The 144,179-nt window shown below is 40.0% G+C and overlaps 1 protein-coding gene across 1 annotated transcript; it reads left to right on the top strand.

Annotated features, from left to right (window-relative positions):
- Positions 1 to 28,958: 28,958 nt before the first annotated feature.
- On the top strand, positions 28,959 to 141,266 carry STK39 (serine/threonine kinase 39; the record flags this gene model as incomplete). The annotated part of the gene is made up of 17 exons (XM_080621804.1): positions 28,959 to 29,098; positions 54,289 to 54,397; positions 59,422 to 59,530; positions 60,806 to 60,947; positions 63,091 to 63,146; positions 69,682 to 69,791; positions 69,895 to 69,996; positions 70,189 to 70,322; positions 73,695 to 73,743; positions 73,850 to 73,915; positions 94,273 to 94,395; positions 94,516 to 94,548; positions 96,490 to 96,557; positions 115,289 to 115,341; positions 117,185 to 117,253; positions 137,081 to 137,145; positions 141,192 to 141,266. Exons 1-17 carry the CDS (start codon positions 28,974 to 28,976, stop codon positions 141,264 to 141,266), a joined length of 1,488 nt encoding a protein of 495 aa, XP_080477930.1. The 5' UTR covers positions 28,959 to 28,973.
- Positions 141,267 to 144,179: the final 2,913 nt, after the last annotated feature.

The following is a 144,179-nucleotide window of genomic DNA, read 5'->3' as shown; positions in this document are numbered from 1 at the left end:
GTCTCAGTGATGCCCTGCTGCCTCTCTTAACCTGAATTTTTACACTTTAAAAATATCAGAAATAGCATACTGCATTTTTTGTTTTCAAGGTCACACACAAGTCTGCATTCCTCTTTATTTTGAGACTAAAAAATTTCACAGAGAAAAAAAAAAAAAAGCACTGTAATGAAGTTTTTTACCAACCTGAATCCTCACATCATTTGCCCCAGCCATCTAATGCTGGTTCTGAAGTCTCTCAAAGCCTCTCTTTAGACATCCTTTTCTCTCTGATAGTTCTGAGTTGCATGCTGATGCTAGTAGCTACATCAGGACTTGAGCAGTTTCAGATATCTTGCTAGTCAGGTAACCACATGCAACTGCAGCTCTGCTTGCTTGCCTGGCTCCTCCAGTGACAGCTGTGTAGGCCTGAAATGCAAACCAGAAGCAAAAGATGTGTGAAAATTTACACCGATCAACAGCAACTGGAGTCAGAACAGCAGGCTCTTATTACATGCCTCTGGAAACAAAAGGAACAGTGTTAAAGCAATCACTTCTATCCCCTTTTAAGATATTTTGGTTATCCTATCCTGAACCATGCTTGTGTTACTGCAGACAAGGCCACGAATCCTTCCTTCTCAGCTTCTGCTCCACGCACAAAAGGGCGTCTTCCATAGTCCTATACTTTATCTTGTACCTGTGGGCCAGCAGGCAGCAAAGAACGAAACAAAGTGTGAAAGAGCTGACACTGAGTAAAGAGGAGGAGATGTAATGCATATACAGAAATGTGCAATGAAAACAAAGGCACAAGAAATATGAGCTGGAGAACTGGCTGGTTACACACCTTAGCATTTTGTGCATAACTGGGAATTTATTGCACATATGCAAGATGGCTGTATCCTGTCCCCCATGCCACCCTGTCTTATCAAGCCTGGTCAGGCAGCCCTTGCAAGTCTTATGTCAGATTTGAAAGAGCCAAGAAAGCATAAGCTATCTGTCCTAATTGCTTGAACAACAGAGATCCAGGACTGGAGATAAAGGATTAATAAAGAGGAAAGGCACTCCACTGGTGAATTTATGTTAATTACAGGCAAAGGAGCTAAGGATACAATTTTCAGGTCACTGCATCTCTGCTGTTCCCATGTCTGGAGGGACTTAATCCTCATCTATCTTGACTGTACATTGTGCAGGTTAATTGGCATTTCTGCATAAACTATAAGATACGATGTGTGCTAATAAATTATAAGAGTCCTTAAAAAGTATTAACTGCTTATAAAATCAGTAATGTATGAATAACTTAGTTCTCAAAGTCATGCTACATTTAAGCATTCATTTTAAATCACTTCAAATTTCAGCAGTAAACACCTACAAATCACCCTTTCTGAGAATCAGCAAAAAGACAGGCTAGAAGCTAAGGAAGATTAGCAGTTGGAGGAAAAAATAATTGCATTGCTGCTCCATTATGCTTCAGGCTCCTATGACTGGGATTAACTCAAAGATCTATTTAACTCTGCTTTTGTATTCTTCGTCTTCTGACACCATAACCTTGGGGAGAGCAGGCTGCGACTCACTGGGTGGCCAAGCTGAACAGAAACCGTACTCTGATTGCCTTCTAGCTGCCCAGTGCCCCACAGTGGGGGTGACCCTGGTGGAGCACTCAGTAAGATGGCTTCTGTGCAAGGCTGCCCACACTGCCAATCCTCCTGGCTACCCCTGGGCTCCTGAGGGTGCTGTCTTGTTGCCTCCCATGCTAATGGCAGATACACAGCATCTGCAGTGACGTGCGGGGGTTCTGCTCACTCTTGCAACTGATGGTGAAAGAGGAATACAGCAATTAGACGTAAACAATTGGAATCACACCCTTCCAAAGAAAACTGCAGACTGCAATGCCACCTGTGCGAACATGCTAGGAGAGAAACGTGCCACAGGGGTGAGCAACGGTTGCAATCTATGTGCTGCCACCCTGCCCCATGGTTCTGGAAGGCACAATGGGAGCATCTCACGGACATTCTCTTGGGTGGACTCTTGGAGGTGTCATTACAGGTGTAAGCTCATTTCTGGGGCAGATTCTCCAGGGGAGAAGCTGTTTTACTGCAACTGCTCTGCATTTGTTGTGCAAAGATGCAGTCTTCTCCTGGAGCATTCCTCCTGGCTTCACACTAGCAGACAATTTACTAAGGAATGTGCAACATCTTCCATATGTTAAAGTTAAGCCAAGGGCCAGATGTATGGGAGTGCATTATGCAAAATTGAGCCCACAACAGAAAACCAAAGAAGCCAAACCGTCATCCCTAGGGAGTCTGATGACCACGTTCTGGCAGGAAGATATTAGGCTGGAAATGAATCCTTGGTATTGCGTAAGTTCCTGGAAGTCTGAGTGAAGTGGCCCCACCTGTGAGACAAACTCTGCTCTTTGGAAATCTGGCCTCTTTGCTCACATGCTGTGTGGAAACTGAGTGCTGCAAATAGTCAGCTTTCTGGCACGCAAGAATTTCAGGCAGTGGCACATGCTGGCAGCCAGATCATATCAGTCTTGCCAGGCTGGGAACTGGGAGAAAGGGATACCCTACCGCAAAAAGTCTTTCAGCTCATTTGGCAGATGTTATCCTTATGTACCCTGTGGCTGTGCTTACTCCACTGAGACTCTAGAGAAAGCTTTAACATGTACTGTTTATTAACACCTTTTTAAATCCTAGTGCAAACCAAGCTGTTAAAAGCTCGTAGTCGTGAGCTGGTTAAAGTTAACCCTAGCATAAAGCCCAGGGTGTAGCTTGGGAAGCTAACAGGTGATAAACCACAGACTGTCATTGCACCAGAGCAAAAGCAGATACTGTGTGATTGTTCACCATTTAAATGTCACATTAGGAATAATTACATCTGGATAAAGTGTATTTGTTTTGAAATAACTGCTTTGTTTTGAAATACTGCTGTAAGAAGAGCAATTTTCCTGCTGATGTTTTAATCCGAGACATCCAAAACACAAATGGATTCAAACTACTTCCTTCTACCCTCAGCTAGCCTGCTCCTCCTGCAATGGACTGTCCCAGCACCCTGCCCTTGTCCCAGATTTGAAGCAATCTCCCAATGGAAAAAGAGCAAAGATACCTCCAAAATTCCAGCACCTACGGTCGGAGGACACTTCCCTTTAACAAGATTTTACAAGAGGCCTCTCCTGTTTGAGGCTTTAAGACATCTACTGCACAACAAATTGTTTGCTGGGAGAACCTCCTGGAATCCTTTTGTCCACTGTACTACAGGGCCTGTGGGAAGACAGAGTGGAGGGCCAGAGCAGGAAGCTGAAGGAACACAGGTTGAGTCAGGCTTGCCGAGAATCAAGGCCAGAGGTTCCGGGGCAGGTACAGCCTTTGCAGGCGGCCTGGGAGGAGGCTCTTGCAACTCTTCTCCTGACACATAGCGCAGACAGGACTTAAAGGAGAGTTCCAGCCTTGTGAATTCATGTCTGAATTACATCATCAGGCACATGCTACTTTGGTTTTTGCATCACGATGACTGATTGCAATGCATTTGAAGCAATTAATACATTTGCAAAAGGTAAGGTCAAGAACTTAAAATTTTGATGTGTCCCAGAATGAACCAAGAAATTGGCAGCTGAATCAGACTGAGGATTCAATTTATCTGTCAGCAGTTAGTACAAGGTATTTCAGAAGAGTATGTGAGACCTCTGCAGCCCACAGACAAGGGATACGTTTTGTGTCTTGCACACTCCTGCCACATGTGCTTTAGATTTCTTGCTGATCTAACAGGGATTTTGTGAATTTGCAAGAAGTACCTTTCACAGAGCTTTGTTCATAGTTACTACTCCAGCTATTTGTTATCCAGTGAAACTTTGACTAGCAATTGTCATCTTTCATAATTCTCTCCATGCTGGTGAATACAAAGGTTATATTAGGTGTCCAGTGTAGAGACTCATTACTTTTGTATGCCCATCCTTTAATTTAATTGACTGTTGCCTTGTTCTTATCTATAAAAGTAGTGCAGACAGAAAGTTTCAAGCTGGTTCGTAATATTATTTTTATTTACCATGCTCTTATTTATCTCTGCATTAAAGCAAACAATTCTTGTCTTTTTATTTTCCTCCATGGGAGAGGTTTTTTCCATTCCCTTGGTTGATCATCTTTTTCTGCTTCACTTTTTTTCCTGAAACCACTCTAATTAGCTGTGTTATCCTTTTGACATGGAGTTACCAAGACCATGCAGCTGATGCTGCAGAGTCAATACAAACAATGTCCTATTTCTTTTTCCCATCACAGTGTATCTGCTATTCTTTTCTTTTCCTTTAATGACTTGTTTGCTCTTTTGTCTACACTGCCCATTTAGAAACCTGCAGCGATGCTTCATTTTAAGCTTTAAATTAGTTTGGACTCCTATGAAATATATGATTAGTTTATTTTTTCCCATCAAATCTACACAGATTGAGTATCAGCACTAAAAAAATCTGTTCTATCTAATCTGGGGAACTTGAAAGAAACCATTTAAAAAAATTCACCTCTCTCTTCATAAACAGCTTTATTCTCCAAGATAATTTCCTAAATGACAGCCTCCTGGATAATTTCAACTAATTTTCTATTGTGGAAGTAAACTAGGATGATAAAAAGCAAACAACAGTTTCTTTAATACCTCTTTATTCACCTTTATGCTGCAGTTTCACGTATAAAAAATGCAAGAAAATTATGAGTTTGGGGAGATTGTCGGGTAAACTTTTAAAGCTATTCTAATACAGACTTTTCTGGCAACTATGAAACAAGCCTGTTTGCATTAAGTTTTTTAAAGCCTTATTTAAAAAGTTAAATTTAGAGACCCCAACAAGTCAAGTATATTCAATTAAGTGAAGGTACTCCAGCCTTCCTACAAAAGAGTATGGAAAAACCCTCTTTATTAGTTATCTAAATTAAACATAACAACATTGCTCTATTAATACATTAATGCAAAGATTCTGATGATTTCTGTACCACCAGATCATCTGTGTGTATCCTTCTTGTTTGATACTTCCCGGATGTATCAGCCAGGACAAGTCTTCAGTAATGCTGGTGTGAACAATCTAATCAAGGATTGCTTTGTAGTCAAGAATTAAGTACTTTGCTTTACACAAAATGAATCATTTGGCAGCGCTACTTATACTGCATACACTATAAAATACTTCTCTGCAACAGAGTTAGCAGGACTGCCTAACATGTGGCCACATAAGTACTTGTATCAGAAGAGTGAGTTCCTTCTTTACGTTCATTTTGACTTTCAAAAAATTACTTTGGCTTTTATTTCAGATACATTCTACTGGCATCTCAAACCCTAAGATTAGTGAGCTACTTAAATGCTTGCACCAATTTATTGCTGTGTCAGGAGGAAAATCTCTAAAAACATAGAAAAAGTATCCCTTGATTAAGGTGTGAGAATAAAAATGGGGACTAGAACTTGCTTGAGAGCCAAGAAATAAGAATTCATAGCCTCATGTCTGAGAAAAAAACATTACATGGTCCTAGGCAAATAATTTCTCATTGTTGTAGTTCTGCTTCCTCTTCAGCTGTAAAACAGAAGTAATGTTAGTCTGCAGAAATGGAAAAAATAATGATAATACAGTCATTTTCACAATAAATAGATAGTGTGGTAGTGTATAGCATTACAGAACTGGCAGCACCCTTCAATTAACTGTCACTAGGATTCTTGGTAATTAGACCTGAACTTTGGATCCCATGTGTATCCAAACCATCTTGGTCTGGACGGAGTTCAGTACTGTCTCTAGCTCAGTCTCTGGCATTTTCAGAGGAGACAGGGCCTGGCAGCTCAGCTGTTTTGGGCAGCTCAGTGGTTCTTAAACCACTCCTGGGACCTGCCAGGACAGCCCTTAGATGTCTTTCTCTGACTAGCAAACTGCTTGATAGATTTCACCTGCAATATTAGCACCATGCAATGACCTGCAACCCTCAGTCATACCAGATTTGTTGATCATGGAAAATAGTGGCCCCCAATATGCTTGTTAGAAGCACCATTACACCAAGCGAAATTGATTCAAAGCCCCCATGCTCCTCCAGAAGCATACACTTTGGTCATTCTGCACTTACCTTCGTAGAGTCATAGAATGGTTTGGGTTGAAGAGACCTTAAAGATCATATAGTTCCAACCCCAATGCCATGGGCAGGGACACCTTTCACTAGACCAGGTTGCTCAAAGGCCCATCCAACCTAGCCTCGAACACTCCCAGGGATGCGGTAGCCACAGCTTCTCTGGGTAACCTGTGCCAGTGCCGCACCACCCTCATAGTGAATACTTCTTCCTTATATCTAATCTAAGTCTCCCTTCTTTCAGTTTAAAGCTATCCCCTTTTTTCTAGCCCTACATGCCCTTGCAAAAAGACCTTCTCTAGATTTCTTGTGGGCCCCATTTAGGGGCTGGAAGGCTGCTATCAGCTTCTCCAGGCTGAACAAGGCCAACTCTCTCAGGAGAGGTGCTCCAGCCCTCTGAGTATCCTCTGGACTCACCCCAATGAGTCCATATTGTTCTTATGTTGGGGGCTAGAGAGCCGAAAGCAGTACTGCAGGTGGGTTAAAGTGGAGTAGACGATGAGAATCACCTCCCTCAACTGCTGGGCATGTTTCTTTGGATGCAGCCCAGCTTGTGAGCTGGATTGTCATAGTCATTGGATCTACTGATTATCACTGTCATTGATATTCTCCAATACTGCCCAGCAGCAGTCAGCTGCTGAGAAGAAATGTATCTCTGAGAATGTACCCTTATGCAAGCCAATGACCACCTGCTCTACACCAGCTAAAAGAGGGAGTTTTAGCTTCCTGCAGCCTAATTCAGTACATGTTTGTGCATGTCTAAGTGCTCAGACCAAGGCTGAAATAAAAGCAGCTGTGATTCTGAGTATTAAAATGAACTCATTTAGTCATCAGCAGCAAGAGGGACCATGAAAGTACTCTGTGTGTGGGTCCTCACTTTCCTGTGCTTCTCTTGCACAGTTTTAGGGGAGAAGTGGGGAGCTCTGGAGAGAGATCTAGAAAAGTGGCTTTGGTCCTGCTGTCACTGCTGAGCCTTTCAGGTGTGCACCACATTCCTTTCCATCAGTTGATGCTTGTTGGAACTGACACCAAACAAAATGATTTTGAATAAAAAGTAATTCCTTCAAAAGGAGCTGTTTCACATCCTTCCCTTTTTTGGTTCTCACAGTCTTTCTATAGTAGCTGCAAGCAATGTAGTTGTTGGTGTAGCTGCCAAAAGTCACTGTGAAGCCTAATCACTGTTTTTCAAAACTGATTCTAGTTCTGGCTGTAAGACATCAAATACTCACCAACAAGGTGCAGCTTGTCTGCAGTGATCAGCACTGTGACCTGGAGCACCATTCATGCTGGGTTAGGGTTGGAAAGGACCTTAAGATCATCTAGTTCCAACCCCCCTGCCATGAGCAGGGACACCTCACACTAAACCATGCCATCCAAGGCTCTGTCCAACCTGGCCTTGAACAATGGTGTAATTGACTGTCCTGGTTTAGCAGTAGCAGTCATTTTTTCTGCTGGTGCAGCACTGTGGTTTTGACTTTTGGCCTGGGAAAAATATTGATAAAGCCGATGTTTTCAGTTGCTGGTCAGAATGTTTAGACTGACCAAGGACTTTGTGAGTCTCATGCTCTGCCAGGGAGGAGGAGAAGCCGGGAGGAAGCAGGGACAGGACACCTGACCCAAACTAACCAAAGAAGTATTCCATACCACAGCACGTCATGCCCAGGAGGTAGAACTGAGAGTTCCCAGAAGGGCTGGATCATGGCAGGGTGGGGGTGAGGTACCGGTTGGTGAGCGGTTGTATTCTCTTCCCTTGTTATTTCCTTTATCATTATTATTATTGGTGGCAGCAGTAGTGATTTGTGTTATACCTCAGTTACTAAACTGTTCTTATCTCAACCCGTGGGAGTTGCATTCTTTTGATTCTCCTCCCCGTCCCTCCAGAAGCGGAGGGAAGAAAGGTGTGGGGGGGGGGAAGTGGACTTCGTGGCTCTGATTTACGGCCTGGGCTTAAACCACGACATTGACTTAAAAAGAAAGGTGATGGGATGGCAATGAAGGGTTTGCTCTTTGTAAGTCTGACCACTTGTTCTGGCATTTTGGAATATGGAAAAGCTGCCTACAGTATTGGCTTAACTAACAGGAAGACAATTCCCCCTATGAGGAAGCAATGATTTCTACAGTAATACGGAGGGGCTGGATGCATGCAGTCAACTGCAAGGAAACTACAGCTTGTTGCAAATGAAGGTCTTTCAAACAGGCAGCTTTCCAGAATCTCCTTCTTTCTGGACACTAACAACAGCAGAGAAGACTTCCCTTCAATGTGCAGGATGGCTCTCTCAAAGCTGGACTGCCAAGAAAACCCCCTAAAATCAAACCACATGAAACTTCCATCTGGTTGATGATACTTGTTTTCTTGAAGCTTTTCTTTCTTGTTTTATTCTCCTTTTTAAAATGCATTAAAACAGGGAACTCTAAAGTTTGACTTTGAGTTCCACTTGCCACATTGTCTTTGGGTCCTATACCAGTGGTATACCGCACACAGACGAAAGTGACTTCAGTGATGATCGTTTATAAGTAACGTGTTGATACCAACTTTATATATGCTATTTTGTAAGTATCTTAGCAGAAGCAACACCGACCTTTTGGAACCTGTTAACATGAGAAACCAATTATAGTTAGTTTTTCCTTCCTTCATTCACTCACTACAGGACAAATACACTTCAACTGACTTTAAATATCCCTTTAACTTCTTGTTTGTTCATATTTTTTGTTTATTTTTATGAAGAGTGCTTGCTTTTCATGCATAATAACACAGTCTCAGGTTTCATTATCGAGTTGAAAAGTCAAGAACTCCAGAAATACAATACTGGTACCAGATATATACTTCTGATTGTCAGTAATTTGGAAGAAAACTGTTATTAGAAGGAAGACTTAGGTGCAAATTGATGAGATAATGTTATCAGCCCATATCTCTGTGTTTCTCTGTAATGCTTTATGGCAACCTGGACAGTTCCTCAGAAGTCACAGCACAGAAGACATGTGGGCACTAATAATTTAGGACTCTGTTAGAGTTTTTCACCCAGACATAATGTGATGCAAATATTAATTATGTGTCACTGTATCCATTTAGTATAGCTCAGTACTATGAAGTCAATGCCAGTGTGCCATAAAAGATGTTTATAAAGAAGTATCTTCAGCCACTATTGTTTTGATATTTTCTTATAATCATCAGTTAGCACTTCCCCTGTGAAGTACTGGTGCATTGACAAGCATCCATTTATATTAGTGCTCATACCTGAAGGCAAAATTAGACTTTGAGATTAAAACTGAATAGTTAACATTGAATACTCGAAGCAGACACCCTCCATATTTTCTGATGTGTGAATTTCTCCTATTTACTGACAGGTTCTTACAAATATATTTTATTGATTATGTTACAATGCATATTCAGGGTCCTTTTAAAATATGCATTACTGACAATCTAATTTCGTAGCTCGTGCTTTATTACATATATCTATCTTTTTCAAGAGCTGCGAAGGATGTCTGTGCTCTCATGGCCAAATATAACCTTTCTTTTGGAGCTGACAGTTTTTTTCATTTGCAACTAATTAGAGTTGCTGGACTGTCATATTGGTCATACAGTTTGTGTATAAATATACACCAAGGACACCTAAGTTAATTCATGTGTGCACTAAAAGCTTTATTTTCCTGATGACAGAAACATCTTGCCAATTCAATAGATGTAATATTGAGCCTTATTATCTCTGCATTAAAAACCCTATGTATTTTGCTAAATACATATCTGAGTAGGAGCTTGAACTTAATGGCACTTGGGTCAAATGAAAAAAATCTCCCACTAACTTAAATGTTCAAGGTTATTATGTCCTACAATGGAAAACTGCTATTTAAGGAAAAATCCTCTATTTTTGCCAGCATAAAATAAGCTCATTGATCTCAATTTAGACTTATAGCCTGAAAATGTATTTGATTTGAAAATCACTTTACATAATGTTGGCAAATTCTCAGTATTCTCTCTTCTGTGGCACTGCAATATCTGATCTATATTCAATGTTTAATATTTTTAATTAAGATCTAATTTCACCAAGATAGATCCTAATCCAGATATGAAATGGAGCATACTGCTGGGAAGAGCTACCAAAACCACAGAAATGTGAATAGTGCTGCCTCATACCTGTGGGTGAGTTCCTCTTGTGTCTATCCTGTTGAATTAGCTTTCACAATGAGTAACTTCTGCACAGTGCTGCCAAGCACACACGCACATGGAAGGGGAACTTTCACCTTGTTATGAGCAGCTTATTATCCTGAAGGAACAGCATCTTCCAGTGTATTTGAGATGGAATCTATAAAATGACATGTTTGACTTCACACATTTATAAAAAGATGTGGGTAGGAGATTTTCTATTCTTTTCACATTCAAACCTTTGAAATTACTGCTTGCCAGGTCTGACCTACAATTAGCAGCACTACATGCATTTGGCCATCCTTCTGGAATGTCTGTGTTTATCTTAATCTCTTTCTAGCAAATAACTTCTGAGCACAGCAGGTACCAAACCTCACTCTGCCTCCCACCAAATATGGTCTTCATGTAGGAGGCCTCGATGACTTACACCTGGAAGACTGAAGTACATGGGAAGTTAAAGCTGCATTTGCACAGACTTCTCATGGGAGTTGGCATTTTCTGGCCACCTTAGGCACAGAGGTTGTGTTATCAGCTGATTTCCTTCTAGTTTGCAGCAGAAGAGGAATAAGGTATCTTGCATCCCTCTGTTTCCTTTCATGGAAGTCAAGACACAGCAATCATTGATTATTTTCTGTAATAGACACATTCTCTAATCCAGAAATATTTTCTTGTCAAGAGCAAGAATTTTACTTTTTCGGAAATATTATTCTGATCTTATTGATACAAACTCCTAAAGTAACATTAACTTTACACAATAGAATCAACAGGACAGGGACAGAAAGGAGGCTGATTCTGTTTCTTTAGCTGCTGATGTGCTGCTCTTGTGCTGCTGTTACCATTTATCAAGAATTAGTTGTCTTTTCATTTCTTGGTGCCACTGCACAGTTTGGAAAGTCAACACTAAGATGGTTACATACCAAGACATACTATGGAATGCCTGAAAAATATAGGGCAAGAAATCAGCATATTTAACTGGAGCACAGTTCTGAAAACAAGGTGGGAAAAGAGATGAGAGGGCAGATGATCACAGGTTGGGCTGCTAAGGAGAACTAGCAACAGAGGTGGCTAAATCACCCATAGTGCAGGATACTCTTAAATCTCATTGGAAAGTTTCCTGGAGAACTGTACTTCATTAAATTAGTAACAAAAAGTACACAAGTAAATAACAGTCCTACACCTTACATGCTGTGTCAGGTAGAGTTTTACATCACATAATCTTAAGGAGGAGCTCTTGCAAATAATTCTTTACATAATAATTAAGTAGAGTTTGGAAATCCACCACAAAACACCAAATGCTGCTCTTACTTGAATTTACTGTGAACTCTGTTTTCAGCTATAATTTGAGCATGAGATGTAGTTTCCAATTCCTTCAAAAATAATTAAAAAATCCTCAAGAAATATGCATTCAGATATACACTGTCTTGTTTTTTGGGTTCTTTCAGAAAAATCTGTTCCTCTGTACAGAGCAGACATTGGTTCAAGTTGTTGTCTTAAACCTGGAGGACAGCATTTTCTACAGTCTCTCTGTCTCTACATGGTTATTAGCCAATATTTTCTGAACTAGGATGACCTTTTCTATTGGTATTGAAGCATATAAAGTAGAAAATCATAGCAGACAGAGACAGAAAATCACTGTTTGGTGAACAAGGCCATTCTCCTTTAAGGATGGACTGCAGTCTCAGTGATAGATGTATCAGATTAAATTGTCACTACAATTTGATTTTGCCAGGCATCTTCAAAAATTATTTATTTATTTACGTAAGGGAGAACTTCAAGTGTAGAGAGGCGAGTAACAGCTCTCTCAGAAAAAAACACCTCTCAAAATTGTTTTTTCTTGTGGATGCATTCATTCTTCTCTGAAACAGTTAAAATATTTTAATTATTCATGGAACTGCAGGGGTTCAGTGTTCCCGTATAGCCATGATAATAAGTACCCAATCAAGAGCAGAAAATCAGAGGTAGAAATGACAGCTAATCAGAGCACAGACAATTAAGAATCGAGTAGCAATACTTCATTTTTCTAGCCTGAGTGATCAACTTTTACTATAAGGGAAAAGTTTCCACCTTTTAAATTTGAATTATTTTTTCTGGGAAAAGCAAAAGCTCACCAAATCTGTGAATTCATTACCAGAGACATAAAGGTTGATTAAAGCATAGAAAAGGAGGACATTTGAGAGTGGAAAAGCATACCACTGTCTCATTGGCATGTTACCATGGATCAAATAGGACTAAATCCGTTAAAACAATAGGAGTGTACACCCAAAAGCTTGCCCAAGCAATCACACAGGTAATGATGTTAACTGCCAGGAAATAAGTGATTTGCAGTATGTGATGGCTGCATCAGCTGGCAAACTACCTGCTATTATCAGATGCAAGAAAAATATTTATTGAATTTTCCCTCTGTGATTCCAAAAATCATGCATTAAAAAAATCTGTATGTTTTGCACGTAGGAACTCTTGTGATAAATTATGCTATTCACTGTGCTGTAAAAACTGGTATTTTGCCAGTGTCCAAATAAGGGGTCTTATTGATTGTAGATTTGTCTCTAACAGTTTTTGCACTGCTATTCCTTTGAGACCACTGCTTTTAACTGCATAGAGCCATAATCTGAACACAGAGCTAGGAATCACTCTTCAGCTCCAGACTCAGCATTATTTCTGTAAATTTTAACACTTTATTTTTAGTTGAAGCCTGAAAAACTCACTGAAGAAAGCATGTATTCCTCTAAAGTTGTAACATAAGTATGATAGGACTTCTGAACTACTGGAATAGGGTTAGTAGAATACAAGAATTGTTAGCAGGGTTTGCAGAAAAAGACTAGGATCAAAGACCAATTAAAAAGAAGTTGATTCAATAAGGGATTCTGAAATGCAATCTGAAAGTACTTCATCAGTCAAGAGACTGAGTAGATTCTTCTTCTCTTCCTCACATGCAACTATAGATGTTAAAATTGCAGTGCTTATGAAAAGTACCGTGGTATATCTGATCACCAAAGAGATTATAAGCATTCTTTTTTACATCCAGTTTCTTGGAAAAGTCAGGAAGAGAGGTGGCTACCCTACTGCCTGTTTCTTCGTGTACCTTAGGCACTGTGTTATTGTGCCTGCCTAAATTCCTCCGCAATTTCAACATCAAAATGTAAAGTTCATAAATAAAATTGCTTTACCTGATACTTTTATCTACAAGATATAAATATTTCATACTTAGGAATTTAATACATCAAGTTCATACAAGCGATTATCTCTCCAGTACCATATGAAAAAGGTCAGGAAACATGACAGAGATCAATTCTTACACATCTGATTGCCTGGAGGAGTGAAGAAGCAGAGAAGGAACTACCTGCTTGAGTTCCCAGGCAGTCCCTTCTCCACTGCTGTGGAGATCAGGCAGGTCACAGCCCCCTGACTGCCATCTTCAGGCTTCCCCTAAGGAACCAGTTGATTGGTTCCCAATGGTTTGATTTTCATTGCAGAGTAAAATGATCATTGATCTTAGAAGTAATCTGAGACCTTGGGTTAGTCTCGGAGAAGAATAGCTGAAAGACAGTTATGAGATGATACAGTTCAGGTGAGAAGAGCATCTGAAGGCATTTGAGTGCCATCCGAACGAAAGATAACTACACTGAGGTTTGGAAGGGATAAGAGGCAGGGGAGATACAAATACCTAAGCAGCAATGGGGGGAAGTTGTATTTAGGCATCAGGAATCAGGTCTCAGGATTTTAATGGGAAATTCAAGAGCTCAAAGCTTGATTTTCACTTTACGAAACATAGAGAGGTTAGAAAAGTGCAACTAGAACTATCGAGGTAGACAGCATTATTTTGTTACCTAGGTGTAGAGAAGGTGAATTACATTACCGCTGAAGAAGGCACATGGGCATTCCGTATAAAACCTCACTCTGATATCAGGCTTTGATGTGTTGTGGCCCTGCAGAGAAGGACTTGGGGGTGTTGGTTGGTGAGAAAATGAACATGAGCCGGCTTCAGTGTGCGCTCACAGCCCAGAAAGCCAACCGTATCCTGGGCTGCATCAAGAGGAGCGTGACCAGCAGGTCGAAGGAGGTGATCCTACCCCTCTACTCTGCTCTCATGAGACCTCACTTGGAGTATTGTGTGCAGTTCTGGTGTCCTCAACATCAAAAGGACATGGAACTGTTGGAACAAGTCCAGAGGAGGGCCACGAGGATGATCAGGGGACTGGAGCACCTCCCATATGAAGACAGGCTGAAAAAGTTGGGGCTGTTCAGGCTGGAGAAGAGAAGGCTGCATGGAGACCTCATAGCAGCCTTCCAGTATCTGAAGAGGGCCTACAAGGATGCTGGGAAGGGACTATTCATCAGGGACTGTAGTGACAGGACAAGGGGTAACGGGTTCAAACTTAAACAGGGGAAATTTAGATTGGATATAAGGAAGAAATTCTTTACTGTCAGGGTGTTGAGGCACTGGAATGGGTTGCCCAGGGAGGTTGTGAATGCTCCATCCTTGGTGGTGGTCAAGGCCAGGTTGGATGAGGCCTTGGGTGACATGGTTTAGTGTGGGGTGTCCCTGCCCATGGCAGGGGTGTTGGAACTAGATGATCTTAAGGTCCTTTCCAACCCTAACTATTCTATGATTCTATGATTCCCTCATCAAATTCTTGGGACGTCCCACCCCTCAAAATTGTATTCCAAAACCAAAATGCAGACAATGGCAGGAGACAGGTTTTAGATATCCTTGGTGGAAGTTACAATAATGCTGATTAAAATAAATCCATGCTTTCACCTACATGGTTTTGGAAAATAAAGTTATTTCCATTTTCTCTTTTTTCCCTCATTCTCTCCAAGACTTGTGTCATAATGCTGATGATTGGAACAGAAATGGAAGTATTTTTTCTATTTAAATTTTATGTCAGTCACCTAAGTTGCTACAATGACATTGCAGATAGGTTACTCAGCTGCTTTTAAGATTTGCGGCATATGATAACGATGTTGAAGCACTTTTACAGTAAAAGCCATAAACAGACTTAAAAACATACACCATGAAGAAAAACTGGGGGCATAATTTTCAGAGTTGGTATTTCACTAAAAGTTGCTACTTCATTCTCAGCTCCTATTTTGATAGCTTATGACTTCAAGTGTTACATAGTCAACAATTTCTCCTTTCTGATTGAGGACTTTATTAAGTCACTTAATAATGAAATTGATACACATTTCAGCTCCATCATACTAATTTAATTAGTTACTTTGCCAAAGGACTATTGGTACAATCAGAAAAAATCACAGCCCTACTCTGTTCAATAGTGCCAGGCTGGAAGACTTTTCTGCCTGTGGCAGCACCTGGTGCAGTGCTGATGCCTGCCCCAGACTGAACAAGCTGTCTCTAGGAAAGGTTACTCAGTGGGAGCAAAACCAAGCCTGCCCCAGCCCCAAGCAGTAGCTCCCATGGCCACTGGCATGTCTCAGCAAGCATACCATAGCAGAGTAGTAACAGAATGGCAATTTTTTTTGTGAATCTGCATCGCATTTGTCTCACTTGCCTGTGCCTCAGCTTCCCCTTCCCCACAAAGGCAGGACAAGTGGGTTTTTCTGGGTCTGTGTTCTAAAGCCTTGGGAGTGTTTGAAGTCTGAGTAGGCTCTTGACAGGGATATCTTTTTGAAGGGAAAATCAAAGCATTAGAAGTAGTTTAGACAAACCACTCTTCATGCCAAATACTGTATTTGAAGAAAGATAAACTGTGGAAGTGATTTATCTTTTTGGTATGTCAGCAGGGTAGTGGGATTGGAATTTTTTACACTTCCAAAAAGCTCTGCAAAAAAACTATTTAACCCTCCAAAGTGAATGTTAGGAACAGAAGGTGATAGGCTAATTCCAGTAACTTGCAAGTTCTCTGAGTGCCTTCACATTATCAATCCATCTGGTTTTGCAGTTCTTTTACAAAGAGTTTTGTTTACTGCACTGTATACCAATCAAATCATGTTGCATGTTCATTATGCACACACACATACACCAGGAGTCCTCTTCCTAGACTCCTCTCCAGAAAGCAGCCTGGGATAAGACTGAGAGGCCAGAACTGCAGTGACTGTACCCTAAGAATGTTCTTCTGAAGGCAAAGGGTGTTTCTGTCTTTGCAAGCTGCCTCCGGTTCTGACCTGAACCCATCTCCAAGCTTGCTCCTTCTGCTTCAGAACTGAAGAACTTGTGACCTAAAACCTTTGTCTTTCCTATTCATCCGCCTAACAGTTAGAGTGATAAGAGATCACTCCCTCCCACAACCTTGTTTCTGAAAGTATATATATATAAGCTATAGTCTAACAAAACCTCTCTGACTCTGAACAGACTATAAGTAGGAGAAGGATGTACACATTCATCTTCTAAAAATAATTCAAGCTTTTACAAATTGCTTAGATAGCTGAACTTAAAGCAAAGGGTAGGCAAGAGCAGGAATTAAAAATTGACCTATGAATCTAGAAATTTACAGTCTGCCCATGAGATAGGTCCATTTGCCTCTGGTTACAGTGTACCTGGCCCTGTCACCAGGCTGAGCGAGTGGCAGCTGCTTTGAAATCAGTTCATTGTCTCCCTGAAGTTTGGGGCTGTTGCTAAATGGTGCTCGGTGACATTCTCCACAGAGAGACTGAAGACTGATGGGGTGGTGGAGCCTGAGACTGTGTTGACTTTTCAGCCGGAGGAAGCCTGTCTGTCTGCCTGCAGCACTACTCTTCTTCCACTAAGCAAGTGGTTCTAGCATCAAGGCTAGCCAGCTCGGCAAATTCCAGAGGCAAAAGGTTAAAGATCCTTTTAAAACTTTAGAAATCATAGGCTCTTTCTGTTACGAAATCTCTCATTTGAAAGTAATAGTTCTTTGGGTTTGTCTGGATTGCCTCTACAAAGGATATGAACTTATAATTCATCAAGAGAGTGGAAATGTCACCTGAACCTTGATGAGGAATACGAGATCAGCACTCATACAGATCAATACAGGTTACTTTCCTGATTCATAATATGCGTGTCAAATTGCAATTCTGCTGGCTGAAGGAAGCCTGCCTGATACATTTATCTAGTACTTGAATAAGTGCTCAGCTCTGCAGAATATAAGATTTCCATTTCAAAGTAATAGCAAGTTTTAAGGTTTGTTCAGAGATCTCACGCTGCCATTGGGGTGGATAGGTGTTTACATATGGTTGGATACATGCCCTAAGAAAACAGGCCTAATGGCGATGGGGAGTGAGAAGAATGATTTCCAGCTCCGAGTCCATCACAGTCAGCAGAGGCAGTCTCCAAAGCATCTCATCATCCATATGCTGATATTTGTATTGATGACAGTGAGCCTTAGACACTCAGGCTGGGTCCTGTACCTCTTGTGAGACACCTTTATGTTCTCTGCAAATGTACCCGGCAATGTTTTTTCTCCCCCATCCCCTCCCCACATTTTTTTTTAATAATATGAACTACTGGGGGTAAAAACCATTTAAACTGGTTTAAACTCTTATTCCTGTTTTTTGACTAGTTCATATACCAGTGCATCATACAAGTTACACAGTTGGATAAATACTTTGCCAAAACCTCCAAGCAGGTTTGAAGAGGCCTAGTACTGTTGGCAGTGCAAATGTTAATTCAAACAAACAAAACCAAACCTACTTTATTTGTACTGCGGGAAAAACTTGTGTAAGGCCTAGAGTAATTAATTTACTTTACGACCCACAATCTAAGGCAGTAATTGAAAGTCCTTATTCTTTAAGACATTTGGCAGACAAGAACTGAATCTAAAAAGTAAATTATTAATTTTTCTCTCTCTTTCTATACCTAAGCTGTTGTTTAATTATTGAATACAGCATTCATACAGTGAACGCTATCAGAGAATATAAATAAATATGCACACAATTAGTGTGAAAAGAAGCCTTTTCTGTTTTCTGCTTCCTTAAAATTAGTACTGTTTTACTGCACCAGAAAAAATATGTCTTGCAAATGTTGTAACTCCTACATATTTTGAGTTTACATATTGCACTATTTCAAGCAGTGAAAAGTACTCTTATGTAACTTCAGAAGTACAATAAAAAGACAACATAATTTTTTCCCTTTAAGGGAGAGAAAACAAAAAGCCCTTTATGTATTGTCACTTGCTGGGAGACTTGGGAGAATTAACAAAAAAGAAATTGCACTTTATTCCTTGTCTGACAAAGCATCAGAGGATATATTAATTTCCTTTCCCATTATTAAAGGCTACCATGTTTCTGCCTATTAGAGAAAAACTATTCAGATGTAAAATCAAGTACAAAACCTGTTTCACCTTCCTTAACCATGGTATTAATAGGCTCTTGGAATGCATTCAGGTATCTGCGTACTAAAAAGGTTGTAGTAGAGAAGGGAGTTCCTGCCCCTCAGTTGAGGTACTGTAAATGACCATAGGAAAGTCCTTAGCTGACTTTAGTGTTTCAACTTTCTTTCTGGACAATATTTAAAAATATATGTTTGGTGTTTTTTTTTAAATTTCCAGGGGATAAATGGAGCTTACTTTGATGGCTTACAACTGAAAAATGACAGTGATTCTCAGCTGAAATATCACTGTCACTCTTGATACAGAAAATTAATTTGTTCTGCTTGTTTTATGTCAGCGGATTTGGTGGTCTTGTCTCAGTTCTGCAGCAAACCATCACTCTTACATCTTGTTCTGTGTAAGTCTGGCCTTCCTCCTTTCTGGGATCTGGTAAGGTGCTCTGGCTGGAGCTGACCCTATCTGTTACCTCTGATATCTGTGATGACTTATTTCCTAGGTACTCACCAGCTTTGTTATTTGAGGTTATCTATTTCTTTATAGGTTTTTGCACATCCTATCTTTTCTTCTGCCTCCAGCTTCTCCCATTATAATTATTCTAGTTTGGAGTTTTTGATCAAAATCACCTGCAGGTTACCTACAATGATTCCTTGTCACAACTGTTAAATTGTACTTTGCACTATTAAATAACAGGATACGGCATCAATGAAACTGAAATCTGACACTGTTTCACTACAGTCCTTTTCAGCATGGATGGTATTACTTAGAATTACTTTCAGCAATCTACTTAATGGAAAAAGATGACCAAACTTATTGTGACCTGCTCAAACCTGTGCCATGTAAACTGCAACCTAGAGTATTTATCTAGCTAAACAAGTCTGACTTTGTCAATGAGCTGCTCAGCTGAGATACTCTTTTAGCAGATCTGTTCCAACAAATTGGGAATATTATATATGGTTTTCCATCAATATAGACAAGTATATAAAAAAATTAACCCATTCCCCTTTTTTTTTGTCACCAGGACATACTCCTTTGTCTCCACGGAAGTTGTGTCCATGGCATATCACAAACCTACAGAGTTAATCTGTTATCACAGAATCTACATTTAAGTGAATATAAAATTTTACTCTTTCATTTGCATTTTAAATCCACACATAGCCTGTAATATTTCATACATGTTTTCCCTAACATCTTAAAGATCATCAGTCTGCTGTCTTAAAAAAAAGGTGACATAGCAGGGGAATCTTGCTCTGGAATCGATAAGTGGAGTTGGGCACCTCCTGTTCCAACCTGTGCTAATGGCTTTACCTTTGCAGATTCTGCTCTTCAGATTTATTTTGGGGCAGAGTCCATGTATTGTTCAAGTCAATCATCTGGAGTTTTTGTCTAATCATTATTTATCTGCCTGCCTTTCACTTTTGTTCACCACAGAAGCAAAGATTTTCGTGGCATTTGTCTCCTGTATGTTAAGTATTGCATTCATTTGTGCTACTATTCATAGAATCATAGAATAGTTAGGGTTGGAAAGGACCTTAAGATCATCTAGTTCCAACCCCCCTGCCACGGGCAGGGACACCCCACACTAAACCATGCCACCCAAGGCCTCATCCAACCTGGCCTTGAACACCGCCAAGGATGGAGCATTCACAACCTCCCTGGGCAACCCATTCCAGTGCCTCACCACCCTCACAGTAAAGAATTTCTTCCTTAGATCCAATCTAAACTTCCCCTGTTTAAGTTTGAACCCGTTACCCCTTGTCCTGTCACTACAGTCCCTGATGAACAGTCCCTCCCCAGCACCCTTGTAGGCCCTCTTCAGATACTGGAAGGCTGCTATGAGGTCTCCACGCAGCCTTCTCTTCTCCAGGCTGAACAGCCCCAACTTTCTCAGCCTATCTTCATAGGGGAGGTGCTCCAGTCCCCTCATCACCCTCATGGCCCTCCTCTGGACTTGTTGTTAGAACCACGTTCAGGTCTTCCTGGATTTTGAGCTCTGCCACCTTGCTCCCCTCAGGGCTGAGCTGGTTCTCAGTCCCACATGGAACTCTAGGGTGTTATCCACCCTCTGCAGATTTCTTCCTGGAGTGGACAGCTTCAGTTGTCTCAGCATGTCAGCAGGCAAGCCGAGATTTTGGACTATTGAAAGACTGGGAATGAAGTTTTTGTTCATAGTTTCAGCCACAACCCAATCCACTGTAGGAGAACAGAGTAAGTTCCTAAAAGCGCACAGCTTAGGTTGAATATTTCCTTATAGTTCCACTTCTGTGTGGTTAAAAGACGTCTCACTCATACATTTCAAATATATGTGTAGCACGTTGCTGAAGTCTTTGTAATACAACTTTGTAGTAAACTTCTTATAAGGAAACAATGTGTGATGTGCATGATGTGTTAAAGAGTTCATAATTGTCATAGGAAACGAGGTGATACTCTAAGAGGTTGATTTTTTTTTCTTCACTGACACTGCAGATTCAGATGAAAGCTCTGTTTAAGTATCTTGCTGTTGTCTTTTGTACTGCTGGATATCCAGCTGTTCCAGAGCTTCCAGCTGCCCCATTCTACCCACCAGATACTATTATTGCCTTTTGGCTATTACCCAGTAATATTCAGCCTATCTTCTACACATCCCAGGCTGAACTGTGCCTGCTCCCCTTGCTTGCAGCATCTTCTTCCGATACAGTTCTCTCTGGTGCCACTCAAAGATCACATCCCAGAACTACATCACTTCAGCTGATGCTTTGTGTTAGTGCTATGACCTGTATCAGTGAGAATTTTCATACCAGCACTATGCCACATGTCAGTGTAATCACTGGCAAGACAAAGTTGTCCCTATGCTAGGTCTTGTTTACCAAGAGAAATAAAACTGCATTTTACTGGTACTCTTTCCAAATATATCTTCCTGTATCATGGCAAAATTTGTCTTTTAGAACAATAAGCATCCCTACGTAAGCATAGCAAACAGAACTAGTCAAAATGTAGTTTCTGCTATGACTAGTTTTTAGGTGCAGTCATACTGGCCAGGATACCAGGTCAGAGCTCTGGCTTTGATTGCTATGTTTGCAGAGGACACATTACATACTATTACAGCTACTATTGGTAATTTCTGTCTAATTTCTGCTTCTTGTCTATTAAAAGCACAGCACTGATGAGATTAGGTTTCTGTCATTCATGGGTAACTTAGATTTTTAAAGAAATCCTGAAAACAATAAGGAACACTTTAGAAAATAATGTTGTTTATATTGCTACGTTTAAAGCCTCCTTTTCTTCAATTACATTAATGGTGTGAGATCCAAAGCAATTGTTAAAGGTCTTTTAAAGAAAACTAAAATCTTAAATATTTGAGTCAAAAAATGGTTTTGGCTTTTTTTTTTTTTTAGTACTGTTCACATTGAAGGAGATTATTACTGTACAGTTTATCTTCTTACAGATAGCAGAGAAAGGAATTAGAGTGTTTTGGAACTTTAAAGCACCTCAGTGCTCTGAGGAGGAGAGATTTTTTTCTTCAGATTTGAGTTCTATTTTCAGTACCTTAACTGTCATTCTAATCTTCCTAGAATGGAGACTATTCATTTATTACCAGATTTTTGTTTCAGACATTATTCTATAGCTTTGTGAGGAAGCTTTGTGAGCTTTAATTGATAAATAGGAAAGGATGGCAACTTCAGAGCTTTTTCCTTTGAGTAGATTGCTCTGCCCTGTGATTCTGGAAATTAACAGTGCGTATGACAAGCACTCCCAATGAGAGAAACACTCGAGACTTCTTGATGCTAAGCCAGTGTTGTCAGGGCTCTGAGTACACCAACTGGATCTGCAACCTCTTTCCTTACTCCTGTGGGTTTTGCTGTCTGTATTCAAGGCCAGCTCCGACATAGTGCTGCGCTGCAACCCCTAATCAGGGTGCTATGAAAACAACCAGGTTGTAAGAAAGAGCTATGAGCTGACTCACCTGGGTCGTCTGCTGTGTGCAAGCTCAGGCCCTTGCCTGTGGACCTTGCCTGAGCTATGCCATAGCTATGCTTGGTCCTTGTCTGAGCCTACTATGGTGCAGTCTTGCACCCTGCTGGTCCTCACCTCTCCTTGCTGACTGAGCTTCCAAGCTGCAGCTTGGACCTGCCTGGTCCCTACCGTCTTGCATGGCAGTCACTAACCCTGTCTAACTAACCCTGGCTGCCATCCCTGGGCCTGTCCCCCTCACCTGGCTGGGATTCTGCCAGGATGACCCATGCTCAAGCGAGGCCACTGCCCCTGCTGCCTCTCTGGCACCCACAGCTCCTGGCTAACCTGCCCTCTCTGCTCCCTGACATGCCTTGCTCAAGCAGGAGCTCCTCATTAAACAGCTTTCTTCCTCAGGGATGACCTAGGTTTAGGAGCTCTGCTAGTCCTGTGAAAGCAGAGCAAGGTGCCCTGGGAGATAGGAGCCTGAGCTTTTTATAAATGCCTATGCTGAACTGGGAATCTTGTTGAATTATTTGAGGAAAAATTCAGTCAGCAGCTTTGGACAGCTGAATTTCTCATTTGCAAATCATAATGCTGGAAAGAAACATCAAATATGAACAAGGTTTGGTTTTGTTTGGTTTTGTTTTTTTTCTTAACTGCCATTTTGATTTCCCAGAAAACACAGCCCACCAGACCCCAGGTTTTCCATCATGAAAATAATAAAAAAATAAAAAGAAAATAAATTTTAAGTATGACCACATGTTTTTGTTTAATGGTTGGGTTTCATATACATGCACACTTATGGCACTAAGGTTAGAAAATTATTTGAGCTTACATCCCCAAAACTAAAAGGAAAACAGTTTAAAGGGTTTCAATACCAAGAGTTCAAGCACTTTATGAACATTGCTGAATTGAAGTTTGTAGCTTTCCAGTAAAGCACAAAGCGTTCTTTCCCTGATCCCATAAATAGAGAATGAGGAAAGGGTCATTTACTCACATGATGAACAGCCTTTCATAATTAAGGTATTTGTTTCAGACTCAGTGTCATTTCATGATCATCTAACAAAGCTAAAACTGTGCTCTTGCCTAAATGGTGGCATTTCCCATTCCTTGTTATTGGCCACATTTTTCTCATGTCTCTCCTGTTTATCCTCTCCATCACTTGTTTGGCTGCCTGGTGAACTAGCTGATGTTTTCAGCTGAACCAAACCACGAGTTCGCTGTCAAACAGATTAGGTCCCTTATCTTGCTGTGAGACTGTGTGAAATCCCATCCTTAGAAAATATATGTTACATTCCCAGTTTTGCTACAGACTTCTTGTATGACCTTTATCAAATCCCTAAAGCTTTCTCCGTTTCCAGTCGTGAAATTGAGATAATTATATTCCCCAGCTTTTTGGTATGTGAAGATTAATTTATTAATATGCATGAGCTGTTCACATCCTACAGTGATGAAAACCATGGAGGTTCACAGTTCAACTCTTTAATATGTTTGAGTTTTATCCATTCACAGCTACAGAGAGCTCATTTCTGATAAAAGCCTCAGAAATACAGACACTTCCACAACATCTTAATGATATTAAATTAGAGTTCAAAAACAATCATAATCTTTAGTCCACTGTCATCTTCATGGTGACTGTATCCTAAGTTCTTTCAAACTATCACAGCAGAAATTGTGATTCCTGCAGGTTCCAAAAGCCTTTTGTTGCAAAAAGGCTGTTGTTGCCATGCTTACACACCATGGATGGCTGGTGTGTAAATATTCTAAATGTATGCACAGTTCTGAATTTTAAATGTTTGAAATGTATAATCATTGGTGTACCATTATGATTTAGGTAATAAGCCACTGGTGCTTATGATACTGGAATGAGCTAGTCATTTTTAAGCTGGTAATTTGCAAGTTTTGGCTGGTGTGGTAGCAATATCAAGTTAACTACAAAATGCATTCTCATGATCGCATCTGCAAAGCTGGATGGGGACGATGTGAAGACTTAACTGCCTTAACAGTGGTTCCTACCATGGAACGCTAGCTGTGACATTGAGGAAAAAGCTGTATCGAGACAAGGGCTGCATCTGCTCTCCAGCTCTGCAGAGCAGTTCACATAGGCTCCATTATTATTTAAAGTGACGCCTTCAATATGCCTGTCAAGGCTACTCACATTAAAGTAGTTGAGACAAATATGTGAGCATTTCCCATATCTGTGGCCTAAAAAATAGGATGGTCAAGTAAGAAAATACTTAAGAAAAAGCTTTGGTATTCACATGAGAGTGAACAGTACTTAATTCTGTTTCTAATAGGAGTCACTAACCACAGGGGCAAGTTTTGTGGCACTCACTGTACTTACCGGAAAGACAATGGGAATTTCTATTGCAAGGACTGTCATCAGCTTGGGATATGGTATAGAAGAAATAATTAAAAGGCCCATTTGACTATATAACAAACTCTAGTTTAATGGTTCAACAATTATTAATATCCAGAACGCAAAATCTTCTTACCAGTGTTTAAGGAGTAAATATGCTGAGTAGAACAGCTTGCAAAGGTTTACAAGGAAGAGAAAGGGAGAAAAGAAACAGAGACATGAAGGCCTTCAACCTAGGAAAAAAATAAAAGCAGTTTATTTTGTAAGGTCACTATGCTGTGATAAGGCATTAACTTCAGTAAGACTTTTGAATCAAAGTTTCTCCTGTATTAAGTAAGATGCTTTTAGTAATGTGAATTGCCAAGAAGATTCTCCAGTCTTTTGTGTGAGCTGAAACAAACCTATCCTGCAAACTTTGATGAAAGCAAGCGTCCTAGTGACAATAATAGGCATACTACCTATTTAACTATGCATTCACTAGAAGAAAAAGGGAGGTTAAAAGCACTTAGTCCACTCCCATTAGCACCAGCAGCTGTTCCATCAGCCTTTATATTTATTTCATGATGTCATTTAAAGCACAACCATCCCTCACTGCTACCAAATTAGAGGCTTTCAAACATTATGTATACATAATTGCAGAGACCTGTGATGATCATAGCTGCAATATTTAGGCTGTTTCTGGGGAGAGAGGATGGTTTCACTTCACTTGTTTCTCCGAGCTAGAAATGATAGTAGAGAGAACAGTTCCTTCTCACTCTGGTTTAGTCTGTGCTAGGTTATATAGCTGTTCAGGTTACAACTCCTGCCTTTCTACTCAGAAAAAAAAGAATAAAAGAGTGTGTGGGTGCTATGCATTGTGTATGCTACTGGTCTATGTGCCATTGCTTATGAATCCCAGTCCTTATGCTCATCTTTGACTTTATATAGGTATGTTTAAAGCTAATTAATTGCTCTGAAATGTTGTTGTAAGCACCAATGTTATTCTTGCCTAAATCATTGAAACCTAGAAATGAAGCCCGAGATATTTTGCTCTAAACTTTTTGTTGTTGTTGTTGCTACCTGCCAAGGGTACTGCTGGGGACTATCATGAGGCCTGAGCATTGGATTAACTGTTCTCCCATGGCGGCCTCCAGAGTTTAAAATATAGCCAGTTTTGTTTGTAGCCTGGCTTTGTAAATGCTTTTTTCACTTTGGTATCAATCATTTGGTCACTGGACTCAGTGACACAATCTCCTTGAGTCCTATGTCTTCAAGCACTAGGAAAGGCTTGTTTAGCCAGGACCGTTCTGAACCATTTTTGATTCTCAGAATAGTGATTTTAAGTGAGTCATAGAATCATAAAATATCAGGTTGGAAGAGACCTCAAGGATCATCTGGTTCAATCTTTCTAGGCAAGCATGACCTAGACATGATGTCACCTGAACAGCACCCTGTCCCGTTGAATCTTAAAAGTATCCAATATTGGGGAATCCACCATTTCCCTGGGGAGATTATTCCAGTATTTGATTGTTCACATGCTGAAAAATACTCCTCTTGTGTCCAGTCAGAATGCAGGTGATCAGCTTTGTCAAGCAGGATTTGCTCATGGTGAATCCATGCTGGCTTTTCCCAATCATGTCCTTGGTTTGACCCCGGGAAAATTTGCTCCATAATCTTCCCAGGCACCGACAATTTCCTGAATCCTCCTTTCAGCCCTTCTCGTACATGGGGGGAGCAGTTCTAGTTTTTTTCTGGAATTCTCCACAAATTTCTAGAATCTCCAGAATCTGCAGATTGCTATTCTTTCCAGGGTCTGAAAAGTCTTGTGGAAGAACTATATTGCCTGTACTGCTTTGAACAGCAGAGTCTTCACTGCCAAAGGGCTCTTCGCCTATGTCTCCAGCAGCTTTTAGACAGCAGCTTGACCTACTGGCACAGATCAACTGCTTCAAGGTCTTGCTGTTGCTTTCTTCTCTATTTTGCCCAACTTTGAGGCTCTGATGTTCTTTTTGAGTTTTAACCTGAATGTGTGGAACATATCCCACAACTCCCACCGTTTATAAAATTGCTAACCTATAAAGTTCTTCACGTAAAAGCTGTTCTTTTCAATTAAACTACACAGGGCAGGTACACTCTAGAAATTCCCAAAGTTGTAGGATCAGTGGGACAAACTGGGACAATAATAGGGACAAAAATTACTATAACGGTATCAGATCTGAAGCAGCAGTTCAGCAGTTTGTATAGTGATATGGCAGGAGCATCACAGAAATTCAAGGCTCAGGAACTAATGACTCCCTACGCCACTGCCACCACCTGTAACAGCTGAGGACAGATGGAGAAGTTGGCTGTTTCCCACCAATAGTGAGTAACCCATTTTTCTGTGCTGTTTGATTTGGCCTGTGCTGTTGCTGTCTTACTCATATTTTTTCATGCTATTACTGGCAGAAAGGTCTTCTCTACCAACAAGTTTGTCTAGTCTTGACATTAAGCTTAATTGTGAATGACAATTTAATACTTCCTCTTCGAAGTCTTGACCTTTAGCTTTGTGGCAGGCAACTCTTAATGTGTATACATGAAATTATTTTAAGCGCCTAGCTTTTAAAAATGAGACTGAGCTGAATCATTAGCTTAGTACAAAAATGTGCAAGGTTTTTTCCTACTACTAGGAGCATTTATAATGAGCTTATCTGTTGCTTGTGAGAAAATGTAAGTTCAGTGCACAAATGATTCCATGTTTCCAAGTTGCTGATACACCTTTTGATGAAATGTTAAGCAGTCAGTGGTGGTGAGCTTATGCTTCATTCAGCTTTCTTAGAAACACAGAAAACCAGAATTAAGTTGCTTTCCTTTTTGGAATAAGCTTCTATTAACTGAAAGTCTTCACTGAATAAGCTACACAAAAATAGTTAGTAAAAGAGGGGTATCCTGAACCAAACTAGACTGAATGGAGTATCTAAGAGGCTGTGTTATGTGTTTCTTGTTGTGACTTTAAATCACACTTTATCATACTTCCTAACAATTTATGAGATTCAGTGCTGACTTTTGAGGCTTTCCTGCTCCCTGTATTTTCATTATTAGTTCTAATTACCTTAAATTCCTGCTGTAGTAAGAAGATTTTAAAATGTATTGAAATATTTTCTTCCCACTTCCAGATTTCCATACATCTTAAAATATAAAGCATTCAAAGTATGAGTGAGACTTTAGACTGCGCAAACAGCTATTTTCTGATTTATTTCCTAGTAAGTAAAATCCCGCTGATATTACACAAACACTGACACAACTAATAGGCAGAAAAGAAAATAACAAATACCTGTACTAACAGCAGTTTCATCTAACTTTTTTACTTTACTCTTTTCTTGTACAATGGGAAGCAGTAGGTAAGTTTAATAATTCTGATTCTTGTCCTGAGTTTAAATCGCTTGTTTTTCTCTGGTGAGCCAAGGAGGACATTTCTCAGCGTGCAGTCCCTCTCCGTGGCGTGAGCTGGGGCAGTGTCAGCACTGAGGTGACACGGTGCGCCTCTGCGACCCTTCCTTGAACATGCCACTCAGGCCAAATGGGAACTTAAAAGCTTTGCAGAACCGCAGCCCTCATCACTGATGACAGCAAATGCTTTTCTTAAGTCCTCAAACTTAATACAAGTCACCTCACAGCAACAGTGCTCGTGGCAACAACCCTTGAGAGCTATGCTCCAGAGCTGCCCATATGCTTATGTTACCGGCCTAACAGGTAACTTCCCTGCATCCCCGCCAGGAGATGTGGCTTCCCTCAAGCCTTTCCCTGCCCCGCGCTCAGCACCAGCCGGGCCCAGAGGGGCGCCCGGGGTTCTGCCGGCAGGGCTCGGCCAGCCACCCCTCGCAGCACCCCGCACCGCTTCCAGCCGCCGACCCGCGGGATGAGCGGGGAAGGACGATAGCTGGGGATGCGGCCAGCGGGCTACGAGTGGCCGAAATCAGAGGGGCCCCCCGCCGGAGCGCCCGCGCTTCTCCCTCAGCCAGGGGCACATGAAGGGAGCGACTACTGCGGCGCTGACACCAACTGGGGGCCGCCGGGCCCGAGCGCTGCTCTCGCTCTCCCCTCGGCGGCGCGGGGCGAGCGGCCGGGGCCGGCGGCGGCGCCCGCCTCTGCCTCCTCCCCCTCGGTGCCCTGCCTCCTCCCTCCGCCGGGCAGCCGGCTGCGCGGGGAGGCAGCGAGGCCGAAAGGTGTTGCTGGAAGGGAAGTTTGAAGAAGGTCGCCGGGTGCTTGTGCGCTCTAGCATCATGGCGGAGCAGAGCGAGTCACCGGTCCACGTCCAGCAGCCCCAGCCGGCGCCAACGCCAGCCGCCCCGGCCGTCGGCTGGCCCATCTGCAGGGACGCCTACGAGCTGCAAGAGGTTATCGGTCAGTGGAGCGGGAGATCGCGGGGTGCGGCGGGGGTGCTGTGGGGCGGAGGTAGGGGATGCTGTAGCGGCCGCTGAGCCGGCCCCAGGCCTACCGGCGCTCATCTTCCCGCAGGCTGGCCTCGCTCACTGCGGCGGACGCGCCCGGCACTGCAGTGGCGCTGCCGCCGGCTGCTGCAAACTTTATCCGCCCGGTAGCGGGCGGGCGGCGCGGCCCCGGGGGGCGGTGGCTCCTTCTAGAACCCGCCGCGCCCCGCCCGGTGTGGCTCGATGGAGGGTGTTAGTGTGCTGTCTCGTTGTCCTGTGGTGCATCGTCACCCGCCGCACTGGGGGTGTCTGAGCCCTCACCAGCTGGTTTGCAATGGGACCCCGGCAACTCCGCAGATGCGCTCTCTGTGCTTTGTGTGTGTGCATGTGTCGGTCTGTGGATGCACACGTGTGCGTGCATCCGCTCAGATTACTCTGCATTTTTCCGGTGGCTTTATGGGGGAGGTGGATCTCACCCCTATGTCTGCTGCTATCGTGGTGGCTTCCTTTTATTTTTCATGTATGTATATATATATATATATTCGAACCCTTTTTTTCCTCAGTGTTTAATCTGATGCCTCTTGGTCCAGCTGCCTGTGCCCAGTGGTGGCACATAGGGCAGAGAGGGGTTTCAGCTTGCTTCCACCTGAGCTTTTGCCCCGGATGAGGTTTAACCTGTCGTCTATCCGCAAGTCCTTGCAGGCAGGGTGTTTTCTGGTAGTGTGCTTCAGTGCTTTGCTCATGTGTCCAACTAATGCAGATCAGATATGTTCAGCCCCTATCACCTTCATTTGGATTGAGTAACTGTTGTTAACAGTATGTGTGATGGAAAGTTTTTCATATTCTGACCTCGATGTTGTTTGTTGCTAATGAACTTCTTTGAGAAAACTTGCTTTTGTTTCAGTGTAACATTTTACATCTCTAGCAAATGCTGCAAATGTCAAAGGCCGCCTCTAAGACTGTGATTGCTATTCCTGGTGGATGAGGCTATTTAAATGAAAGAAATCCAGGAGTCTTGCCTGCGTATGCTGTTGGTTAGTCTCAGTGTTGGGCATCAATTGCTAGTTGTCAGGCAGATGACAACCAGAACTACATGTTACTGATCTGTATTGAAAGTTGTGTGTACTCAGCTGTGTCATTAAGCTTTTATTTTCCACAGGCAGAAACAAAGTAGTTGAGAAGAGTACTTCTTCTTTAAAATGGAATGGCTTTCTTTAGACCCAGGTGGTGCCTTTGTATTTCTGTTTGCACTTGTTAGGCTTTGAAAAGGGACTAAAAGGAGGGATGAGGGTTCAGGTGTTCATGTCCTTGGAGGTGGCAGGCTTGGACCAAGATTGGTGCTCAGCGTCAAGTGAGTGCTGCCAGTGGAGACACTGCATGGGCATGGGTTTTTAGGCCAGAGAACTTTGTTTTACTGGGTTTGGAGAATGGATCTAAATTATCCAAGTGGAAGTGATTCTGATAGCATAACGTACATCTTTGCTGAGGAGTAAATCCTTTTTCTAAGGTAAAAGAGGTTTCAAAGGTGTTGGATTAATCCTTTTCTAGGGTGTGACATGAGTCGTAGGAGTTAAATAGTAGTTATTTTCTGTTGCAGTACCTGTAGAATGCCTGGGTGAGAGTGTAGTTTAGAAATTCCTTCCCAGTTTCTTTCCACTAAAAGTTTGCATCTTTTGATAAGTAAAATGTATTTCTAAATTTTTGTGTATCAGCATACAGCCATTGTACAGGTTGATGTGATACTGGCGTAGCAAGTACCTATCTGTAGTGAAACTTTATTGCTAGTTACCTACTGGCACTGTTAAATGTTGATATTCTTTCTTTAACTAAAGTGAGTGCCTAGTGAGGTCCGGTTATTTTGAACCAGATCCTTAGACATAGCTAATTTGGTTGACTTCCGTCAAACTTTCACTAAGCTTAGGTTGCTTACATGACTTTCAAACTCACTGAGATTTGTTTTATACCACCTGACTTACAAATTTTGTGCTTAGTCAATTACATCTTTCGATTAACACCTTGTATTTGTTGTCTTAGTTTATAGGAGACCCATGATGAGATTAATTTAGTCTCAGTACTATTAAAAATAGTAAAATCCAAAAAACATAGCAAACCACTTCCTCCCTTGTAAATTCTATGCATTTGACCAAATGTGGATATAATTTTGGATATGTTGGGTGAATTTTGTTGTTTTTAATGAAACTAGCAAGGGACTTTTACAGTGGTTTTTTATACCTAGGAAGGGGGGAATAATACAGCCTGAACTTGGTTCACCAGCAATTTATATCCCTCTGCATTGGCCACCTCAGGCTTAATTGCAGTGTGAACATGAGTAGTTACCATTTGCTGAAATAGAGCCATTCACCTCAGGAGAGCACTACATACCTCTCCCTGGGCAGTGTCTTCAGGGATGAGTTCAGTTACAACAGCCCTTTGCCAATTAAATGAGAAAAATAACGCATTGGAGCACCTTTATGGGCTTTGCAGGAGGAAAGGTACACACGGTTAGGTGCACCAGGACAGTTTAGCACACTTCCCAACAGCATAGGCTTTATATTGTATGGTATCTAGAACACACAAACAGGATTATTTCAATGGCCCATTTTAGGGGGAATGTAAAAGTTTTGGTGTTGATCAGAAAGTCAAAGTTTGTTGATGTTTGGGTTGTCTCCATCCTGTGGATTTAGCAGGTTGGAGAAGTTCTGCCTTTTTTCTGTGTGAGAATTGTGAACTTTTCTTAGTGTTCATCTGTGTCAGCCAAATGCTGTTTTGAAAACCAAGGCCACATGATACACATTTCAAATGATACTGCTTTTTTGCCTTTTCTGTCTGTTGCTTCCTCTGTGATGTTTGAGACATTCAAGTGTCTGTTAGCTGCCTTTAAGGAGTGTTTTGTCTGAGATGTTATTCCAACTTTGTTTTATTTTTGAGGTGGCTAGCCAGGTCTTTATGAACTCTTGGTGTGTGGTTTCATGATCCATTTAATCTGCTCTAACAGGCAGCTGTTGAAAGGAACACATAATCTGACAGAGAACTAGTTCTTGTGCTGGGTCAGTTTCCTGTCGGATCAGGTTCCCTATTTGACTTGCTGCATGATTGAGAGATGTGATGTGAGGAAGAAGCTCTTCCTGTTAATTCCTGTATACAAATATTTTCTGGAGCAGAAAGAAACCATTCTGATCACTCTCTGTAAAGGTATAGGGCAAAGAGTTAAGAAAAGAAGAAATCCTTACATTAGTTCAGATTGATAAAGGCTGTCCATGCACCAATACATTTGGGAGTTAGAAGGGGTTTCATAACTGTTAGAACAGGAGGATCCAAAAGAACCCTCTGCTAGGAGTTACTGTAATTGCGCTTAAGGGAGAGACAGGTTTAATTTAGTGAAGACCTGGGAGATCTCTTTCTATGATTTTAATGCATTAAGTTAAAATGTGCAGTGAATTTTAATGTATGTGCTCTTTTTTATTTGTTTTTGATAAGCTGGGTATAATTTAGCTAAAAAAACCCTAATAAAAGCAATATGGTGAGATATTTTCTCATTCAGGCTGGGTTTGTAACCAGGTATTCTGAATAACATAACTGATACAGATTTTTCTGAATTTATGTCACTTACATACGTGAGGTTTTCTCCTCCTCAGAAACAATATAAATCTTCACAGAACAAATGCGTAATCAGTAATTGATGTAAAAACCTGTAAACTGGGTAGTGTTAAAATTATATTTTTAACCTTTCAAATTGTAATGAGCCCTAAATAATTTGGATGAGATAAAGCAGCATTATTTTGGTTTTGTTTGTTGGTTTTTTGTTGTTTGTGTTTTTTTTTTTTTGTTTTGTTTTAAAAAAGTTTATTAAATGGATGTGAAAAAGTGGCTTTGCCTTGTTTTTGGAAAGCTACGTTGGAGTTGATGTTCTTCTGCTGGATGTAACTTACTGTTTGTCAGCCTGAGTTGATAATTGTGGAAGGAAGATTCTGTTCTGGAGAAGCAGTGGGCTATCTCGTGATTAGGCTGGGTGCTAGCTTTCATTATACAATTTTCTCTCCTGCTGCAACTGACGTGAAAAATTAATTTGGCTAGAAAACAGCCAGAATTGGTTGGAAAATAGATGGTTACTTCTACATGATGGATTATCTATATTGGCTGAAACTCATTAGAAAAGCTACCTTAGTTGAACTGAGGTTTTGGTCTAGTTTTGCCTTTCTAAATTTGAGCTAAAAAAATGCCTTGTGGTTTGTTGCCTCATAAGGTGCAGTGTTGCTCAGTCAGATGTGTTGGGACTTTGAGTAGAACAAGTTACCATTTGAGACAGTTTTGCTGTTTTTTATAGTTCTTACTGTAAGCAGAATGTGAGCCACTCAGTTTAATGGCTCTGAGGTCTTTGGTGTTTCTATGGGTTGTTATTTACTGTTTCTTTCCGCTTCCTTGCAGCATGTGTATTGCTAATGGCTGCTTGTCTGACTGAGTAGACTCTCCTATATTTGTTGTTATCAAAGATCTTTGACTCTAGGGAGGTCTCTGGTTATGATGCTCAGAACTGGTGTTCAAGTTGGTGCATGCTGTTTTGAAAACCCTCTCTACAGTTAAAAGTAGCTTTACAGTTCTGTGTTCTGTTAATCAGGCGCTCACCTCTCATTGATGCTTTCGAAAATGTCTTACCCCTTGTGTGTTTTTTTTTTCCTTTTTTTTTTTTTAAGTGTAAAAAAGCAGTTAAAGGGCTTTCTTTTACAGAAGTTTTTATGTATATGTTGCAGATTAGATTGGACCATGCTCAGTGAAATACCACACTGTAGCAACTAAAGCTATGATAAACTTTGACATTGTTCCTGCAGAGATTTCTTTCCCAAATCCCTGTAATTCTTGCATAAGAAGCTGCATAATTTGATAAGTAATACTTAGTGCTGCCTAAGATCTTTATTCTAAAACTTTGTGTAAAACAGAAAGATGTGCTTGCCTTAATCCTGCTCCAAAGCAAATTCTATTCCTTACCAATAAGTCTTAAAAGTTAACAGCAGCCTAAGCATTTTGTACATGTGGATATTAAATACAGGTTTTATAACATTAATTGGAACTTATTACAACTGTAGCTTGGCAGGAAGAGCTTATTATTTTGTAAATTAAAATCTTACATTTTGGGAAATAATTGGTCAAGATTTTCTGCCAGCTAATGACCATTTGAAGAAACTGGAAATATTAAGTCCTCGTCTATTATTTTAATAAGGAGTGGCTTTTAATTCAGTTAACAGAGTTAGGCTTTGTAAGTCATTCAGTGATAAAACTTTGTTGTTACAATAAAAAAATTACAATTCATGCAATTGGAGGCTTGTAAAATAAAATTAATCTTCTTCCTGACAAGAACCTGAATATATAAAAATAGAAATTAAGTGTAATTTGCTTTGGGTTTCCTGCAATTGCAAGTAACCAGCAAATAAAGCTTTTACCCTTGGAAGGGTAAAGGAGTATGTAACCAACACATCAGGCAGTTGGCTGATGCTATGTAATGATAATTTACAGAAAGTATGCTATGCTTTCCTGTTCCTGGAACCTGCCTACCTCCTTTATGCTTGGCCCAGCATAAAGAGATCTTTCTCTCTCCCTCCATCTAAGTTTTTTCCACAGATAAAGTCAAAAGCCTTTGATACCTGGAAAGTCCTGGCTCCATAGGAGTGCCTTCAGTGCTAGAAGAGGAGCGGTTCTGCTGGTGATCATGTGGAAATTTGAAAAGATTGCATGATCTTGATTCTCACTAAGCCTTAAAACAGCAAGGCTTCGCATCTTCAAATTGGAGCCACTGCTTGATAGCAGGGGCCAAGTTCAGACGTGGAGAGCAGTTTTAGGTTGGATGATGTGTTGCTCCAAAAGAACATTAGAACTGTTTTACTTTTTCATTTTTCTTCAGTGAAGAATCACTTTGCCTTAAATCAGAGACTAATTGGTTTTTTTCCAGGATCTGTTGGTCAATTGGAGACAAAACCACATTTGTTCTGGTGGGCTTGAGGGGAAAAAAGAGTGAGCTCTCCTTGCAAAGGAAATGTAGGTGGCTCGTATAGTGGCTACATGTGTAGGCCGTATTTTGATTTTGTGTGATGCTTTTGGTTTTCTCTCTCTTCCTCCTTCCCCCCTTCCAAAATAATTCAGAACTATAAGGCAGTGGTAGTAGAAGCTGGTTTTATTTCCAGGAATAATTTCAATTCCTGGCACTTGAAGAATGGACCTTAAAAATCAAGTCAAGTTAGTTACTCTGGTTAACTTCTTGGGTTTGCAGAAGTCGCTGGGATAGTACTGAGCAGCAGAGGAGCAATATTTTTGTGGAACGTGGAATATAAGTCTGTCACTAGGAAATTTGCTGGTGCCCGAAATGAAGAGCGAGATTTTCCCCTCCTCTCCCTGCACCCCAGGAAATCACGCTTGATAGAAGTTAATAGTGTTTACCTTGTGTAAATAAATAATTAGCTTTTTTTAATGCGTAGATTTTTACTTATTTCTTCCTTTTGCAGCACAGCCTTGCTGGTAGGATGAAATACTGACAGTTCTGCTAGATTTCACTGTTTCTTGCTAAGTTTGAAGGTCTTTAGGTGTGCAAAAAGATCGCATAGTTGAAGCTTATGGGTGTAAGAACGTTATCATCCAGGAGTGGCGGAATGAAGCAATGCTGGTATGAAATCCTCAAAAGAAAAATTTGCTTTAAAACATTTTTTTCTGCCTTCTTACCAGTCTCTATATGCGCAATACTGGGTTCTGTGTAGTTACGGAATCAACTTTGTAACTGAAGCAACCAGTACGTGTTGAGTGCTTATCTTTTGCCTTCTTTAATGGGGTTTGGCTGCTGTTTTCCCATACCTACTTCAGAGTTGTGTGGTGGTGATGTAGCTCTTCCTTCTTTCTGCCACTTGCTTTTCCTGCAAAGTGCCTCTTGCTGGAGACCATGCTGTGGTGTTTAACATGTGCCTGCGGCACTAGGTGCACTAGAAAAAAAAGATGCAGAAAAAATGCAGCTGCCTTGCACTGGGACAGAAAATGTAGTATTGAGACAAAAAAGAGAGAATATACAGGGAGAAACAAGCAATCGTGTGGTACCAGACAGTGCAGGAGGAACGTAAATTTTCCTGAAACTGTTGTCAAGTCAGAGTTACTTTGTGAGAGTTGGCTGCCTTTCAGGAGAGATAGATGGTTGGAGGATGTCAGTAAAGGAGGAAGAAGCTTAATCTTCATGGAGAAGTGTGCATGCCTCCTGGCATTTAGGTAGACTTCAGCTGACTGGTGACTGTTTTGTTGAAGGTTTTCAGGACAGTGGTGAGATGGTGATAAAGCTGATGAAGCTGGTGGGTTTTTAGAGTCCCTCTGCACAATTCCCAGGTGTGATTTTCCAGGGTTGCTGTTTGTGACAGTCCTGCTGCTTGTTCCCTAGGTAAGCTCAGTGAAAAATTTGAACAGTGTTCTTCATTTGTTAGCTGAAGTATTAAGTTTGTGTCACTGGTGGAGTTAATATTTCTGGTCCTTTACCCTTTTTCAGTGTCTTGACTAGTTATGTGAGTTTACCCAGCAGTTTGGTGGAACTCCAGTATGATAAGTTAGCTGTCTCTGTTAATCCTTTGTCTTTATGATTAACAGTTTGTGAATTATTTTATCAGCCTAATTGTTCCTGTGGATGTCTAATGGCCTCTGAGGTACTCTGATTAGTAGTGAAATACAAGTGAAACTTGAGGATGTCCTATAAGGGTGATGTAATGGTGGTGCTACATAGCTTTTAAGCTGAACAGTGCTAACACACATAAAGAGAAATGGTCACCAGAAGGAGACTGAAAATTGGAAACTTTTTATTGTTCCTAGTCATGCTGTCAGAAGTAGTGTGAACTTAAAGATCTTAAAGGTTAAGAACAATTTTGAATGTCTGAGAGTTTTCTTAATAGGAACAAATAATTATTACAGATGTAACCAGACTGTGCCAAGTATACCTGCTTCAAGGGAGGTGGTACAAAAATACTTAATTTAACAGACCAGAAAAATATTGCGTATTTACTTGTTGGTTTCTGTCCTGTACGAGTAATATGGGCAAAATTCTTCACAAAAGCATCACAATTCAGTTATAAAGTTGCTTTTCTGTTCTCATTTCTTTGCTTTGAAGACATTTTATTACAGAGACTGGACTTAAACTTACAGTTTATTCCTGGTAGTGTCATGTGTTTCCAGCCTCTGAACCACTTCTGGCTAATATTAAGAACTTCATTTATATTGCTCCAAATCTTCCATTTTTTGAGAAGGACAAGAAATGTGTGTTTTTTGCTTGTAGTGCGTGGCCACAATAGACTCAAATTCTAGCAGGCATGTTCTGTTGGGGTGTACTGGCTGAAGATACTTTGTAGCTCAACACTGCAGTATTAATTAGAGATCTTCATGACAGTGCAGTAGCAATACTGCCTTTGTTTTCATAGATTGCTGTTCTTCATTCTCAGAAGAGAATGATGCACTATGTGGTGACATCCGGAAGACTTGGAAAATATTGCATTCATGTTATTAGAATTGTTCCAAGTGTTTACTTTCAAACTAAATGAGAAACAATAAAATATGCCACCTAAATCAACACCAGCATTTGTTTATAGTGCTACTTCAGAAAAGAATAGTAATTCTCTTTTAACAGCTTTTTTCTGGGCAAGAAATCTGGTTCAGCATAGCAAATCTTCAACATATCCTGCTTGCATAGGGTAGAGTTAAGCACAGCTTAACTCCCAGGCACAGCTACAGGTTGGATGGAGAAGTGGTTCAGAGCAGCCCTGCAGAGAAGGACTTGGGGGTGTTGGTCAGTAAGAAAATGAACATGAGCTGGCTTCAGTGTGCGCTCGCAGCCCAGAAAGCCAACCGTATCCTGGGCTGCATCAAGAGGAGTGTGACCAGCAGGTCGAAGGAGGTGATCCTGCCCCTCTACTCTGCTCTCGTGAGACCTCACTTGGAGCATTGTGCGCAGTTCTGGTGTCCTCAACATCAAAAGGACATGGAACTGTTGGAACAAGTCCAGAGGAGGGCCACGAGGATGATCAGGGGACTGGAGCACCTCCCGTATGAAGACAGGCTGAGAAAGTTGGGGCTGTTCAGCCTGGAGGAGAGAAGGTTGAATGGAGACCTCATAGCAGCCTTCCAGTATCTGAAGGGGGCCTACAAGGATGCTGGGGAGGGACTATTCATCAGGGACTGTAGTGACAGGACAAGGGGTAACGGGTTCAAACTTAAACAGGGGAAGTTTATATTGGATATAAGGAAGAAATTCTTTACTGAGAGGGTGGTGAGGCACTGGAACAGGTTGCCAAAGGAAGTTGTGAATGCTCCATCCCTGGCAGTATTCAGTGCCAGGTTGGATGAGGCCTTGGGTGACATGGTTTAGTGTGAGGTGTCCCTGCCCATGGCAGGGGGGTTGGAACTAGATGATCTCAAGGTCCTTTCCAACCCTAACTATTCTATGATTAAGCAGCGTTGTGTGCAGCTCAGATGATACCCTGCTTTTGGTCCGCAGAGAATACCATATATCAAGTTATTGTGTAGCTATGCAGAGCCATTTCCAATGTGAGTTTTGCCTTAGAAATATCAAGATTTTTAAGCCTACTGAATAATGGTTTCTGTATTGATGATGAAACAAGAGGGGGAATGAAATCACAATCCTTATTTCTTTTCTGAATATATTTTAATTAGATCATTCAGCTTGTCTTACGGGGAAAAATACCTGGCCAGGTGACACAAACAAGTATTTAAAGATATTAGAGCATATGATAGAAAAGGGGTTTTGCTTTTATTTTATATTTTATTAGGAAGAACTCATTCTGTATTAGAAGAGTGCTAGAGAAAGAAGATGTTTCCATACATCTGTGAACGCTGAAGGAGAAGCTTTATTTTTGAGGCAGTGTCATATACGTGTATTTGTTACGATAAGATGCCATTGCTGTTTAGACTGTAGTTCATATTAAGTGCTGGGTTAACTTTTTTCTTCCTTAATACAAAAAGGGTAATTTACTTTTATTTCCTTCCCCCATCCGCAGTAAATCTTTGTCGTGTAGACAGCTGTATTTCAAAATAGCTGTTTCTTCAGGTATGTTTTTCAGAGTATGTTTACTGTAGGGCTTTTCTTTGTGGTGGTCTGAAAACTCCCAACTAAATGAGGCTTGGATGGGCAGGTAAGAAGGAGATGGGAAACCATGGAAACCTTAGCTGTGCTGATTGTGTCTGAGCTTGGACAAACAGCCTGTGCAGGGAATCTCTCATAACACAGTTTTTCCTCAGCTTTATACTTCAAACGTGAGCCTGCAAAACTTCAGCATGTCTGTGACCACAGAGGTGATTAAGGGACTGGAATATACTTCATTTGAAGCTGAGAGCTGGGACTATGCAGTCTGGAGAAGAGAAGGCTCAGGGGGATCTTACCAGTATGGGTAACTACGTGATGGAGGGGAATGAAGAAGAGGGAGTCAGACTGTTCTTATTAGTGCCAGGGACAGGACAAGAGACAGCAGACACAAATTAAATCTGGTGAATCTCAGTCTTAACGCAAGAAGACTTTAACTCTGAGAGTGCTCAAACACTCCAACAGGTTGCCTGGAGAGATTCTGCAGTCTCCGTCCGTGGGGATAATCAAAACCTGGCTGGGCAACCTGCTTTAGCTGATCCTGTTTGGAGCTGGGGGATTGGGCTAAATGATCTCTAGTGAACACTTTCAGTCTAAGCGGTTTTGTGATTCCATGGCTTGAAACAATTTTTGGTGGTATCTTTGTGTGAAACAGCAGAAAAATACTTGGTTGAAGCTTTGCTCTTTCGAAGAGCATCTTAAATTTAGGAAACAACTCTGACAAAAGTTTCCCTCCTAACAGAAAGGCAGATATGGAGAATATTTGCAGATAACAGATTGATTCAACACAGGATTTCATTAGTATCTTAGTTGTGTTTAGGTCTACAAGTTTGTGGGGAAATGGAAGCAGATAAGGGGAGTGAATCAGTCAATGCTGAGGCCTCTACAATGCAGTCCTCTACCCAGAACTGGTCTGAACCATTACATCTTTCAGAGATTAGAGCATGTTTCTGCTGGGGCAGAACTTTCAGTTCAGGTTCTTCCAAAGACACACACAAGAGCCACTCTGCAAAGCAAACAGAAGCTTTGTGAGGAAGATCAAGGAGAGGGTATTCACTTCAAAACCGCCCTGTTTGCTCTAAAACAAAATGCAATGGAATAGAACTAAGTGCATGTTGGTGTTCTTTGATTTCCCTCTAATTTCAAATACTTTATCAGTTATTCCTCTTTTTTTTTCTTCTCTCTGGAAATTTTTAATTTCTCTTGTGTTTGATGGGAGGCTTTGCCCTGCAGAACTGAATCCTGGTATGTGTATTTCTAAATTGCATTGTTGATCCTTTTGAAGTATTACTGTTAAAATTTTCCTGTGAAACTCTTGTGTGGACTGTTCATGTTAGGATAAAACTCTAGACCTTTGAAACAACAAATTTGGGTACAAAACTTTGAAGAGAAGAATGATGTCAGATTTCTCTTCTGAATAAGCTTCTTTGGTTTAAATTGACAGTGTTACCTGATGTTCTTTTGTTGTGCAGCTGACTGAATGATAAGTTTATTTTAACAGCTTTTCAAATGAATGTAGGAAACAAAAGCTACTTTTTGTGGTGCATGTGTTTGAGTGAAGTGTTCATGCTTCTTCAGATTAGTGAAGGAAAAAAGAAATGCCCCTCCTGAAATGCTTTCTGGAGGGCTAATGAGGTAGAGGAGGGATCTCCTGGATTTCTTGTAGAAACCCTGTCTTCTACAGAAGCCCTGGGGATATTGTATTTTTTTTTTATTTTTTTTACTTTTTTTGAGAATAGACTGTTTGAAGGCCATGATTTTTTTTTTTTTTTTAAAGAAGGAAAACATGTTTAAGAAGTACATTGAAGTAATGTGGGAAAAGACACTTTTGCATTAACCTTGTAAGAACAAATTCTCCCCAAATGTGAGTAAAATTCACCTAATTTGCTAAAACCCTGTAAAGCCAGAAATTGTTAAGATCTTTCACATGTACTTCAAAGGTTTTTTCTTTTAATGTTCTTTTTTATTTATTTTTCCCCTATGTAACACTGTATGAATGCTGAGAAAAAGGTTAAATTAAAAAAGTGAGACCTGTTAGGTCCTTGTTGTAGTCTTTGACCTAACCACAGCATATCAAGACTGCAAGAAACTGTCTCAGTTTTATACAGATGTTCTTTCATACGGCTTTTGGTTCTGTGAATTGGATTGCAAGGTTTTGGTACAAGTGTAACTCAAAAAAAAAAAAAGTCCAAATAAAGAGGTTTACTTTATTCCATGAAAATCTGACCTACATTGTGAGGATGAACAGATAATGACACGACAGACAAAATCCATTTCAGTGTTTGTAATAAATTCGTAAGTCTTACCCTTCTCTTCAAGTCTTTTTCATGCCTTTTGTTGGGGAAATGCAGAACGAATAGGGATCTGTTGGATTCATTCACATCGAGTACAGTATATCCACATTTCTCCTTATCGCATGAGGGCCCCAGTGTGATTGTACAAGAGGAGCTGACTCCTGCCTGCAGCGTGCCAGCTGGGTGGCTGTGCAGCACAGCTCTGCTGCCGACCATGCTGTAAGAGCAGCAGCAGTGTAGGTGAAAAAGTCTGCTGCAAGTTGTTTGGCTGCTTTGTTTTCTGTTTCTTCTTCCCTAACAAACTTGCAGTGTGAGTGAAGTTGGGTTCTTCCTCATTTTGCAGGAAGCCAGTGCAGATCTGATTACAAAATTAATGCTAACTGGAGAAGAGCTTGGGTACCTCAGAGATTTTCTTTTCCCTCCTCTGTCTTTTGAGTAGTTTAGCAGATAATAATACCTTGTACATATGTGCCATTATTACATATGGCTCAGTTCATTGTTTTGGTCTTCTCAGGAGTCCTCTCAGAGAACCTTTATAGATGATCCACACTCCTGTCATCATATTCTTTTACATAATCTAACCTAAAGACAACCTAACAGATATTTTCACTTTTTCCTTCTAGACTCGGGGGGCTCAAACAGATTTATTTAGTTAGCTCTTTTTCATCATGCCCAAAGGAAAGTATTCGTTTAAATCTCTTTAAATAATGGACTATTATATGTAATGGCATTTGCTCATTGTGCAATGGCACACATATCTTCTGGACTGTAGGTTTGGTGAATTCACAAGTTATCTTTATACTTTATATATGAAAGTAGAGGCATTTTAGGTGTTCATTAAGTGAGTGAAGATAGGCAACCTCTTTGCTATCTGACCTGATGTGTGCTATTTATTGGTGGCATTGAGTTCCCAATTCCAATTCCACAACTTTTGTAAGTTATAGTAAAATTAATGTTGAAACAGTATTTTACCCTTACATATAATGCTTTGCTTCACTTTTTTTAACAATGGCAGCTCATATGGAAGGTAACGTGATTGAGAGGAGAGATTGTTCCAGGTGTAAAACTTGACTTTCACTGCTAGGCTTAGTTCCGTAGTTTATCTCTTAAACTGCAGTACTTTATATTACTTCATAATCACAACCTTGGAGAAATGATAATGAAGGGGTAAGTGAACTAGGTATATAAAGTGATAAGATACCCCAAGCAGACCTGAACACTGTGGGACTTGTGAGGAAAACAGTTCTGTAAACTGAAACAGAGATATTTGGTTTGCGTGTCACATTTGATATGAATATGTGACCTGCTCAGTCACAGAGAATAGCTGCTTGCCTTATAAAATAGTGCTAGCTATGCTAAGCACTTTACAAGGGATTGGGAGCAGAGGGTACCAGTCACACCAGTCTTACCCTGACACCTCCACAAGGCAAATTTCAGTTCTGATGATTGGAAATTCTGAAATAGTGGTGATTGTGGATTTTTTTTTTTAAATATATAAACATTTTTTACTTTTATAAATAACACTCCTAATGAAGACATTTGAGATGTGGAGCAGAGCAAAAGGAATTTAATCTTGGGTAGTGTTTATAATACAGGGTTTGCCTAGACAGTCTAATTTGAGTTGCTATAGTTCCCTTTCAACTTATTTATTTGGACAACTCATCTATTTTAAATGACAAGCCAGGGAGAAGATAACACCTGTTGGAAGGGGACCGCTTTTGTTTAGGTTTTCCTTACCTGCTGTGGTACTGACATTTCCTTGGTGCGGGTTACTAATAAATGTGAACATGCTCTCTTACCAGATGTTGGAATGCAGCAGGCTCCCTGTGAGCTCCACAACTTGTGTGTAAGAGGACTCAATGCCGTGGAGTATTTAGTTAAAAGATAGTTTTGGTGGTGACACATACAGACAGGCGTTAAACTGCTTGTATGTTTGGTATCACTCCAATTTCCTTTGCAACACATCACCTTTCTTTCAATGTCGAGTACCAAGGTGTGTTTTGGAGTATGTGCAGCTTCCTTTTCAGACAGGCAAAAAGAGAAACATTGTGGTTGTTCCCTGTTTCTGATGCACTCCTAGAAGTTGATCCTCAATTTCATTAGCACCTTACCTTGTCCTGAAGACTTGAATTATTCTGTAGGTACCTTCTTAAAAAAAGGGCAGGAACATGGTTTTGTTATGCGCCTTATCTTTTGTGGTAGATAGGGCTAAAAGCTTTTGAGTGTTGAAATGCTGGACTGTCAGATAGGTTGCTAAGTGTGTCTCCTGCTCTGTTATCACTTTAAACGCTAATTATATGATAGCACAGGGGGATAAAACCAGCTTCTACACTAAATACAGTATATTGGATTGGAAAACTGGCAAGGGAGCTGCGATACTGACTGTCTTACTACTCTAGCTTCAAAGGCATACTATGATATGGACATTTAGGGTACATCTCTAAGACTTCTATCATCTTTGGAGATTTTTTTCTGGACTATTTATACAGTGTGCTTTTGAAAAGTAGTATGGAATAAGATAGACCTTGGTGGCTGTGTAAGCAAGTCTCCCACAAAGAGGTATATGCAACAGTTGAATAACCCAGTGATTCCGTAGCCATAATGGTGATGTTTTTAAATGTCCAGCTGCAGAAGAATATTATTTTTATAGCTCCATGAAGAATTAGTGAGATTAATTGTTGAATGATGAACACGCAGAAGTAGCAGTTCTATGCATGGGCAGATTTCATAGAACACTTAGTGTATTTTAGGTTTATTATGTCCTAAGCCTAGTGACTAGGATAAGCAATCTAATATCCAAGTTAATTATAATGGGAGAGATTTTATCCAGCATGAATTAAGAACACAAAATGAGCAGAAATTGTTAGTGCATTATATTTGATTATTGTAAAATTCTTAAGAACACAAGCATTCACGTCATGTGAAGACAGAAATCATGTGTTCATTTTCTATGAAGAAGTTTCAGAAGGGTTTAGAGTTTAGTATGGTGGTCTAAATAAGCTTTTATGAGCTGATTTAAAACTTAGTTTTAAACAATAAAGTAATAGGAAAAAAAATGAGTAATACTGAAACATCTCTAGAGTATTGTGGGTTGAAAACTAGAAAATGAAAGAAATTAAAGGTTCTTTGTTCTCTGTTTCTTAACCGAAAGTATTGCTTTGCCACCAACAGAATTGATTCTTTGGAGACTGGAGAGACTAGTTCTGCATAATGCTGCCATAGAATATGTTGAAGTACTGATCATTTTGTAACACATATGTAGTAATGCTGGAAATATGGTACACAACACCTTCCCATGTTTTTATGAGTGGAAACCTAAGCTAGATTGCATTTATGCAGGTGTGATTTGTGTCCACAAGTGCATTCTGCTCTATACAAAGGGAATCCTGCAGTTACAGTGCCTATAAACTGCATTTAAGAATTACCTAGAGGACTTTGTTCTTCAGAACTGGACAGTCTGAGAGATTAAAGAAAAATGCATTCATAGCTGCTTCATCCATTTTCTTTGAGTTTATTCTATTTAGTACTGTGTTCTTCTACAGACAGTTACAATTTAGTCTCAGATTTGAGGCTGACTTAAAATCTGTGTGCACTAATCAGCCGTATTTAATAGGAGGTTTCTATATATTGGGGGAGCAGAAGAGGTGTATAAAAACACAGATAGTGTAGGGTGGTATGTAAGAGTTTGTATAGATTGAGATAAGTTACTTAGCGTTCTCCAATTATAACTGCTGTCTAACCCTTCAGATATGTAGTCAACAAGAAAACCATTACCAAAAAATTACATCCTCCTCTTCAGAGACTAGATAGAATGACCATGGCATTGGGGAAGGTGTCTTTGAATAGAGTGTCCTTAAGGACCTAATGAATGCAGAAATCTTTAAAAGAGGCTTATGTGGGAATAGTGTAAAGTAACGTGGAGCTACTAAAAAAAGACTTGGTAAATCATTATGGGGTAAAGAGGTTACTGGCTTGTTTTTGAGGAAAAGAAAGTTGAAAGGAATAGATCTAAATCTATTTTGAATAGTGTTACTGTGCAGTGATGAATGAATGGAAAGTGTCAGACCTTTATATGTAATAAGGAATGAATGAAGTGTCTTATGCTTGTATAAAGAAGGACGTGTGCATGTGCAATGCGCAAGTCTAGCCATCTCACCTCACTGTCTGTCTTTTTGAGACTTGACTAGTGGAGGGTGATAAAATTAAGATGTTAATGTCAGTTGTTGATCACACTTGTTCCAGGATCCTTCCTTCTTTTTGCCAGCCGGAGACAGGTTCTTCCTCTTTTAAAAAAAAAAAAAAAAAAAAAAAAAAAAACAAGAGAAAGAAAAATCACCTTTTTGTCAGATACAGGACAACTTGAATGAACTTATTCAGATACGCTTAAATCCTGGATAAGTATCTGTGTCTGAAATTTTTATATGGAAACGATTTCTAGGTTAAAACTTTTCAGAAGTGAAGTGCAGCCATATGTAATAGCTCTTGAGAAGGTTTCTATTATAGAATCATAGAATAGTTAGGGTTGGAAAGGACCTTAAGATCATCTAGTTCCAACACCCCTGCCATGGGAAGGGACACCCCACACTAAACCATGCCACCCAAGGCCTCATCCAACCTGGCCTTAAAACACCGCCAAGGATGGAGCATTCACAACCTCCCTGGGCAACCCATTCCAGTGCCTCACCACCCTCTCAGTAAAGAATTTCTTCCTTATATCCAATATAAACTTCCCCTGTTTAAGTTCTAACCTGTTACCCCTTGTCCTGTCACTACAGTCCCTGATGAATAGTCCATCCCCAGCATCCTTGTAGGCCCCCTTCAGATACTGGAAGACTGCTATGAGGTCTCCACGCAGCCTTCTCTTCTTCAGGCTGAACAGCCCCAACTTTCTCAGCCTGTCATCATAGGGGAGGTGCTCCAGTCCCCTCATCATCCTTGTGGCCCTCCTCTGGACTTGTTCCAACAGTTCCATGTCCTTTTTATGTTGAGGACACCAGAACTGCACACAATACTCCAAGTGAGGTCTCACGAGAGCAGAGTAGAGGGGCAGGATCACCTCCTTCGACCTGCTGGTCACACTCCTCTTGATGCAGCCCAGGATACAGTTGGCTTTCTGGGCTGTGAGCGCACACTGAAGCCGGCTCATGTTAATTTTCTCATCGACCAACACCCCCAAGTCCTTCTCTGCAGGGCTGCTCTGAATCTCTTCTCTGCCCAACCTGTAGCCGTGCTTGGGATTGCTCCGACCCAGGTATAGGACCTTGCACTTGGCATGGTTAAACTTCATATGGTTGGCATCAGCCCACCTCACAAGCATGTCGTGGTCCCTCTGGATGGCATCCGTTCCCTCTGGCGTATCAACTGAACCACACAGCTTGGTGTCATTGACAAACTTGCTGAGGGCGCACTCAATCCCACTGTCCATGTCACCGACACAGATGTTGAACAAGACCGGTCCCAACAGCGATCCCTGAGGGACACCACTCGTTACCTGTCTCCAGCCGGACATCGAGCCATTGACCACAACTCTTTGCGTGCGGCCATCCAGCCAGTTCTTTATCCACCGAGTGGTCCACCCATCAAATTGATGTCTCTCCAATTTAGAGACAAGGATGTCATGTGGGACAGTGTCGAACGCTTTGCACAAATCCAGGTAGATGACATCAACTGCTCTTCCCCTGTCCATCATTTTCGTAGCCCCATCATAGAAGGCCACCAAATTGGTCAGGCAGGATTTCCCCTTAGTGAAGCCATGCTGGCTGTCACCAACCACCTCCTTGTTTTTCATGTGCCTTAGCATGCCTTCCAGGAGAATCTGCTCCAAGAGTTTGCCAGGCACAGAGGTGAGACTGACTGGTCTGTAATTCCCCAGGTCATCCATTTTCCCCTTCTTGAAAATGGGGGTTATATTTCCCTTTTTCCAGTCGTCAGGAACTTCACCTGACTGCCATGATTTTTCAAATATGATGGCCAGTGGCTTTCATTCGCCAGCTCCTTCAGGACCCGCGGATGGATGTCGTCAGGTCCCATGGACTTGTGTACGTTTAGGTTTTTAAGATGGTCTCGAACCAGATCCTCTCCTACAGTGGGCCTAGGGTCTTCATTCTCACAGTCCCTGTGACTGCCTTCCAAGACTTGGGTGGTGTGGTCAGAGCCTTTGCCAGTGAAGATCGAGGCAAAGAAGTCACTGAGAACCTCAGCCTTCTCCAAATCCCCAGGGTAGCCAGTACTCCCGATATCTTCCGGAGGAGGCCCACGTTGTCCCTAGTCTGTCTTTTATTCTCTACGTACCTATAAGAATCCCTTCCTATTTTCCTTAACATCCCTAGCCAAGTTCAATTCTAACTGGGCCTTAGCTTTCCTAACCTGGTCCCCAGCTTCCCAGCCAACATGCCTGTATTCTTCCCAGGCCTCCTGTCCCTGCTTCCACCTTCTGTAAGCCTCTTTTTTCCTTTGAATTTTCCTGAGCAGCTCCTTATCCATCCAAGGAGGTCTCCTGGCCCTCCTGCTGCACTTCCTTCTAGTTGGATGCAACACTCCTGAGCTTGGAGCAGGTGATCCTTGAATAACAACCAAGAGTCTTGAGCCCCCCTGCCCCCTAGGGCTGTGTCCCATGGAACCTTACTAAGCAGGCTCCTGAAGAGGCCAAAGTCTGCTCTCTTGAAGTCCAGGGCAGTGAGCTTGCTGCACGCTCTTCTCACTGTCCCGAGGATCTCAAATTCGACCATCTTGTGGTCACTGCAACCAAGGCTGCCCTGGAGCGTCACATTTCCAACCAGCCCTTCCCTGTTGGTGAGCACGAGGTCAAGCATGGCACCTCTCCTTGTCAGCTCCTCTATTACTTGCAGAAGGAAGTTGTCTTCCACACAATCGAGGAACCTCCTGGATTGCTTGTGCCAGGCCATACCTTCACTCCAACAAATGTTAGGGTGGTTGAAGTCTCCCATGAGAACAAGGGCCTGTGAGCGTGAGGCTGTTCCTATCTGCCTATAGAGCACTTCATCCACAGATTCCTCTTGATCAGGTGGTCTGTAACAGATCCCCACAGTAATGTCCCCCATCGCTGCTCTCCCTTTAACCTTGACCCACAAACTCTCTGTCGACTGCTCACCTGTCCCCAGACAGAGTTCCATGCTCTCCAGCCTATCCCTAACATAAATAGCAACTCCCCCTCCCCGCCTGCCAGGCCTATCTTTTCTATAGAGCCTGTAACCTTCCATTCCAACACTCCAGTCGTAGGAGCCATCCCACCATGTTTCTGTGATGCCTACTATATCATACTCCCGTAGTCGTGCACACATCTCTAATTCCTCCTGTTTGTTTCCCATGCTACGGGTGTTTGTACAGAGGCATCTGAGCCGAGCTCCAGATGAAGCCGGCTCATTGGTTGGAGCGGCTGGAATATCTCTGCATCGCTCCGAGCATTTATTGTAGGTGCTGGCAACTGACTGGGTGTGTTGGGATGGAACGATGCCCTCCTCCCCCAACACATCTAGTTTAAAGAAACCTTGACCAGCCTGGCAAGCCTCCTACCAAAACCTCTCTTCCTCTTCTTTGTCAGATCAGCTCCACCAGCCCCCAGTAGACCTGGCCTACTAACTTGGGTCCCGTATTCAAAACACCCAAGCCCCTGACTATGGCACCATCCTTTTAACCATTTATTAACCTGGCCAATCCTCCTAGCTTTTTTAGGGTCCCCGCCTGTATCCTGGAGAATTGACGAAAAGACAATCTGAGCTCCAGAGCCCCTAAACACCTCTTCCAGGGCTCTGTAGTCCTTTATGTTCTCCAGGCTACTTCTATCAACATTGCTAGCACCCACATGGATCACCAGAAGTGGGTAATAGTCCATGGGACTCACTAGAGCAGGCAGCCTCTCTGCAACATCCCTGATCCGTGCCCCAGGTAGGCAACACACCTCCCTCGAGACCGGATCAGGTCGACAGATCAGTGCCTCTGTCCCTTTCAAAGTAGAGTCCCCTACCACTATGACCCGCCTCTTTTTCCTGGCAGCACCAGTAGTGATCTTCTTTACCAGCGCACCAGCCGGTTGTTTCTGGTTCAAGTGCCCTTCCTCCTTAGCCCCCTGCAGGACAGCAAAGCGGTTCTGGGTAGGGACAACAGCTTTAGGAGGAAGCCCCTTACTTTTAATTGTCTTCTTCCTCTTTTTTTTTGTTGTTTTTTGTTGTTACTATTTCCCAGCTTTCTGGGCTGACAGCCTCCTTCACTCCTCCATGAGCTTCAGGGGACGCTTGAGGCCCCTGCACAGTTTGGGCCTGGAGGAGGCAGTCCTGCTTCCTCTCAGCTTCCCTGACATCTTGCAGCCTATTAACAGCATCCTGCAGCTCAGCCACCTGCTGCAGGAGGACCTGCACCAGGGAGCACCAAGTACAGCCCTGCCCATTGGGCACCGTTCCCTCAGGAGACCAGTGCAGACACTCACTACGCTCTGAGCATTGCACTGCAGCCTCCCCTCTCATCGGCTCTGTCTGGGTGCCTACGCTGGCCACTGCCGGAGCAGCCAGAGCAGAGCTCCCAAACTGGGCCCTGGTCATACAGCGAGTACTCACCATCCCGCTCGCCTGCCCGCGCGAACTGCCTCGAATCGCTCCTGGTCACCGCGCTCCCTGGGGCAGGTTTTTAACCAGTCAGAGCTGGTGCCGCTCCTCGTGGCTCCGCCCCCTGTGAGTCAGCTGCTCGCGTCAGCTGAGCTGCTGGCTCCTGGGCAAGTCCTGTCAAGGACCTGAGGCTCCCTCGGTGGCTCTGGCCGCTCTGAGTTGAGGCTCCTGGACGCTGATCTCCTCCCTGCTCCGGTGTTGAAGGCGTCCTCTCTTGAGCTACTCACCTCAGCAATTGACCAATTGTGTGAACACAAATAATTAGAAGCAATTCTAATGGCTCTGCTGCATTAGGACAGCATGGTAGCGAGCACATGGTTCATGGAATGAAGGAACAGGTTGGCTGAAGGGCATGATTACACTAGAGAGAAGGATGGCAGCAAAAATGTCAATGCAAGGTGAAACTGACTTGTTGCTTGTTGTGAAATGGGAGTAGTAGGCATCTTGATGTGAACTGAAATTGCATTATTTCACTGTTAACTTTTGAAATTGGCAAAGAGAACTTCTCTGTAGCAGGTGACGACTTTTCCAGTAGTGGGAAACCCCCGTTGTCCTTGCAGAGCTGTTTCTTTGAGTCTGACCACTGTAATCATAGAAGAGTTAGGGTTGGAAAGGACCTTAAGATCATCTAGTTCCAACACCCCTGCCATGGGCAGGGACACCCCACACTAAACCATGCCACCCAAGGCCTCATCCAACCTGGCCTTAAAACACCGCCAAGGATGGAGCACTCACAACCTCCCTGGGCAACCCATTCCAGTGCCTCAACACCCTGACAGTAAAGAACTTCTTCCTTAGATCCAATCCAAACTTCCCCTGTTTAAGTTTGAACCCGTTACCCCTTGTCCTGTCACTACAGTCCCTGATGAATAGTCCATCCCCAGCATCCTTGTAGGCCCCCTTCAGATACTGGAAGACTGCTATGAGGTCTCCACGCAGCCTTCTCTTCTCCAGGCTGAACAGCCCCAACTTTCTCAGCCTGTCATCATAGGGGAGGTGCTCCAGTCCCCTGATCATCCTTGTGGCCCTTCTCTGGACTTGTTCCAACAGTTCCATGTCCTTTTTATGTTGAGGACACCAGAACTGCACACAATACTCCAAGTGAGGTCTCACGAGAGCAGAGTAGAGGGGCAGGATCACCTCCAGAAGTGGGTAATAGTCCGTGGGACTCCCTAGAGCAGGCAGCCTCTCTGCAACATCCCTGATCCGTGCCCCAGGTAGGCAACACACCTCCCTTGAGACTGGGTCAGGCTGACAGATGAGTGCTTCTGTCCCTTTCAAAGTTGAGTCCTCTTCTATAATAATTTTCTTCTTCTATAATAATTTTTGTGACCCTATTTTTTCTATGCTAAATAGTTGTCTGTGACAGTTTTGCTTCACTGTATGGTAGTGCATTAATTGTGTAGTCTGTTATCTCCTGACTGAAATGCTTATCTGGGTTGTTTTGTTTATAACAATTACTCCTCTGGCACACTTCACACTTCTGCTTGTTTAGTAGACTAGAGAAGGGCATCTCTTTATTGACACAAAAGGACTCTTCTGACCAAATGGAAGAGCTGCAGATTTTCCTCATCTTTATCCCCTGTTGTTCACCTTGAAAGCCAGAGGAGGAGAGGGGAATTACTTTTCAAGAGGAAGGAGGCATATATCTGCCAAGTGCCTGGCTCCTACTTAAGTACTTGAAACTGCTTTTTCAGACAGGTTTTATATGTATGTCTCACTGAGAATGCAGGCTGTGCAGATTGCATTTATTATCAAAATACTGTATTGTGTAGGGTATTCAAGAGGAAGGAGAAAGAAGAAACCAAGTAGATTGGCATTCTTCTAAACATAGAAAGCTTTTTGCATTGTCAGAGCATCATATTCTTGTGGTGAAGAATATCCCGTCGCAAGTCGTCTCTGAGGAGAAAACAGGGAAATGCACTTGAAAGGCCTTTTATATACATAAACTTCAAACTCTAGTTTATGGCCTAAAATCTTGCATCTTGTCTTCTTTCAGTAGGGAAAAGAGGAACAGATCTTCAACTTGTGCATAAGGATAGCTCAGAATTAATTTTTCAGTTGAGTTTTTAAATGGTAGTAAGCACATAGTCTTTGGTTTGGGGTCTCACAGAATTTAAGCAAGTGATATAGTGGGATGGGGTCAGGTATGTCACAGGCCTTTTTTGTTCTGTAATCTGATTTTTCCAAAATGTTTCGAAGTGTTGCTTGCTGTCATTTAACTTGAGGAAGCAGGCATGATTTCATCCTGGCATTGGCTGAATAATTTTTCTGTGTGCTTTTTCTGTTTGTCCTTCATGTGGCCTTTGTATCTGAGTCTGTTTTGAAAGTGAAGATCTGGTTGTTTCCTACAAGTAGATAAAACGACTGGCATTGATGAAAAAGATACATGAAGAAAAATCTTGGTCTTTGTTCCTGTATCCTTAAGAGCTAAAAATTTGTTTTTTTCCCTTGCCTTAACTTACAGTTGTGTAGTCAAAGTAACAAGAGGTTTTGTGTCTCAATGTCTACTGTATGAGAAATTCATTAAAGTGATGTAGATGGGTCTGTCTTGAGTCAAATAGTGCTGACTTACTGGTTCTTTCCTTGGGATGTCTTATTTAATTTTTGAAATATCTCTTAATTCTTTTATTACTTACATTATTGGAATTTTTAAAGGCTTTGTTCTGTAAGCAGACAGAACAGGACATGTCAATATTTGTCTGTGACCACATCCTGCAAAAACACGACTAGTTAGTCCTGTTGAGACTTTTTTAAAGATGAGCTCAGAATTTTGTAATGAAATTCATACACTTAGTTAAAAAGCTATGCGATTTGGGTGAAAATGTTAAGTGAACTAACAATACATGAAAGTAGCTAAGCAAATAGCAATTAAAACATGGACAACAACTTCCAGTCATGAGGTATTGTCGGTGCTATTTTCAGATGTGCAGAGGGAAAAGCTCTCAATTGTTCTTAAGTCGGCTGGTAACTGAATCCACATTTGTTGAGCTTGACAACAAAAGGCTTTTTGTTCACTATTTGTATTCATCTAGGACATGCCGATTACTGAGCATAAATAGAACATAGTGCATGAGCCGGCCAATATAACATGTTGCTCAATTCATGACTTACAAGAAGTCCATAATTTGTATTAAAATATTTAGAACTACATACAGGTAAGAAGCTCCTCATTGGGGGATTTTAGATTTCTGCATGAATTAACACGAGACAGTTACTTTGAGGAAGCACACACTGCAGTTTTTGAAGTGGCAGCAAGTGTGTAACTCAGGTAAATCTCTCTGAATATTGCTTGCAATAATTTCATTAATTTAGTGAGGCAATACTGACTGAGGCAAAGCCAGTGGGTGCTTGATAAAAGCAACCTGAGCTGTTATTCCTACTGTTTGCAAATAAAGCATTCTAAAGAATATTATTCTAATGCTTTTCCCAAAATTTGTTAAATTCCACTCAGTTTTGTTATCAGTGTAGTTGTCTGACCGTATGTGTTTTGCATGTCAAGTAAGCATGACTGACTTTCTCTGCTGGGGCCACTCAGCACGGTGCATCTTCCTACTGTTGGTGTGATACTTGTGCCTTCTGCACTCTTTACAATAATCAACATGCTTTTTGTAGGATGTTACCCTAATCATGATGAATAAGGAGGAACACAGGTGAAACTGTAGAACAATTGGCATATACAATTTTACTGATATTTTTCTGTTCATTACATAGACGGAACAAAAACCTGGTTAAAACCTGGTTAATCCCAGGGTAAAACAGGGACTGACCTGAATGCGTAATGTTTTATGTAGTGTTAGCTGTGCAAGTCATGTTCTTGATTAAAACAGATGTGTCCAAAACCAAAAGTGTAATGGTTTCCAAACTATGAAATGCATTGAGTGGTGATTTAATAAATAAGCACATCACTTTAAGATGTCAGCTTCAGAATGCTTTTTTGGAGTATGGAACAGAAACTTTCTGGTTTTTCTTCTCCATTTGAGAAGTGTGCATGTTGCTTTGCCAAGTGGAAAGGTGTGCATGTGGGGAAAGCACTGGAAAAGGATGAAGAGCAAATTTTAGGTTCTTTGCCAGTGTAGGGTTCTTACATTGGTCACTGGTTTAAACTCATGTTGTATTAAGACCATCTTCCTTTTCTGCCCTTTTTCAGGTAGTGGTGCTACAGCAGTTGTCCAGGCAGCACTATGCAAACCCAGGCAAGAACGTGTAGCAATAAAGAGGATCAACCTAGAAAAATGCCAAACCAGTATGGATGAATTACTTGTAAGTAAAGCAGAGGGGAACAGATTGCATGGAGACTATCTTCTGTTTTGATTTTGTTGTTGGTTTTTTTTTTTTTTCTTGGTTCAAGAGTGAGGGTAGAATTTTATTCTGGCTAATAGTGGGAAAAGTGTTTGAAAATAATTGGAAAGAATTATGCCCTTCCCCTAAAAATATATTCTGCTAACATACGTTTTCTAATGCCACAAACCCAAGAAGTTTGAAATTGCATTTTAGGTTAGCTAACTGTAGAGAACCGTGGGAAGAACCTTACGTGTTGCCTTCTGGTGACTCGCTTTCAAGAGTTTATTCTCTGGTTGTGTGTCTTTTAATACCAAGGAAAGATACATTTTGCTTTGATTAAACACTAATTAAAATTATAAGGGTAAAATTTGGTAGGTCTCCTTAAGATGTCTAACGTACCAAAACATGTCAAAAACTAGTTGTTGGATCGTTTTGTAATGATAACTGTTGAGGGGAGAAGTAGGAATGGCTACACTGCCATCTACACAAGGAAACTCTTGTTAAAGCTAATAACATGCATTATTCTGATAGGCAGTAACAAGCCATTTGAGGAATGCTGTTTGTTTGGGTCACTGATCAGAGAAGGAAGGCACCTATAAGGGGCTCTTTGTAAAAGGGACTGCAAGAGTTTTTCGTCTGCACTGGTTATGGCAATCCAAAGTCACAAAGAACTGTTAAAAAATAAAATCTGTTGCTTTCTAATACTTCTACTCAGGTGCTTATAAGATTAATGCTTATTTATATATAGGCAGCATAAAAAGGGTTGAAGGACAAAACCATTCTAAAAGTGAGAACACTTTCTTCTGTTCCACAGGTTTTACTACTGCCTAGAGACTGTGGGCTTTTTCTAATGCAGAAATTCCTGCCTCTGAAGGAAATGATCTCCTCAGCAGGGAATTGCCAGTGCAAAAGATATCTTGAATTTGATTCGGAGGGTATGGTCCGTCCAGTTTCTTCAGATAAAATGGCTTTTTTACAGTGGAGGACCCAAAATGCCTTTCCCCTTGTGATTGATGGCATTTGCTTTCAGTTTATGTAGCAGCTTGTTTGAGATACTGTTGTGTTGTTTAAGAGGATTGTGGTAGTGGAAACTACCTCTGAGGTGGTGAGGCTCAACTCACAGAATTTATCTTTTGAGTTTGTCAACTGGAAGCTCAAAAGATAAATTCTGATCTGTGTTTAGAAAGAGATGGTGAAATGCTGCGTATGACGTATTAACATTTACAGACCATAAAGAACATTTCTGTACAACCAGAAATACTAATCATTGTAATATAAAATGGTCAAAATTTGATCTTATTAGAATTTGAACCAATAATGAGAATTAACAATTACTGGATTGCAACAAATAAAATCAGACAAAACTGCTGAATATCTGCAGAGAAACTCAGGTGGTCTGGAGAAATTACTGCCATTAGTTACCAGCTTGTACAAAGTTACCTTAGCAAGTGCTTGAGAATTTTTACTGCTGACATGTCTCTGCTGTCTGCCAAATGAGTCAATAGGTCTTGAATTTTTGGTCCCATATTATTTTCCTTTGGTACAAAGACAACTGTCCATACCATCTTTTCTATTTCCTTTAACGTAAGTCAGTTTCTGTTTTTCTGTGTTCAGATTTTGTTGTTTCTTTTTGTTGATTTGTTTTTATCTGAGTTCCTGGTTAGGAGGGTTTAAAGAAAAAAAATATGGCTATGTATGATTCATTTTTATATGCACACATGTGTATGCCTACACATACATAATTAACTCTTCTTTTTTTCTGTGAGGGGAAATGTACTTGCTCTGACTCCGTTCTAATAGATTTTAAAAGTAGTTTAAAATTAGAGATGTTACTGAGGAAAAGAGCATCATTGACCTTCAAAACTTGTTACAACTGCACTGACATTTTTATTTCAGTTGATTATACTTGGAATGCTCATCTGTTTTGGGGTTTTTAACACTGTTTTCTGCTCGGTTTTCTATCACTAATTTTTCTGACCAAACAGTTTCCATTGGCACAGGGATGTTCTAAAACTGTCTGCCCTCTGATCATGCTGTTCTGTAAACCCCTGCTGCTGAGTTCTTACGGATAGTGTGCAAAGGCACCCTTCACCATTTCTCAGCTGTATGGCCTTCAGAGAAGTGGAAAATGCAGTGAGCCTGGTGCCCATGTAAGCAGACTTAGGATTTGGGCCAGTGTCAATTAAAATAGAAAGGCAGTGTGGGAGGGAGTTTAAATAATACTAATGTTACACAAACTGCCAAACTCCTGAAATTTGATGCTCTGTTTCCTGTGTTCTCACTACTCTAAGGTAAATGTAATTTAACCTCATGAGCTGAGGAATGAGTTCCTGTCCTTAGTACTGTGCTGACAGGACATCTTCTCCCATCCTGTTACCTCCTGTTCTTTTCTAAAAACAACCAAAAAGCCGTAACACTACAAGCCAAAGAATATTCTGATAGAATGGCATATTTGGTTGAATTGATTTTCTAAACCGTTTGCATTTGTCGTCTGGATAGCCCTTCAAGGCAGGCTGTCTGGAGAAGCCCCTTGGATGTTAAACCAAACCCCTCAAACAGCCGTACCCCAGGAGTCCATGGAGGGGGCCCTGGGGAAGCACCCATAGAGCGATGGCACCTGCCTGGTCACTGAGAGCTGGACCCAGTCCTGTGAGCCCCGAAAGGAGCTGTTTGATGGTTGTTTATTAACTATGTCACCCACCTGCCCTTAGGCTAACACACATTTTTGTGCAGCTGCTTAGTGAAACTGGATCAGGATTAACCTGGCCAAAAAGAAGTTAGCTTTTAACCTGGACGTGTTTCCTGATGTGGTGCACAGGTGCTTGTGCTAGCACAAGGGAGGGAGAAGCCGAGGAATGAGGGATACCTTTTTAAATTTAAAATTATCACTGCTCTTATGGCTTTGGTGCCATCCAATGTCTAAAGTGATGTGAATATGAAGAAGGCTCTGAGGCATTCTCCTGGATGACCTGCTGCAAGTGTTTTCTCTGGCAGTGTATTCTATATGAACGCTTTTCCCTCTCACCTGAGCATAGCATGGGCCTCAGACAAGTAACTGAAGTCTGTGGAGGCGTACCCTTCTGTGTGCGAAAGGGGCTCTCCAGAACTGCAAGTCTGAAATTAATACTTTCCTGACTAAAGTTTAATCCCTTATCTCTCATGGAGTGCTTTCTGTTTGTTTATTTTTGCTTTACAAAGACTTTCTTTAGAAAAAGTCACCAAAGCTGAGACACAACGTGCCTTTGGCTGTCGTTACTGTGATAGATCAGTTTTTGCCAATGAGTTGTTTTAGGCACACAAAATATTCAAAGCACTTTTCAATTAAAGATAGTAAAGCTTACCACAGTACATTAGTTACATTTCTTCAGTATTAATGTGTGAAAAAATCCTAAATGAGGTGTATTTTTGCCCAGTAGTGGCAGATACACATTTTGAGCCATTGCTGTATTGCCAGCATAGGAAAACAATAAAACAATATAAGAAATGAAATAGTAACAAGAGTGGGAGAGTTACAGTTAAGATTTAGTATGGGTAGCTGAATAAAGAGCCTGAGGCAGTAATTTGACTTGTGTTTAAACTGACATGTTTTCTGGGAAAGGGAAGTGTGCCCCATGTTATCTATCTTCTGTTTTCCACCTACTGTCTCTTGGCAGGGGGAGAGCTATTTTGCAAGTTGCTCAGTTATTCAGGTTCTATCCAGGCATTCATCCTTCTCTGGTTCAGGACTCAGAAGTTGTACAGGGAGGAGGACTTTTGGCAACAAGACTACCTGAAATGTGTGTCAAATTACAACCTGACTCAATAGTCACCAACAGGCATCACAAGATTAAATCACAGTCTTTAACACATATAATTAAGTTTTTATTAGAAAGTGGCTGCAAAAAAGAAGTCTTTGAAATGCTTGCTGAATTGAGGTTGAAAGTTGAAAATTGCATCTGTGGCAGCTTTAAGAGGGACTACTGTAGTGCCTCCATTGTGCCAGTGCTGCTGAGTCAGCATATAACCTGGGTCCACCTGAAAACAGTTGCTTTTCAGGGAGGGAGGGGAGGTGGAAAAGGTTAGTTTTCAGCTGGGTTGGCTCCCTGACTGGCTCACCCTCCAGCAGCATGTACTGTAGCACTATGGGATAGATCAGGGCTTTGTGGCCAGAGGTGGAGAGGGAGAAGTAGGGTTGTGGGAGCTTGAGTTGGTGTGAAGCCAAACCCTCTGGTACAGACAAGGCCTAAATGCTCCTACGTAAAGGATAGGCAGCATAATGAGAGCTGTTGGAAAGGTGTTACAAAACAATTATGTGAAAGAGTGAATAGAAAAAGGACTCTGCTTGAAATAACAGATACAAGGCAGTCATTCTTAATGTGTACAGCTGTGGCGTGTCATAAATGGTGTTACTTGGTAGTGCCACGTTGTGCATCTGTTGGTGCCTCTGCTCTTTAGTCAATTGTTTCCTCTGACTTTTGGTCTGTAACATTGATTTTCCTCTTGCACTTCTGTTTGATTGCGTGGCTCTGGTGACCACGTGTCCATCCCACAGTAGCTGAGCCAGTGGTGCTGTGTTCTTTGTCCAACAGCTTCCTTTCTCCTTTTCCACCTGCTCCCATTTTACTCTTTTCATAACCCTTTTGAACAGGAAAGGCAGTACGTTTTGTTCTTACCTTGTGTTTTGCTGTCCAGCCTGTATCTGTACCTTCAGCTCTAGGAGACTGCTCATTCTTCATTGCTTACTCTGAATTTGGGACTTTTAACAGTAATTTCTTTGCTGTGCTCAGAAGAAAATTGGTGTAGTTATGCCTGTATCTCCTGACCAAACCTCCCTTGTGTTCTTTGCAATAATGTTTTGTCTTGCATGCAGATCTATAGGTAAATTGAAATGTTTTGGCGAGTTGATGCATATTTTATGCATACTTCAATTCTGTTGTAGTACTTCACTTGGAAATTAAACTTTCTCTCTATACAAGCAGAACTGATAGCTGGCTGTGTTACGTTGGGCTTTGTATTTCTTACAGAAAGAAATTCAAGCAATGAGTCAATGCAATCACCCCAATGTGGTGACCTATTACACATCTTTTGTGGTGAAGGATGAACTTTGGCTGGTTATGAAGCTGTTAAGTGGGGGTAAGTTACTGGTTTTGCTTGTTTAGCTGCAAGGAAATCGGATGATTTCTTTTCTAATGTACCTTCTTTGGGTTAATTGATTCTAAAGTAAGAGCGGGGAGGGAGAATCCATGGAATGAAGCTCAAGACGTAGCAGGAATATGCAGATTTTGAAAGTTTGTATATGCATATTGACAGTGCAGACTAAGAATTGCTAAGATAAATTCTGCTGATCTAACTACTGTATTTTTTTTATTCTGTATCGATATAATAAAACTCTATTAAGGCTTTGTAGGGAAAATGGATGAGAATTAAGTAATTTCTGTCAGTGTGGAGGTTTTTTTATGTTTCTCTAGAATCTACTCTGTTTTTGTAGAAATGCGTGTATTTCTCATTTCTTCAGTGTTTTTCAGTCTTTATTCAAGGAAGATTCTTCCTAGGACAAGCATTATACATATTGCATCCTATTTATTGCTCAAACTAACCAAATACTCATTGCAGTTTTTATGATGATGATTAATGGTGTAAAAATCTTATTTGTTTTTTGAAGAGGAAAAAGGGGCTGAACTGAATGTGCTTGCAGCTTAGAAAAGCGAGGTTCCAACATAAGATGTGGTGATCTTGGTTGTTACACGATGTTTTTCAAGATTAGTCTTGAGGGCAGCAGACTACTGCACCATCATGTTAGAAAGCAAAGATGGGATGTGCTCATAAAAAAAACATTTCTTACGTCACATTTGATTTAATTGCTCAGTTCAATCAAAACCAAGCATAGACCCTGAGAGAAAACAGTGGTGCATGAGAGGAGCTTACTATGAGCTGTTGAAAAGTGCTTGGATAAAAAGAAAATGTTGCTGTTAGATTCCTTGAGATTTCTAATAACTAAGTTCAGTCTCAAACTGGGTGTCACTAGGAATGTTGTCATCATTTGTTTGCAGAGAATACCTCCTTCCAGTCTTGCGTGTCTTCATTGTGGGCACATGAACCATAATCTAAGCAGGATAATAAACCAAAACCTTTGCTGTATGTGTGTATTTAAATGTGGGATACTCCAGAATTTTTAATAAATGCTATGTTAGTAAGCTGTTAGCAGATCTTTTTAGTGGATCATTGAGTGTCACAGTATTCTTGACAACAATGGTGCTTTCTTGTTTGAAGGTAGTGGTGTGCTTTGTTCCAAGAGCTTACATGCAAAGACTTAATTGCAGGAGCATGAAAAGAATGAAGAAATATAAGTTTCTCAAGAATTTGATTGATAATTTTGTATATGTGCTTTTTTCTGGATCTTCAATGTAGGTTCAATGCTTGATATAATAAAATATATTGTGAACCGAGGTGAGCACAAAAATGGTGTCCTTGAAGAACCTATAATAGCAACAATTCTTAAGGAAGTTTTGGAGGGCTTAGACTATCTACACAGGAATGGGCAAATTCACAGGTAAGATCATATGCACAATGAAAAGCATTTTCAAAGTTGTGTGTATCGTTTGTTGATACTGGTCAGCTGCAGTTGCTTGGCTAAACAAATTGTACTGTCCCTTTCACATGCTGTAAATGCCATCAGTAATTACCAAATAATAACGCTTCAGGCAGATGCTGTAATCTTTACTGCAGGTTGTCACTAATGCTTAGTACTTGCCTGGTCTTTACTCTGTCTCTTACAATTAGGATAGGTCTGTGCTATACTAAGTATGCCAGGACTGTGGTCTATGCTCTTGTGTCTGCTGGTGCCCCAAATAATCTGATCTGAATCTAGTTTGTGTGATATGGTCTGTGACTTGGTTATTGTGTTGCACAGTAAACCTGTAACCTTGGGCACATGGGCACTGCTATATAATGTGAAATTTATTTTTTCCTGGTAATCAGTAATGTCTATTACAGCTCTACAGACCTCTATGACCACACGTGAAGCTGGTATTAATACTATGGAGCTGCATCTTGGTGTATATCATCTAGTGATTGTTCTTTTCTATATATTCTGTCTCCACTGACTTCCTCAGTGTAAATTGTGCAGATCCCCTGGGATGATTTATCCGTATCTTCTATAGCAAACCACAGGTTCCTTCCAGTGTTTAGATGTTGGAAGGGCTGTGCTCTGACCTCCCTAGTTAATTTCACTGAGATGAATTTGCCTTTAAAGGAAGGTTTCTACAACAAGCTTTCTGTCTGTTCCAAACACTATCCTTTTATAAGGGAATCTTTATAATAAAAAACAGATTTGCTGCAGACAGAACTCTGAGAATGGAGGTAGTGCAGGTGAAGCAGGGGAGTTGTTCTTTATGCGTACTTCTTATGTCTCATCTTATAAATGAACTGCCTCTGATATAAATCAAGAACTATTTCCTCCCTTTGCAGAGAGAAAAGTGAGATAAATGGAGAAATAAAGAACAATTAGCTTGACTTCTGGTCTGGAATGCCAAAGATCTGCTTCAAACAATTCGTAATCTGTTACGCTGATGTTGTTGCAAAAGGAACATTCATTAGCTTTTAAGGATACATCTATTCTTTAAGGAGACATCTATTTGTACACCTGAGATTTCTCCTTTTTTCTAACATGTAATTTGTAAATGGTGCAATACCATAGAAGTCCTGTTCAAGACAACAGAGTGTGCTTTTCTTTTTTCATGTATGCTGTGGGTGAAAGCTGTGGTATTTCAGGGAACGCTGTATCAAATGGTATTTGCCAGTTGGAGATGTTTCCAGAATTGTTCAGGGATTTTGTTCTGCTATTTCAATGCATTCTTGTTTATGTGTAAGGAAACAGGTTATGTTACCTTTCAGTAGGAATGTGTTAATAATTTTCAGTGAACATTGGAAAGATTAATCTGCTCAGATTCTTACCATTTATGATATGTTCTGTATGAAAATTTTATCCTGTGCCTTAAGAATGGGATGCATATTTCTGTAAAAAAACCCTAAACCAAAACCCAACAACAACAAAAATGAAAACCAACAAAAAAAAAACACTCAGAAAGTTTTTTTCTTAACATTATGTGTCAGTGATGTGTTAAATGGATATAGTGAGTGTTAAGCACACACTGCTTTTTTGACAGTTTCAGTGTCAGGTAACCTGTGACGAAGTATGGTTGCTGTTCCTGAGCTTTTCATAATTTTATTGGGTAGAAATCTACAGCATATTTACCTTCCTTGAAAATGGGTATCTTCTCTGAAGAAGTCAAAAAGGAGAAATTTTTCCAGCTCTTCATTAGTGGTGCAGTGGGATGTGAGAGCATTAATTCTTGCTTTAAAGCTCTGAAAGTTCTCAGTTTCTGAGATTATATTTATAAAAGGTGGTAAAACAGACTTTGGACCTCAGTATTTCTGTTCTCAAAATCCATCCCTGGATTCTTCTTGTTTTATGCCAAAGATGAATTTGGATATTTTTATAGAGAGAGAGAGTTTATGAGAGTTTGAGTTCTGCCCTCTGTTTTATTGTAAATCAAATATGTTTTTATACTTCAGTATCTTTCTGTCTTTTAAATTTTGAAATACTGTTTTGTGAAACTAGAATGCAGTATTTATTTATCTATGAAAATGTGCATATATGTACTTTCATACTAACCTCTGTTTGTACATTCTAGAGATTTGAAGGCTGGCAACATTCTTCTGGGTGAAGATGGCTCTGTACAAATAGCAGGTAATGGTGGTGGTAGAATGATGACTAAATAAAAGGAAATTGCAGCTGGATTAGGGGCAAAAGGTACAAATTTTTCTGTTGGCTTCTAACTGTTCCTTCTGGAGTGCTGTAGCTCCAAGTTATCCAGCTTCAGATTTCAGGATTCTTGATTAATGATACGTGATTCAGAAATTATTCAATATTTTTCTGTGTTCCATCAAATATACTGGTAAAATTTTAATGTCCTCTTGATGTTTCCTTTCAAATCACCTGTGTACCTTGGCTATAACTTGTCACTGAGATGCATGAAATATATTTCACTGCAAATTATTTTTGACATTTCTACCGTTTGTCCTGTAATGGTATTGGTTTGATAAAGTTTAGCATCTTAAGTATCCTCTGAATGTACTGATCTGCTTCTTGAGTAGTAGTCTGTAAGAATCAAATTATTTGGTCTTCATAAGAGCTTAAGTACTGAGCAAGACCCCACATCTCATCTCTCAAGTTAGTATCGGATAACTGGAAAACAGAGTGAGCAAATGGTGATACCTGCCTTGTCTCCCAGCATACTCTCAGGCCTTTCACGGTTCATAGCTTATGACCCAGCAATGACAGCTTTGTTTAGTAGTGCTCAGTAATAAAAATGGCTGTAGCCTAAAGTTCTTTTCTTATATGAATAATGCTTTCAAAGTACTGTGTAAACGTATATTTTAAAGGCTGTAATGTGCCAGTGCCTTAAATCTATGGGACTGGATGGGCAGATATTGGCTGGCAGGTGAACCATATTGAAGTGGTTTTAAGTCTTCCATTTTGAGTTCAACACTTTTTAAGTAGGTAGTCAATTTTATAGGCTTGAATTTTAGTGATACTTAATATTTATTTATTCACTTGATTTTGCCCCACAGTTGTCTTCACTTTGCGTAGCACTCTGGGCAACTGCTGAGATTCTAGGTCTGTATTGTTCAACTATTATTTTGATCTTCTCATATTGTAAAGCAGTCAATGTCCAAACAGCCAACTTAATTAAAAATAATAACTGAAAAGTTCAAAGATAAAATCTCCTGAGTCATCTGAAACAAGGCTGTTGACTTTAGATCATTACTTTTGCACATAATCAAATCTACTCTTCCAGTAGTCTGGTAACATTCAAACAGCTTTGTTTATCCTTTTCTACTTCAATTCCAGGGCTTGGCTTCTTGACCTTTTCCTCCTTTTTCCTGTAGGCATCTTAATGAGTAAAACTTTTAATTGTGCTTCTAGGGCATTCCAGTCCATGTGGCACGGAGGAAGTTCAGTGGCTGGATAGATATGTGGGATGTCTCTTTCTGTGATGTATTATTTCAATACCAGGTTGTTTCTGATGTTCAGGTGAAACGTGCAGCTGTGTCAAACTAGTTTCTTTGGGCTGGGCTGTTCTCTTTGGGACAACTGGATGTTGCAGATTAACTGATAGCCAATTTTGAATGTCAAAGAGGCTAAAATTCATCCTTTTGACATCTTTTTGCCATGACAAAGTAAAACCTCCTTTCATCTTTGGGGAATGAATACCTCATAGTTTTACTTCTTTTTATTCATTAGAAGAACTTCCATTCTTCTGACTGCTTTTTCTCCTGTACCCCAAGGTTCTATAATGAAAAGATATATCCATAGCACACACTGCTAATATGTATGTGGTGTAGTATTTGAGGACAGAGTTGTCCATTAGCATTTCTGGATTCTGACGGGCTGTGTCTCACAGATGAAGCTCACCCCAGCGTTTCTCTGACAAAAGACATTGTGTAGATATAGAAGAGCATAGATTCTTCAAAGAATTGGGATAGCTCTACAGAGACCTCCTATTATGGACCTTGCAGGTTCTGTGCAGAGAATCTGCTCAGTCTTTGGTGGGAAAGAGGAAAATACACATTTTTGTGTAAATTGTGGAGGTTGTTTTTCTGAAAGTACAAAGTTCTGCTGTACAGAGCAGGAAACTTTTGGATTTTTCACAAATATAATACTAAACAGTCAGTGCAGCTCCTCAGCTCCACCATTCTACTTAAAACTATTGGGTTTGTAACATCTGGTGTTGGGCAAACAAAGTGATTGGTACTTCATCAGGGTTTCTGCCTTCTAAGGTCAAAGTACGCAAGAAACCAGTGAAGGAACAGATATGTAAAATGAGGTAAGGAACATATAGCAAAGAGCAGTCATACACAGCGATTGGTGGAATGTGTAGAATGTATGGGCTGTATGACGCATTTAGTCCATACAAGAAATGACAGTTTCAGTAAAACTTGTCAGAAAAAGAATGTGTGTTTTTAGGAATCTTGGCAGGAGATCCTTCTCCTTGGTTTTGTGCGTAAGTGGCTGTGTGAACTCACCCATTACACCAGTGGTTCTCAGGGTGTTAATTCCTGTGGTAATCCGTACCCACAGAAATGTTTGGGAAAAGATCTGTTGAAAAATATGCAGAGCCTCTGTCTCAGATACTCAAACCAGATGGAGGAGAAAGGTTTATCAGGGACAGCTGTGGCAACCCAAGCTCTCCTTGGCCAGCTGCATTCTCATAGGGACCATGTGCTTTATTTCCCAATCTTAACTATAACCCTACACATGGCATTGGCTGAGCTTTAGTCTAAAGTCTGCCACCATTGTCAAGGTGAGAAAGTTAGGATGAAATATTTTTGCAGCCTGTGCCTTTCTGCAGCAACTGCTTTGCAGCTTCCCTGACATGGAAGATAAAACTAACGCCAGAGGCAATGTAGGCCCACTGATGAACGGGATGGGTGCCCTGGTGACAGAAGATACAGACATGGCAGAGTTATTGAATGCCTTCTTTGTCTCTGTCTACTCTGCCGGAGGCAGGCCTGAAGAGCCCTGTACCTCTGTGACTTCAGATGAAGTCAGGTCAATGGAGCAGTTTGCCTTAGTCGATGAGGAATGGGTTAGAGACCAGTTGAGCAATCTGGACATCCATAAATCCATGGGTCCAGATGGGATGCACCCGCGGGTGCTGAGGGAACTGGCGGAAGTCATTGCTAGACCACTCTCCATCATCTTTACCAAGTCTTGGGAAACGGGAGAGGTGCCTGAGGACTGGAGGAAAGCAAATGTCACTCCAGTCTTCAAAAAGGGCAAGAGGGAGGACCCGGGTAACTGTAGACCCGTCAGCCTCACCTCCATCCCTGGGAAAGTGATGGAACACCTTATCCTTGGTGCCATCTTAAGGCATATCAAGGATAAGAGGGTTATGAGGGGCAGTCAACATGGCTTTACCAAGGGGAAGTCATGCTTGACCAACCTCATAGCCTTTTATGAGGAAATAACATTGTGGATGGATGATGGCAGAGCGGTGGATGTGGTCTACCTTGACTTCAGCAAAGCATTTGACACAGTCTCCCACAGCATCCTCACAGCTAAACTGAGGAAATGTGGTCTGGATGATCGGGTGGTGAGGTGGACTGCGAACTGGCTGAAGGAGAGAAGCCAGAGAGTTGTAGTCTATGGGGCGGAGTCTAGTTGGAGGCCTGTATCTAGTGGAGTGCCTCAAGGGTCAGTACTGGGACCAGTATTATTTAATATATTCATCAATGATTTAGATGAGGGAATTGAGTGTACTGTCAGCAAGTTTGCTGATGACACTAAGCTGGGAGGAGTGGCTGACACGCCAGAAGGCTGTGCTGCCATCCAGCGGGACCTGGACAGGCTGGAGAGTTGGGCAGGGAGAAACTTGATGAAATATAACAAGGGAAAGTGTAGAGTCCTGCATCTGGGCAAGAACAACCCCAGGTTCCAGTATAGGTTGGGGAACGACCTGTTAGAGAGCAGTGAAGGGGAAAGGGACCTGGGGGTCCTAGTGGACGGCAGGATGACCATGAGCCAACACTGTGCCCTTGTGGCCAAGAAGGCCAATGGCATCCTGGGGTGTATTAGAAGGGGGGTGGTCAGTAGGTTGAGAGAGGTCCTCCTTCCCCTCTACTCTGCCCTGGTGAGACCGCATCTGGAATATTGTGTCCAGTTCTGGGCCCCTCAGTTCAAAAAGGACAGGGACCTGCTGGAGAGAGTCCAGCGCAGGGCAGCTAAGATGATTAAGGGAGTGGAGCATCTCCCTTATGAGGAAAGGCTGAGGGAGCTGGGTCTCTATAGTTTGGAGAAGAGGAGACTGCGGGGGGACCTTATTAGTGTATATAAATATATAAAGGGGGAGTGTCACGAGGATGGAGCCAGGCTCTTCTCAGTGGCAAACAATGATAGGACAAGGGGTAATGGGTACAAACTGGAACACAAGAGGTTCCACTTAAACTTGAGAAGAAACTTCTTCTCAGTGAGGGTGACGGAACACTGGAACAGGCTGCCCAGGGGGGTTGTGGAGTCTCCTTCTCTGGAGACATTCAAAACCCACCTGGACACATTCCTGTGTAACCTCATCTAGGTGTTCCTGCTCTGGCAGGGGGATTGGACTAGATGATCTTTTGAGGTCCCTTCCAATCTCTAGCATACTGTGATACTGTGAAGCAGTGGCTTTGTTTTTCTCCCAGGCCTGATCTATAGAGATTGGTTTTGGCTGAAGTTTGGCCAAGAGCCTGAGCCCTGGCTGAGGTGAAAAAGCTGTTGGGTTCAAAATGTTTTTGCAGCCTGTATCTTTCCTTAGTGGTCTCTTTGCAGCCCAGCTCCCCTGGAGGCCGTAGGCTTCGTCTCTCTCCCAACCGAATGCCTAACACTAACTCTGGATTGTTGTCTTTGGCTGAAGCTTGGCCAGGTGCCCAACCCTGGTTGAGGTGAAGAAGATATTAGGGAATAAATAATTTGTAAGCTATGCTTCTTTGGGCAGCTCTATTCAATTTCAGAATGCTTTACTAATACAGTTAAATCAGAGCTCTTCATTAAATTCGTTTTTCCTTTGGTGTTAGCTATGACTTCTAGTGCTTAACACTGTTGAATTGTTCAGCTCTTTTCTTTGTAATAAATTTCCCTTTATGTAACTTGTTCTCAGTAATAATTTGTCTCCTATGTGACAGGAAGCTTGCCACTGTAGGTCATGTCTTCTCTTAAATAACCAGTATTTGTGAAAGCTATGCCTGGGAAGGGAAATTAAAGTCTTGTTTTTATTGAGCAGCTGTCAAAGTGTTCTTTCTGTCTATAAACATGTATGACTAGTATTATAGTGAAATGTTCACTTGACTCAAATAAATGGTCATCACATCTTTCTCAGGTGTTACAACACTTCATTTTGAAGGTCATGCAAAAAGAGAATTTACTTAGTTTTTGTCTTTTGGTTGTTTTTTCTTCATGTCCTCCCTCACCAATTTGTGTTTTGTTGTCCTTTTCAAAATCAGTGTTATCTTAATAGGGAAGAACAGTGGTAGGGGAGCAAAGGTTAAGTCAGGATTTTAGCTGGGCGTCTCAGTTCCTGAAAGGACCTGTAAAAGATCTACTTTATTTTTTATTTCTGCCTGTTCAGCTTTTCCTTACGTAGAATAGTTCCTATTCAGAAAACTGTCACTAATACCAGTGTTGATTTTTAGGGCATTAAAAACTTCGAAGCAGGTGTATCTGAGGCTTTTCGTGCTTTTCAGAAATATGTACGAAACCCATCTATTCTGTAACTTACAGATTTTTGGGAGAAAAGATAGTGGTTTTATTCATCAGGCAAGCTGCAGGGAAAATTAAAGAATGTTGCTTGAAGCTTGTTTCTTGGATACTGTGTTTCTTTGTGTTCTAGTGATGTAGAAGAGGTACAGAATTTGAATCTGTGATGCTTAACAGAAAGCAATGAAACTCCATTTTCTGTAGTTACTATTTGTTTTGGGAGTTTTTTGTTTCTGTTTTGTGGGGTTTTTTTTTAATTCTCAACAAAAATAGGAAAACAAAAATTGAAGTAAATCTATAATAAACGATTTGATTTCAGTGTAACTGAAATACTGTTGATACAGCTCTAGTCAAAGTGACTGTATTTCTCCATACATTGATAATATGCTTTTCTTTCTTCAATTTTCCTCCTGGCTCTCTCATACAGCTGTTACTGACATAGTAACAGGTTAACAGAGCACTTTTTTTTTTATATATATATTGGAATTTGGAAAAAACTATGTCATCATCTAATATTAAATACATGTTGTTGATCACTTTGCTGATTATTTTTGATTTGTAAAATCTCCATGAGTATTAAAATCATATATAATATTCCTTCTTGTTCAAAGTGCTTTCAAATTTGGTAGCTATACCGACGTAGCTCCTTATTTTTGAAGAAAAGCAGATGCAAACCTTTCAAAACCTGGCTCAGAGTGCACATTTGAAAACTTTAGGTGACAAATATACTGGAGCCGTTTGTAACCTTATTCAGGAAGACACTGGGAGGTTAAACTTGAGGGTGTCCTCGTGCAGATCTTCCAGACGAAACTGTACCATCTATTCCATAGCATTTCAGCAATAGTGTGTCATGAAATGAAGGTAAGCTCTGCAATGGAGAGTTACTATCAGTAGGCCTTCATGAATTGACTTAATTTCTAAAGTGTAAAATTTTTGCTTTGTTGTTTGTAGTTTTACAGATTTTGACTTTTTTTTTCCCCCTTCCCAGATTTTGGTGTTAGTGCTTTTTTAGCAACAGGAGGTGATGTTACTCGTAACAAAGTAAGGAAAACTTTTGTTGGTACTCCATGTTGGATGGCCCCTGAAGTAATGGAGCAGGTATTCCTAATTTTAAACAAACCAAAACCCCAAAACTTTCACTTTTTACTTTCCAGAACTTGAGATACCACTAACTTGTTTTTCTTTTCTGGTTCTATTCCAGGTGCGAGGTTACGACTTCAAGGCTGATATGTGGAGTTTTGGGATAACAGCCATTGAGTTAGCAACAGGAGCAGCACCTTATCACAAATACCCTCCTATGAAAGTAACAATCACTTTGTATTCTTAATGCTGTTAGCTGTATTATTAATTCTGCTAGATAGTTACTACTGCTTCATTTCCGATAGCAACTCAAGATGTCTAAATATATGTATTCTGTGTAATATTATTCTCCTTTAATTTCTACATGCTTGGATTTGATTTTGTTTACAGTACCTCTTCTTTGGGTTTACTGTAGGTGCTAATGCTGACGCTTCAAAATGACCCTCCCACTTTAGAGACAGGTGTAGAGGACAAGGAGATGATGAAAAAGTATGGCAAATCCTTTAGAAAACTAATTTCATTATGCCTTCAGAAAGATCCTTCCAAAAGGTAGGTCATTATTGCCCTGTACAGTAGAATTATTTTTTTAAATATACAGGCTACTTAAGTTTTCAGTGTTTAAACACCATGTTTAAGTGTATGATTTGAATTTTGTAAATAGCAGCCTTCAGTCATCATCTGGGGAGAAGAAATTGCCTCTTAATTGTCATTCAGGTTTTTTTCTTCTTCTTAACCTACTCTATTCATTATACTGTTGAATCAAACTCTGATCAAACAAAAGTCCTTGCTTTACATGTTAATTCTTATCTGAGGGAAGGTATAAATCTGGATATTGTGCATAAGTCTAACAAGACTGTTTAGACTGATCAGATGGAACTGCTGGTAACCAAACACATCAGTTTCTTGGCCTTTAAAATAAATTAAAAAAAAACCCACCTTATTTTTATTTTTCTTATTTTGTGACATAAGCCTAGTAACTTGGATATTTCCAGAGAAAATTACTTATGAAGAGGTATATATTTTTTTACTGTAAAGTTAGAGGCTCTAAGCTCATGTAGAGTTTTCCTCATGTTTATGTAGTCAGTTGCATGTCGTAGTATCATCTTTATGATTTGTTCTTGCTGTATTTTGTGAATGAGATAGCCAAGATGATGAAATTATTGAACAGCTGTTTCAAAACTATTGCTGAGGTCCCAGATTCCCAGAACAATTAGTTTATTTATCCTTTATTCATTTTTATGCAGACCCATTGTTGTAGGCTTCTTTTGCTGAAGAATTGGAGCAAGCACATTCTAATTAACATTATTTCCTAAGGGTATTTAATATATCACTTTTTTTGAAGAGTTTCAGAGCTGGTGTTTCTATGAAAAGAGGTAGTTCTGAGAGAACAATACTGATTGAGTGTGGGTCTTTTGTGGTGGGTACTTATCTTTATTGATGTTATGCTAGCTTAATCCAGGATGTTGTTGTAGGGAGCCAAGTCAAAAAGGTGACAGCAGCAATACAAGAGAGAACAAGGATAATTAAGGAAAAAGGTTGTGTGGCAACTTCTTTATTCTTGAAATCTTTCACATTCTTTTTTTTTTTTTTTTTTTTTTCACTGAAAGGCTATTTGTGTATAGTGTCAGATTCCCAAACCCCTTACAATTGGTGGTCTTAGTAGCAAGCCTTAAGCTTAGCACTGCAGTTTGACTGTTTACAGATAAGGATGAAATGTGTGACGTGTGAAATAATAATGTGATAAGTGTGAAATGTGTGACAAGCTTCTTTTAGTTTCCGGTGTCCAGCAAGTTTCAGAGCAAGATTAAATTGATAGCAAACACGAGAAGTTGAGAATTAAAATGGGTTTTCCTTCTCTCCTTGAATACATAGTGCTGAGTTAATTTGATCTGTAGTTACCACATCAGTGTTGAAACATTAGTGTTTAAACTAATTATGCTAATTTATTACACTGAGATTTAAACATGTGCAATAGCTTCATACTTGGGATTGCCTTGAATTGAACAATTAGACCAGATAGGTGATTAGGTCTGTGTCCCAGTTACTCTAACTGAGGAGCAAGTGTCCTTATATTGTGGGGTCATTGCTATTTTTTGTTTCTCCCAATCCAGGATTTAATTTTGCATGGAGATGCCTCCATTGATGTTGTATCAATTGTGGAAGAAGTGCCTGTTCTTTGTGGCAAATCTGGGGACTGGCTTTGCACTGTTGTTGTTTCAGACCATGATGTTTTTCTTTTTGGGATCTGCATAGGTGTTTCTCTCCAGTGCCAAGGATGCTGCTTACAGTCCTCAGCTGCAATTCATTACCATGGCCTGTGTGGAAAACAGGCGCAGAGAGTATGTCCAGAGCAGTTCAGAAGTGTCTGGCATAGTTAATAGTAGAGAAATGGACAACACTAGTTTGACTAAAACTTCACTAAGGATCAAGCTTTTAACTGTGCATATCCCTGTTGCAAGATGTGATGGTACTGGATCACTGAAACTTGTTTTGAAATTAAGAGTTAATTTAAGATAGAACTTTAAAATTTTGACCCAGAAGGTGATTGATTGATTGATTGATTTATTGTTTGATTTATTTATTTTATTTTTAAATGCTCCCCTTTTTGCTCATCTAAGGTCTATATGTGAATTACTGCTAAGCCTCATGGTACTGGTTCCACAGTACCACTAATAATAACTCTTTTACTGTACAGTTTGGTGTTTTGGAGGAGAAAAGAAATACATGCTGTATGGAACTACTATGTGTTTCTAAATTGGATGCTTTTAGTTGATGTCTGGAGTTTCATTATTTCTAGCAGGAGTGAGCTGATATGTACATACACACTACTTAACGCTACTTCGTATTTCACTTGCTCTTCGGATATGTCCTCGGAAAAATAAGCTAGTTGAGATTTTTTTCTCTTGAGACAGAAATTTTCCAAATTTAAGCTTTCCATTGTCTTACCTAGTTTGTGCTATATCCAGTCTCTTGCTCTAATTCAAATTGAAAACTATAGCAGATGTTGCTTCTGTGCATTTAGAAATAATGACTCCTGGAGATTTTGGTTTCCCTAAATTTAGCTGTGTCAAAATTACTCTTGGTTGGGGGTATGGGCTCCTAGTGAAAAGGATGAAAAGAGCCTGGAGGATTTTATTTCATCCCAGGAGATGCTTCGCTTTCTCTTCAGAGTCAGCTTCTGTGCTAGAGTCTGGCTTTGCCTAGATAAGTAGCTTTTTAGATCCCTGAAGCTAGGAGAGACAAGTCCTGCTGCTTGAATCACTTTGATAGCTGTGAGATTGTGGTTATCTGTTGAAAATGTCAAAAATCCTAAATTTGACAATGATAGGAAGAAAAAGACTCAAGCAGAACTGGAAGTAAATATGAAATGTCTGGGCTGCTTTGATTTTTTTATTTGTCAGTTTGGGTGGAAGATGCTCCTGATGGCTTTCTGTTTGGTTTATGCATCATGTTAATAGTGTCAGTATAGTTTTTTTGTGAATGCCTGCTGCCATCAACCACGTATAAAAGAATGCTGGTATCGGGTATTGGTACTACTGTTTGGAAAATGTAATTATTCTTTTATTGCTGTGGAGCAAAGCTCAGTTGCATCCATAGAGACTACTTGGGGAAGAACATAATTCCTGATTATGTTTTTATTTGTTTTAAGGATAAAATACATTTCTGTTGAAAGAAAAAGGGGGGAAATTGGCAACTTAGAGACTGATTTTTACTTTTTTTGTATTTTTGCTGTAGAGAGGCTTATTTTTTTCGTATATGGTAAGTATGTGTGAATTAATTCAGTAGCTATTTGTCATTCATTCCCCGTTCATACAGTACTAATTCAAAAGTGTTAGAGACGTACCATTTAACTAGCGTCTTGTACTGTATTCACTGAGAGGGGTCTTTGTTTTCTGTTCTAATTTATTATTGATCTTTCAGGCCCACAGCAGCAGAACTTTTAAAATGCAAATTTTTCCAGAAAGCCAAGGTAAAATGTTTAACCCTATGAGTAAATTTTGCTCTGCCTTAAAATCTACATGAATTTTCTTCTTGCCTTGTATTGATTTTTAACTTACCAAATGTTGGTTTTGCAGAATAGAGAATACCTGATTGAAAAGCTTCTCACTAGAACGCCTAATATAGCACAGAGGGCAAAAAAGGTGAGTGTACTCACATCTTTTTTTTCTTGATTGGTATGCAAGAGAAAGCAACTAATCAGTTGCCTTACATCTTACTTGACTGATTGAGATGTTCTCTTAAGCACTCCTTCAGAGATAGTGACTGTTGAATTAGTGATTTCCGCAGCCTAGCTTTCTCCAAGAAGCCCTGGGACATTTTGACTTCCTTTCTGGCCTTGCCAAATGATACACGGGATTTGTCATCATACATGATACTTTTTTTTCACCCACTCTTCTAGAAAGCTATGGGGAAAAGGTTGTGCAAATAAAAAGTGAACTGTGAGCCTTTAGGTTCATGTCTTCATTGATCACCTAGAGAAAGCATAAAGATACAACATATGGTATTTACTGACAACTGCCTGGTTCTTTGGATTATTTCAAATGTGATGCTCAAATGCATGGAAGTCAGGCCCGAACTCTGCAAGAGTGCTGCTGAGTTATTCAGACCACTGCAGCCTTATCCCACAGGAGATGGAGTGAAATGCATAGCCGTGGCATATGCTGGTATTTCTTTGATGCTTTTGGCACTTCTGTAGATCACAAATGGAACTATTTCAGCTTTTGTTGGCACATCAGTTAAGCTTCATTTACCTGGGCTGGCACTTGTAAGATTTTCTTTTCTCTTTGTGAATATTGGCTTGGCATAATTCTACAGCACTGAAATGCTCCTTACAGCTGATGGCTCATACCTGGGGACAGACTGTCAGCAAGATCTGAATGCTTTCGGTTCCTTCTTGTCTTCTTTTAGATGGAAGTAATTTGGGAAGACAGTAGCAATGATGGAGCTTTGTGCGAGGTTGGAGTAGAAAGCTGGAATGAGAGGGCTTGTTGAAGCTTGCTGAGCTGGTTAGCATCTGCAAGGCACAGAGGAAGTGTAGGAGTAGTTCAGCTGTTTAGCCATGTGGTGGCAGCAATGCCCACAGAAAAAAATACCTGGGGGAAGAATCACAGTTGCTTGCTTTTCATTTTATATCTTGGGCCATACAGGAGTAATTTAGGCATGTTCTAGTACCAGCTAGGTTTCTGATGGAGCATGTGTCTCGTGAGACTTGTCTCCCAGCTGTGTCCTCAAATCAGCTTTTGGGACTGCATGTTAACTCATACATACCTGTATGTACTTCCTTCTTTAAATAACTTGGCATTTGGAATTGCAGAAGGAGTGCAGGGTGGCCTCCCATACACCACCAGAAATAGTTTTCTGGCTGAATTTTTGGAAAAGTCTTAAGAAATTAAAACTGTGCTAGAAGCAAATTAATGGGTCTTTTAATTACAGCATAAATGGAAACAATATTTAGGTCTTGGCTAGTGACAATTCTAAAGTATTTATTTTTTAAAAGGACACAATATTAATATTCATCAGGGATTTAGAATTTAGTTCACTTGTTACAGCTTTGCATGTAGCTGCTGTTTTAAGATGCTATAAAATATAAATGTATGTTAAAACTGCAGAGGTTTATTTAAAAAACCTTATGTAAGTAGAGTTTATTTGTTCAAACATGAACATGTAAGATATCTAAGATGACAGTCGTGGAAGAAGTAACCCTTGTAATGGAAAAAAGAATGTCACTAGGGCAAGAGATGGGAAGGAGCTGGTGTCATTGCTGCTTACATTATCTTGTGTAGCAGTTGGTGTGAAATGCCTGTAATTAATGATGTGTAGCACCACTGCTTGCACAGATGTCACACCTGCCCTGCAGTAATTTAATTTTTCTTGCATTTGCCTTGTTGCCCAGAACTCTAGCCTCAGTTTAGTTTTAACTTCAGTTTCTTCTGACATAGTAGCATAACGTGGTCAGTTGTTTCATTTGTGATTAGAATTGCTATATTGGAATAGATGAAATCTGAAACAGCTTCCAGAACTCTACTGTCAGTTTTGAAATCTTGTCACACTGCAATATTAATTATAATGGGTTCAAACTTACATAGAGGAAGTTCAGGTTAGATATAAGGAGGAAGTTCTTTACTGTGAGGGTGATGAGGCACTGGAATGGGTTGCCCAGGGAAGTTCTGAATGTTCCATCCCTGGCAGTGTTCAAGGCCAGATTGGACAGAGCCTTGGGTGACATGGTTTAGTGTGAGGTGTCCCTGCCCATGGCAGGGGGGTTGGAACTGGATGATCTTAAGGTCCTTTCCAACCCTAACTATTCTATGGTTCTGTGATTCTAACTGTAAGTACTCTATATGACAAAGGCCCTGGGTCAATTCTGTGGTTTTATAATCCTGTTACTCTAATTCTGAAAATCTCCTGCATGACTCCCACTTTTACAACGTGAACAGGGAAAACCTGTACCTGCGTTTCATTTTATTGCTGTCTGAAATGCTGCTAGGAAAACAAAAAACAAACCAAAACCCAATTGAGTAATAATGGGGCCTGAATTCTATTTTTGGGAGCTGGTATTGCTCTATCCTGTTGTAAGCTGTTTGGAGCTCAGAATTGTAAGTTACTGGGGAAAAAGCTGTGACAGCTTAAAGAGATGATTAGCGTGAGTGATACCACCTTTTATTGAAACTTAAGTAAAATACCCTTACTTACTGATGGGTTGGAATTCTAGCTCTGCAATATGGCTAATTAGGCAAGTCATCATGTTACTTTATAGAAGAAACTAACAGTGTCCTCCATTTAATGAGGAAATATCATTAGATTACATATTTCTTGGGCAATTGTAGCAGCATGATTACACCTCAGCCAGACATACATATGCAGCACTTCCTTGTTTCAGTAATGGATTTAATCTGATAGATGCACCTTGCCAGTAACGGGTGTTCTTACAACTGGACTCCAGACTTTATAAACAGCAGAGGTGTTTGATTAATGTATATTCATTGCTGTGATTCTTTACACTTTAAGAAATACTTATTTTGTTAATGCTGATGTAGGAAGAGAAGTACATGTACTATACTGGAATGCTTTTTATGGAAAGCAGCAGCTGAACTGTAACTATGTATTTGTCAAGGCTTTGCGTGTAGGTGGCCCCTCCATTGCGGAGGATTAATTGTTTGGCTTACCCAGGACACTGCTACAAATGGAACAAAAATAGTGCAACTGTTTTTATGTTATTGGCTGTTACTACAAAAAATAGAGGAGAAATTGTCATTCGGACCATGGAGTCTTTTGTTTTCGTATTTATTATTGTTTTTAGGATGTTTTTGGAAGTAAAACTTAATGCAAACGCTTTTCCATTAAAATGTAAATTTGAAAAAAAGTTCCTATAATCAGAAAGCAGTGCCTAAGTTAGTGGGTCATAGAAGTGAAAAGTGTTCTAAAGGGCAGACACATGCAGTTGAACCAGCTTTGTTTTAACATTTCAGATAAATCAGAAAGATTGCTGTCAGCATTTCTGCCAGCATGCAGTCGTGCCAAAAGATACAGGGAACTGTATGCAGTAGATTGGTTTGTCCATCCTTTCTTTCATAGGGGGCTTTTACGATCTGTATACACTTTGGGAGGTTGAATTTCATGCCCTCTCAAATGCAGCAAACCTAGTACAGAATAGATGAGCTTTAAAATGAACTATGTAATAGTTGGCGCAGTTGAGTGTCTTTTGTACTTCAGATGGTCATAAGCCTTTCTACACTAAATTGTGCTGTTTGTTATGGCAGGGTTTAAAAACTCATGCATGATTCATCTTAATCATCAAAAAGTAACCCTCTTCTGTATTGGGTAGTGTTCTATAGTTCATAGGCTACCATGCTTGAACTTCAGAATTCATTTTAGTTGTGAATGAGTCACTGTCTCTCAATGTAACAACACTGATCTGCTCATTAGTTTATGGTGTATTCGTGACTTCTTGACTTGTTGAGAAATGTCTACAACATGGACAAACATGAGGTTGATGTATAATGAGAACTTCTCTGATTAGAACAGTAGTTTTAAATATTTGGCATTTATCTAAGCTATTGAAATGTTCAGTACTGGAGGAGGGTTTTGTTACTGTGAAATGCCAGTGTTGTGTGTTCTTAAAGGTGCTCTTGAATGACTCCTGGTTAAAGAATCAAGACATGGTAAAGGAAGTCCAGGCATGCATGATGCTGGTGGTAGATTCTATGATCAGGAAGTAAGTCTTGTAACTGACCAGAAGATAATCCTATCTTATTGTCCTGTTTTTTTAATGATTTGGGTTTCTGTCTGTTGCTGAGAATGTGCATGAAGGTGCTGGGTTTACTTGTTTGCTTTCTAAGAAATGAAGCCTCAAATGCTTCACTCGAATGACATCCTAAGCCAGATTGCCTGTCATGGATTTGAAACAGTGTCCGTCCTAAGTGGAAAGTGACTAAGCAGAATTAGTTGGTATTAAATCTGTTCCCAGTCTGTAGGCTGTGACAGTATTTTGTCGATGCAGACAACCCCAGCTGGCTTGCTGAGGTTTCCTACTGTGCTGTCTTGAGCAAGGTAGTAGAAGAAGCCTTTCTGCCTGTCTTTGTTCGTAAAAGTAAAGAGGAGTTCTGGGACGATGTGGAAATGTGTGTTACTTGTAATTTTGTACTTCTTTTGGGAAGTTTGTCAGGAAGGTCATGTGGGGTAAATGAATTACAAAGAAGACTCTATGGATGCAGGGTGGCTTAGAAGCAGTGTTGCCATCTGTTATAGCTATGTGAGAATTTTTGCTTTCGTATGGGAAAGTTAAAGATTTATCTTCCTAGTTCTAAAAAAAGAATAAAATTGAAGGGAGAGAAAAAAAAAGGCAAGCTTAGGCCCAACACTGAAGAAAATGAAAAGTTAAATACGTTTTCCTGGTTAGACCTTGTGAAGCTTTTAAAAGTACAACATACACAAAAAGACAATATATGCTATTTGTTTTGACACTCATCCCCCCTGCACTTGTGCTTGATACAGGCGATATTCTTGAAGTTCGTGGGGGGAATTCCAAGAGAAATACAGGTGGAGCAGGACATCCTTGAGATTGTGCTACCCAGTGGTATTACAGGGGACTTAGTTTAGCTGAAAAGTGCTCTTGGCTCAGGAAGTTAAAATTATGGCTGGAGTTGAAAGCTTCAGGGTTTTAAGTGGAACAGATAATTTGAGGCTAGCAAAGCAGATAGATAGACTGGTAGTAATAGGCTGTATGCAGGGTGCAGTTTCTGTTTAGCCCTGACAAGCAGCCCCACGAGAAGTTTGTTGAAAATGTGCATCTGCAGGTAAACATTAAGTTAGGCAGTACATGAAGTGAAAGGGGAAAAGACAGATATGTGCATCCCAGCTGTGCTGCGTGGCACTCACAGTCAGCAGAGGGCAGCCGCATCTCACCGCAGTGCAGGAGCAAAGCAAGGGAGAGCACCCCTGTGAGTGAGGAGCGGCGCTAGGTCTGTGGTTTCCCGTGCTATAGCCCGGTTGAATGCATGCTGCTGCTTATTATGTAACTGACATGTAAACATTGGAGTTTTATGAACTTGGACTTAATAAAAAAATGTCCATTATTTTCATGTTCATTTGTAACTCTTTTGGAGAACTACAGCCAAATTTTTTCTGATTGCCTTAATTTTTTTAAAAAATGACTTGAATAAGTTTAGGTCTCCTTAAAATCTGTGTGCAATGGGGAGTGTTTATTACAGTAATTTCTTTTACGTGAAACCTTGCAGAAAACAGAAAAGGGAAGAAATCAGAATTTCACCTTGAAATGGTATTTTCAAGCTTTTGAGTCTGAAAGTAAGTGAAAATCATAGTAAATTCTTATTTGAATTTTACAGTAGTAGACTGTTTTCTTAAATTCTCTTCAATGTAACCACATTGCTGGCAGTGAAACCCACCTTATAAGGAGTCTTCTACTACTGTGTATTGAAAGCTGTACATGAGGCTATATTTGGTTTCTTTTTGCCTCTGGTCATTTTAAGCAAGTAAATAACTTGGATGTAGAAAAGGATGAAACTGGAAAATGTCAAATATAAAAGGAGGATCTTTTGATCCCTCTAACAGAAAGCCTTTTAGTAGTGATTTACCATTGTGATGCCCATTCTTCTGAGCAGCCAGAAAAGATAACCAGGTCTGATCTTTATCTTTCTTGTTTATCTTTCAGAATACGAAGTTACTTTGCCAACTTGCTGTGGTTTTATTTGGCTTCCTTTGATTTCTACAGGTACCTTCTTGGCCTTAGCACCTTAATTTGACTTGTGGGGAGGAAGGGACCAGGCAGGAAGAGGAAAGAGGATGTAAAAGAGTCTCTGTCTGCCTGTATGTATTAGCCATCAGGTCATGCCTGATAGCCCATTTGGGATTCCTTTTTTTGTTTGAAGTGTTACTTTAGAGAAACAATGCAACTCCTCTGCACAATTAATTGAAAACATCCTCCTTAGCACAGGTACGCATTCATGCCTGAAAGAGCTTTTATTAAAATGTGAATGAACGAATTACTTTCAGTTAATAACATTCAGTGATGAAATTTATGTAGTGGAACTCCTAAATGGAGGAATAATGTCTGAAAACCAAAATTTGTACTGAATTGCTCAACCTGCATGTTTGCCACTGGGATTTCTGCAAAACACTGCAGTTTCTCAAAACAAAATCATGTTCAAATATTGGACTCAGACTGGAGCAGAAATAATAAATATGTTGCGGTATTTATGTAGAAACTCATAGCTTTGGAAGGCAGAATTAGGAGTATAGGGAATTATCTGCACTTGTTTACAAGATGTTTAGGTGACAAAATAGTGTCTCTAGTTTGTACTGCTACATTTTTCTGTCCCTAAGCAGCATTATCCCAACAGGAGAAGACTCCATAAAAAAGTGAAATGAGGAGGGCTTTGGAAAGGGAATCCCCTGGAGTGGGTGTGGAGTTGATACACTGAGCATCTTATACCCATTTTTCAGTATTTTCTGTAGAGGAAATGTAGGAATGTGCACCCTCTGTCCCTCTATTGAGGCTTTAATGGCTTTGTTTTTCTCTCACTGATTGTTCCACTGTATTCCTTTTCTAAACTAGGAGTGTGCGTGAGATTTCATGGCAGTCTTCTTAATTGATGACCCTAAACCTCGGGTGTCACACTTGTCATCATGATACTGTTTGTGGTTGGCTTATAAAACAAACCAGCATTATAAAGATTTGAAGCAAATGGTCTTTTTTTAAACAGATTTCTGTTCTTTGACTTCTACTGTGTTATCCCTTAAAAAAGGGTGCTCTTCAAGAGCACATAGAGCTGAAGAAGTCCTATTCAATGCAGAATTATCCATCTCCTTTATGCAGTACTGTTTCATGAAAGGAAATGTAATGATGTTGCATTTCTTGACTTTAAGTTGCCAGTGTAATTGATTCCAATAGTGAGTAGAAGTGGTAATTTATATAAAAATGGTGAAGATTCCTGTATTTACGATTCTTATGAGTTGAGTGCTTTTTCAGATTTTGCAATAATTTGGTGCTGCATTAAGGAAGAAGCAAATATTTGCAGGTTTTCATCAGTGACTCGGTTTTTCTATATTGACTTTTTTCATTGAAGGTAATGATAAATGTTCCATAAGCATGAGATTGCACACTTCAGAGCAAACAATAAAAGCTGCTTCAGAAGAGTGTGCTGGATAGCTGTGAATATGTATTTTAGTTTCAACAGAGATGCAGTTTAATTTTTTGAAGAAAATTATTGAGAGATCAAAACATGATTTATGAAAGCTTGACCCCAAAATAGATTAAATGTTTTGGGCTATTATTTTAATACAATTTTTTCAATGGAATGATAGTTTCTCTCAGGATTGCCATTGTTTGCAGACACCAGTTGCATTTGACTTGGAACTGAAGAATTCAGTTGGTGTTGACTTGGAATTGAAGGATTTGATATTCCTGTGTCTCTTAGTGAGATCAGTTGCATATACAAGAATATCCTCTACTCTTGCTTTTACTGACTCAGGATATACCACCTGAAGTGCTAATGACACCTCAGGTTCTCCCAATGTAAGGTCACTTGAAATACTAAAATTCAAACCCTTCAGACTGAGACTTTAGGGCATGGGAGATGTGTACACCAAATAATGTGTTTGCTTCCTTGGAGCTTTCCTGTTTTCTTCAGTCAGAAAGTTCTGTTGTGTCGTGGTTTAAGCCCAGGCCGTAAATCAGAACCACAAAGTCCACTTCCCCCCCCTCACCTTTCTTCCCTCCGCTTCTGGAGGGACGGGGAGGAGAATCAAAAGAATGCAGCTCCCACGGGTTGAGATAAGAACAGTTTAATAACTAAGGTATAACACAAACCACTACTGCTACCACTAATAGTAATAATGATAAAGGAAATAACAAGCAAGAGAATACAACTGCTCACCAACCGGTACCTCGCCCCCACCCCGCAGTGATCTAGCGCTTCCGGGCCCTCTCAATTCTACCTCCTGGGCATGATGTGCTGTGGTATGGAATAAGGGGTGGATACTGTCCTGGGTTCAGCAGCAGCAGTCAGTTTTTCTTCTTCTTAGTAGCTGTTGCAGCACTGTGTTTTTGACTTTCAGCCTGGGAACAAAGCTGATAACACTGATGTTTAGACTGACCAAGGACTTTGTGAGTCTCATGCTCTGCCAGGGAGGAGGAGAAGCTGGGAAGAAGCAGGGCCAGGACACCTGACCCAAACTAGCCAAAGAGGTATTCCATACCACAGCACGTCATGCCCAGGATGTAGAACTGAGAGTTCCCGGAAGGGCTAGATCACTGCGGGGTGGGGGCGAGGTACCGGTTGGTGAGCGGTTGTATTCTCTTCCTTGTTATTTCCTTTATCATTATTCTTATTGGTGGTAGCAGTAGTGATTTGTGTTATACCTTAGTTATTAAACTGTTCTTATCTCAACCTGTGGGAGTTGCATTCTTTCGATTCTCCTCCCCGTCCCTCCAGAAGCGGAGGGAAGAAAGGTGGGGGGGAAGTGGACTGCGTGGTTCTGATTTACGGCCTGGGCTTAAACCACGACAGTTGTTTCACATAGGGAATATACATACTGGCAATGTCTAAAGACATTTTTCAGGAACTGCAAAGCTTTAAATCATCTGTGTTCCTTCACTCAATAATTTGGGCAAAACCTAAATGTGCTTGTACAACAGAGAGAAACAGTAACAATTAATTTGCTGTGGAGCGTGAACTTCTGCAAATTTCTGGGATTCATGACCAGCCTTACCTGTTCTTTTCTGCATACATGATTTTCTTCCCTTCCACTCCCCATGAAAGTCTCTGTGGCGTATGGTTGTGGGCAGTGAAACGGAGGACTTTAATGTCTTCATACCACAAAAGGTATAATGCAACAAACCTCTGCAGTTCTTGCGAAGGGAGGGGGCTTATAAGCAATGGCTTGCATATCTAAATTTTTATTCTGAAATCAGAGTTTGAGACTAATGTCTAGTCCTGAAAGGCTAGTTGCGATTATCCCAGAACATAGTTTCTGTGCCAGATTAAATTCTTACTGTAAAAGCCACAAAAAAAAACCCAAATCAACCAAACCAACCAAACAACACCAATGGTCGAAAACCAAACACACGAAAAAAGCAAAAAGGCAAGAAAAGCTACTGTTTTCTGCATGTGAATATGAAACACGTAAAGTTCTAACTTCTTTTCCAAGTAGGATTAAAACAAAGAAAGGCTAAGGGGAAGGTTTTTGTTTTTCAAGTTTTTTTCCCCCAGACTCATATTTGCAGTATGCAGAGCAGCTTAAGAGGAGGGGGCGCTAACACCCAATTGCTGTGGTATTTTAACACCTTTTGAGTTCTATAAGGCAGATATGCCAGGGTGTTATTTTAGAAAGGTAGCGGTACATCCTTTTAATAACAATAGTCTGTATAAGTCGTGGTTGGGAAAAAGCAAGGTTCCCAATTGCATAAAGCATATTCAGGTTTGCAGAATTTTTGTGGCTTGTATCAGAATAAAAATGAGACTATGTATTATAATAAACTTGGGGGGATTTAAGAGCAGCCAGCAGTGAAGGGATTAGGATGCTCACATGACCTGTTAGACTGGGTTGGATAGGGACTGGCTTTTTCTGGAAGCAGTGCCTCAGCTCTTAAACAAAGGATGATGTGTATATGTGAGATTTCATGCTCTGTCTTGGATCTCAGATTTATTTAGTTTTTTAAAATGTGATTACAGTGTAGGTGTTCCTGTGCAAAAAGACTGCAAAAAGCTCTTCCACATGAAATATATATTGTAGAAAGTGACTTTTCCATGGTCTGACTTTTACCTCAAGTGCTAAGGCGTAATTAAATGTGTAACTGTTTTAAGCAAAAGGCTTGTGCCATGATTGGATAAATGTGATATGCTGATTTCCTTCATTGCATTGGAATGCAAATAAATGCATAGGAGTGAGGGTTGAAATTTGCTTTTGTATCTTGCGAAACATTCAGGAAAGGTTTGCAAGATGGCTAAAGGTAAAAATTGAATCTGATTACAGGCTTATGTATATGGAAGGAGCTGGTCTGGGTTGTTTGGTTTTTTTTAATTTTATTATATATATATATATACATATAATTTTTTTTAAGAGAAGACGCATAGCAAAATGTTGTGCTAAACCCAAAACTGTGTTCAGTAATGTCCTGTTTCTCATCATGGTTCTTCCCATAAAAGAACTGGCATGGTAACTGGCATTGTAAATACTTCTCATGAAGTTTTATGAGCAGTGAAACTCTTGGGGACTTCTGTTTAAAAAAAGAAAAAAGAAGAAAGGTGGTGGTGGTGCACAGACTCTCAGCTTATCAGTCACCAAGTAATATTGGCAAAGTAATTCAGCATATCTGTTTCATAAGAACTTCTGGGATCTGTTTAATGGGAGAGTCCTGTCTCCTGTAAGAGCCATTGCCACAGTCTTAGGGAAAGGTGAAGATACACAGCATCACTTGACTGGTCTTTCTGTGCTGCGTGAAAGTCAAATCTGGGCTTTTAGTAAGACAGACTGCAGAAAAGGGAAAAAAAATGAGGTGCTTAAATAACCACCTTGTCATTCCTGTTCTCTGGGGCACATGGGATTGTGTGTATCTTAAATACTGTACTAGCAGATGTAGCTGAAGGGCATCGGTGGTAAAATAAGACAATTTTATCTCCAGAAAAAGCTAAGCTAGTTGATTTATTTGGACTGCAGTATTTCTAGAAGGACGTGTTTAAAAAACCCAAAAAGATATGGACTTCCTTCTGTAGATAGGTAAGTACAAAAATGGAGAACAGCGCTGACTGTTCTCTAGTTAGAAATCAATAGGGAGCAATGTCAAGATTCCACAAAGACTTTTGCAGATGTCTTTTAAAGGGATGCGGTCTACACATTTGCCTCTCTCCAGGAATTCAGGATAAAATTACGGCTGGGCTCTGTTACCTATACGTGGAGGGTGGTAAGGCAGTTTCCATGTTACTGAAATGTGTAATGCTTATTAATGCCATCAATTTTGCTCACACAAGTGTATCTTATTTACCATGCTTTCAGGTCACTGTAGTCTTTTGTGGAGCAGAGTTTAAAATGTTTTAAATCTACCCAGGTTTCTATCCTAAATATTGAGTTGCTGGAGACTTATAAAGGAATAGCCTATATAATTGAGATAGTGGAAAAATCGCGATTACTGATTCAGTCATCTTCCTGTAGAATGAGGGAGAAGACAATAGATGCATAGTATTACTCTTATTGAAATAATAGATTTTTCATGTGGTCTATATCATGTACTGTACCAGGTATCTGTGTATGCACTGGTATCTCACAGTATGTTCTTTCTATGTTATTTTAAAATTAGACACCAAAATAAAATACCAAGTGGGCCCAGTTTTTTGCTGTTTTGAGCAGTTATAAATAAGGAAGTAGAAAGATTTTATTATTCAGAAAATGATCATTCCCTTCTTTGTCACCCTACAAAAATAAACTTGTGAGGAGATTGCAGAGGCAAAAGAATCAGTGATGAATAATAGATTCTTTTTTTCCCCAGTCTCTAACATCTACATATAACAAGCACATCAGTGCTTGGAAGACAATAATTTATGTTTTGTTTCTTTATGCAGTAGCCTGTTTTTCATCAAGCTTTGGGAAATGTGGGCAGCTTCTGTATTCTGATGCTGGAGTTCTCTCTCTGTCAGTCTAATTTGGGCTAATCTTTAATAGTCTGGATTCACAGTTGCTCTGTTGATCTGGTTAAGCACACATTCTCCTGGAAAGCTGGTGCATGCTATTGTTGGCTGGGAATGTTAAATTATCTGTATTCCACTTTAAAAGGGCAAGGACGAATAGTTCTGTCAGCAGCTTAATTTATTCTTAAGTCTTTGTGCCTCTGCTGTATACTGGAATAAACTTGAACGAGCCACAGCATGTACAACAATAATAATAATATGCTTAACACTTTTGTGGTAGTCATGATTTTTACTGAATTGTCCATGCATTCTCTGTTGTAGCTGATGTTCATAGTGTCTTCCTTCCACAGTTGTGTGATGTTGGCAGTGACTTGTTAAGTTTTCCCTCCTACAAACTGCTTTTGGTTGTAGATTACAATGTTCTAAACCGCTTTTGTGTTGGGTGCAGTTTAAATGCTAGCCATTCAAATTCATTTTTTATTCCCTGGTGCTTGTCTGATTTATGTGAAATATGTTTTCTAATATGTGTTAATTTGTCTTTGTAAGGCTGAAGGCTTTCATTGTTTTCTTTATTAGCTAAAGTTATGATTCAGTTTACTTCCTATTTTGGAAGGAGCATTTAGGTTTTTACAACAATAAAACCCAAATTAGAATTGAGCATGTTTTAACTTGTTTCCCTTTCCCTCTGAAATATTTACTGAGAGAGACAATTGATGCTGTGTATTTTGACTAATGCTGATGGTGAAATTGCTTTTGTATAGCTACTGCATGCAATGTAAAAGAACTTCTTCCTTATTTTTGTAGAGATAAAAGAAATCTGTTTCTGTTCCATGCTTAGTCTTAGGTTTGTTTTGTGCCCTTGGATATATCACTTAATTTGTCTGCTTCTTTATTTCCTTCTGTAAAATGGGAGGCATGTAACCAAGCTATCAGCATAAATACATAGAATATTCTCAACTGCTGTAATGTTGTAATTGCTGAAGTGAAATACAAGCATGTTGCCTTTGATAATCAGTCTTCTAATAGTATCTCAAATGATAACCAGTAACGAAATTCCAAATATTCACACTATTCCATGTACAATCCCTGTTGTATATTCTTGCTAGGAACAGTGTTAAGACTGTTGTTTTTACCTTCCATTTGCCTTTTCTTCCGTATTGATCCTGCATTTCAGAAATTGATTTTGGTCCTAGGCTAGTACCTCTTAAGACAACCCTTCTTACGCTAGCTTCTAAGAAGGCTCATGGAAGGTCATTTACCATTTGATTGGACCACATCAATTTGGAGCAAACTGGATCTGAATGAGTATACAGAATTCATTATGTATAGCACTAATTACTAATCTCCATTTGAGGATGAGCATCCATTCTTGTGTTGCTGGATTTTTCTGCCAATTTCATCACTGACATGAGAGAGATTGGGAAGTTGGACTGAAGTCCACCACCAATTTAAGGCTTGCATATAGAAGTCTGCAAAGATGCAGAGATGTCTTTTCCTCCAGCAGGCTTAATCATGAATTTGTAGTCAATATTTCATTATGACAGAAACCATGGATGCAGTTGCCAAGTAATATTTATAGTCTTAAAAATTCCTCCAGAAAAAGAAAAGGGGAGCATAGAAAGAAGGCACTTTAATTGTCTATATGTAAACAACAGGATTTTGAGATAGTGCATTCTGTGAAGGACAGTTCTTGTTAGGGAAATGCTATACTTGATTGTAAAATAAAATCAGAAGGACAGAAGTGTATCAGTTACCTCAAGGGTAATGTGTCATTTAATCTCATTGGAAGATGGTAAACAAGTCACAAAGTCTGGACTTGCTTTGTTTCTTGATCATTGTATGGTGTCCTTTGAGAGCTATGCAGTACTCATTCCTAAGTTACATCTGTAAGGCTTTGAGTTAAGCATGGTTTGAACTTCATTCCTTCTTGTCTTGAGAGAATTCTTGTCCTTCCTAGGGTAATAGTAGAGGTTGGGATGAACAGTCTGTCTTGCATACACTTGACATTGTTCATGCACGTTGGTTTCCTGCAGCACTTTATTTTGAGGGTAGAAGATCTCTTAATGCCCATATTTGTGAAGTGTACTGTTGAAGACATTTCAGAAAATACTTGTTGAGTAGAGCTGGGAGTTGAGCTCTGTCAGAAATAGAATGCATTCTTTAAGTGGGACTTGAGATGCCCTCTGATGTGTTCATCATATTGCGCTGTCTCCCTGAATAATGATGTCTGTCTGTCTGTGTGATTTCTTCGGATCTGCTGTTATTTCTGTCAATTTTTCCATGGGTTCCTGCAGTGACCCAGTGAGGCTGAGGTTATTGAGAAAGCGCAGATGAATGCTTTGTGCAGTGGTGAGCACAGCTTTCTATAACCTTCCATCAGTAGCCATCTAGTTTATTTTTAGATAACAGTTGAGTATTTATGTAGGCTGTCAAGTCCCCATGAACTCTCCTCGTTGTTTCTATGTAGTGATTTTTGTGTTGGCCTGTTTCAGCTGTTTCATTAACTTCTACAAGCTGTAGCATTTCAAAGAGTAGCTGCTCACTGCCACAGGAATGAATTTGTAAGCTTTGCCATAGGGGACTACAGTTTGATGGGAGAAAATGGGATAATAGTTTCCCTCTCTCTCTCTCCCGATGGGCATACTGTAGTAATGTGTTTGCTACAAATGCTTGACACCTGAGGCACGGATTTCTGTTGTTGTATTGTGCAATGCGAGTGCTTAACAGGCTACAGTTCAGTACATGTATGTGTATAACTATTCTTCAGCAAAATAGTTCTGCATGTTGCACATCCGGTCTTCTAAATTGAAAAGAAGCAATCAAAGCAGCAGAGTAGGCAAGAATGTCATCTAGAGAAACTCAGTCTTTGTTTCCACCTTGGTGAAGATGCATTTCCACTCAACAATTCTAGTACTGGTGCCACTCAGTGATTGCCTATCTTTGTTCCTTTTTTCTTTTTGTCTTGTCTCAGGCCTGTTATAATGGCCCTCAATGTACTTGCTGGAAAAGTTGTGGGTTTTTTTTTTCCCTGTGTTGAAGGTTGGTTAGGCCTTTAAGGACAAAAGCTTTACCACACTCCATGACTAACATTTCAAGAGTAATCCAAAAGGTCGAAAAGACTTGATTGTGTGAAAATCTTCTGAAGATTTTAGTATAGTTACTTCGCATACCTTTATGAAAATGTGCTCACTTTAATTCTATGGTGTTTTGTGAGACAGGGAAAAAAGGGTTAGAGCAGAATATACATTGCATCCTAGCTAACTGGGACTCAAACTAGCATAGAATATAAGTGTTTGGTGGCCAAAGATAAGTATTTAAGAAGAATCTGCTCCTTTAAGGGACAAAATTGCTTTAATTTTATGTGTGGTTATCAGAAGGTCTTAGGACTTATAATGGTATTTAAAGTGGCTTTGTCTTGATAAAGCAGATCTAATTTAAAAAAAGGATTGCTAAAAATTGAGAGAATATCTAAAGTGCCAAAATAGTTGCCTTCATACTTTTTCTTTTCTAAGCAAAAACATAACTAGTTAATGCTGGAACTTACTGGTTGAATGGATTCTGACCATTCTTAAACTCTTACAGATGATAGTAGTCCAATAAACTGTATGAAAATTGCGATGGGTGCTGTCCCCTATAGCTGATTCATGTCTCTTGTCCTGCTGTGGTCTCCAAACGCTGCAGTTGTCACTACAATGCATAAATGCTTATCCTAGATGCATCCCTTCTGAAAGTACAAATAATATGTTAGCATGAAAAAAAATACCAGGTTATTTTTTCCTGAAGTAAAATTGTCCTTTTTAGTTAAATATTTGATACCAATGAAGCATGTATCTACACTACAAAATGTTTTCCTATGCTACTGTTTCTGTTTCAGAATGTAAAATAACAGCATTATGCTATTCATGTTCTTCTCCACTCACCCCCCCATGAAGAAAAGAGATATTTATGTGTGAAAGTAGCATATAAAAAATCCCACTTGTAGCAGGTAGTTTGATTTCACCCCTTCCCACCCCCCCAAAATGTGTGCTGATATGTAGTGCTGATGGTACAATTTATTCAGAGCTGCAAAGATACTTAGGAAAAGGGCTTTTTATATATATATACACATATATATATGTATGTGTGTGTGTGTATATACGTGTATATATATATCTCCACTGAAAAACCAGCAATATGTTTATTGTGTTTGCATGTAGAAAGGAAAGAAAAAATACTGAGCCTAATACTGCAGGCCTAGTATTTGGGCGGAATAAAACAAGAAGGAATGACTAAAGATTGTGTCACAGATTTAAAGAACTTAAACTAGCCTGCTCGCAAAAGGGAATGGAGGCAAATGTATGCTGTGTCTGTATATATTTGCTCCCTGTTCATACTTGTCTCTATCATGTTTGGGGAATTTACAGTGCTTTTTACCACAGATGACTGGGGCAACTTTTGAAAGTGATATTCCAGCTTCTCTTTTTGTGCAGATTCTAGTGCTTGTGTTAGCTCATGGTCAGCTAAATTAAAAAGCTGATTTGGCTTCAAGCTAGTTGTGTTCATAGGGTTGTCTGCACAGCTGTACGAGCACAAATGAAAGCTTGAGGAGACTTAGTGTGGCAGATCATGCACTCTAGTTATGGTGCTGCGTTGTAGGGGTTCTGAATACATGATCTTGAGGATCCTGAGTGGTTGCCACTGCCAAAGCAAGGTGATCCAACTTCCCTTTCACTGCCCCTTTTGTTTCTGCCTCTTTGCTTACAGTGTCTGCTATTTGACCTCAAGATGGGCTGATTTGACTTACAAATTTTGCAAAGAAGCTTGTTCAAAAAAGCCTAGATTTTCTCCCAGGCTGGTGGGTTGAATCTAATGGTAGGTCTCTGGTAGTACAGTGAGTAGATTGCAGCCCTGATGGACATCTTGGGATTGTCTCTTCCCATGGTAGCAAACCATTAGCTTGTCTCAGTTGTCTTAACTTAGCCCTTTACAGTGGTTCTTTGGCTGTGCCAAATTCAAAGAAGCTTTAGCTGTATAATGTAGGTTTTATTCTTTTACTGCTTCTGGTGTATTTTTGCTCTTTAGTAATGTGAGTTGAATATGGTAAAATCCTAGCTCACTTCTAAAATATTGCATGTTACAGTAATACGCGTTACTGCCTATATGCCTCTTAATGAATGTGCTCTGAAAAAGACGCTAGAAAATCTAAAGAGAAGCAATGCAATGCTAGTATAAAGTCTGTCACGCTATGTTTCTATTACAACAGAAATTTCACCTAATATATTTCCATCCAAGATGTGATCTTAGAGTTATACAGATTTATGATGAGTGAAGAGACAATGAATTTATTTGCAGACATGGTGCGTCACTCTTGCCCTGTCCTGCACCTAGAAGACATGATGCTTTGTTGCTTTTAGCAGTACTGATGCCACTATAAAGTCTATGCCACTATAGTAAAGCCACTATAAAAAAAAATTATGCAAATTAATTTGCAAGTAATGCAAGTGTTAGCACACCTACCATTTACAAAGAATCATAGACAACAACTTCACATTTTCGAAGGTTGAATAGGTTGGTTACTTTGCTCTAGCTGAAATGATGACTTCTTTCCTGTGAATACGTGTGCTGGTGGGAATCAGTCTAATGGAAACAGAGCACAAGTCTAAAGTTTTGTTTTTCTGCCTTCAGACACCTTTTAAGAAAATAATTTAACATGGTGTTTTATTTTGGATTAACATACTTTGTTTTCCTTGAGCCATGTGTTCAGTGCTTATTAAAAGGCAATCTATTTAAAACTTGAAATGCGCTCCATCTTCATCAGTAAAGCTTTCTCCCCGGAACTCTCTGACAGCATCATTAAGCTCCATTAAAATCTTTCTAGTTAGAATAAGTCTTCAGAACAACTGAAAATGGATTCAGAAGAGATTTTTATTAGGGCAGTATGTAGTGTGTGATTGTGTCTGTAAACCGTTCTATTCTAGTCTGTCTGAAGAGCTTGCTGTGACTGTGGTTGATGTCCTTTCATAGGTTTGAGTATAGCTGTTGGGAAGATGCTTGTGCTATTAAAGAAAAGCCTGTGCCAGGACTGTTTCTTGAAGGATAATAAATTATATCCACAAGAACGAGGTAAATTGCCTGCTAGATTACCTTGTGTCTGTGCTAATCCCTGAGGATGTAGATAGTAAGAGCCCACTGATTGCGCGTGGGCTGATTGCAGCTGAGTAAGAAATTGCTGTGCTGCTGTTTCTGTTGACTCTTGCTTGTTCCTCCCCCTAAACACACATGAGCTTCTTGTACTGAGCTTTGAGGCAGCTAAAGCTAAAATTGGTGCATTAGGAGCCTGGTATGGGAAACAGGGAAAATAGTGCAAAATTTGTCCCTTGAGTGATGGAGTAGGAATATTCTCCCCAGTGTCCTGTATAGGTTTCCCCTCTTCTCAGTTACAAATGAATACAAAAGACAGAGAAACTGACTGGGGCACTCATATGCTTGTGCAGGGAAGAAGTGTAATGGAGGATTATCATAAGGACCAAAGAAGGTACAGAAATGCACTGGGGTTCTGGAAACTTCACTCTTTCCTCTAGCTCAGTCTTCTATGTGCAGAAGGGAAGGGAGAGGAGCAGATGGGTGTTTGGGTAGTGCAGGAAGGAAGAGAGGTAAAAGAGTGCAGACACGAACTTACCTGCTTGAGTATGCACAAGGCTTTGCAAGAAGGCTCCTAAATTCGTACTCACTCCTGCTTTTGTGGTGTCAGGTCAGCCAGCTCCAAATTGTGCTTGGCAACAAAAGTAGGGAAATAGCTTAAGTACTCAGCTCTCTATGAAAAGCCACTTTGGAAAAACTGTGTTGATATCTGCATCACACAGTGTTCTGGAAGCTCACAAGTCTTAGACTTTGAGTGTCCTGTACTGTTTTATGCCATGCATATTTTGCTGAAGTACTACCTGATGGGATTTTGAAGCAGCTGGAATCTGTCACATGCTCCATCTCTCCTCACATTGTGGTTTGTGGCAACTGGAGGGGTTTAGAGCAAGGCTAATACCAGTTTAGTCTTTGTGAGCGTCATTATATTGAAAAGCAAGTAACTTTCTAGAAATTGGATTATTTTTTTTAACGTCTTCCTGTTTTGTGAGATCGCCATGCTGGCAGAATGGGTTTCCATCACCGCCACCAACCATCAGGATGATAGAACCAAATTAGTCAGTGCTTAATATACTTCAGGGCCATATACCAAAGCACCACAGACAGGAACCTGTGAAGCCAAAATTGAACCAGGCTTTTGTATGTTACTGCGGATCTTGGCAAACAGGATATACGATTTTGAGCTAAGACCATCTAGTTAATACTTTTTTAAGAATTTCTTTTTATTAGATGTCTTCTGCAGCAGTTGTTCTTGGCCTGAAACTGTTTTTCTGCCTAGTTAGTTCTCCCTTTTGTGTGCTGTGAACACTTAATGCTTTGTTCCTTTTGTTCTCTTACCAATGTATAGGCTGTTTTCCTGAATAACTTTTTTTCCTTTTTCATAATTGAAAAGGATATGCTTTAAGCTTTTACAAACTTATAGTGCTGGGGAGCATTTGAAGTTGTGCAGTGGGAGCTCTACATTGTATCAGTAATGTGAAATAATTAGAGAAACTGACTCTAACCTAAACACCAGTGGGCTGCTGCTTACTGTGCTCACATCTCATGGGTCTCGTAAATGTATACCAAGGTGTGGGAAGAACTCTTGGATGTTCTTTTGCTTTGCTCAAACAGGCTAAAAATCTGAGGGAAAACAGGCTTGTTGTCAAGCTCTGAAAAAGAGCAAGGTGGCATCAGAAGAGTTTTTGATTTTCAGATTTAGCCATTGGATCTTCCTATTAAGCCTTGCTAGACTGTTTGATCTACAGTTTGCCAACTAGCTTGGTGTTGCATGCCTGCCTTCTCAGTTTGCATACAACCACTGCTTTAAATCAGGATAACTTTTACTTCTAAAATATCCTTAGCACATTTACATATTTTAAGGCTTTTTAGCAGAACAATTAGGTTTTAAAACTTGTGTCCTAAGAACAACCTTGTTTGTGTAACCTCTTCCTTGCAGAGCTTCCTTTCATGTCAAGAGTTAGTTCATAGTAAGCAGCTGTCATCTACTTGAGCTTCACCTGAAGTAGTTGTAAAATATATCCAAACTCCATTTTCCTACATGAATTTTGCCTATCTTACTATTCTCACTAGCTCAAGGATGATCCCTGTGGTGAGATAATATTCTAGTATGCCAGTGATTCCTGCAGCAAACTAAGGAAAGCATATAGGAAAAAAATTACAAAGAATTGCTGTTTAACCAGAACACTGATAAAGACTAAAGATGTCTGTGTAATGGTACACCTGTAATATTTTGGAAGGTCAGACGAGTACCAGGTTCCAGTGGTCACCTCCATAAAACAGAAGATGGAGACTGGGAATGGAGTGATGACGAAATGGATGAGAAGAGCGAAGAAGGCAAAGCTGCTGTTTCTCAGGAAAAGGTAACTTTTGTTTGTGACATTTGCCCTCTGAAAGATTTTCTGTCATGTTAATTGTTAGTATTTCTGGATCTTCAATGTATAAAGCTGCATAGCTCATATCTCACTGCATTTGTTTTCCAGTCACGAAGAGTAAAAGAGGAGGAGAACACAGAGGTAAAAATGTCTTTATTGATTTATTTTTTTCTTCCAAGTATTTAAGTGAAGGGCTTTCCTTTTAATTTCTGTTGTTCAAAATGTGAATTGAGGTGGGAATGTTGTTCTGCAGCCTTGTATGGCAAGTACTTGTGAGGATAGAACTATGCAGTTGGGCCTGTGATAATTAACTTAAGCACACTGGATAAAATGGGTAGGAAATTTAAAGCCATATTATGTTTGTGCCCAGGAGAATTGGTTAAGATAGGTAATTTGGCTGTTTTTAATGAATCTTCATGACTGGATCACACTAATTGCTGTCTTTTTGTCAGAGTAATAATGCCTGTATTAGAGTAGCCAGAAGATCTCCAAATAACTTTCATTCTCAGGATTTGTATCACTACATGCAGCTTATAATTAAAATGTGTCATCTCATATACAGTAAAATAGTTCAGTACTGCGGCATAGTAAATTAATTCAGAGGAATAAAATATCATACTGAGTTTCATGGCCCTGTGCTGAGACTGTGGGAAGCATCACTGCTATAAATAACTGCTTAATAGGATTATTGGCTTACAGCCAAAATGCTGTTTTAAAAATGTCTGTTCCTTGGGTGGGTGACCCTTGCCACTTCACCTGCCATTTTAGATTCTCTGATCTTCATTGGTGTCATAGAAATCTCCTAAAAGACTAACAGCTTCCTGCCAGCTTTGTTCCTGTTAGCTCCTGTGATGACCCCGGTCTTACTGTTGTAGAGTTAGTTTACACAGCGCTTCAGCATTTGAGATGTCTTACGTAAGCTGAGTGGGGGGGAAATAAAGAACTTTCACCAGACAGCATTTTTGTCTTAGAACTTCAGAGTTGTGCAGTTTATACAGGTAACTCTTTTATTATGAGCTGTTTAGTTTATGAAGGAGAAAAAAGATTCTGCTTGAAATCTTCTGTTAATTTTTTTTCCATTTTCCTAAACACTCCAGAAGATGACTTGGAACTAAGACAAGTGCAGCTAGTCACTGTTGGTGTGTGTCTGTTGGTCTTTGGGCTACGCATTCCTATACACTGAAATAGCAGATGCAGAAATAACAATAGTAGTTTAGATGAAGAGGAGGAACTTAATTGGAGTAGGAAAAAATCTACTCCCCCTTTAGTGATTAAATAATTTTCCAAATATTCATTAACTTCTGTTTCAAATACATAGATAATAAAACAGATGCAAGACCTTGTGTAACACTTTTTTTTAAGTAGCTTTAATGTGGAAAACTACTGGAAAATAAACAAATGAAATTTGTGATGCAAGTCTTTGTTTTGGAAGGAGTTGACTGTAACCTTTGAACAGGCTTCTGTGAGTGGTGACAGTATGCCAAGTATGAAATCGTAGCAGGGTAGATGACACTGAGCAATGCTGTATGTAGGACACACTTTTGCTTGAGACTTCATATAAATGTTAGCTGAGGGCTGGGGAAGGTACCACAGTGTGAGGGAGGAGTGATAGTGTGAAAGATATCCATATTCCTTATTTTTCTCTGTGAAAGACATTCCCCGAGCTGTGATGCCTGCTTTGATATGCTGCTAGTTCTTTGCAGATGGGTAGATGCAAGACTTCCTTAACAACCAAAACTGTTACACAAAAATAATGTGAGTAGTAGCATGGTATTTTCACTGTGTGTGTATTATTTAATAGGTTACTGGAGCTTTGATGCAAGGTGGATTAAAAGCTCTTACACTCAGTGCTTTAATGCAGGTCTTATCATTTGTATCTCTGTAATTGAAATATGACAGTTTTACTGGTATCAGCTATATTTTAGACTGTGTTACTGAAAGTGTTTAAAAGGTTTTTGAGAGTTAGAAGATGTGTAAAATATTCTGTGCTAACTACAAACTGTTAGCATGGCAAGTATTTGGGGATTTCTCCTCCCCCCGCCCCTTGGCATCCTTTATAAGACTTTTTTCTGTTTTCAATAGTCTCAGCCTGCTGTTAGTGATGAATATAGTGAAATTCCATGTGCAGTGAATCTTGTCTTAAGATTAAGGTAAGAGATTCTTCTACTTATTTTAGTATTTCTTTTTAGTTGACTGTATTATTCTTGATCTCCCTCATTACTTTCATAATATTAACATAAGTGTTAACCTCTTTAATCTCCCAGTATGACCAGTATGAATAGTGTTTCTATGACTAATTGCTGTCTTTTAATTTCTTACTGAAATAGTGTAACATGAAAAGCAGAATATGAATGTGGCTTCAGGCTAAGGGTACCCTTCATTAAGTATTTTCTTTCTTTTTTTCCTTGCAATGCAGGATCACAGTGAGAGGTTTTTAATGAGTTTCTTTCACACTTCAGCAGTCAGCCTCTGACAGAAATAAACCATAGCTGTATTACAAGTTGCCTACTCAAAACGTTTTTCACTGGCAAGTTTGATCAGCCACTGTGGAGAAGTGACACATATTTTAGAAATGGATACAAATATGTTGTCTGGCTTAAATTTATACATAGTTAAAATGAATCAGATTGCCTTTAATTAAAACCAGCTTATAACTAAGATTTGAATTGTTTAATTATGTGGTCTCATTCTTAGATAAAGGTATTTTTTCAGAAGAAGCTTTGATGACTTTTTATGCATTTAAAGCCATTTTCTGTAAATTGCTAGCTTAGTTAAACTTTCTACTACTCGCTTGAAAACTTGTTTACATCCAATTTGTATTGACAGGATTTCTATGAAAGGTTGTAAATGCTTAACGATTACTATGGGGAAAAGTGAAATGTTGTGGGGTTTTATGCTAACAAAAAGATAAAAAGTCAAATAGAAAATACTTACAAAATTACAACCAGTATTTTAGAAAAAAAATTAGCCAACTTATGCATAACAAGTAGCTTTAACAAAGTGACATGAAAAACTGTTAGTAATCAGAAAAAGAAAAGTCTATACAGAACGAGTGCTGAGTTCCAAAATCTATTATCTTCCCTTTTCTTTGACTACTTTTCGACTGACAGCTGCAAAATATTGCATGGCTGCCAAAGGTTGTTTACTGAAGGGAGGAGTAATAAATTTTATTGTGGGGAGGGAAAAGACTTAAAGATTATTTGGAATCAGTTTAGTTGTCCAATTTACATAACTGCCCCGTTATGCTGTCAATATTCTTTTTCATCTCTCTGCTGACAGACAGGTAGATGAAACCATTCACGAAACAGACTGATTGAAACTGCTGTGCAGATGTACTAGTGAGGTGCTTTGGGTATTTTTAAATTACAATGAAACCTACGGAGTGATTGGCTTTTACTCAGTTACTTGCAGTGTTGGCATATCCACAGGGCAAACATTTTAGTCCTGCGAGTACAGTGAAATGTCAGGATTATGCTCTTAAGCCAGAATTGAAAGAAGATTGATCCTGGGAGACTCGAGTTTCCAAATTCTTATTTGCACGGTGAACTTCTGTTCTTGTTAAGGATCCTCTTAATTCATGGGTGAAAAGCTTCTCTTCTCTTACCCTCCCTAAAAGCAAATCTGTAGTAACTAAATTAATATGTGACAGTTATGAAGGTTTAGATGGTTATTGGTAGAGAGGGAAGAAATAAGAATTTCAATTTTAGGAACCATAAAGTTTCCTTTAAACAAAAGAAAGCAGTCTGGAACAGCAGATACACTCTGGGGCCTGGGAACACTGTTGGTGGTGTCTCAGGGAAAAAAAAAACAAAACCAATCTAATGCATAATTTTGCTGAGCCAATTTTGTTACTTTAAGCTGACCTACTTTTGAGGGAAGACTGCTCTGCAGTGCAGACTCCTGACCTCACGTGAGCTCTGGTTGTGTCCTGCCTTTGTGGTAGGAGAGGGACTGAAATATGCACCTTTGCGCTGTGTGTTTGGGTTTTTTTCTGAATGGAAACCTGAGCATGTGAGTAGGATCACAGCTAGCACATAAACAATGTGTGTGTGTGATTGGTGGGAATATAGGAGTGCAGTATACCAAGCAACACTTTCCTTTAGCTGGGAATTCACAAAGTACGTATCTGAGAATGAAGGCTACAAGCTTCCTATGCCTCTATCCAGTGGTCTAGATTCTGAGTTACTATTCAAGCTTTTTTTTTATATGTGCTATTTTAAAGGCAGGAGTTATTTTGTTTATGGAACATTCAAAGAAATTCAGGGCAGCCACTGGCTGGCTGCTATGTATGTTGTGTTTAGCAAGGTATCTCTGATGGCATTTGAATAGTTGTGCTTCCTCTTCAATGTTGACCCCAGGAGGGGAACAGCTGAGGCTCCTGTGAGCAAGGCAGGGCTGTGCAATCTGCTGATTACTTGTCAAGGTTTGTATCTGAATGTCTTGTTCTTCAGTAAATTAACAGAAACCTTATTTGGAGAAAGGAGTTGATGATTATTTTTTACTTTTAACAAAATACTTACGTTTCTTCCGTTATTGGATTATCTGTGGGGAGTTATCTCATTTGCCTGTCAGGATCAAGTACCTATCAGTATATTCTGCTAAAAGCTTTTAATCTTTGACTCTACTGTAGGCACCGTAAGAGTGGCCCTTGACTGGCAGTGAGTGGTTGCACCGGAGAGTAGAGGACTCCTAGGTTCTGCATTTGTGAGTCTGTCTAGCTGCAGTGGGCAAATTCAGAAAAGCCAGCTCTGGAGAAATATTAGCTGCGGTAACGGTATAGTGCTGCTCTGTGAGCATAGGATTAGGAGTCTTCCTCCCTAGCCCCTTATTCTTGGGGTTTACCTTACCAATCAGCTAAACAAAGGCCAGAATAGGTTTGAGGCTGGCATTCCAGTGAAGTATTGACAAGCGTGTACCACACTGGGTAATGTAAGTGACAAGGAACAGAGATGCTGTTTTGGGAAGTGTTTGGTGTTAGTTTTGGTGTTAGTATTTGAGCTATTGCTGTAATCTGTTTTGGACTAATTCAGCTGTTTTTTCTGTTTTGTTAGCAGAAGGGCAGTTGTATGGAATTCCTTCATAAAAGTCTGAAAAATAAATTTCCTGTGTCATAGATGTAAACCTGGAGGCCCTCAGGTCAGTCTGGGGTTACGGAAGAAGCCACCATCTGCATTCCAGCTGTACACAGCTGTCCTTATGCTGGGATAATTGGAGGGTGAATGAGCTTACATTTAAGGCAGCTGTACATGGAGAAAAATGCTCTGGCCCCTAACTGCTCTCTTCTGTTGTAATTAATTTACTGAGTAAATATTTTTTGAGCATCAGAAAGTAAAAATACTGCTAGTTTTGGCATTTGTAGTGACTAAAAGAGCTATAGATGACTTGCTCTGTGTCACGCAGCATTCCCTTGTGCTCATAAGGTAGTAAACAGCTAATATCCTCACAGGGATTTCTGCATTTATCCACCTCCACTGCAGAACCTAAACTGCTCCGTTGATGTCTTTTGGTGAATTGATCATTAAGTCATATAACTGATAGAGACTTGAGCACATCAGAGGATTTTTATGGGATTTGTTAAAATGAACTATAAGTTGTGAACCATATTATTATGGAACAAGTTAGCTACAGCAGAAGATAGAAACAATTTGCTATGATGCTTCATCTCCTGCTATTATATAGCTTTGAGAGTATAGCTTAATATTCAGATAAACATTGTGAACATTAGGTGCCAGAGTTGAAGACTCAAAGCTCAGTATATCATCAAAAATGCTGGAAGCTTTTTCTTTTAAAATAATTCACTTGAGGCAATCAAATTACACAAACTGCAGTAGCTTGATGAGTTCAGAACACATTGGTTTTAGCTGCTGAGAATTACTGTTAAAAAAACCCAACCTCAGTACTGATGTTGGTAAAAATGTAAATACTGGCAAAATACAAGAGGGATGAATTGACAGATGGGGAGGATGAGAGGAAAAGGGAAGTAAACACCTCAAAGAGAAGGCTCAGGAAGGTCTCATCTATTCATTGCCTTCCTTTTGCTTCCCTAGTGAGGTGCCATGACATAAGGAGACAGCAAAAGGTGAGCATCCCAGTTGGGAAGGAGCCCTTCCTGTGTGATGGAGGCTGGCTGGGCTGGGACCTGAGAGGAGAAGGCATTTCCCCAGGATCCTCAGGCAGGAAGGGGTGGTGGAGAGAAAGCTGATTGCACTTGTGGTACTGCTGAGTCTTTGTCTGAGGAACTACCCCGGTTGCAGAGAACTTGTCACGGAAGTTGATGCAAACATTTAGAGCTTGAACAAAACCAACTTATTATGAGGCTTGGGAGTGTGGTCCAAAAGACCTGAAGAGTAGCACCTGGAAATTTGGGACAGGGCAAAGCCTAGGGAGATAGGCAGCCTTCATGAGGAGTGTGTATGGGGCAAGTAAGTGCTTTTCTGGCTTGATTTTTTTTTTTTTTTCCCTCATTTACAGTGAGGCTTTGCTACACCAACCCCCTCCAATTTTAGATGTTTGTTTTGCGTTTTTTTCTCTGTAGTAGTATGTTCACAAAAGCTTAATAGGACCCATAAAAATTAAAAATCACCCTCCCAGAGGAGGAATTCTGTCAGAAGAATCCATGCATTTAAGTAATTGTTTTAGTGAATGGTCAGGTTCTGCTATTCTTCCCAAGCAGAGCAGGGATGGACTCATTCAATAATTGAGTAGGGAATGCCAAATTAACACCAGCCTCTCTTTAGTGCAAATGCCTTGTTATAGATGAGAAGCACAACTCACATTCTGAAATAATCTTTAAAGAATCCCATGGCACTCTTCATACAAGTGTTGGTATTTAACTTTCTTCGTCTGGATGGTTTCCAACTTGAGTATCTGATTTTTTTGTCCTTGTATTTAATACCTTTCTGGTTTAATAGTTTTCTCAGCGGAACTAACTTGTAAAAATGTTCTCTGCTGTCAGAGTTTCTTCTTCAGTTGGAGATGGCAATTTCCACCGTACTTTCTATCTCTTGCTCTGTTGTGTTTTGGAGTATGTTGCATCAGAAATGAAATGAGCAGCAATGTGTTTTAGGTAATTTCATGCAAAGCTTTTGAAAGGCTCTAGTATTAAATACTTAATACAGACCATTAGTATTTTAAAGCTCAAGTTTAATTAGGAGTCTGTGCTTGAATTTTTTCTGCAGTGAACTGAAAATACTGGTTCTCAGTTGCTTCTTGATCTTTTGCCATGACGTGTAACTGGCCCGGACTGACTGTGTGATCCTTGTGTTGAAATGCTGATGCTTGTTTCCTCACTCTCACAAAAGAGGAATTTGAGAGTGGGGAGGAACAAAATCTGTACTCCAGATTTTTGCCCTTGTGGCTGCGTACACTGTTCGTCTTGGTGATGGGCCCTGGCAGAAACTCTGAAAAGAGGGTTTAAGGCAATTGGCCGTGATACAGTCCTCCGATGGCCATGCCACGAGGGAAAAGGGGTGGGAAGGAATTATTACCCTTGCCGGGAAATTTCCAGTCTAACCACCAAGCTGTTACAGATTTAGGAAGGTCGCTGACAGAGGGTTTGACTATTTAGATTAATAACAGAGGCATTTCATATTAAATCGGGAGACTTGTTGATGGTTAATAGTTAAGAATTGCAAATTATCTGAAGCAATCTAAGATGGTTAAATTAGCTCCCGTGACAGGAAGATAATTTACTGGCAGTAATTTGGAATGTCCCAGGACCTAATTTAATACAGTTCTTGCACGCTGAATGAATTAAGCCTGTGGAAGAAGTACAAGAGGGGCAAATGGAAATTTTTTACTTGGTGCACTGGTGAATGGGATCTTTCTATTATATTATTGTATACCTTTATTTTACATAGTGTGTACAGAAATGCCAAAGCAGAATTGTATGGCACTCTGATTGTGTTATTTACAGGTAAACATTTCTGCGTGTCTGAAAAAAAACATTTTTTCAGCTCATAGAGCTGGTTTATCACACTCTGAAACTGTGTGTCACTTGATCCTTTCTGAGGAATACATCTTCTAGGGAGCTGGACAAACAGGTACAATTCAGAATGGCAAGTCCAAGGAGTAGCCTGTAGCAGGCGGTTGCCTATGCTATGCTACAGCAGGAGAGTTGTTAGGACTTAAGTCAAATATGGTTTCCTCTGAGTGCCAGAACATAGAGGATGAGGTATTGCTCACTAGTTTGAGCTGAAGCTCAAGTGCTAATCTTGCTTTCATGCTTGCTTTTTGACCTCTTTCTTAAAAACATACTTGGTTTGAGGTACCTCATACAGCAATTCCTATGTTGTTAAGGTTTTGATTTTTAAGCAAGTAAAAAATCCCTGTAAACCAGCAAACCTCTAAGACTATTCATCTGTTCTGTCTAAAAGCAGAATGAGTTTGATAATTGGCTTGGTACCGTAACCCAGAGTTCGCAATTATTTTTACTTCTTTTTTTCCTCCTTTTATTTTTTTTTTTCAATCTTCAAAACCTTTTATCATTCCAGTTACTTTTGTAAGTACATCCTTCACCAAGACAGGTATTTCTCATCATTTTTGCTGTTTAGAACAGCTTCTGTTCTCCAGTGTATTTAATAACAAAATCCACAAACAAATTCCCAGCTGAGTGGTAGATTTATAACTGAAAAGTAACAGAACTTCTCTGTAGGCTGGGAATTGATCCAGTATCAAACATCATAAACCATTTGTAGAATTCTTGAAATAAATGTCCCTGTGATTACATCATTGAGCACTGTCCCATAATTTATTTTGCCATCACCTCTAAGGCTTTGCCTTGGGAACTAGAGAGGTGTTGGGATTTGGTTACTGAGCTGAATTTTATTTTCACAGTATGGAAACTCCATTTAAATAACCTTTTTAATCATGATTAAATCATGACTGAAATCAGTAAGCAGGAACCCTTGATTAAACTATTGATTCTAATCCTGCTTTCTGTTTGTACCTTTATTATTTCCTTCAAAGCTTGCTCTTTAAAAATGGTAAATTATGCTTTTCTCGTTCACTACTTAAGGATGTTTTTATTGAAAATAAACATTCAAAATTTATTTTAATTATGACCTAAATAATCCTGTATGCAATTGCTATACCATCACTTATTAAACAGAGAACTGATATATTTGTTTATCAAAACAACTTTTGTATGTAAAATTGATAATTGAGTCAAGGAATCAATATATTCTTTCTGTTTATTAAATCTACTTTATATGTCTAAATATTTAGGTGGCAAGTCCATAGGGGGTCACAAGGATGATAAGGTGCTTGGGCACCTCCCATACAAAGACAGGAAAAGAAAACTGGGGCTGTTCAGCCTGGAGAAGAGAAGGCTGCGTGGAGACCTCATAGCAGCCTTCCAGTATCTGAAGGGGGCCTATAAGGATGCTGGTGTGGGACTCTTCATCAGGGACTGTAGTGATAGGACAAGGGGTAACGGGTTTAAACTTAAACAGAGGAAGTTCAGGTTAGATGTAAGGAAGAAGTTCTATACTGTGAGGGTGGTGAGGCACTGGAACAGGTTGCCCAGGGAAGTGGTAAATGCTCTGGCCTTGGAAGAGTTCAAGGCCAGGCTGGATGGGGCTTTGAGCAGTCTGGCCAATGTGAGGTGTCCCTGGCCATGGCAGGTGGGTTGGAACTAGATGATCTTTAAGGTTCTTTCCAAACAGAACCATTCTATGATTCTATGAATTAGGCATTTAACCTGCTCAGCTGTGGTTGTAAATTATGTAGGCAGTTGTGTTTGGAGATGTTGCCAAATGATTCCATTCTAACTTTTTATTGTTTTATTTACAAAAGAAAGAAAAAAAAGAAAAAAGGGCACAAAAAGGCAACAAAGAAACCCAGACATCACCTCCAACCTCCTTTATGTTAAAAAAAGTAGTTTAAAACATGGTTGGACCTCAGTGTTGAAAGTAATTTTATTTGTATTATTAATGTTAATGGTCAACTGTAATATAGCTTACATTTTGATAAAGCAAAATTTAACTCTGATTAGTTATTTTTCTAATAGTTTTAAAGACATGGTATTACTTTGAGAGGCCACACTGTTTCATCTTCATCTATCTGTTGTAGAGTTGCCAGTGAATGTGTTAACGTAAGACATTTGATGGGGTTGAAACCATCTTAAATACTTCTGTCTGTTTTGGCTGCTTCTTTCCCTTTAGTGTTGTGGTTTTTGTCTTTCCACTTTGCACTGGTTGGGACTGTATTAGATCACTATAAAAGATCCAGGTTTTGGTTGGCTGGTTTGTGTCTTCCAATACTTTTGAGGGGAAGGCAAAAATTTAACTGCTCATTCATTAAGCCAGTTTTGATCCACAAAGCAGGCTAGTGAGTTGGCCTCATGAGGTACACTGGGACAAGAACTTTACTAGCAGACTTCGGTAGTGAAACCTGTTTATTTTAAAGCTACTTTTGACAAGGTTTGGCCCATGGCAATGAAACTAGATGAAACCGTTGTAGATTTAAAAAAACTTAAACTTTTTGCCATACTTCCCACTCTTCTTGATAAGCTAGTCAGGATCCATAAATTTTAGGCAGATGATGTGCAGATTGTCATAATCCTATGGTGGCTCAGGTGTCTTTCTGGTTTCCCTGCTAGTCTCATTTGGTTGTGACGGTCATGTACTGACAGATAATCAGGAGTGAAAAACTCTGAGCCGGTGGCAATTAAAGGATGCACACACCCAAGGAGTTTATGATTCAACATATTTAAAACATTCTGTGGTTTGGATAAGGCAAAAAGTTTCTCTTGACTCTTCCATGTTTTGTGCACTGGGGATTTGTAAATATCTAGTATAACCCCCCAATACATTCCTGTAGAATTTGTTGCAAGTCTTTTGTCTTTATTTCATAAATGAAATAACTTTTCTAAGCACTCTGTTTTGAAGTACCCCAAGCCTCCTGGCAGTGATCTGTCTTTCACAGTTACTGATTTAAAGAACTGAAGTTTAGCTTCAAGCATAGTGGCCATTTTACAATGCTGTACTTGGAGAATTTGTCAGTGGAAGAACAGGTTATAATCTCTCTTCTTGTGAACCAGGCATGCAGAAGCGTAGAAAGTAAGCCTTTGTATGTTTAATCTCTTAGTTGCTGTGGTATTTTTTATCAGTCAGGCAGATGGTGTATCACTGTAGTCATGCAGCTAATAGAGGTTTGACTTCCTTCAGCTGTGCACTGATCAATAGTGTTTGGTACCAAGAAACACAGAGATCTTTCCATATATATGGAAATATTACATATGAAATATATTGTTGGGGTATGTTAAACTATTGGCAAATCCAAGAAAGGCAACTATGGCCATAGGGTGCTGTAATCTTTAACAAATTGACCAAATTATGTGGCAGTTGTCCTCTCTGTTATTGAAATGCTCCCACTGAGTACTTCAGAGTGATTGTTTTTTAACATTATTGACATCATCTGTACATAACTCCAGTTCTTTCTAGGAACAAGTCAGTTTTAGATCACTCCTGGTTTTGGCCAAGCGTTGAGATTTTACCACATTAATAAATTCTCAGTGTAACTGTGTACTCCCCTTCATTGTATTTCAAGTACTTGTTAAAAATATTGATGCTTTTCACAACTTAAATCTTTACCACTGCATTTTAAAAAACTTTTGTGCTAATTCAGGAATAATTTTAGGGAAAAAACTTACGATTAATATTGCCCTGTGTGCAGCAACAAAACTGATGGTTCTTTGCCTAAGTTGCTTCCACCAGCTGATATATGAGAGCAGGTAGGAAGTGCGAACCTCAAAAAATATGGTGCAAGTGAATCCTGCTTTTCGCTGCCTATGCAGAGAAATGGGTCACTGAGGATTGAGGTAGAAATACTGTTTGTTCCAGAGCTTGCTGTTTGACTTAGCTGGAAATGAATATAATGAGGAAAAAAGTTGAAGGGCTTATAACATTCTTTTGATTTAGCTTCTAGCATCAGTAACTGCAGAAAAGAGAGAAGGCCTATTTAAAAGCATGCTGAAGTGTAGATATATCTAAAATGTCTCTAGTTCTAACGCTTCTGTGTCAAGGAATGAAGACTTGAGGCTGTAAACCAGTGGATAGAAGGGAACAGCTTAATGTTCATATGTCACTTTTAAAATTATAAACAAGTTTTTGCAGACTTGCCTGGTGGTACTTGTGTGTATCAGCTAGTTTTCCTGTGTTTCTTCTATCATGCAACTTGTGCATTTTCTTAGTTTTACTATAATTTTTTAATTTTTATATCAGTTTTTACTAGATTGAAAGCACTCTAATTTCTTCTAAGTCTTAAGCAACTTGGGACTGGTCAGCTGTGCATAGAACTGACCAACATCTTAGCAGCCAGATGACAGTGTTTCGTTGTGCAATTGGCAGGTTTTCAGTCTTGAAAGCATAATTTGGCTGGTTTTTGCCATTAGTATTGCTGCTATTTCTTGAAGTACAGTGATTAACAAGTGTGTTGCATCATTTCAGGGATCTGCTCCTTACTTAAGAACGTGAAGATTAAATGGTAGGGGCAGTATTTTGTATATTTAAGTTTTGAGTCCTGTAACTTGATCTTGAAGAATCATATGCTAAATATCTTTGCTTCTTCCAGTAATGTATATGGAGGGGTAAGTCATAAACCTATGAATTTTTTTTTTGAACCACTGAAGTAAATGGTAAAGTTTTAATGGAATTCAAAGAACTGTATTTTAGGACTAATATTCCTGCTCCGGCAGGGGGATTGGACTAGATGATCTTTTGAGGTCCCTTCCAATCTCTAACATACTGTGTGATACTGTGATAATATAGAGAGATTTTAGTCCCTTTCTGCGTGGTGGCAATCTGGAAGCAGGGCAGACCTCAAACATCGATTTTACTCTTACCAAAAGTTAACAGAAATGCCATTCCATTTAATCAAGGATTGACCTGAAGTTATTAAAAATAAGTTGAGAAAAACCATCTTTCTCTACAATGCTGAGCAGACAAGATCTACTCTTGATCGTACAGTAGTGTATAATGGAGGAGCCTGGATATCGATTAGTAAATGACAGCTGAGCTTGGAAATGTTAGAGAGAAAGGGATTTACATAAACATGTGGTGAATCCTCAGGAGGCTAATGCTTCTTTACAGTAAATGCTCTCTTCTGTAGTGTTTATGTGATCCCACAGGAGCTTTAAGGTTCTGATTCACAAAATTACTTTAATAAACAGACTTTCTCTTATTACTGCTTCTGTTCTACTGCATGCAATGTACCATGACTTAAGAAAGGAAAAAGTTTTCTCCATGTATAGTACAGGGCATTAAATGAAAAATAAAACACTTGTGGAATAAACTAACGCTATGAAAGCTAGGCTACAAAGGGAACCATTTTTAACTTGTGCATTATGCCTTGAGCACGTGAAAGTGAGAAATGGGTGAACTGTTATTGTGAGAGTGAAGATGACCTTTTGACTTTGAATAACATTTCATGTGGGCAAATAACATTTGTCCCTTCAACATTAGAATAGCAAGCAGAATTTCTTGTAAAAAAACCCTGCCAACCTTAGTCTTGTGTTTTTCCCTCAATTATATTTCTTGCGTTGTACACACAAAGATCTTGCCCCAGAGATGTGGAATGAAAATTGGATGAGTACAGCTTTAGGATGTACAACCTACCTATCACTCTGATTAGTCCACTCTGTTTTGATGTGAACTTCTGCTTTCCTTACAGTGTAAATGAGCAAGTCATTTAAATACCTCTGTGGTTTTAATTACACCAGTAAATGCAGTGAGGCAGTGCAAATACCATACTGCTGCCCTTGCTTCCTAAGCTAAGCTCTCGTGGTTTTTTTCCCGCTATAATTTAGTTTGCTTCTGTGGTAGTTTCAATGCAGTTCACATTTTGGAGGGGAGGAACATCAGTGAGACCTAAATTTTGTACAAGTGTGGTAAATGTGATGCTTATTTTCAGTGTGTTTTTTGTTAAAGTACACTGACTTAGACTTGGCCAGTGTGACTAGTCCTTTATGGTGGGGATAAAGCTTGTAGGAGTATGGGAAAGGGAAAGACTGGTTGGTGAAGGGTGCCATGTGCACTGTGTGTTATGGTGCCATTCATAAAAAAGTTTATACCATTTTAGTTGAAGACTAATTTATTTCTGGTTCCAGAGATCTATATGTATTCTGCTGTTGTCTCTTCTGCTAGCCAAACTTGTTAAGTTTTGACAGAACTAGCAACATACAAGCTTGAATTTTAGGGATAACACACTTGATGGAGATTTTTCTAAGCATATATTGATCAGTTCTGTTGCTGAGTGTCCTGGTGTAAGTCCAGCCGGTAATCCAGAACCGTGTAGGCGCTCTCTCATTTCCCCCTGCTTCCTCCCCACCCGCTCCCAGAGGGATGGGAAAGGGAATTGAAAAAATGTAACTCCCACAGGTTGAGATAAGAACAGTTTAGTAACTAAGGTATAACACAAACCACTACTGCTACCACCAATAATAATAATGATAAGGGAAATAAAGGAAGAGAATACAACTGCTCACCACCCGCTGACCGATACCCAGCCTGACCGGAGCAGTGATCTAGCCCTTCCGGGTAACTGCCCCCAGTTCTACATCCTGGGCATGACGTCCCGTGGTATGGAATATGTCTTTGGTCAGTTTGGGTCAGGTGTCCTGTCTCTGCTTCCTCCTAGCTTCCACTCCTCCCTGGCAGAGCATGAGACTCAGAAAGTCCTTGGTCAGAGTAAACATGACTTAGCAGCAACTAAAAACATCAGTGTTATCAGTGCTGTTCCCAGGCTGAAAGTCAAAAGCACAGCACTGCACCAGCTACTAAGAAGGAGAAAAATGACTGCTACTGCTGAACCTAGCTAGAACCATAGCTAGTCATGGTCTGAAAAGTGGATGGAAGAAATAAGTGCTCTTCTGACTTTCTTCTGAGAATGTTTTCTTGTTTATGATTTAGTTAATCAGGCCATGTCCCTCCTCAAAGCTGGTCAGGTGCTGAAATTGCAGGGAGCATCCCTTTTACCAGGCAACAAATGGTGCAGGCGCTCTAGCTCCTTAACTTCTTCCCTGCATGGGCTAGCTAAGGACGCTTGCCTAGGCAGAGCTTGTATTTTGCTGAGCATACCATAAAGCATAGCTTTTGGGGTTTCATTGAGCTTTTTTGTTGTTGTTTTGGGAGTCTTTGTTGCATTTGTTGTTTGTTGGTTTTATTTGTTTGGGGGTTTTGTTTGTTTTTTAATGTTTTCACTTACTTCTCCTTGACTTGTAATATCCTTCATGTTCAACTGGAGCTTAGGGAAAAAAAGGGTGAAAGAGGGAAGATACATATATATAGATAGATCTTCCTTCTTATATCTAGCTATATATATATGTATGTGTATATATATGTAGGTAGAAGATATTTGTATATCCATCTCTCTGTATATATCTCTCTTCTTTCATATATATATGTATGTATTTAATTTTAATCATGCAGAACTATGGAAAAATATGTGAGAAAGAAAGTAGAATGTGCCCCAGGCCAAAGCACCTGTGTACTGGAGTCTGTTAAAACAGGTTTGGTGCTGAGGAAATGGGCTAAGAAAAGTGAGTATTTGTTGTTCCAGGAGAGTTCTGTCTTTTGCTGCTTCCACTCAGCACTCCATAGAAATAGTAGATAATATTCCTGTGCCTTATTAGGACTAGAAATCCATAACAAAGGAAAATTATACACTAACGAAAAGAATGGTTACCATCCAAGTTGGATAATGTTGCTGTAGAGCAATTTATGGTTACATATGCAAGTGGGCAAGAATGAGAGTGATTTATATTATTTTTCCATTGGAGATGTGGGAAAGGATGATTAAGCAGTTGAATTAAAAAGTAGCATTTGATAAAGAAAGTAGTCGTTTATGCAAAGGGATGTATTTGTGAAATGCCATAGATTGAAAGCATGGATGTTTACAGTGTAGTCTAGTGTCCTGGTTTACATACAGAAAAAAATGGTCATAGTAGCAATGAAAGAGATGGAGACAGCACCACTCCATGAAAACAACGGTAAGTTTACTTTGTCGGTGGGCAATAATTTACTGATTTTGTTGTTGTTGATTTGCTTTTTGTTTATTTGTTTGTTTTTTACACCAGAACTTACTTTGTGGCAAACTATAGATAAAGTGATGCAGCATCTCTTTTTAAGTGTGATCATAGAATGATTTGGGTTGGAAGGGATCTTAAAACTCACCTAGTTCTAAACTGCCTGCCCCACAGGCAGGGACACCTTCCACTAGACCATGTTGCTCAAAGCCCTATCCAACCTGTCTTTGAATTCTTCCAGGAATGGAGAATTCACAACTTCCTTCGGATAGCCTATTCCAGTGCCTCACCACCCTTGTAGTGAAGAATTTCTTCCTAGTGTCTGATCTAAATCTACCATCTTTAAGTTTAAAGCCATTCCCCCTTGTCCTGTTGCTAAATGGGCTTGTAAAAAGTCTCTCTCCTGATTTCTTGTAGACACCCTTTAGGTACCAGAAGGCTGTTATAAGGTGCCCCTGGAGCTTTCTCTTCTCCAGGCTGAACTATCCCAACTCACTCAGCCTGTCTTCATAGGAGAGGTGCTCCAGCCCTTCTTGGCCCTCCTCTGGTTTGCTTCAGCAGGTCCGCGTGCTTCTTGTGCTGGGGGCTCCAAAGCTGAATGCAGTACTCCAGGTAGGGTTGTACAAGAGCGGAGTAGAGGGGGAGAATCACTTCTCTCGATCTCCTGTCGGGCTCCTTTTGATGCAGCCCAGGATATGGTTGGCTTTCTGAGCTACAAGTGCACATTGCTGGGTCATGTTCAGTTTGTCATCGAGCAACATACCCAAGTTTTCACCTCAGGGCTGTTCTTAGTCCATTCTCCGCCTAACCTGTAAATGTGACGGGGAAGTGCCTGTGATTTATGGTTTCTAACTCTATCTGAAAAAAGATAATGAAGAAAATCAGGAAGTTTTACATCTGCTGTAACTAATCAAAAGCCATAAATGATGTAGTTTCCATGTGATGTACATGTGCTCTGTATTGTGTCACAAATCAGCTTTGTTAATTATCATTCTGTTATCACCTGCATTCTTTGACATTCAGCTCTGTATATCAGTCCTTGTAAGCCATATGTGATGACTGAGTAGCTGAAAAATCAACAAGCAATGCAGAGACAAAACCTGTGTGTTCTTAAACACATGTGCATGCCCTTCTTTTGGCTTACCTTATTTGAGAATTTTTTTCTTCCTTTGGGAAGGAAGAATATATGGCTACTTAGGTATGGTAAGATGCATCCTATCCAGGAATACGCTCTCCCTAAGGACCATATAGAAGTTGCTGAAGATTGTGGGAAATAGAAGCTAATGTTTTAGATAATTCTGCATAATAAGTGGTGGATAAATAGGGAAGGGGGAGCGGAGGAGGGGAAGTAGTAGTAAAAAAGAATGTGAATCTGCTGCTCAATATATAATCAAGCTATCCTAGCATGATTTACATGTTAAGTTTAATTCCAAGACATCTAATTTCCTTGAATCTCACTCATATGATAGACATTCTGTGTTTAAGGACAAAAGAAATAATGGTGTTTAATGTGTCCAATTTACAGTTGCACCATTACACAACCACGATTTCCTGTTTTAATTCAACAATGTAGATCTTTTGTCAAGCGTATGGAACACAGCTAATTGACTATAGCAGGAATTATGCTATCATAAGGTAATTATTTGCCAGACTTTGTCTTTAAATGCGAAAACCTGAAATCTTGTTCCTTTAAAAGAGAGCATCTTCATTTCATATCCTATTGACAGGATGGTCTCAGTTTGTAGACAGGGGGATAAGTAATGAAGTTGGCTCATGTTTTTTTCCTAGTTCTTTGAGGAAGCATTACTCCCTAGAAAATCAGACCTAGCAACTGTATTGCACACGTCAGGTGGTCCTGATGAAAACAAAGGAGTAACGAAAATTTGCAAAATATGCTTTCAGAAAGTGTAAAATTTTAGATTCTGAAGTTACTTTGCAAGAAAGATGGCTGCTAAACATCTTAGTATGTTGTGCTTTGGTATTGGCCTTGTTCAGAGCAGTTGTATAGAATTCCTACTGTTGGAGGTGACTGCATGATGAAAAGCAACCTCCAGGAAATCAGTACACTACAGTGTACTAAAATGCAAGAAAATATTCAAAATTTACTACTTTTTAAAGGAGATGGGCTGTTTTTGTCCATGATAATCCAGGTATATTAGCATGTAGTGGCATAGAACAAGAAGAAAATAAGAGGCATTATAAGAGATGGCAAAAAATTCTGAGATTACACTTTAAAATGAGTATCTTTTTCACAAATGCATTAGAGAAACTAGGGACCATTAAGAAATGATGAAGATAAAATTATTAATCACAAAGTTAAGTGCCTTTCTTCAAATCCTGTTTCTGTTTAGTAGAAGTCAAGTCTGTGTGTGCTGCTGCATGCTAAGAGTGTAAAGAATCTAAGAAAAAAGAGAACTACAATGGAACAAATGAAACGCTGCTTGGAAACTCTGCCTGCAAATAATTCAACAAATCCAAACAGTTGTCACCAAAGTGTATCAAGGGAACTAGTAAACTAATTTACAGTAACAATGACACTACCTAGAACCAGAGAGGTATCTGAAGACTGGAGGAGAGTATGAGCAGCTTTTAGGGAATAGCTCAAGTACATCTTCTGTTTGGTAGAATATATAATGGAATAAATAATTTATGGAAATAAATGTCTGGAAGGTAATGGAACTGTAAGCAAAAGCACTTAAAAGCTTCTAGCAAATTACGCTTGCTGAACTTGTTTGTTTTGCTTTCCTGAATTATAGTATACCATTAAAAGGAAAGCAGCAGAGTCCTACGTTCAAAATAGTTCAGAGTGTAACAATTCCAGATAGCCATCCAGAGTTGGATGGCTGAATACATATCAGCTTTCCTTGAATTTTCACCTTCACTTAAATAAACAGATTTGACTCATTAATTTTCTGTTTGGGACATTCCACAATTTGGAGACAAAGTAAAATGCATCCATTTGCATGCTGCTTGATGAGTCTGTATCATGAGCAGCTGGTCTTTCATGTAGCTCTATCAGTCTGTTGGAAGGGTGGTAATTTTCATGAAAGTGCCATTTTTATGGTGGATGTCCTACTTATGGGAGGTCTGTGGAAAGATATAGTCTGAGACCCTAATTTATTACTTTCTAGGTAATTAACTGTAAGAGTGCAAAGTCTACAGAATTGATTCTCAGCTAGTTTTAGCATTTGACTTCAAAAGCGTGTGCAGGAAATCAGTGTCTAAGTCTGAGCTGAATCCCATGTCCAGTCAAAACATGTTAAGAAAAATGCTAAATTTCTGTGCAACTTCCCTTTTTTAGAAAGCAGCAGTTTTAACAAGCTTATTAGGTATAATTAATTTCAGCAAAGGGAAATGGATTGTCATACGGTTTTTTATTTAGACAGAAAACCATCCAGGTTTTTTAGTGGGGGAGAAGAAAGAACTGAGATTAATGCTAATTTTCTGTAGAATAAAAATAGTGCAATATTCCATATAATGGCAGCAGATTTCTATAGCAAAAGTAAATGAACCTCGTAAATCTGTTCTGGCTAGCTGCATTATTTGCAGCTCTTTATTAGTGATTTTTAAACTCCCATAATTCTTTATTTAGAGTAGCATTTCAGGAACCCAAAACTCCTTCAGCTTTGAAGCTTTCAGTGTATTCAGTAAATGAGTACTTTTCATTTTATGCCCTGCATGTGGCATACTTATTTTTCAGGGTTTGCTATCTTGCCTTTGTCTGTGTTGCCAGTCATTTTGGTTTTTGTGTTCCTGCATGTTGCCAGTTTTTGACTGTAATATTCTTATAAGTATTTAGCAAGTGGTAATAGCTGTAAGTCACAGCTGAGTATGCCTGCCTATTGGATTTAGTTTTCCCACAGCAAGACTTCATGGCCTGGTACGCTGAAATATGAGCTTGCATACAGTTTCCTTGCTGAGGAGAAGAATAATGGCATGCAAAACACATTCTGTTGCTATTAACTTTTCAAGTGGATTGAGCTATTCATTGGAAAAAGAGTGTACTACAGCAATTAGGTTCATCCCTATGCTCAGTCGGCTTGCCATTTCCAAAAATGAGATGGACGTCTATTTTGCAAAGAAGCTAATGTTTTATTGATGGTAGAAATTATTAACTAAAACAAGCTGGAAACATATAAGGAATGGCAGTTTGGAGCACGGTATGAGACTGTAAAGGAATTCTTTAATATAAGCATTAAGTCCCTTATGAGAATATCATACACTGAACTGGTTAAAGCAATCTTCAAACAGGAAGGATAAAAACCTTTGGCTTTCACACTCTGCTGCTTATTTTATGTGTAGCTAGAACCTCACTGCTGAGACAATGGTGGCCACTGAAAGAAGTTCCTCATTTCAAAACAGCTTTATAAACACCATGCATCAAATGCTGCTTTTTAGCATGTAATGTTTGCTAGATACTTTTTCTCTTAGATGAGCATGCCTTGTATAAATGTGATCTCAGATAGGGAGTTCTAAGTCCAAGTGAATACTCTTGAAGAAGAAGAGGAAATACATACGATTTCAGACTGTGTTGAACTAGCAGAGTTAGTATGGTAGAGTGTCTTTTGAAGATGGAAAGGAAAATATTTACCAGGGGGTCTTATTTTATCCTTTAGGTTACTATAGGTATTTCTCAGCTTAAGCATATCTTTCTGTTAGTTTTTCCCAGAATACTGCCATGAAAATGTGGTGGAGTCTCTCCAGTGTGGGCATTTTTGGAGAGCAGTGTTTTTCAAGTTGAGGAAATTCACACTATGAAAATGGGGTTATCAGTGGCATAGGTGTTCTTCGGGTGTAGGAACTGAACAGTTGTTCTGTCTTCATTACATTTTAATGTATACACTCAATGTTTTTCAGGAACTCCAGGAAAGAACTTAATGACATACGGTTTGAGTTTACTCCAGGCAGAGGTAAGGCTCCTTCAGTTGAATTATTCTCTCATTGCTCAAAAAGGTATTTCGGAAATTGATTACTGTTTATGCTTAATACAAACTCTCTGCGTTGTTTCATTGTTTGAACTTCAGCTGAACAAGAACAGCATATGTATGTAAATTCTAGTGGCAAAGTTGCATAATATATAGTACATATTAGACTTGATCCACAGTATACTTTATCAATTTCATGTTTTATTGAAATGATCTGTGTGGTATATATAGATTGTGAATAGCAATACTTACAGCTTTGGAATTTCCATTTTCACATGTGGAAAACATCGTAGGAGGTGAAATACAGTAGCCATGAAAGTGTATGGGTGATGGTGATAATACTTAAGCTTCTTTCTCCTGTGTAATAAAAGAAGTTCTGTTAACAATGCTGTCTTCAGCTGAAAGTTGTTTCCTCTGTAGCTTTGGTATCATCACCAGAAAGAAATTTTTACATTGAAACTTTAAACTCTACTGCAGGCTTGTAGGAGCATATTTGCTTTCCAGTGCTGGGAGTTCTAATAACTTATAAAGTTACTTTTGTCTGAAGAAAATCAATTGTTGGGATAAAATGCACAGGAGGCTGATATGTTGAGTAAGAAGGTATCATTCTTGTTTAATAGCAACAGTTTGAACTATAAACACACTTCATGGTTTTCAGCAGTCAGTATTTACTATATTTAAGAATAGCCTTCAAAGAGCTTCCACCTAAAAAATTAATCTAGACTGAAGGGATTTCTCTTTTCCTGTAAATCATGGCATCTTTTGTGTGCAGTATTTCCGTGCATGGATATACTGTCTGCTGTCTACCTGCATTTCTCATTGATTTTGACAATGGGTAATAATGTGAAAGATCTCTTCCTTAATTGGGCACAGACCATCCTGCTTTAGTCATTGTCAAAAGAATTATTTAATGCTCTAAGCACTTACATAAACTATTTGAGAATTCTTAGTTGGCCGAAAAATAGAGGATATGCCATACCAGGACTCTTTCTAGTAGTCACTAAGCCAGTCAGAAGGCAACTGCATTGTCATCTTCAGAGCTCTCCAGAAATTGCAGCTAGCTCAGCTATATTGTTTTTCACCTGTGTGTGTTTCTTAAGGAAATAATATAACTGTCTTGAAGCATGTGCTTGATGTAGATATTTGGTATTGAGGCCACGTTATAGTTGAGACTTAGATGGAATTTAGGCTAGTTCCTGCTGTTTCCTCCTACTTACCGGTAAACCTTCTAAAGTCTCAATCCAAGAGCAAGTACTGGTCACAGACACTTGGTAATTGACCCACTTTGGTTCAGCACTTGCTGGAAAATGGATCCAAACCTCTGAATTTCCCTCATCGCAGTACTTAAAATCTGTTTTAAGCCTAAAGCTCTAAATAATGACTGTTCCCATAACTCCTTTGTCCCACTGGTAACAAACAAGAAAGTTTATATAGTGTGTCTCTGTATAGATACTTGGAACAATGGAGAGGATAAAGAAGACAGTGAAAACCACACTAAAACATAGTTTATATTCTTGGTCGTGAAGATACTGAACTTGTAAACTATGTAGGAGTACATAGTTAGATAATAGAGGAGAAATGCTGGTGGCTAAGAAAGGTCTGTAGGGGGTTTGCAATGAATCAAATCATCACCTCATGTGATTTGCTTTGCAGAGGCTGATAAGATAATTATCTTTTTTTCCTCCTAATTAAAGATAATTTTGAATTCAAGCATGTCTCCATGGGTGTTTTAGAACTAAAATATGTTTTTGTTAAAATGCTTTGGATGACTGATACTTTGTGTTGTTTTTGTGGGGTCTCATACTTATTCATTTCACCTTTTGGACAGACACGGCAGATGGCGTTTCTCAGGAGCTGTTCTCAGCAGGCCTGGTTGATGGCCATGATGTAGTTATAGGTAAATTAAATTTTTTGTTTGCAATTATGCTCTGGTGACAAATTTGTACTAAATGGTTACAAAAAATGTTTCCTCTAATGCTGGTTTTCACAAAATCCTTTTTGTCCTGATTTTGCTTTCATGTATGCATAGTTCAGTCAACAAGCCAATTTTGATACCAGTCCAAGGATTGCTTTTGGAAGTCAGAACTATTTAGTGGTTTGAAAGAGATGAAATAATATGGATCTCCTGAAGGATTATTTACAATTCAATGATTGATAGTTTTTGTGCTCACTTATTTTTTTTTTGGTTAATGATAAAATGATTTTTCAGTAGGATATTGCAAAGTGTGCTTTCGCAGCTCTGAAGCTGGCAAGTATTCAGCTTAAGTTTATGGAAGATGAAGCAAGCCAGAGTTCAGGATCTATGGAAATTGAACCTAAAGAGATATTATTTCTTTGGTAAAAAAAAATGATCAGAAATGTTTTTTGGCATCTGTGAGGAAAGATTTTTCTCTATTTTTCTCTTCTGTGCTTCACTAAATTTATTTTATTTTAATTTTTTTTTTTATGAAATTCAGTGCCTGGCAAAGATTATTAATTAGGAAGTGCTTATTTCCCTTTAGTCCCTTCTCTTCTTTTGGTTCATCAAGACCAGTAGATAGATAGTTACCAAAATCAGAGGGGGGAGACTGGTAAATGCTAGAAGTGTGAGAACCGAATCAAGGAATACTAGCAAATGAAGCTTTGTGATGCAAAGAAGTTTATATCAATCGGTTCAGATATCATTACCAAGTTTTTCAGCTGATCGGAGCTAGCCCAGCTAGAGCCGGAGCTGACACGCTTCAGTGACCACGAGGGTCAGAAGAGATTAGGAAAATCAGAGGGGACAGCGCAGAGACATCGCAATTCCCGACATCTCCCGATCCCCGAAGCCCCAGCAGCCCTTGCGAGAGAGCGGCTGACATGGCAGGGTCGTTCCCGCGGTGATGGCAACCGCACCCCTGCCCCTTGCCTTGAAAGAGCCTCTGAGAGGGCAGCGACCGGTCGCTGCCCACCAGGCGCAGGGAGGAACAAGCAGGTTGTGTTGCGGACTCTGTTGCTGGTGTCCCAGACTGCTGACCAATATGGTCGCCTCCAGAAGGAGAGCTTGCAGTAAGGAGACTGTAGCAACTCAGACAGAGACCCTGCCCCAAACCGTGGCTGTTCAGGTCTCTGACTGCAGGGAGTGCCAGAGCCTGCTGCTGCCGAGGGAGGGAGGCCGGCATTCCACCTGTGTGAGGTGTGAGCAGGTAGAAGATCTGCTTAGCTTGGTGGCAGAACTTAAGGAGGAGGTCGAGACGCTGAGGACCATCAGGGACTGTGAAAGGGAGATCTACTGGTGGAGTAACTCCCTAGCATGTCAGCAGGAACGGTTCCAGGGAGATACCCCCCACAAGGGGATGGACCCCCTGTCCTCTCAGACAGAGGGGGATGACCCGAGACAGCCCCTGCCCTGTAGCTGTCGCGCAGAGGTAAGGGACCAAAAAGACGACGAGGGCTGGAAGCGAGTTCCAGTTCAGAACCGTGGGCAACCTTCCTCCCTTCCTGCCCTGCTTCCCCAGGTGCCCCTCCGTAATAGGTTTGAGGCCCTGGATCTTGATGGAGAGGTAAGTGAGGATGTGGTGCAAGGCCAGACTACAAGGTCACATAGGAAAAGGCGGTCGACTTCGCACCTCAAGACTGCCTCTGATAAGAAAGAAAGAAAAATCGTTGTAGGCGATTCCCTTCTGAGAGGAACAGAGGGCCCGATATGCAGAGTTGACCCTCATCATAGGGAAGTGTGTAGTCTGCCTGGAGCCCGGATCAGGGATATCACCAGGGCGCTCCCCAGCCTGGTGCACCCGACAGACTACTACCCGCTGCTGGTCTTCCAGACAGGTAGGGGGGAAGCTGCTTCCCGCAGTCTGAGGGGGATGAAGAAAGACTACAGGGCCTTGGGGCGGATGGTGAAAGAGTCTGGGGCTCAAGTGATCTTCTCCTCACTTCTTCCATCTTCTGGTGATGATGTGGGATTGAATGGGAAAATTCAGTCCATAAACAATTGGCTACAAGACTGGTGCTTTAGGCAGGGCTTTGGGTTCTTTGATAACAGCTGGTTTTATAAGGCTCCAGTCCGGATGATGGCACGTGGGAAAGGTTTATCTCACAGAGGCAAAAGGATGCTGGGGCATGAATTAGCAGGGCTCATTTGGAGAGCTTTAAACTAGATTCGAAGGGGGATGGGGTTGTAACTGGGCTTGCCCCAGTGGGGCAGCACTCTAGGATTGATGAAGACTGGGAGGCCTCCTATAATCCTAGGGTGAAATTGGTGAGCTCAGCTCCCTCCTTGAAATGCCTGTACACCAATGCGTGCAGCATGGGAAATAAGCAGGAGGAGTTGGAGACCTGTGTTAAGTCAGGAGATTATGATCTGGTGGCAATTACAGAGACGTGGTGGGACAGCTCGCATGACTGGAATATAGTCATGGAGGGCTATGTCCTTTCCAGGAAAGACAGGCCAGCCAGGCGGGGTGGTGGGGTTGCTCTTTATGTGCGAGAGCAGCTGCAATGTACTGAGCTCTGTCCAGGAACAGGGGACGAGCGAGTTGAGAGTCTGTGGGTGAGAATTAAGGGGCAGGTTGGCAGGGGCGATACTGTTGTGGGTGTCTGTTACAGGCCACCAGGTCAGGGTGAGGAAGTTGATGAGGCCTTCTACAAGCAGCTGAGAGCGGCCTCACAGTCACAGGCTGTGGTTGTTGTGGGGGATTTTAATTTCCCTGATGTTTGCTGGAAGGACTACTCAGCAACCCAGCCACAGTCCAGGAGGTTCCTCCAGTGTATGGATGATAACTTCCTCATGCAAATGGTGGATGAGCCATCCAGGAGAGGAGCGCTGCTGGATCTCATCCTCACTAACAAGGAGGGTCTGGTAGAAGCAGTAAAGGTTGAGGGCTGCCTTGGTTGCAGCGACCACGAGATGGTGGAATTCAGGATCTTGTGTGGTAGGGCCAGTACAATAGCAAGTAGAATTGCAACCCTGGACTTCAGCAGGGCAAACTTTGGCCTTTTCAAGCAATTGCTAGGGGAAATCCCATGGGCAAGGCTGCTTGAAGGTAAAGGGGCCCAAGATAGTTGGTTGACATTCAAGAATTGCTTATTCCAAGCTCAAGAGCAGAGCATCCCGACACGTAGGAAGTCAAGGAAGGGGGCCAGGAGACCGGCGTGGCTAAATAAGGAACTGCTGGGTATGCTCAAGTGGAAGAGGAGAGTTTATAGGTCATGGAAGGAGGGGCTGGCCACTCGGGGGGAATATAAGGCTGCTGCTAGAGGATGTAGGAAGGCAGCTAGGATGGCTAAGGCCTCCTTAGAATTAAATCTGGCCAGAGGGGTCAAGGACAACAGAAAGAGCTTTTTCAAATACATAGCTGATAAAACTAACACCAGAGGCAAGGTTGGCCCACTGGTGAATGGGATGGGTGCCCTGGTGACAGAAGATACAGACATGGCAGAGTTATTGAATGCCTTCTTTGTCTCTGTCTACTCTGCCGGTGGCAGTCCTGAAGAGCCCTGTACTCCTGAGACCTCAGATGAAGTCAGGTCACTGGAGCAGTTTGCCTTAGTCGATGAGGAATGGGTTAGGGACCAGTTGAGCAATCTGGACATCCATAAATCCATGGGTCCAGATGGGATGCATCCGCGGGTGCTGAGGTAACTGGCGGAAGTCATTGCTAGACCACTCTCCATCATCTTTACCAAGTCTTGGGAAACGGGAGAGGTGCCTGAGGACTGGAAGAAAGCAAATGTCACTCCAGTCTTCAAAAAGGGCAAGAAGGAGGACCCGGGTAACTATAGACCGGTCAGCCTCACCTCCATCCCTGGGAAAGTGATGGAACACCTTATCCTTGATGCCATCTTAAGGCATGTCAAGGATAAGAGGGTTATGAGGGGCAGTCAACATGGCTTTACCAAGGGGAAGTCATGCTTGACCAACCTCATAGCCTTTTATGAGGAAATAACACGGTGGATGGATGATGGCAGAGCGGTGGATGTGGTCTACCTTGACTTCAGCAAAGCATTTGACACAGTCTCCCACAGCATCCTCATAGCTAAATTGAGGAAGTGTGGTCTGGATGATCAGGTAGTGAGATAGACTGCGAGCTGACTGAAGGACAGCAGCCAGAGAGTTGTAGTCTATGGGGCGGAGTCCAGTTGGAGGCCTGTATCTAGTGGAGTGCCTCAAGGGTCAGTATTGGGACCAGTATTATTTAATATATTCATCAATGATTTAGATGAGGGAATTGAGTGTACTATCAGCAAGTTTGCTGATGGCACTAAGCTGGGAGGAGTGGCTGACACGCCAGAAGGCTGTGCTGCCATCCAGCAAGACCTGGACAGGCTGGAGAGTTGGGCAGGGAGAAACTTGATGAAATATAACAAGGGAAAGTGTAGAGTCCTGCATCTGGGCAGGAACAACCCCAGGTTCCAGTACAGGTTGGGGAACAACCTGTTAGAGAGTAGTGTAGGGGAGAGGGACCTGGGGGTCCTAGTGGATGGCAGGATGACCATGAGCCAACACTGTGCCCTTGTGGCCAAGAAGGCCAATGGCATCCTGGGGTGTATTAGAAGGGGGATGGTCAGTAGGTCGAGAGAGGTCCTCCTTCCCCTCTACTCTGCCCTGGTGAGACCGCATCTGGAATATTGTGTCCAGTTCTGGGCCCCTCAGTTCAAGAAGGACAGGGACCTGCTGGAGAGAGTCCAGCGCAGGGCGACAAAGATGATTAAGGGAGTGGAGCATCTCCCTTATGAGGAAAGGCTGAGGGAGCTGGGTCTTTATAGTTTGGAGAAGAGGAGACTGCGGGGGGACCTTATTAGTGTATATAAATATATAAAGGGGGAGTGTCATGAGGATGGAGCCAGGCTCTTCTCAATGGCAAACAATGATAGGACAAGGGGTAATGGGGTATAAACTGGAACACAAGAGGTTCCACTTAAACTTGAGAAGAAACTTCTTCTCAGTGAGGGTGACAGAACACTGGAACAGGCTGCCCAGGGAGGTTGTGGAGTCTCCTTCTCTGGAGACATTCAAAACCCGCCTGGACACATTCCTGTGTAACCTTATCTAGGTGTTCCTGCTCTGGCAGGGGGATTGGACTAGATGATCTTTTGAGGTCCCTTCCAATCTCTAACATACTGTGATACTGTGATACTGTAATGTTTCACAAATCATTAAATTCATATGACTCTCCTGGAAGATTATCTAAGCACATTCTCAATGCGTTTGTAGGGTACCTAAAGGATTTCAGAGAGAAGCCAATACTTTTTGCTTTTGTATGTTCAGAATGCAGGTTGGTTCTAGTTGATGTAAGAAACAAAAGCCCTACCTACACTTTTATTTTACTTTCTAAAGAAAAAGTATTTAGGGATGGTACAGGCTTGTAGGCACTCTTCTCTTAAAGTCGCTTCTATTGCACTGGTACCATAAGGGCTCAGGGGAGAGGGGTAGCTTGGCATTAGTTTGTTGCTTTTAAACATCCAGTATGATGTTTACTACAACAGCAGTCAATACCATACTGCTGCTGAGGTTTTTTGTTATTATTTTCATTGCCACAAAATACCTTACTTCATTTAGAAGTAATAATAAAGGATTTTTTTCTGTCTAAGAGAAGAATTGTTACCTGTTGGCTATCTTACCTGCCTGGGCAGTCAGCTGGCACTCTTGCACAGAAGGTGGAGTCGTGGATGGTAATGCTACAGTGCAAGTCTTGCTAGGACCCAGAGAGACCTCTCTTCCTTTCTTTGCTCTTCCCTTTTCCTTTTGCTGCAGAGTTGCTTGCAATGCATAGGGCCAGTGCTTCTATGGAAATGGCACCATGAATGGGATTTGTTCTCCATCTTTCAGAGGAGATGTGGGGAAAAGGGAAATTAGGATAGTTATCCCTCATGGCTTCAGAGGTGGGACTTTGATCCCTGAAGAAACATGAGCATTTGAATAAGGAAGGTTTTTCCTAGCAGGCTTGGTTAAAGGCAGTGTCTAGTTAATAATGAAAGTTTATTTCCTTGTTTAGATCTTGCTTTGAATTGCATCAGACTTTGCTTTTTAGCACTATGATGATGGTTGTTTGTGTTTTTTCCTGTTTATTTTTTATTGCAATATTTAAAAAAAGGTGGGAAAATAACTTTCTTGTATATAATGAAAACATTCAATTTAAATTTAATTCCATTAATTATAATCAGTTTTATACATTCATTTTCCTGTGATGTTGTAACCTACATCAAGTTTCACAGGCACAAATTCTTGCATGGCTTTGTACAATAATTTTCAATTTCAGTTCAATTCAGTGTTTTCAAATACGCGTGGACATTGTTATCTTCCTAGGAAATGACTTTAGATTTCATGTTTTACTGAAAGGAAAGTTCTGCTGAATGTGATTTTGGGAACTTTATTAAGAATATGTTTGTGATTTGCTCTGGGAAAACTGTCTAAATGTTGTATGGGAATGGAATAGGACAACTTGCATGCAGGCAGCTTACTGCAAATTTCAGAATTTCACTGCAGCAGTGTAGTCCTATGAAATGTTTCAGTTCCTTAGTTTAAAGCAATAGGTCATATAAGAGAGCAAATGGTGCTGAAAATGTAAATCTGCTCGACAAAATTAATTTTCTTTGTAAGATGATTTTACACCTTGTTCACTCAAAATTAAAAGGTCTAAAATCTTCCTATGTAGGGAAAGGAGGATAGTATAGAAGAATTTGGTTAACCTTCTTCACCAGAAGACCTGATTCCATTAGCTGTCAGATTGAAAGCAGCTGATAAATTACCTTTCACTTTTCAGCTGAAGCATGCAGAAATTCAGCCCTTATAACATTAATGAAAACTAAGTTTGGAGGTAGTCTCATAAAAGTTGTTCTTGTAGTTCTTTTAATGGATGTTGGAACATATAGAGGCTGGGAGAAAAAAGAAAGGTGAAAATACCTGTGCTTATGTTGAACTCAACAATTTATTGGCATAACAGCTGATTTTCTGAAAGGACACTTGAATAGGACTCAGTAAAAGCTGTTGTGCAAAGTACTGGCATGGCATACGTGAGCTGAACCTTATAGTGGGGACCAGCTGACATGTAAGGTCTATAGAATTTTCTGCTAAGCATCAACATACTTCAATTTTTGAGTCTTGCTGGTTTTGCTTCACTTAACACAAGCTTCGCAGGAAGATTTCCATTCTGATAAGTAATAAGTTCAGCTATGTGTTCTGCAGAGAAGTAAAAATCCCATCTTGCATGTTCAGTTCTGGCTACGATTGACTGGTTTCTGTCCTTTTTGACAGTAGCATTGTTTCACAGGCAGTCGTGATCAAGGGAATCGCTGCAGAGAATTCTGTGTAAAAGCGGACTAGAGTTCACGTTTGCAGAGATGAATGAGTCTTGGAGCTTATATGTAGACACTGATATCTAGCTGATGAGGTATTTTTATACAGTAGTGAACTAGCTATGTTATATGAAAGATCTGGAATATTTTCAAAATACATTTTGGGATGGAAATATGCCACTGTGTATATGTAGTATATGTATATTAGCTAGTAAACATTCGTCTAGTAATGCTTCCTTTTATCTTTGATACCTTAAATGAAACTCAAATCATATCAATAGTCAGTTCGGTTGAAAATGGCATAGCTGCAATCCTGCTTTGCTGGAGTGTACAATGTGCATATAATTTCAGTGAAGCCTTAGGCTACAGTTAATCTTCTGGAGGCCTTGCTTGAGTTTCAGAACTGAAAGGGTTATTTACAGTTATTAAATCGTCGTATATAAAAAAATAAGCACTGACCTTCCTGAATGCTGCTTAAATAAAAGCCTTGGTGGCCATGCCATTGAATTGTGCAGTTGCCCTTCACTATATTAATTTACCTTTATTATAGGTATTTTTGTCAAAAGTATCTGTAACTACTTTGAGCATTGTAGAGGATGTACCGTCACTTTTAAATACACCAGACATCAACTACTGGTAAGTGGATATCTGTCTTTGGTGTTGGAGCCAGACCCAGGTATCCACTTAGTAACCAGAGGACCAGGTTTCAGTCAGTCAAAACAAAAGCTTCCTGCTGAAAGGCCTAGAGTGCTTACAAGAACCAGCTAAAAACCCAATAGATCATATTTTGAAATGAGGTAATGCTTTGAAAGTAGAAGCTTTTTTATCAGCATCTTGAATATTTTCTTACAAGTGTGAATACAGTAGATGCTGTAATAGTTTGACTAAGGGTTTTGAGGTTGTTGGGTATTTTTTGGGGTGGGAAGGAGTGTAGACTTTTTATTTGGAGCAGTTACTGTGGTAAGTGGACAGGACTTAAATTGGCATCTAGAAAAAAAAGAAAAATTTGTGGCTGTGGATGGGTTATTTGGCCGTGAATGCAGAGAACGTTTGACCAAAGCCAGAATGACATTACTTCAAGGGATGTTAAACAGCAAATAGTATGTACAGTTCCCAGTTAATCATAGTATTAAAGCATTTGGAATTGAAACAGCAGAGTGCCTTACAGTATCATGTCTGGCTGATGCTGAAGGTACTGTCATACTAAAATGGTAAGATGAAAAAGTAGAAGCCCAGTTTGTTAGTGTACCCTGTGTAACAACATCTTGACTTATAGTGGCACTGATAATTCAGTTCCTAGAAAAGCTATACAGTTACACAGTGAATATCCTTTTGCTTTCCTTGGATTTGCTATGCATTTGCTTACACCTAGTTTACTTTGCTGTCTTGTTGATCATCTTTGAAATGGAATGAAGTGATGCATTTTGTTCAGCTAATTCAGGCTTACGATCTTACTGTAAGCCCAGAAAATGGGATAGTGCTGCAAGTAGTAAAACAAGTAGAAAATATGTTGCATTAGTTTATGTCCTCAAAGAGACATACGCTAATGTCTAAATTAATTACTCAAAGAGGAGTAATGTTGCTACAGGTAGGTGATGGAATTTTTATCACGTTTTTCATTTGTTCCAAAGCTCAACGTACTCATAAACTTTCTACTGAGAAAATGCCTTTATAAATCCTAACAATTTCATATGTCAGACTAAATCCTTTGCATTTACTTTTTAATGTGGTATCCAGAAAGGACATGTATTTAATGAAAACGTATCTATTTTAAAGCAGTTTGTAGAAACTCTTGTGCCTTCAGTGTGTGCACATAACCCTATATCTCTTTAGTAAGATAGGCAAATGCATTATGGATAGGAGAATATCTCTAAAATCCCCAGGGCTTAACTAAGGACTTAAATATTTCAACACATCTGCCTCATTTAAAGCTAATGCATTGAAGGGTGACTCATAATGAGTAGACTGCTGGGAGTTCTGGAAGCTTCAGGTACACCCACAGGTAATCAAGCTTTGCAACTAATTGAGCCTTCAAAGTTATTTTAGCTATATGTGTTGTACGTAAAAGGTGCACTTGAGAAAGCATGTTGTGTGAAACTATCTGATTTCATGCAAGTTCCCACCTTGCTGAACTTTCAGTGTGGTGAAAACTTTGAGGTTCGAGGTGAAAAAATCAATATTGTGTTATGCGAATAATTGCCACTGCTGTCACGGTAATTGTGGCAGAACAATAAATACGTGATGTAAGAAATTCTCAAGTGTGCAAATTATTCTGCATGCATACATGTGTGTTCGTGTATCATGTAAATGTGCTTAAGTTACAGCCATGATCAAGAAAACGATTTGTAGTTACTTTAAGAAAAAACAGGAAAAAAATAAAGGTGGAACTGCCAGTTGCCTTCAAATAAAGTTTGCTTTTTTCAGCATGCAGCCCACCAGTTCTTACGTAACTGTATACATGAGGGATAAGTCCATGTTTATTAGTGGGATTGGTTTGGGTTTTGCCTGATGCAGTAGGTGATAAACTCTTGGGGCTGGAGTATGTTCCTGGGCCTCATAGCTCTGAGTTGTAGTTTTGAGGTCTTTTCTCTCTAGTTAAAAACAAAACAAACCTCAAAACAACAAAAAAACACAACACTCCCCAAAAGCCCTAAGAATTTTTATCAGAAGTTGCAAAGACAGAGGTGTAAGTAATGTTCCTCTTTTCAATAGTAATTTAGTTGCTGTTATTTGTTTCCTTGGCATTCACTTCTCTACAAGTGGTAAGTATGTCAAAATAAGGATTTATTGAGGTTCTTCAGACTAGAGGTGTAGTCTATTTCTGAACCTAGCCCTGCACATCAGGGAGTCTTTTCTAAATATATTTTTCCTTGTTTCAAGTTTCAGATATAAGGTATTGAAGTAGCCTGGCTGCTATTTCATCATCTTAATAGTTTTGTCAGAACAATATCTATAATTCATAGCAGAACTCAGGACAGGGGAGGTTGTGAAAATCTGATGGGGAGAGGAGATTGCCAAGTAATAATATGCATAGCAGAATGTAACCTGCCTTATTTCTGCATAGACCTACATTTCAACTCTTATCCAGCGTGATGAAGGTATTTGTAAAGCTGTCTTCAGTATCTTGGCCATCAAACTGTTGTCAAAACCTTTGTCTGAAAGCTAACACTTGCTTTCTACATTCAGTCATTGGCAAACAATTTTTTTCCAACCTTGTATTGTCACTCATTCTTTTGCATAGAGAATTCATGAGCACAATTTACTGTACTGTTTCAGGCTTGTTAAATATCCTTACTAGCAATGTTGGACAGCAGGTCCAAGTTTTATTTTAGGTTTTCATTTGAGACTAGACTGAGGTTTAGAATGCTTAGGATCATCAAAATGCTGTTCTCCTCCCTCATCTTCCTGGATAATCTATTCCCATTAGACACATGCAGAATCAGGGGCTGAAATAGATAAGCCTGTAAGTATCCAAATATATTCCACTTACCTTTTATAATACTTTGGCTTTTATGTGTAGTGGTTTGCCTAAGTGTTCTTCATGCACTCTGGGGCGGGGAATCAATCTGAAATATTAACCTTCTATTTTTTCATAAGTTTCTGGGAAAAGGCATGAGTTTCCAGTTATGGTAATATTTTAATTTAATCAATAAAAACAGCTATCACAATGTTAGTTGTCTTTTGGTTTTTTTTTCTCTCACAGGTTGTAGAAAGTAAAACATTACCTTGGGATCAGATATCTACAGTAAATAATTGAGAATTTAAGAGTTTAGTAATGTGTTATTGGAATTGAGATAGGTCGATTTCTATCACTAACTTGTTTCACTTTCCAGTTTGATACAGTGCTCCTGTATCAAAAATATACTACTGCTGTTGGGTGGGAATTTTTCCATCAACTACTTAAAGAAAAATGAAATCTTGTTTATTACTTTATCAGTCCTCAGTTTTCCAGTTTTTGTCTGTGACCCCTGGCTATTAAAACCCAGTGTTAGTGGATTTTAATGTGAAGGCATTTGAAGTCTGCTATTATTTCCTAAACTCTTTATTTTTTCAGCTCTTGAATAACATGTATAACAGGTAGTTGTTACGGCTCTGGTCCCACTCCCATCCCATCCCCCATTTTTTTTTCTCAGAGCGAGATACCCTAATGCCAAGCTACTGGTTAATGTCCTTAAAAATGTCTACGAAGATGTGAACTAGCCTAAATCTTGGTTGTCTCTATACAATAAATGAATTAATACTCAAGTTAAGTCAGAACAGATTTTGGTACTCACTAAGGGTAGCACAACCTCCACCTGTTGCACATATTCTGTGCATAATTTATATTTCTTGCCTCCTTTCTTTAATATTGCTGTGTGTTGGGCCAGGTGAGGATGGTTTTATTTGGTACAATTCTTCCTCACGCCTCATACTTTACACACACGTGAAACAGCTTACATTCCTTGGTTTACCATGTTTACAATGTTGGGGCTCAGAACCCATGTGAACCACAGGGCTCAAGTGATCTTAATAATTACTCTAAGCTGTGGGAACTTCGCTGTGATGTTGTCCATAAGGATGCTAAAGGAGACCTTCTTTAGTATCCCAGTGTTCCTTCCAAGGGAGAACTGCTTTGGCCTTCTGTTGTCTTGTAGCTGTCTTCTTTCAGCTGTGTTGTCTGCTTGTGAGGCTGCAAGTCAAGCTGTTGGATATTAAAGTATCAGATGTTCAAACGAGATCATTTCCACTGTCTTTATCTGTATCTACTGATTCAGCAGTGTACTTAGAGAATTCAGACAAATTTGTGAGCCTTAATCTTCTTTGATAAATTCCTAATGGCAGCCTCTTCATAAATAATACATTTCTAAATGGTTTTAATGTTTCTGTCTTATCAGTGTCCAATAGCTTCTTCAGAAGAGAAGCCAGATTTGCTGTTGATCTTTCTGTTTTCTTTCTTTCTATAAGAATCATGTCTAGCTCCTTGCAGTCCTCTAGCAATAAACACTTGTTACTTAGCTGTCACAGATCTCAAAATGCTTTAATATTTCCATTGCTACTGTTCTCAAGCAACGTAAACAAAAGGGGGTTTATGACAAGCATCCTGAATGGGTGAATTAATGGAATTGCACTGCACTTAAAAGACCTTTTTGAACACTCTTTGAAAAGCCTTTTAATCTGTCATGCAGTCAGCTCATGAGCTATTGGATAAAAGAAAGTCAGAGATCTGGAGGAATTGTTACCAAAAAATCTAAAGATTGATTGCTCTGATTGTTTGCCTACTATAATCCATAGCTAGCTAGGTTTTAAAACTTAGTTTTGATTTTGTTATAAACTTGCAAATGCATGAAAACCACTGTGCAGTATGAAATAAAAATGAATGTATATATTGCAATGAACCTCTTGCAATATTGAAACTGCCTTAAGAGAGTGAATAATAAATTCAGCCCTTCAGAGATAAGCCCTACCAGCAGCTGAATATGTGATAATTCCATTCAGAAGTCTTCCCTGTCACTCAAGCATCCTGCTTCCTAAGACCCATATAGAAGAATACAGTGTTAATCCTCAAATCGGCAGACTCCCAAGGCAGTTAATTATGTAGAACTCCATGTATCAGATGAAAATGGCAAAATAACTGCCTACAGTTGGGGAAGAGGTAACATTTGAAACTGTCATCAGGAAAGCCAATAAATCTGTGGAGCTTTGAGTTTGGCCTCTCTGACGGCAAAACTGATGATGAAGTAGGGAGTAGTTGAAGGTGGCTATTTCTTACAGACTGAGTTTTGGGCTACACGCAAATTATTTCACTTTTCACTTATTAAAAATATTTTTCATTTTCTCTGAGCTCAGGGTTGTTTGTTTTGGTTTTTTTTTTTGTGTGACAGTAATTTTGTGCCTGAATAATGGTGCCCTTTCCTCACATCTGAATTTCAGGATTACGGTATTCAACAGCTTTGCAACCATTGAACCTAAGAAGATTCCCCATCCATTCTTTTCAAAATGGAAAAGCAGATGAATCATTATTCTTTTGAGAGCACCCCAGAAATATCATCTCAAGTTGTAGATTCTGTTTGTGCCAAATGGCTCTAGCTCAGTTGGCTGGGTCGGCATTGTGCTGGAAATAGTTCTACTGTAATTTACATCATAGCTTTATTTACTGTCTCATTAATTTTAACTTTTTCAGTTTCCCTATTCAGAAGCCATTAGGGTTAGGTTTCATGCTGTGTTAAGAATTTTAAATAACCAGGCAGAGTCCTGTCATGTTACAGGAGCAAAACAGCTACTTGAGACTGCCCAAAGTATGATTCTTCTCTTATATTTATTTGTGATCTTGAAGATGGCCTTTTTTGTTGTTACCTCAGCTTGTATTGATCACTTATGTAAAAATTATAACTGATGTAGTTGGCCAAAATTGTCATCTAGCAAAGAGTGATTTGTAGTATATTCTACATAAATATGCGTGCTATAGGACCGTAGTTGTGTGGAAGTTTTATTTATTACATCTGCGATTAGCAGCCTCTGTTGTGTATATTTATATGCTGGGTTTGATGTTTTATCCTATTGCATGTTCTTAAGCAGACACTTATTTTGACAGTGGCAGAACTGTTTGTCACTGAGCAAAAACTGCAAAAGAACCTGGAGTGATTTGTGGTACATAGGGTGATTATATGTCCTTCAGGAGCCTTCTGAAGGAAGCAGAAAGGCACCTCATTTATTGTTGTAAACAACAAAAAGCCTATTTTGCTAACTGCTGCTAACGTTTGAAGAAGGCTTTTGCTCCAAGGCATGAAGTATACTCTATGAAGTTGCTAAGGCACTGGCCATTATATTTGAAAAACCTGGCAGTCAGGTGAAGTTCCCTACGATTGGAAAAAGGGGAAAGTTTTCAAGAAGGGGAAAATGGAAGACCCAGGAAACTACAGACCAGTCAGTCTCACCTCTGTGCCTGGCAGGATCATGGAGTAGACTGTCCTGGAAACGATGCTAAGGCACATGAAAAACAAGGAGGTGGTTGGTGACAGCCAGCATGGCTTCACTAAGGGGAAATCCTGCCTGACCAATTTGGTGGCCTTCTATGATGGGGCTACTGAACTAATGGATAGGGGTAGAGCAGTTGATGTCATCTACGTGGACTTGTGCAAGGCATTTGACACTGTCCCGGGTGACATCCTTGCCTCTAAACTGGAGAGACATCAATTTGATGGGTGGACCACTCGGTGGATAAAAAACTGGCTGCATGGCCACACGCAAAGAGTTGTGGTCAATGGCTTAATGTCCAGCTGTAGACCTGTAACGAGTGGTGTCCCTCAGGGATTGCTGTTGGGGCCGGTCTTGTTCAACATCCTTGTCGGTGACATGGACAGTGGGATTGAGTGCACCCTCAGCAAGTTTGCCGATGACACCAAGCTGTGTGGTTCGCTTGATACGCCAGAGGGAAGGGATGCCATCCAGAGGGACCTCAACACGCTTGTGAGGTGGGCTGATGCCAACCTTATGAAGTTTAACCATGCCAAGTGCAAGGTCCTACACCTGGATCGGAGCAATCCCAGGCACAGCTACAGGTGTTGGGCAGAGAAGAGATTCAGAGCAGCCCTGCAGAGAAGGACTTGGGGGTGTTGGTCGATGAGAAAATGAACGTGAGCCGGCTTCAGTGTGTGCTCACAGCCCAGAAAGCCAACCGTATCCTGGGCTGCATCAAGAGGAGCGTGACCAGCAGGTCAGAGGAGGTGATCCTGCCTGTCTGCTCTTGTGAGACCTCGCTTGGAGTATTGTGTGCAGTTCTGGTGTCCTCAACATAAAAAGGACATGGAACTGCTGGAACAAGTCCAGAGGAGGGCCACCAGGATGATCAGGGGACTGGAGCACCTCCCGTATGAAGACAGGCTGAGAAAGTTGGGGCTGTTCAGCCTGGAGAAGAGAAGGCTGCGTGGAGACCTCATAGTAGCCTTCCAGTATCTGAAGGGGGCCTACAAGGGTGCTGGGGATGGACTATTCATCAGGGACTGTAGTGGCAGGACAAGGGGTAACGGGTTCAAACTTAAACAGGGGAAGTTTATATTGGATCTAAGGAAGAAATTCTTTACTGTGAGGGTGGTGAGGCACTGGAATGGGTTGCCCAAGGAAGTGGATGCTCTATCTCTGACAGTGTTCAAAGTCTGGTTGGAAGGAACTTTGAGGAACCTGGTCTAGGGTGAGGTGTCCCTGCCCATGGCAGGGGTGTTGGAACTAGATGATCTTAAGGTCCTTTCCAACCCTAACTATTCTGGGATTCTGTTTACTTGAGGTTATTGCTGGCAAAGCTTTTTCCATCACCAGTTAATTTTTTCCTGCAGTTATCTTGTTCATGTTTCTTCTGACTTTTATAGGAGCATGGCCATAACATCTTGAGAAAACACTCTGCAAGATGAAGTTGAGTCTAGTATAGCCAGGCCTTGAAGAAAAAGTGAATTCCCAATAGGATTTGAAATTGTCAATTAGTGCTGCTTTCAGGCAAGCTAATCTACTATGAATTTCAGAAGTACATTATCCAAGGCATGACTCCTGTGTACTTAAAAGAAAAAATGGCTTTGTCAGTAGGAACTGTAGTATACTTAACTTGGAGATAAAGTGTAAAGTAGAATCCAGAGACATATATTTACAACGCTCTCCACTTTTCCAAATAATTTAAGTGTCAGTGGAGAGAAAGATTCCTATCTCTCTAGAAACTCCTAATGTGAAACTCCTGTTCACTTGAGGGAAGAGCATCACTGTATTAAATTGACTTTGTTCACTGACTTGAAATAGAAGATTTGTTGGGGGCATGGGGGAGGGAGAGGTGGTAAGAGTGAGATGGTTATTTTTCTCCCTAGTGTTTGCAGATGTGGTTGGATTCACCTGTATTTAGAAACTTTAAGACAAATTAAAACTTTGCATGTGAACTGTGTACTGGGACAGTTGGTGGGTCTTGACCTCATAAATCATTTTCCTTGATGTGCATAAATTGAGCATAAATTTAGTAGCTGGGGGAGATGTTCTTCAGTAACGCTTAGTAGCAGTTACAATTTAAAAGAATTGCTTTTGTTTCCTGCCTGATGTGGTCAGTAATTCTGAATAGGGCTGAACACTAGCAGAAAGTGCTTGTACGCAAGAACATTGTTTACTGTTGTGAGACTATGTCTGGCATGAATTCCTCTGTGTCTTTTAGGAGACTTTGCATACTTAGTGGTCCAAACTCTGTTAAGTTTAGTAATAGTCCAAATTTTTTAGAAGTATGTTAGTAAGAATGCACAAGACCTAGCAAAACAAAAGCAAGGAGTTAAAAAAATGAAAAGATACCAACAGGACTGTATGGTTTTAATAGCTAATTGCACTCATGTATTTGATTCTTGGTTGATGTTACTTATATACGCTTTCTGATATTGCAGGAAAAGTATGCCTTTAGGGGGATTCGCTTTCATGGTGCCTTGAACACGATTAATGACGTTATTTTGGCAAAAGCATTTTTATTGCCATTCTGTAAAGACCAGAAAATATAAGCCACAGAGTACCAGAAGTCACACAAAACACTAGTTTTATTTGGAAAATATTGAATGTATATAATTGAAATTTAACAGATCTCTCTGCAGGAAACTGCAGGTGTGTCTAGTTTTAATGCAAACTTGTATTCTAATATTACGGTCTCTTTGCAGGTCTGCTTTCTCGTTTTCAGGCATAGCCTGAAAACATCTGGCATTACTCCCTTAAATCCTCCTAATCTTCTATTTGATTAAATATGCCTGTTTTAGTTACAGCCCATCAGAGAAGCAAAAATAAAGCATATTTCATATGCTTGCTTCAGATGTTTCTCTAGCATTTTATATGTAAAAATTTTTTGGCTTGTATTCATATTAAATGTAAAGACAAGTGAACAAATAAAACTGTGTCCCTGCAGCCTTTTAATGAGCACTGTTCCTTGAAAAGCAGTTTTCTTGGAGAATGCTATCCATCTAAAATATCGCTTCTTTCTGTTATGGTGTCTAAATAATAATTAGAAAAAGTGATTAGAGTTAACCATTTACATACATTCCTAGTTTATCTTTTGCTATTTTTGCTTTGCAACTTTATTTTCTTCCCTGGTAAGGAATCATCAGGAAAGTTAGGGGATTTTTAAGTCCTCAGTGCTGCTTTACACTGTATGATAGTTCATTGAAACACTTGCTGATGATGGGCTGCTGTTTGCAAGTGCAGTAGCAATAACTTTGCCAGTAACTTTGCTTAAGGGCAGCTGGAAGTTTTTGCATACAGGCAAAATAGCCTAGCAGCATGCTGACTTGACTTAGCTGTTCCACAGCTGCTCAACATTAAATAAATGAAAGCCTGCGACTCCTGAAGAGGAGTGTGCATTTGAAACTCATCTTTCTTTTAACATTTTAAAATTGGTAAAGCTACAAATGTTTGAATTTAGGACCCAGCTTCTATCTGGTTTTGTACTGCTGACTCCATTTCGGTGAACCCAGCTTAACAGTGGCTAGAGAATTTGTTCTTTCTTTTATATTGAGTTTTTTATAAAACATCTTTTACAGGGATTTGGGTGAGCTGGAGCCACTCTTGAGTGCATGATCCTGTTTTATAGATTTTTAAGACATAAAAAATTGAAGCTCTTCTATCCTGACTTCAGGAGCTATGAGGCTGAATACTTCTTTTTGCCTACATAGGAGGTTCTAAGTATTAATTGTAATGAAAAGCATTATCTGTATTTGCACGTATTTCATCAGGTAGGAGGATGTATTGCAATAAAATTGACTTACTGATTGTGAAAATGAATTGTGTGATTAAAATAAAAACTGTTTGTAATGACTAGAATAAAGGAGGTTATGAATAATGAAGCTTTAAAAGCAGAAACAGAAAGTATTTGTGTTGTAGTGCCTGTAATTAAGTTAATTTAACTGTGAAAGTTAATTTTTTTTTTTTCCCAAAATGTGTTATATGCAAAAGGTATCTTGTGCTTGCATTGAAGGCTTGGTTTTAGTTTCAAATACCTTTCCATCCCTGGTCAAAATTTTACAGGTGCATAAACAATTCTTGGTGCCATTTCAGTGGTATAGAGAAAAGGGACCCCCCCAAAAATTAGTTTGCATTTGATAGTGGTAGATTTGCTTAATCATTTACTTCTCTAACTTCCCTGGCCAAATACTGAACCTTACCCCTCTGAGGCCAATTTCTGTTACTACACAGTAAATCATATATTATCAGGCACGGTAGGAGTGAAAATTTTCTCACTGTAATGTTAGAAGATGGAGGAAGTAGGAGCTTGAATTTGTAGCAATAGGACATTCGACATGCAAATGTTTGCTGTATATCTTCCACCCTGTGAAGTCTGTGAAAAGTATTATGTATGGAGAACATCTGGTTTCTTGCATCTCTGCTTTACAGTACTTACCTAGTCAGTGTACTAAGAAATGTCTGCTACTTAATACCTGTTTATTTCCTTTTTAAAATCTTGTCTAAACAGCTCTGTCAAGCATGGAGTCTTTATCTCATGCTTATGTCCCGTTGATGGCATTTTGTGCTCATAAGTCAGGCTTGAACAAAAGCTTTCAATGAGCTCAGGATTTCAGTTAGCTCAGCATCTATGTGCGAAGCTGGGGAGCAAGTTTAGTAAAGGTACAAAGCTGAAAGCAGCCAATTTTTGGATCAAGATTAATGGTAGCAATATTGTAAATAATAGACAAACTGAAAATGTGACTTGGGTGTCTCGATAGGAAAAGGGTTTATTATTTTCCTGCCTTCTCTGTTTTCAAGGATTTATTCCCTTCCTGCTCCTTCTGTTGTGGCACACAGCTTCCTTCTCTGGACACTTGGGCTCTGTAGTTATGTTGCAAATCTCTGTCATGCTTACTGAGAAAGCAGTTTGAAGATCACTCTCATTTTTGCTCATTTTTCTTTTGGTAGTGAGCTGTAACACCAAGGTCTTGCCAAGATCCAAGAGTCTGTGTGGGTACTCATGCCAGCCAAAAAAGGGACAGAAGCGCACCCATAAAGCTAGGAGAAGCAGAAATTGAGAGGGGACAGTGAGCTCAGACGTCTGGAAGCTTATGCAGATGGTGGTCCTGGCTATAGCAGAAACATGATATATAAATAATGACAGCCATCAACTTTTCCTTGGCTGCATGAATCTCCCATTTTCCTGGCACTTGCAGTTGTGTGATTGTTAATTGTTTATGGAATAGACTAAGCTTAAAATCAGTTGTTACTTTTTTTTCTGTCATGTGGTTTTCAGGCAGAATTTTTTTCCCTGAATCAGTTCACATAGTCACAATGTATCAGTGACTGAAAAAGAAAGGAGGCAGCATTTATGGCAGACCAACTGCCCTCTGACTTTCAAATGACAGCTAGAGAGTGATTAAATGATTCAAGTGGTAATTTACAGACATGTATGTGTGTAGAATTAAGTAGAAGATGCAACATGAGGCTTGATGTTGAATGCAATTTTCTGTAAATAATATATTTTTCATACTTTATTTTACAGTTGCTGCTAACTTACAGAAGATAGTAGATGATCCAAAGGCCTTGAAAACATTGACTTTTAAATTGGTAAGTAAAAGCATGAAGGGAAGAAACAATTATCACAGTATTCATACAGAGTCTAGATTTTATCTCATTTGCAGCTATTTTACTGGATAAATGTGTTGACAAGTAATGTGATTGAAATTGCCATGTGTGAGAGAAATACCTAAATTCTGTTTTGACAGGACATTAGGGATATGTACAGTCAAACAGCTCCATAACCATGCTGGGGAAAGGAGGTTCACTCACATGAGTTCTGAGGAAGTCTGAGGTTTAGGTGAGAAACTGAAGGGACAAACCTTTTGAGAAGAATTGCAGAAACAAGTAAAGCAGTGAAAACCGTATTTGTTAGGTTAACTCCCTTCCACTCCCACTCCCTTAGCTCTGCCCTGGGTGAAGTGACCTCTGCTAATGGACATTTTGTTCCAATCCCATTTTTTCCAACACCTGCTGCCATTTTTGTCACACGCAAGTTGCTCTCTCCACTGCTTGCTTCTCCTTAGTTCTTCCCTTCAACCATCTTTCAGTTGACCATCCTCACTTGCAAGTTGATCTTGTTCCCACTGTATTTCATTGCTGTTTCTCCCTCCCCACCTCTTTCTCTTTTCTGTCTGTACAGCAGACCCTGGGACTGTTTTCTGTGCTGCATTTTGTGCACTAGTCCATGAGTCCTAAGTTTGGTCAATTTTGATGCTATCATGATAGATTAATAGTAATAAATTTTCATTGCTAAAACTTAATGAAGAATTTTTCTACTGTATTTGTTTCTATTTCTTGCTAAAATTAAGTTGAAAAATTTACATACCTAAAGCTATTGAATGATTAGTAATGTAAATACCAAACTCTTACCAGTTGGTTTACAGCATCCCTTGCTGAGAGTGACTTATGTGTGAAAGGCTAGATTGAATGGCTGTTAGATAAGCAGGTCTCCAGAGTCTCACCTTTGTTTATAAAATCAGCTGCTTCAGATGGGCTGTAGAGAGCCATTTTTAGAGTAAGTGACCTAGTTGATGATAATGTATTGAGTCAGGATTATTCTTCCTGTGTAGTATTTTCCATATAGATTTGAGTAGTTTTAACTGACTAAATAATTTGGACTCAGTTTTCCTAATTTTTCAATTTTTCTGCAGTCCAGTAAAACCACTAGAACTTGCATGTTTCTTTTGAGAAAGGGTTGTGGAGGGGGATGGAAATAAAGACATACAACTTAGTAAGGGCTGCAGAAACAAAGCAATCTAACTAAATATAGCTTAAAGGCTGGTGCTTCTCTTTTTGCAGCTGGTCTGTGTTCTTTCTGTCTAAACATCTGACTTAGCTTTGTTGTGTAGTCAGTGGCGTTTCACCAAGAGCATTTAGATGTGTAGATGCTCCAAAGGGTCTGTAGAAATATGGGTTTCTAGTTCACATGCTTAAAATAGAGGCTTGAGATTCCAAAATGTAATATCCTGTAGTATCCTGCTAATGTTTATATATGTTAAAAACAAACCCACTTGAAAATTTAGGTTTGGGTATTTCTGAGATTCAGTTGAATTTATCGGTGGGGTGCAGTTAACCTCACAAGATATTTCAAATTCCAGGGAGTAAACACTGTTATAATCCTACTCCTTACCATAATCAGAATTAATAGACAATCCAAAATCAACGTCTTTGTCCTTCTCAAGTTAAGTTCCATTGGCTAGGTAACAATTCCAAAGGTTAATTTTTAACTTAAGTTTCTTCTTGATATTCTTAACCTAGTTAGTTTAGTTCCCTACTTCCCAGAAAAAGAATATACTCACAAGAAGTATCTTAATTTATGCTTGTCCTTGGATTAATTTAATATATGTTCCGTTTCTGCCTGTTTCTGTATTGTGTGGTGGAGTTGCTAAATTAATTGTTGCCTAGGAGAACTCTGTCATTTGTTTGTATGCCCTACTGAGTTTTTGTTTCCTCTTAACATGGTCTAACTGAATTTGAGAGCACTTGTATACAGCTTGATTAAAACACATTTTTTTAGTAAATATTTCATGGGGATTCAAAGTCAAAATGTACCTAATCCCACGTCCATTCAGGGAATTCAACTGAAAAGTCATCTTCAATCTAGGACTATTTACTACTCTTTGTGGAGAAGCAACCTGCTTAGTATCTCACTGCTTGCAGATTGCTTTTGCGGGTATTTTGCTGGTATATAATATTTGTATTCAGGCAGCAAGCATTTTCATCTTTGTGGGGAAAAAAAAAAAAAAAAAAAGAACAGCTTATGTCTTAATGGGTTTTGTCTTTAATTATTGCCAATATAGTAAACAAAGTTATTTAAGGTGCCTGGATAAATCTGTCTTTAAGGTTGGATCACTCTCTTGCATATTTTTTTTGATGGTGCATCTTTCATCTTGCAATGATGTCATTCTACAGAATATATATCTAGTACTAAACCTCCCTTAGTTGTCTTGGCTAACAGAGACTGATGACTTCCCTGCAGGATCCAGCTGTCCACACTTTGGAAGGAGGCTGCTTTAATACACAAGTAATCTTGGTGACGCTCAATTATTGTGCAGCAGAATTTGCATTTTATGTAAAGATTTTTCATGTGAAAAGGGGAGGAAAACCCAGAGATGAAATAATGCATTCAGTCACTAAACAGTGAATTGCAAATACTAAGAGCTTTTCATTTATGTTCAGTTAATGTATAATAGTAGTACTTAACGCTAAAACAAAATACAAGCTTTCAGGTGCATTAATACTAGACAATATTTATTGATAAGGTATGTTACTTAGCATAGCGTTGAGGAGATTGATAGCTAGCCAGAGTGTAGAATGATGTTTTAAGGGCCAAGTTCAAACGCCATTTATTTAGTAAATTCACAATCCAAAAGCCATGGAGATATCTTAATAGTAGTCAATGGTGATGATCTCAGACCTTTAACTTGCTGCTTCAATGGATAAGATCTGTGAAAATACTCTCTGAAAAGAGAACCTCTGTTCTTTGTGTCTGATCAAAGTAAATTTGAATGACTAGCCTGATGTAATGCTTCCACAAATATCAAATGAGTTCATTTTGGTCATGAAAACTCGGCAGATAATGTCACTCGGTGCACCTTGTGTGCACAGTCTGAGCGCTTTTTTCCTTACATTGAGTATACACAAACCAGTTCTACTAAAGTGTCCAACTGCTACTAGTGTATAAAAGGATCAAGAGCATTTTTACAGGGTTCAGACTTTTTTGGGGGGATGTGCCAAGGAGTCTGAAAGCATCTGTCATAAGTGATTTACCATTATATACTGTTTGTCCAATTGTGTTCTTATTTTGATTTATCTACCACACAGGTGAAGAGTGCATAAAAAACACCCTTTATTTAAAATCTAGTGAATTCTGTCCTAGAGAAGTAATTTTTGTATTTAAAAATCAAAATATAAAAATACTTTGCCTACAGTGTGTGTAATTTTTTTAAAGCAGATTTACAGTAACAGTTCATTCCTGAGCAAGGTGCTTTTATGTTCTTACTGTTATTTGTGAAAAATAAGCTGATTACTTGTGCCAGTTTGTACTGTGACAGGCTTTACTGAAGAATCTCAGCTGTACAATTTTAAGTACTAGACTGCTGTCAGAAAGGAGATGTTCTTTTGCAAATATTAATACTTACTTTTGTAGACTGCTTCAATCTCTTGTTTAAAAGTTCAGTGGGTTGGTATTCCTGACAGACTTGATAGCTGGACTCAAAAGATATTTGGTGTCTACATCACTATGGTAAAAGGACTCTATACACATGTAGGTTATTTGCTTTTCATGAGTGAAAACAGCGTACTCATGAGAAAAAGCAAATTTGGCTTCAGCCTGGAAAGTTTGTGTTAAAGAATTTAGGTTTTTAAGTGTTCATTTGTCAATATTTTTTTCAAATTTTTAATATTGGTTAAAAGAGTGTGCTAAAATTAAGGATGCAGTTGGCTGATGGTGGTGGAGGATACACAAAGCAGTCTGAAAGCTTTCCTTCAAGTAAGCTGTTTGTTGACTAATCAATACGGGGAAGATTTATAGCCTGGCTGTCAAATCCTTCTTTGTAGGGTGATACACTAAATATTTCTGTTTGTACTTGCAGGCCTCTGGCTGTGATGGCACTGAGATTCCTGATGAAGTGAAACTGATTGGGTTTGCTCAGTTAAGTGTCAGCTGATGTCTGTCCCTTGACCACAAGCCGAATTGTGAGATTGCGAAGAGGCCAGCTTAGATGCAGAGGAAAATTAATGCACCACACACTGAGTTCTGCTTCATTATCTAGCAATTCACAAAGTCAGAACAAGCAAAGCCCACGGCTACACCGCTGCTGCTAACAATCAAAATGCTACTAAATGTCTCTCAGCAGTTGATTTGGATTCCCCCTAAGTGAAAAGCCTGTGGAAATGCACTCAGGTGGCTGTGTTTATTGGTTACAAAAGGAATTTTTGATCAAGCTTTCTTCTTTCATAAACTTTGAGTGATACTATTTTCCCTGTACTTGTGGTTGATAATACTGCCTCTGTTCTGTTCTATTTAAAAATTAACATAAATATAAAAGTTAAGAATTACTAGCCAAACTTGAATTCTAGTTTTAAAACTGTGAATTTTATTTTTCGTATATTTATGCATTACACATCCTAGGAATAGGAAACTGATTTGACTTGATTATGTGCTATTTGCAGTTAATCTCCATTATTTAAAAAAGTTTCAGGTATATCTTTGAACTATTCAGTAACTTGTAGGGGTTTTTTGAAATCAATTAATAGGCATTAGCAAGCTTTTGTTGGTTGTGTGTTTAAAAACCAGTTCACAAACTGTCAGGGGAGTGGGAGGTGCCTTGCAGACAATGTTTTAAGAATGTGCCTGAGGCTGCTTAAATAAATAATCTCCATTTTCTGGAAGTACCATACATGTGGTACAATATATATAAATATAGTTATCTGAGCAAGGAGAGGATATACAGTAGCAACGGTGTTAGAGTATTTTGACTATGCTTTATTGGGGGGTCTATGAGCTAGAACTACTTTGAACTGTTGTCATTAAGGTAGAATGCTTACTGTGTCCATCTCTGATCTGACGTACCCTTAATGATAGAAACTGGTTTCATACAGGTGATAAAAACTTGAAGAACGGAACTGAAGCTTTACTTGAAGTTCTGCAAAATACCAAGGTGGAGTGAAAATAATAGGGCTTTGTGCAATGATTGAGTAAAACTCTGTTACAGAGAAAACACTTCTGACCCGAGTAGTCTTATGCTTAACCTGTGACATAGATGTTACGGAGCTAGTGAAGCTTAGAAAGACTTTTGAAATTTGGAGACATGTTTCTCAGAGGTTACAATTTAAACTACTTCCTAGCTAATCCTAGATAAGTGGCAGCTCTTTATTGTACTGAAAATGGCAAATATTATATTATTAAGAGAAGTTATTTATAATGCCTTGTCATAATCGTTGAAGTGTTCTAGAGCCATTTGCATATGACTCAATGTAATCCTATCCCATCCTACTGTTTACATGATGATTACTCCAAGATGACTGCAAAGGTTAAAAAGAAAAATAAAGGTGTATTGCACAAACAGATTTGTACTTTGAATTTCCATGCTCTGTGTGCATTTCAACAGCTGGGCAGCAGGGTGATGTCACAAATGTCTGCTGCCCTTACTTAGGCTATAAGCAGCACCGGGAAAAGGAGGAGAGAAAATACTGCTCACTGACTTGAAAGGAGAGGGTTGGTCTTGAGCTCTTGACTGCCTGCTTTCCAGTGCTTTGCTGAAGTGATGTTTAAGAGTCCTGAGGTGCTTATACTTCAAGAAATCACTTGATTGGTTGGGGCAGGACCTTTATGCCTCTATGTATGGGATGCAGGTTTGTGTGGGGAAGAGAGTGGGTGGGGTGGGGTGGGGTGGGGTGGGGTGGGGTGGGGTGGGGTGGGGTGGGGTGGGGTTGGGTTGGGTTGGGTTGGGTTGGGTTGGGTTGCATGTGCTGCCTGCAGCCCAGGTGTGGGGCTGGTGGTCACAGCTGAGGCTCCTTGGGGCAGTCACGCCCTCCTAGCACCATTGGTGCTCCCAGGTCCTCTGGTGTGGAAAGCCCCAGCCCTGGGGTGGGTTTGGGCAGTGTGGTAGGTAGGTGCTGCAGTCTGTGCTGGGATGATGCTGTGCTCTGGTAGGGCCTGCCCTGCTGCAGTCAGCCAACAGAAATGGTAAGTGTGTTTTAATTTGCCTTTGGGGTGTCTTTGGGGGTGTGGTGTTACTGATGTCTGCTCTGTATCTTTCCCACTTCACCTCAGAGCTCTATAACTGGGTGTTTATCTCTTGCCCTATGTTGTTTAATGCTTTGTCTCAGTCAGTTTGTGCATGCTTTGTGGCTGCCTGTCTGGGGCCGGTTGGAGGAGATGGGCAGAGGACTTGTAGCAGCCTTGTGGTGAGGCCATGGCCTGGGAGCCTCTGCCTCGGCTGTGTGGGGTGAGAACAGAGGGACCTGCATCATGTCTGCCCGGGGGGCAGGCTGCTATTTGGCAGCTAGTTATTTTTTAGCAACCTTTATGTTGGAGTAAATTAAAAGGTAACTTAAACATACATCTGCCAGTGAAACAGTAACCTGCAACGCTGTGATGGGGTGACTACTGAGCAGGACCCAAAGGAGTGAAGTTCAGAGCATTGCTGTTAGATTATTTTTTGTTACTTACGTTAATGTATGCTTCACCAAATGTTGCACCATTATTGACTAATATACCTGCAAAGTAGTTGGCAGGTTAGCTTTCTTAGGCAAAGAAATGTTGTTTTCATGGATGTATAAAAGAAGTGGGAATATATAGTTGGTTGAAAATCGTGTTCCACTTGCTATACACCTTCTCGTAGGCTGGGGAAAAGGTGTTGAGGTAGGAGTACCAACTGTCAAATGCGCTCATCTGCTGTACTGGTTGGGGCTGCAGGAGGTGTCTAAATAAAGAAGAATGTAGTAGTTTAATTGAAGCAGTCAGCAGCATTGTATCAAGATAAAGCTCTAACAGTTGTTGCTCACTTGCAGCCTGATGCAGAAACATGCCGATGCTTCACTGAGCTTCTTTTGTTCAGTGAGAAAGCAAATTCATG

This window comes from Psittacula echo, assembly GCF_963264785.1.
Source record: "Psittacula echo genome assembly, chromosome: 6".
Classification (NCBI taxonomy): Eukaryota; Metazoa; Chordata; class Aves; order Psittaciformes; family Psittacidae; genus Psittacula; species Psittacula echo.
Note: the sequence above shows the minus strand (reverse complement) of the source record. Positions and strands in the feature narration are given on the sequence as shown.